Below are 121,896 nucleotides of genomic sequence, written 5' to 3'. Positions count from 1 at the left end.
ACAATGTGATTGGCTTCAATCACCTGGCCAATGACATAATCTCATCATGCCTACACAATGAGAACTCGTACGCTTACCAGTTGGTGAACATATCACGGTGTCGCGTGGTGTGTGCGCCCTGAGGGCATGGCAGCCCCGCGCACATGTACCTCATCCAACACTTTGCTCTGCCCATCTCTTCTAGTTGACTGTATCAAGCTGTACTTTTAAAAATAATAAATCAGTAAGTAAAGCACTTTCCTGAGTTCTGTGAGTTGTTCTAGCAAATAAATGAATGGGGGGGGGGGCATGGGGTGTGGAAACGCTGAATCTGTAATCTGCCAGGCAGAAAAGTGGGTACCTTGGGACCCCATTTGGGGCTGGCATCTGAAGCAGAGGCATTCTTGTGGAACTGAGCCCTATACCCATGGGGTCTGCGTCAACGCTGGGTAGATTGTGTCAGAACTGAACTGTTGGACAGCCAGTGGTATTAGAGAACTGGAGAACTAGCTTTCGTGAAGGAAAAAAGTCTCAAGAGAATACCCATGCACAGCCACCAACAAATACCTATATACTACAATACCACTTTATAGTAAAAAATTTAATACAGGTGTTAGAGTGTAGGGGCCGGCCTACGGCCGAGGCTGAGTCCCACTATGGCTGAACACCACCCTTCCACTGTAGCTGACCAATGCCCTAAGATGGTGCCCGCTTCCTGGGCGCCACCCTTCCTGGTTTGGTGGCATTAGCATAAGGAAGTTGCTCCTATAGGCTTGCCCCATGCTTCCGCGCTCGTGCTCAACTCATGCAGAAGGCATGCTAACAATCAGCTTAAAGGTCAAGCATGATCTTGGTCACCATAGGCCAGCTTCCTTTATATAAGGCATAAGCAGGAAAGAGAAGCTCTCTCTCTCTCTCTCTCCTCTCATTCTTTCTCTCACTCGCTCCCTCCGGCTGTTGCTTCTTCTCACTCACCTTCTCCCGACCTTCTGAGCAACAATAAAGAACTGAAGTGAACCAGGTCTGTGTACGTATCGCTGTTGTCACCACCACAAGGAGCGAACACGATATTAGAGTAGGTAGATAGACATAATGAGGGAAGAGGGTTGGGGACTTTAGCAGGATATTGTACAAACATACAGCTGGTTGTTTACATTCTACACATGCCATGTAACCTGTTCTCTTGGTATGTGAGGAGTGAGAATGTAGATAACAGAGCAGCCAAAACCAGCAGATTCTAACATGAAGGACTAGTTAACCCAAACTTCACCCCAACGCTCATTATACTCTCATTACCATGACATTAACATTGCAATTTTGACCTTCCCCTTACAGATGGTTGCTGTGACAGTTCTGACGAGAACCAAATATAGCCAAGAACTCCCCCTCCTGGCACAAAGGTGAAGCAAGCTGGAACGCCCAGAAGACTCCACCTGTTCCCTTTGAAACCTATTCCCACTTAGTCAATATTCATCACCTTTGACATAGAAAAGCTCCTTACTGTATCCTTGGCGAGACTTACCCTTGGGACAACTGTCAACCAAGTACTTTCTCTTTCCTTAAACTCTTATTTTCCAAAAAAATAAAACTCAATCTCTTTTGTGTCTGTCCTTGAATTCTTTCTTGTGACAAGACCAAGAATATGTTACTGGTAACACAGGAATATATACACAAGAGGAATAACAAAGGCCTAGCTAACACATTAGAAGACTCTACAGAACCAAATGTCAAGTTATATGACTTCTGGGCTCAAATATTGAGTTTATAAGTTACTGTTTCAAAGACTTTATTTCAAGAAATTGGCTTCTGAATTCCCATAGTTAAGAAAATGCATAACTATATAAAATATCTTTAAGTATTCTACACTAGATCACAAAGTATGACAAATTTCCCTCCTTTAATGATTCTAGGGTTCTTACATCTTATTCCCACTGCAATTTCTGGCCATCTGCCTATGAACAAAGACAGTCAGCCTATCTGTCAGGACAAGCCGTTCAGACTTCTGGGGAATGAGGTGACCTTTTGCCAGGAGGAGGACCCAGCTGGGAATACATGGCATCTCCAAGCCTTACCTGGGCAGGCTGGACACCTGAGGTATGGTCAGCACTACCAGCTTCCCACCCCCATCCCTGGCCCACTGGACCTCAGTAGCTGCAGGCTGTACACCTCCATGGTCAACAGCTTCTTACTGAGCTACAGGGTCAGTGACAGACTATGGTGCTGGTAAGACAGCAGCTCAAGGGAGCCCTGACGGCCAACCCCCATGGGGGATCCTGACACTGAAGGCCACATCGGCAGGCAGCCACAGGGACAGCAGAACCAGTGTAAGGGCCATGGTCACCAGTCGCAGCCGGGGGAGCATACAGGGGCTGAGCTGGGACCAAAGCAGCACCATCAGGCTGAGAAGCACACCGCAGGTGAGTCCCCAGAAGCCAGAGCAGAGACAGAGCCACCACCACAGGCCATTCACGACCCAAGGCCCATGGAACCTGCTTCCTCTTCAGAGGTGGCAACGGAATGCTCACCCCTGCACAGGGCTGTCTTGGCCTGGTCTCTGCCTCCCTGCCCCGCAGGGCAACCCATCAGCCCCGCTCCCTGGCTGTGGCCCAGAGCTGTTGGCAGTGGTGTTCCTGTCCCCAGGACTCTGCTCCCAGCCCATCTTAATCCCTCTGTTTGTCTCCTCTGCCTGTCGCCACCCACCGTGTGCCAGGCCCTTGGGAAACAGGCAGAAATCCCTGCTCTCAGGGAACTGACCTTTTGGTCAGAACGAATGCGAAATTTCAAGACAGCAAGGCAAATCTGGCTGCAAGCACTGCCGCTCTGCACACCTCGCTGGGAGCTTCTCCTGTGGCACCCACCTCAAGGGCAGGGAGATGGGGCTCAGTGGGACTGAGCCCCTGGCCTGTTGCCAGGTACACAGCAGATGCTCAATAAATACTTGAAGAAACACGTGCAGTGGCTGAATTCAAACCCCACTGTGACCACCCCCCAGTGTGCTGCTCTCTGGCATAAGCAGGGACCAGGCTTGGGGTTCAGGAGGCTGAACTGTGCCTGGAAGGTGAGCGGGGCAGTCTGTGGTGCTGGACCCAGAAAGCCTTACTTAGGCCCTCCCCTCTGGGAGGCAGACACAGGGAGGAGGTCAGAGAGGTGCCGCCACAGGCCCAGTAGGTCAGCGTAGGGCATAACTCTCTAGGCTGCACTCCCTTCAAATCCTTAAAGCAAAGGGCCCAGGCCAGGGCCACCAACTGCCTGGAATGGGGAAGAGTAGCCACTCTCTGGGCTGGTGGCAGAACTGATGCAGGATCATGGGACACTGGCTAGACATTGGTGCTGAACCACCCAGCAGGCAGCCAAAGGTTCCCGACTACTGTATACAACACCTACCCCCATATGCCACCTGGACCTCCAAAACGTGGCTGTCAGTGGGTGGACATCACAGGTTCTCTGGACCAACTCCACCCCGTATACCCCAACTCCCACTCTTCACATTAGCCCCTCCAGTCACAATATGCCTGACGTGGCACTCTTGACTTCCAAATCTTGGTCCCACCAAGTTACAGCCTCTGTGTCAGTACCCCACCGACAATATTTCTGCCGCTTGACCTCCTGGGGATAGAGGAATTAACACACTGTCACTACGTGCAATAAAACCACTATAAACGTAAAGGGTTACTCCGAAGTTTGTACCTGCAGAAGACGCATGATACTCAGCCTCGGGAGGGATTCCTGACAGGCAGGGAAGGGCCGGGCTGTAACTTGAGGTCTCAGGGCTTTCTGAACTTCTGCGGGCCCTGAGGCAGTGGTGGGGCGGATCTCCCTCCCCAGTGCAACCTCTGACGATGCCCCCAAAGGAGGCCTAGCTCCGGGCCGCCGTGAGGGCCTCTCACCGGTGTGGATCCTCTGGTGGTGGAAGAGGGCGGGGCGCTCACGGAAGCCTCGGCCGCACTGCGTGCACACAAACGGTTTCTCGCCCGTGTGGACGCGCCGATGGCTGAGCAGCACAGCGCCCTTGGCGAAGGCCTTGCCGCAGTCCCCGCAGCGGAAAGGACGCTCACCCGTGTGCAGCAACTGGTGCTGCGTGAGGTTGGAGCTGTGGCTGAAGGCGCGGCCGCACTGCGTGCAGACAAAAGGCCTCTCGCCTCGGTGCACACGCAGATGCTGGAAAAGCGACGAGCCCTGGCTGAAGGCAGCCCCGCAGAGCGCACAGGTATACGGCTTCTCGCCCGTGTGCGTGCGCTCGTGCTGGATCAGGTGCGAGTTGCGGCAGAAACGGCGGCCACACTGCGCACAGGCATAGGGCCGCCCGCCAGCGTGGATCTTGCGGTGCTGGCTGAGGTTGGAGCCGTGGCTGAAGGCCTTGCCACACTCGCCGCAGCGGAAGGACTTCTCGGCCGTGTGGATGCGCTGGTGCCGCACCAGCGAGGAGCTGTGCCGGAAAGCCTTGCCGCAGGCCGGGCACGCATACGGAGTCTCGCCGCTGTGGATGCGCTGGTGCTGCGTCAGGTGTGAGGTCTGGCTGAAGGCCTTGCCGCACTGCGGGCATTCATACGGCCGCTCCCCGGTGTGGGTGCGCAGGTGCTTGAGGAGGTCGGAGCTCTTGACGAACACTTTGCTGCACGCCCTGCATTCGAAAGGTTTCTCCCCCGGGAGGAGGCCGGGGCCCGCACGCAGGGCTTCGCCCAGCTCGTCCCAGGTCGGGGACTCCTGGCCGGCGGGCAGTCTCTGAGGCTCGTGCCAAGCCTCAGCCTCCCCTCGTTCCCCACCAACACGACCTGCCTGGAGGTCCGGGGTACCCAAGAAGGCTCTCCCAGGGGCCTCCCGCACACATGGCTTGTGCCGCTCGGTCGTCCTCCGCTGCTTGCCTGGCGCCAGGCGGCCTATGAGGGTCTTCTCCCTGGGTGGGCCGCTCTCGGGAGCCCCCAGTGGGGCGGTCAGCCGCAGGCTGACGCTGGCCTCCCCGCTGCCCGGGCCCAGCAGGAGTCTTTCCCAATAGATCACAGACACCCCTGTGGGTTTTCTCTCCCGAGACGGGGAGGTGCCCCGCCGACCCTCCAGGCTTTTCCCACGTTCACAGGCACCAGTGACGGAGAGGACCCTAGTAGGTGCCAGAGAGGGGCTATCCCAGAAGGCCCCTGGCAAACCTGGTTCTCCAGAAACATCTCTGTCCTCTGCCAGAAGCTGGGAACCTGTAGGCACAGAAACGGGGATGATGCCTGGGTCATCCTGGCCAGGGCACGTCGAGTTGGCGGGCAAGGGTGCGGAAGCCGAGTAGGAAAGCAGAGGGGCCAGACACCCTTCCTGCATGTGGCTTGCACCTGTCTCGGGGTTGCGGGGACTCTCCAGCCTGCTTCTGCTGCTTACCCTGGTGGCCGCTCGGCGCTACGGATCTTACTCAGGGACTGTGTTTGCCGACAGGCCCTCTCGCCTGGCGTGGTCGGGACCAGGAGTGCCCCGGTCAGGGCTGGGTCCCCAGTGCCTGGAATGGGCCTGGCTGTCTCAAGTACTCAAGAAACGATGAGCACGTGAACGAATGAAGGAAGGAACGGCCCCACAGACGGCCCGGGGCGTACCCTCGGAGCCCCCGTTTCTAGGGCAGGCAAGGCCAGAGCCTCCAGGAGGGCTGACGAAGGAAGAAAGAACAGAAGGGAGCTGGGTGGGAGGCAGGAAAGGAGCATGTGTGCCAGAAGGGCAGGGAAAGGGGAACAGAAGCTTGGCCACAGAGGGCCCCCAAGCTCACGCACCCCGGGCCCCCACTCACCAGGACAGGGCTTCCTCTGGGCATTCCTGGCCGGGGCCACATCTGTCCCACCGAGAACCCAGGGCTCCTCGCCATGCTCGAGCTGGACGACCACACGGGGTCGGGAGGCAGAGAGTCCTGTGAGAGGACCAGCAAGTGAGGGGGCCGGCCCCAGATCGGGACGACCCACCGCCCCAGAGGACGGTGGAAGTCAGGGCTTCACGGGACTTAGACGGTGTCATCTATGAAGCCAAGAAAACCCCAAGGTCATGCCACAAGGCAGGACTCACAGGAATAGCTCAACGGTCCTTGTGGGGGGAACCGTGTTGGCAGTGCACAAGAGGAAGGGAACCGAGCCCGGGAACAGAGGCACCACAGCTGGACAGGAACGTTCCGTTGGCGGGTGCAGGGTTGCCCATGGGCCGCCAGGAGATTAGGCATTAGTGCTGGTGGCCCAGCCTGACGACAGCTGAGCTTTCCCTGGAGGACCCAGGGCCTTACCCAGCGAGGTCACTAGTGAGAAGTTCTCCAGCATCACGTGGCGGTACAAGGCCCTCTGGGTTGTGTCCAGGAGTCCCCACTCCTCCGGGGAGAAGTACACGGCCACGTCCTCAAACGCCATCAGGCCCTACAACAGCAAGGGCAAGGGAAGACGGACACGACCTAAGTCACAGCTGTGCGACCCGGGGCTCACCAGCCTGTCCCAGGGGCTACCTCCCTCGGGGCTCTGCAGATGGGACTTCCTCACCTGTCTGGGCCCCCCCCCCCACCCTCCCAGTCTGGGCCCCACATGCCTCCTCGACCTCTCCGCTGGCCACTCCACACAAGGCAGCCAGAGAACGCTCGCCCCAGGGGCAGCCCCAGGCGTCCACTCGTGATCCAGCCTTTGCACAAGGTGACCCTCCCCAGACATGCCTTTCCTGCTCATGCAATATGCAACCGCACGTGTCCCAGCTGCGGGACCACGCCGGGCGTGCCCATCCCCGTAAGGTGCCTCCCCCCTCTACCCCTGTGGAACTTAGGCCTGACATTTCAAGGCTGCTCCTCCCGCCTGAAGGACTGGCTGATCCCCTCGTCACCCCAGGTGTGGACCCAAGGATCTGGTGGGCACACAGGAAGCCAGTTGCCGCCTCCCTCCATAGCCACGCTCCCTCCATTTCCTTCTCACTTGGCTGCACCCTCCCTTCCCTCAGCCACCTGCCAGACTTCCCCTCAAAGCCCCAGGGACTGCCAGCCACTCTTCATCTCCCTGGAGCCCTAACTGCCCATCCCCGGCTGAGTCTGTGAGATCCCCTCTTCCTGAGGCCCGGCCTCGGCTCAGGACACCAGGACTCTGTCCTCCAACATCTGCAACTCTAGGTCCATGTGATGCCTCCGCTCTGGGACTTCCTGACTTTTCCCTGGAACGTGCTTTCCCTCCAAATTCCTGTTTTTTCTCTACCGCAGCTCCATTCTTTTTGGTGCTCAGGCCGAATAACTTGCGAAGTTCCTTCACTCAGGACACTCGCTCACACCCCGCACCTGATGTATCAGCCGATCTACCCAGAATCCAACCGCTTTGCCCATTTCCACCGCCCCAATGTGGTCCAGCTGCCATCATCGCCCCACCAGGGCCGTGGCAGTAAATCGCGTCCGCCCTACACACCGCCAACCACCTCTGCGTCCGTTCTCCACTCAGCAAGTGGCGCGATTCTTTTAAAAACCCTAACTCGAGGTACGGCCAGCCTCTGTTCAAAACCGTCCCTGGCTCCCGGCGTCCTCGGGATAAAGCACGAACTCCGCGGCTTGCCATTTCAGGCACACCAATCTTCTCTCGCTCCCGGAGCTCCACGACAGGGCGTTCAGTTCCGGAAGCACCTAGGCTCAGTCTCCCGTCCCAGTTTTTGTAAGTGCGGCACCGTCCCTCCCCTCGGAACTTCCTTCCACACCTCGCCCCTCTGGCTTCCAGAAGCGGGGATCCCACACGTGCACGCCCCACTGGTCTGGCAACAGGGGCCTACGACGAACCGAGAGAGGAAGACACGTCGTCCAGGTGAAGTCCCTCCCTCAGTCAGGGCCCGGGTCCGGGTCCGGGGACGCGGGACCCGGGCGGGTGGGGGTCTGGAGCTCCCTCCACCCACCTGCGCTGGGTCTGTCAGCACCGCCTCCATCGGGCCCTGCACCTGGGACGGCGCAGATACGGGCGGACGAGCCAGGCACCCCGGCTCCCGTCTTCAGTCTCCCCGTACGGTAAGGGTGCAGACGCCCGGGGCGCCGCCTCAGGGGCCGCCCGGAAAGCACGTGGCTCGGGGCGTCGCCCGCCAGCCACGCGGGGCCGTCCGCACCACACCCGGAGAAACCGAGGCTGGAGGGCGGGGCGCGGCCGTCGGCCTGCGGTTACGGGACGCGCGCGCGCGAGGCGGGCTCTGCCCGCACCTTCCTCGCTGCCCTCGCCTCGGGTCTCCAGAACCTCCTGGAAAACCGGCCCCGACCCGGCGCGCTGCAGTCCCCAAGAGCGGGGTAGCCCAACGCCCGGCAGCAAAGTGACAGTCCCAAACGCCGGAAGCTCAGTCCCCACAAACCCTCATTGGCCCAATGCGCGCGGAGGGCTCACGCGCAGCGCCCTCTGGGAAGAGTAGTTCCCGCCGACTTCCCCTGAAAAGGGTTGACTTCCATGACCAGAAAATGTTGGCATCGGTTTTGCAGCCCCTACACCAAGAACTGAAAGTCTTAATTTCTCTTAAACCTAAAGTGTTGGGGGATTTTCGTTTTCAATCTTGCTGAAGTGTCCTTTCAAAATGCTCCGGTATAGTCATTGAGTTCAACTGTTCCGGTGGCCTCCCACCCTTTACTCTGCTTTTTGTCCATGCACTAACCTCAGAGTATAACGTATTTACAAATAGGTCAGCTAGGACAGGCGTGGTAACTTTATTGCATGGAAGCCTGAGTGACATAGGAAGAGGGCTTAAAATCTACCACAGATTTACCTTTCTTTCGTTTGCATGTTGGCCCAATAGACCAAGGACTATGCGCAGAGAAGACACTAGAGATGACTTATCCAAAGTTCAGTTGCTACTTTTCCAGCTTCTCCTGATCATGGTCACCAACTGACGCACAGAGGTGAAAGCGCTGACCGGAGCGCACAGCCTCCGACAAGGTAACAGGTGGAGCTGGCATGCGGGTCTCCGGACCGAAGATCGCCTTCCTCCCACCCCGCTCGTCCCTCTGCGCTAGGTCCTACAGCTCCGCGCTTGCGTCGCCTCCTGCGGCTGCAGTAGTTTCCGTTTTCGTACCTACAGCGCTTGACCTCTCGGGCGGCGTGGGTGGGCGCGCGGACCAGAAGGGCGATCCCGTCCACGAGCGAGGCCCGCGGTGACTGGGGCGCGGCCGAGGGCCTCCACTTCCCAGAGACCCCGTGGTGATGTTTGGCCGTTGCCATCGATACCGGGAAGGTTCGTCCCGCCAACGGTGGGCCGCACCAGAAACTGTGCGGGAACTACTCTTCCCAGAAGGCGCTGTGCGTGAGCCCTCCGCGCGCATTGGGCCAATGAGGGTTTGTGGGGACTGAGCTTCCGGCGTTTGGGACTGTCACTTTGCTGCCGGGCGTTGGGCTACCCCGCTCTTGGGGACTGCAGCGCGCCGGGTCGGGGCCGGTTTTCCAGGAGGTTCTGGAGACCCGAGGCGAGGGCAGCGAGGAAGGTGCGGGCAGAGCCCGCCTCGCGCGCGCGCGTCCCGTAACCGCAGGCCGACGGCCGCGCCCCGCCCTCCAGCCTCGGTTTCTCCGGGTGTGGTGCGGACGGCCCCGCGTGGCTGGCGGGCGACGCCCCGAGCCACGTGCTTTCCGGGCGGCCCCTGAGGCGGCGCCCCGGGCGTCTGCACCCTTACCGTACGGGGAGACTGAAGACGGGAGCCGGGGTGCCTGGCTCGTCCGCCCGTATCTGCGCCGTCCCAGGTGCAGGGCCCGATGGAGGCGGTGCTGACAGACCCAGCGCAGGTGGGTGGAGGGAGCTCCAGACCCCCACCCGCCCGGGTCCCGCGTCCCCGGACCCGGACCCGGGCCCTGACTGAGGGAGGGACTTCACCTGGACGACGTGTCTTCCTCTCTCGGTTCGTCGTAGGCCCCTGTTGCCAGACCAGTGGGGCGTGCACGTGTGGGATCCCCGCTTCTGGAAGCCAGAGGGGCGAGGTGTGGAAGGAAGTTCCGAGGGGAGGGACGGTGCCGCACTTACAAAAACTGGGACGGGAGACTGAGCCTAGGTGCTTCCGGAACTGAACGCCCTGTCGTGGAGCTCCGGGAGCGAGAGAAGATTGGTGTGCCTGAAATGGCAAGCCGCGGAGTTCGTGCTTTATCCCGAGGACGCCGGGAGCCAGGGACGGTTTTGAACAGAGGCTGGCCGTACCTCGAGTTAGGGTTTTTAAAAGAATCGCGCCACTTGCTGAGTGGAGAACGGACGCAGAGGTGGTTGGCGGTGTGTAGGGCGGACGCGATTTACTGCCACGGCCCTGGTGGGGCGATGATGGCAGCTGGACCACATTGGGGCGGTGGAAATGGGCAAAGCGGTTGGATTCTGGGTAGATCGGCTGATACATCAGGTGCGGGGTGTGAGCGAGTGTCCTGAGTGAAGGAACTTCGCAAGTTATTCGGCCTGAGCACCAAAAAGAATGGAGCTGCGGTAGAAAAAAAACAGGAATTTGGAGGGAAAGCACGTTCCAGGGAAAAGTCAGGAAGTCCCAGAGCGGAGGCATCACATGGACCTAGAGTTGCAGATGTTGGAGGACAGAGTCCTGGTGTCCTGAGCCGAGGCCGGGCCTCAGGAAGAGGGGATCTCACAGACTCAGCCGGGGATGGGCAGTTAGGGCTCCAGGGAGATGAAGAGTGGCTGGCAGTCCCTGGGGCTTTGAGGGGAAGTCTGGCAGGTGGCTGAGGGAAGGGAGGGTGCAGCCAAGTGAGAAGGAAATGGAGGGAGCGTGGCTATGGAGGGAGGCGGCAACTGGCTTCCTGTGTGCCCACCAGATCCTTGGGTCCACACCTGGGGTGACGAGGGGATCAGCCAGTCCTTCAGGCGGGAGGAGCAGCCTTGAAATGTCAGGCCTAAGTTCCACAGGGGTAGAGGGGGGAGGCACCTTACGGGGATGGGCACGCCCGGCGTGGTCCCGCAGCTGGGACACGTGCGGTTGCATATTGCATGAGCAGGAAAGGCATGTCTGGGGAGGGTCACCTTGTGCAAAGGCTGGATCACGAGTGGACGCCTGGGGCTGCCCCTGGGGCGAGCGTTCTCTGGCTGCCTTGTGTGGAGTGGCCAGCGGAGAGGTCGAGGAGGCATGTGGGGCCCAGACTGGGAGGGTGGGGGGGGGGCCCAGACAGGTGAGGAAGTCCCATCTGCAGAGCCCCGAGGGAGGTAGCCCCTGGGACAGGCTGGTGAGCCCCGGGTCGCACAGCTGTGACTTAGGTCGTGTCCGTCTTCCCTTGCCCTTGCTGTTGTAGGGCCTGATGGCGTTTGAGGACGTGGCCGTGTACTTCTCCCCGGAGGAGTGGGGACTCCTGGACACAACCCAGAGGGCCTTGTACCGCCACGTGATGCTGGAGAACTTCTCACTAGTGACCTCGCTGGGTAAGGCCCTGGGTCCTCCAGGGAAAGCTCAGCTGTCGTCAGGCTGGGCCACCAGCACTAATGCCTAATCTCCTGGCGGCCCATGGGCAACCCTGCACCCGCCAACGGAACGTTCCTGTCCAGCTGTGGTGCCTCTGTTCCCGGGCTCGGTTCCCTTCCTCTTGTGCACTGCCAACACGGTTCCCCCCACAAGGACCGTTGAGCTATTCCTGTGAGTCCTGCCTTGTGGCATGACCTTGGGGTTTTCTTGGCTTCATAGATGACACCGTCTAAGTCCCGTGAAGCCCTGACTTCCACCGTCCTCTGGGGCGGTGGGTCGTCCCGATCTGGGGCCGGCCCCCTCACTTGCTGGTCCTCTCACAGGACTCTCTGCCTCCCGACCCCGTGTGGTCGTCCAGCTCGAGCATGGCGAGGAGCCCTGGGTTCTCGGTGGGACAGATGTGGCCCCGGCCAGGAATGCCCAGAGGAAGCCCTGTCCTGGTGAGTGGGGGCCCGGGGTGCGTGAGCTTGGGGGCCCTCTGTGGCCAAGCTTCTGTTCCCCTTTCCCTGCCCTTCTGGCACACATGCTCCTTTCCTGCCTCCCACCCAGCTCCCTTCTGTTCTTTCTTCCTTCGTCAGCCCTCCTGGAGGCTCTGGCCTTGCCTGCCCTAGAAACGGGGGCTCCGAGGGTACGCCCCGGGCCGTCTGTGGGGCCGTTCCTTCCTTCATTCGTTCACGTGCTCATCGTTTCTTGAGTACTTGAGACAGCCAGGCCCATTCCAGGCACTGGGGACCCAGCCCTGACCGGGGCACTCCTGGTCCCGACCACGCCAGGCGAGAGGGCCTGTCGGCAAACACAGTCCCTGAGTAAGATCCGTAGCGCCGAGCGGCCACCAGGGTAAGCAGCAGAAGCAGGCTGGAGAGTCCCCGCAACCCCGAGACAGGTGCAAGCCACATGCAGGAAGGGTGTCTGGCCCCTCTGCTTTCCTACTCGGCTTCCGCACCCTTGCCCGCCAACTCGACGTGCCCTGGCCAGGATGACCCAGGCATCATCCCCGTTTCTGTGCCTACAGGTTCCCAGCTTCTGGCAGAGGACAGAGATGTTTCTGGAGAACCAGGTTTGCCAGGGGCCTTCTGGGATAGCCCCTCTCTGGCACCTACTAGGGTCCTCTCCGTCACTGGTGCCTGTGAACGTGGGAAAAGCCTGGAGGGTCGGCGGGGCACCTCCCCGTCTCGGGAGAGAAAACCCACAGGGGTGTCTGTGATCTATTGGGAAAGACTCCTGCTGGGCCCGGGCAGCGGGGAGGCCAGCGTCAGCCTGCGGCTGACCGCCCCACTGGGGGCTCCCGAGAGCGGCCCACCCAGGGAGAAGACCCTCATAGGCCGCCTGGCGCCAGGCAAGCAGCGGAGGACGACCGAGCGGCACAAGCCATGTGTGCGGGAGGCCCCTGGGAGAGCCTTCTTGGGTACCCCGGACCTCCAGGCAGGTCGTGTTGGTGGGGAACGAGGGGAGGCTGAGGCTTGGCACGAGCCTCAGAGACTGCCCGCCGGCCAGGAGTCCCCGACCTGGGACGAGCTGGGCGAAGCCCTGCGTGCGGGCCCCGGCCTCCTCCCGGGGGAGAAACCTTTCGAATGCAGGGCGTGCAGCAAAGTGTTCGTCAAGAGCTCCGACCTCCTCAAGCACCTGCGCACCCACACCGGGGAGCGGCCGTATGAATGCCCGCAGTGCGGCAAGGCCTTCAGCCAGACCTCACACCTGACGCAGCACCAGCGCATCCACAGCGGCGAGACTCCGTATGCGTGCCCGGCCTGCGGCAAGGCTTTCCGGCACAGCTCCTCGCTGGTGCGGCACCAGCGCATCCACACGGCCGAGAAGTCCTTCCGCTGCGGCGAGTGTGGCAAGGCCTTCAGCCACGGCTCCAACCTCAGCCAGCACCGCAAGATCCACGCTGGCGGGCGGCCCTATGCCTGTGCGCAGTGTGGCCGCCGTTTCTGCCGCAACTCGCACCTGATCCAGCACGAGCGCACGCACACGGGCGAGAAGCCGTATACCTGTGCGCTCTGCGGGGCTGCCTTCAGCCAGGGCTCGTCGCTTTTCAAACACCAGCGCGTCCACACTGGGGAGAAGCCTTTTGTCTGCACGCAGTGCGGCCGCGCCTTCAGCCACAGCTCCAACCTCACGCAGCACCAGTTGCTGCACACGGGTGAGCGTCCTTTCCGCTGCGGGGACTGCGGCAAGGCCTTCGCCAAGGGCGCTGTGCTGCTCAGCCACCGCCGTATCCACACGGGCGAGAAACCGTTTGTGTGCACGCAGTGCGGCCGGGGCTTCCGTGAGCGCCCCGCCCTCTTCCACCACCAGAGGATCCACACCGGTGAGAGGCCCTCGCGGCGGCCCCGAGCTAGGCCTCCTTTGGGGGCATCGTCAGAGGTTGCACTGGGGAGGGAGATCCGCCCCACCACTGCCTCAGGGCCAGCAGAAGTTCCCAAAGCATCCGAGGTCTAAGGTCACAGCCCCGGCCTTTCCTGCCTATCCTGAATCCCTCCCAAGGCTGAAAGTCACGTCTCCTCGACAAATGCCCACTGCATAGTATCCTAGTATGTTTATAGCTGTTCCCGTGCACATGGAGACAAGCTATGCCATTTTAGACACAGCTCATTCCTATATCCCCAGCAGGGCAAGCAGCCGAAATAGTGGGTGTGGGGCCGAACGTAAAAGGTGAAACTTTGGTGGGATGGAGACCTGAAAGTCAACTAGTGCTACAGCAGGCGTATTGTGACTAGTGGGGGCTAAGGTGAGGATTTAGAATGTGGTATGGGGTGGAGTTGGTCTAGAGAACCTGTTATGTCCACTCACAAACCGGCTGTGGTGATACTCAGGATAGTTCCCCCAGGGCTCGGGTTACGACGGGGCCTTCCTCAGAGCAGGCCCAGTGGATGGGTGGTCATGTAAGGACAATGGATGGCGTAGGGCAAGTGGCTGGGCACTGAGCCTCAGTTTCCTCCTACAGGAAAATCAAGAAAAAGATCAGGTCTACGTAGAGTATTTGCTGCACTCTGACAGGCAGGGTATTGGTAATGGCTAACATGCCAACTGCAGGCCCCTGTTCAGAGAACCACAAACTTCCTCCTAACAGCACTATGAGGTGGCTGCTGTGGGCTGGTATCCCTACTTTTGTGATGAGGAAACTGAGGCACAGAGAGGGGGTGTGAGTTGTGTACAGCATAAGTATAATTTAAGCCCAGGCCACTGGCCCAGCATCCAGACAGCTCACCACTCCACTCCCGTGCTCTATCTGCAGCTCTATCTGAGGGCCAGCCAGGCATGGTCTGGCTTCCTGCACATGGTAAAGGCAGTGGAGGTGGATGAGGAGGGTGGAGATTCTTGCAGGGAGACAAGGCTCAAGAATGGTGGCTCTCCAGCTGTGCTCACTCATTCGTGTTCTCATCCAGGCCTCAACCTTGGCCTTGTACTGTTGCCACCAAAGTCAACATTGCCAGGATCCTTTATATCCCCACTGCCCTGATGAGGTGACCTTAGTAACAGTTTCAGAGGAGATAAGATGGGGCTGTTTGTTTTTTCTGGGTTCATTGGCCATGTGCCCACGAGGAAAGGCTGAGGCTTGGCACGAGCCTCAGACACTGCCCGCCGGCCAGGAGTCCCCGACCTGGGACGAGCTGGGCGAAGCCCTGCGTGCGGGCCCCGGCCTCCTCCCGGGGGAGAAACCTTTCGAATGCAGGGCTTGCAGCAAAGTGTTCGTCAAGAGCTCCGACCTCCTCAAGCACCTGCGCACCCATACTGGGGAGCGGCTGTATGAATGCCCGCAGTAGGGCAAGGCCTTCAGCCAGACCGCACACCTGACGCAGCACCAACAAACACATCCACAGCAGCGAGATGCCGTGTGAGTTGTGTACAGCATAAGTATAATTTGAGTATATGATGCTTCAATTGGAAGGAGCACTTGCTGTTACCTAAGGCTGTGTGTGGTGCCCTACTGCAATATGCGCCCCCACCCCCCACACCATGATAGCCTACATGGTGGGAACACCTTGGCAGACTGGTGGGGTGGGGGCCCAGTTTGCTTTCTGTGGCCCTCAGCTAACCAAGACACATAACAACCTCAGGCCTCACCCCCAGGGAAATTACTGGTCTTTTTACTAAGGAGAAGAAAAGGAGCAAAAGTTACAAATTTGAATGGATGTATATTGTAAATTCTTGCATCCCACTGTGCAAATCCACTGTCTTCACCTCCCCTACCAGCTTCCGGTTCATGGTTAAAAAGGTTTTAACAACAGAGTCCAGGGAAGGTCCATGATAAAGATGACTTTAAAAACGTGTGAAAAGTAACAGCATGATTCCCTTCTCACCCTAGCACATGCTATCAGGGTATGCTGTCATCACAAAGCTGTAGGGATTTGGCTGCAATCCTGAAGTACCTTTGAGAGGCCACAGGGAAGAGATGAAGCCTGTCTGTGGCCTATGGAGGGCCTGGGACACCTGTGTCTCAGCAGCCAGAGGTGGGTTGGGGGGAAGCCAGGAGAACTGGGCAGGGTAGGCTGCCCCAAGCAGCAGCTCTACTAGGAGATTAATGTTTTATGGATCCCAGGAAGGGAGTCTTGAGTCAGGGGCTACAAGTTCTGGCCTAAAAGATTGACCCTAGTGGGTGCCCCAATCCCATCATCGAGACTTCATAGGCATCTGCCATACACAGCACAGACATGATGCCCTCCACTCCTGACTTGCCAGCAGTGCCAGACCTATCTTCTGCCCCTGGGATCCCACAAGTTCTGCAAAGGAGAGACACTGGGGTGGGGAGTGGAGTCTTGCAGGACATGGCTCCCCATGACCCTTCAAGGGTAGGTACTCTAAGCCAGGCCTCCTGATAATCTTGTGGACCCCTGAGCTATTGTCTGCCCCTGATGGACTCATCCTTTCTCATGCTCTTCTGGGGAACCGGTGGGATTCAGTAGCAAAGGCATCTGTTGAAGAGCAAGTAGATACCCCAAGAGTCACATGCAATGTTGTCTGCACCTTGGACAAAAGCTCCTGGAGCAGTTTCACCCTAATCCCTCCTGGCCCTTCAAGCTGGGCCTGATGCCCTGTTCTGTCTCTTCATCAGCCTCATCCCCACTTCACTGAGCTCCTTCACACCTGTGGGCTTAGCCCCTGCTATCCCTCAGTCCCTCCGCTCTCTTACAGGAACAACAACCATAAGTACCCTTCTTGCCCTTGTTTTGGCCCCTAAGTTGCCCTCCCCTCGAATCTCTTCATCATGTTGGACCCTGTCGTGTCAGGCTGGCCTCTGCTAATAATCCTGAGTAGGTGGTGCCTGTAAAAGTGTCCTTGGACTTTTTGAGTCAAGATGGAGGACAATGTATGCATCTCACTTGGTTCAGAAATCCACTGAACCATAGAGATGTGTTTAAAACAAACCCACAGGTAGGTGGTAAAAGGGGCCGATAGCAATAGCATCATGTAGCTAGAAGCAGATGGAGATGGAGGAGCAGTCACTCAGCCAAGTACCGAGTTGGCTACACAGGAAGTGGTGGGAGGTCCCACCAGGTTTATGCTGCAGACCTCCAGAAGGCTTGAAAACCAGCAGCCCCCTGGGAGGGGAGACCTAAAACAAAGACTGCTAGGGGAGAGTTACTGGAGAAGCTATCAGAGCACCAGCTCTTTCTGCACGCGGTGAATGAGTCACTTATGATGAAGCTTACAGCTTCCAATCAGTTTAAGACCACTACCCTTTATAGAGAGCTGGCAGCCAGGGATTCCTAGATATGGGAGAAAAAAAAAAAAGCAGATGCAATTCAGGATTGAAATAAGTCATTGTTTGGCTGCTTGAGGTGTGGAAGCAAAACGGACCTCATCTCACAGATTTTAAAAACAGGTACATTGCCTCGAGATAAATGAAATATTACCCTCTTACTAGTTATGTCCCCCAAATAAACGGTTAAGCACGTCCCATAAGAATGGGCAAAAACCTTCATCCCTCACTTTGCAGAAGTAATTTCTGAATATACATCTGAAACTGGGTGTAAATCACGGGACAGTTTCCTCATCAGTAAGTGGGTGCCCGTCCGGGTCCCCCATTGTCTCCGTGTCCCCTTATGTCTGTAGGGCGCTCGTGAAGAACCGCAGCACCCTCCTCCCTGGAGATGCTCGCCGGTATGTCGGAGAAAGCCCGAGGACCACCTGGTGACCCCTGGGGGACCACCTGGAGGTGAATCTCTGCAGAACTAACCAGGCCGCCACTTCCGGCCTCCCGGGAAGGCAAGGCGGCGCTCCGGCCATGGCCTTGAAAATAGCCGGAGGTGGGCGTAGGTGCTCACAGGGGTTCCCAAAGAGACCGCTGCGCGACCATAAAGAAGCCTCAACAGTGATAGGGGAGGGACCTGGGTGGAGTACCAGCTATGATTGGTCACAAGGCCACGCTTCTCTCCGCCCCTCGCCCAGTTTGCCAATAGGAACCCGCTTACGTTGTGCGCGTGCGCAACATCCTAACGTATCGTCCATCTCCGCAGTTGGCAACTCCTAAGGCTCGGAGGCAAAAGAGCGGCCGCCGTTGAGGGAGGGAGAACCCCCAAACTCTGCGATTACTTCAGCTTCCTCTAGGAGGAACGGAGTGCCTCTCAGTCGTAAGAAGCTTCTGAAAGTGAGCGTCCGCTGGCAGAGGCCGCGCCTGGTCTTGCTTGCTGAGGCTCGTGGGAAACGTAGTCCAAAGGGAGGGGGCGGTGCCTTCGGAGCAGGCGCGTGATTGGCTAGAGCGGTGTCTGCAGAGCATGGTCCAGAGGGACGGATCGGTGCGTCCTGCGAGAGACTGGCGGGAAGGCGCCGTGCCGTTGACCGGAAGTGGCCTCCCGGCAGCGGCGCCGCGGCTCGGGTGAACGCGGACCTGGCTGCGGTGGGAGCGGCTTTTTCCACCCCCGGGAGCGGCCGGCCAGGGCTCCCTGCGCTGCGGAGTCCCCGCCTACCTCCCGACCTGCCCTGCGCGCCCCGCCTCCGAGCCTTTGCCCGGGCTTTCTCCTGTCCCGACCGTGGTTCCCCTGCTGTCCCTCCCTTCTCTTTTTGGGAGAAAGACTCCGGGGGTCAGACCTGTCTAGCGGGTCTGGCAGGCCCCCGGGTGTGCGTATTGCACTCTAGACCCTCTTTAGGGCAGGGACACAGTTGACGCCCAACACCCCACACAACTCGTGGCTGTTTTGCTTGGCTTTTGCTTTTCTCACGCACGGTCCAGATGGTGTGAGTCATCCACGGTTCGCTGTGGTCAGTGAGTGCGACGTCTCGAAGTCCTCATCAGTCTCTGCCTCGACCCGAGACGCAGGCGTGCCCTGTCGCTGTAGCCAGCCCCTCAGAGTGACCCACTTATGGCAACATGTCTGATACTTTGGGGACACGTGCCCTGCCATAGCCCAGCCTTGCCCCACATCCTATTGCTGCCCCTTCCCACCCTCATGGCTACCGCTCATCTGGATTAGCCCACCGCCTTCCTGACTGCCTGTCCCTCTGCCTCCTGCCAGACTCCTCAGCTGCTTCCTCTGCTGGGCACTTGGGTGGCTCCTCAGCCTAACCCTAGAAGCTTATGACTCCCGTTGCCTGTCTCTCCATCATCTTCCAACAATCCCATTGTACCCAAGTATGTGCAGTTTTCTGGAAGCTCCTTTGGACAAACTGCCTCCAAGCATTTTCACAGGGCTTTTTTTTTCTCTCAGTTCCGACGAGCAGCCAGCTCCTGTGACCCCTCCCTCCATGAAGCTTTCCCAGCCTCATGCATCCCTATGCCAGAGACCTCTCTGTCCGGGGCTCAGCCTGTCTGCATATGACTGTCATCCTCTAGCCCTAATCTCTTGTCCAGCACCATAAGTCCTTCTTTTCTGCAGGACCCTCTTGGTGATTCCAGGAAGACTGTCAGCAGAATGCCGTCCCCACTGGGCCCCCCACATCTGCCCTCCGTGGTCCCCACGGCCACCCTGGAGGAGCCCGAGGCAGCTCGCCTGCGCTTCCGGGGGTTCTGCTACCAGGAGGTGGCAGGTCCCCGTGAGGCCCTGGCCCAGCTTCAAGAGCTGTGCCGAGGCTGGCTGCGGCCCGAGGTGCACTCCAAGGAGCAGATGCTGGAGCTGCTGGTGCTGGAGCAGTTCCTGGGCGCGCTGCCCCCTGAGATCCAGGCCTGGGTGCGGGAGCAGAGGCCAGGCAGCCCTGATGAGGCAGCAGCCCTGGTTGAGGACCTGCAGCAGGACCCTGGGCAGCTGCTGGGCTGGGTGAGTGTGACTGGAATGGGCCGCTTGAAGGGACAGAGTGAGACTAGAATTTCCATAGCTTGCCTCTTCCCCTCAGATTACAGCCCATGTTCTGAAGCGAATGGTGCTCCCGGCAGCTCAGAAGATGGACGAGTCCTTGGGGAGCCCCCACTCTGTAGGAACAGTGGAGCCCCTCTGGGCAGCCGCTGGGGAGAAGCCCCAGGAATCCCAGATGGAGGGGTCTGCCCAGATCAGCTGCAGTGTAAAGGAGGATCCTGATGCGGATAAGCAGATGGGTGAGAGCGGGGGTGATGCTCGAGCTGGGGAGCCCCTAGGGGGAGTGTGGACATGCCCTGCTGAGGGTAGAGGCCGAGGAGGGACTGCAGACCACAGAGCTGGGAGGCAGGAGGAGAGGGGGCTGGCTGCCTGCTTGTGACTGGCACACACAGTGGCCTCCTGCCTGCTGGCAGAGGAGGGCCAGGGCCAAAGCACCAACACCAGCTCACCTGCTCTGATCACACGAGCAGCCCTTATCCTCTTTGCCTCACTTCCTAGCACCCTCCAGTCCCCCAACTCCAGCCCAGTGCCATGAAGGGAACCCCACATACCAGGAACCAGTCTCTGTGTCGTTCCAGCCACCCCGGATTCAGGTGAGCAGTGCCAGGGGAGACGTGAGGTCCCTCGTGAGAGGTGTGTCACTTGTAGCTACTGTCTGTCCTGCCAGTTCTCCAGCTTCTAGGCCAGTGGCTCTTGTGAGCTTTGCTGCCCAGAAGTGGAGTTGGTATCAGGGTGCCCCCTGCAGGTCCTGGGGGAGTTACAGTTGAGTATTTTGGCCTCAGGCCATGGAATCAGATTTAGAGTGAGGGGAACTGGTGGGGGTTGGTTTCCTCACTTACAGAGAAGGTGGGGGTGTTGCAGCTCTCACCAGCCACGAGCTGGTACCTGGGGATCTGAATCCTTTGTTCAGTGGGGAAGGGACAAGATGACCAACCCTTGGCAGGAAAGCCTGAGTGCCACCACAGCAGTCTGGCCTCCCCAGCACACCTGAAATCAGAATAAAGAAGCTCTTCCTGGGAAATGCCCACAGCCCCGTCTATCCTGGGGCTTTCCTCAAAGGTCAACAAGCCCTTAGTGTCCACTGGGCATGGAAGCTCAGCTGAGACTTCTGCTACTTGGAGTGCTTGGTTCTGGAGTGTGGGTAACAGGGTCATGTCCTCTCCCAGCAACTTTGTTCCTGAGCCATTCCACTCAGGAGCATCCCCAGCAGAAGAGCTGGTGAGATGTGGTTGGCAGCTGCAGGGCCCCCCAGACTCTCTCCACAGCCTGAAGGCACAGTTGGAAGTGGGCAGGTGGGAAGCCCACACCTCCCAAGGCTTCCTCACCACCAGCAAGCATCCTGGCTCTGGCCCAGTGTGACTGCTGCCACCTGGCCTCTGGCCCTGCTGAGGCTTGACTGTCAAGATTACTTTTTCCAACCCAGCAAAGCCCCAGTTGATAGGATGCTGGGAAGCAAGGAAGGCAAATCCCAGCAGCAGGCGATATGGCCCCTGGTAAGGCCACAAGGGTCTTGCTGACACAACAAAGCTGGGGGCTGAGCTCACCCTCTGGCAAACACGGGAGCCAGCCCACCACCCTGCCCGCGGAGGTTATCTGTGCCCTGAGGTGAATGGTTACACCTCCCAGCTGGAGTCCTCCTGCCCTTCACCTCCCTACCGCCAGTCCCCATGCCCAGCGATGCTGATGTCCCTCGACAGCACCCATGAGGAGAGTCTCTCACTCTTGTAACAAGAGTCTGGGCGAGAGGGCTGGGGTCTCCTCGGTCCTCTGGCTTTTTGCTGTTGGTTAGCACATGCTATTCAAGGCAGGGGATAGGGCCAGTCACATATGCCCCTGCCTTAGCTAACCCCAAAGCCCATCCAGGGTTCTCAGCTTCAGTGTCTCTGGCCAGAATATGGAGTGGGGCAGCTGTGGGGGATGGGTGCCGGCAGCATTGGCCCAGTGACAGGAGGACAGCTCCCTCCTGGCCCTGTGTCCCCAACACTCACTACCTTCTCAACTTCAGCCTAAGCCCAGCAGGCATAAGAGGTTTCGGTAACCAGCCTGTGCCTTCAGGTAATTAGTAAGGATGCAACACAAGTGCCTGCAGTGATAGGCCATGTCCCTGCAGGAGGACTGGGGGCTCCTGGACTCATCGCAGAAGGAGCTGTACTGGGATGCAATGCTGGAGAAGTACGGCAAGGTGGTCTCTCTGGGTGAGGACCTCCCCAGTCCCCCCGTGTGCACTTTCCAGTTCCTGCCTGGTTCTTCCTCCTTCCCAAGGGGCACCCACCCTGTCCCTCATTGGTGTGAGCCCCTCACCCAGCCCTGTGCCAGAACTGGCACTTGACAGTCCCCCCTCCCTACAGGATTGCCGTACCACCAGCTGGAGACAAGGGCCCAGTCGGAGCCGGGGATGCCAAGCGTGAGGCCAGAGGATGGAAGAAACCTCTGCTCAGGTGAGTACTTCTCAGTGTGACGCGAGCCCCCCGCACACCTGGAGGGGGTGCAGCATCATGTGCACGAGGTGACCTGGGCCGGCCATCTCTTTCCCCAGGAGATGAGAGTGAAGAGCCACCCCGGGGCCCAGGGCTTGTCACTTGGGAGGGCCGGTCTGGGGCCGCCCCACTGCCCCCGGTGCCAGCCAGTGTGGGGATGCGCCCAGGAGCGGCCCTGGAGCCCGGCACCCTGCGGAAGAAGCCCTACACATGCGAGCAGTGCGGCCGCGGCTTTGACTGGAAGTCGGTATTTGTCATCCACCATCGGACGCACGCGGATGCACGGGCCGCCGGGGGTGTAGAGAAACTGGTGCAGGGCCCTCGGGAGCCCTGTGCCCTGCGCCACCCCAGGCGCACACCCCTGGGCCCGCGGAGCTATGCATGTGAGGAGTGCGGCCGCAGCTTTAGCTGGAAGTCCCAGCTGGTCATCCATCGCAAAAGCCACGCTGGCCAGCGGCGCCACTTTTGCAGCGACTGCGGCCGCAGCTTCGACTGGAAGTCGCAGCTGGTCATCCACAGGAAGAGCCACCGGCCGGCCCCGTGAACAGCCAGAGAGAGGCAGTCTCCCTTGGGGCCGTGGAGCCCTGTGGGCCTGGACGCTCTCTTCGCCTCTGCTTCCAGCCTGTCCCTGCTGCTTGGCTTTGACCTGGTGGACTTGGAGGCAGCAGAGTTCCCAGGAGGGTCCCCGCCCCTGACTCAGTTTCCCAAAAAGTCGCCTGGGTGCAAGGAAATGAGCTCCCACTGCCCCCGACGTGGTGTCCTCCCATTCCCCTGCCGTTTCTGGGTGAGGCCTGGATTGGAATCCACTGCTGACTTGTAGCCAGTGACTTCCAAGCTCCCAGCTCCCCACCTGGGACATGGAGCACGCTGGTGACTCCCTACCCCTGGGACCCGGTGGGCCCAGATGGATGCTTATGAACTGCCCACCCCTCCTGAAGCAGCTGGACCTAAGGTCTTGGTATGGAAGATGCAGCAAGCCCAGGAATGCATGGCCTATTTCTGTTTGCAGGCATTAGAAAGACAAATGGCTCTCCATCTTAGTTCTAGATTTTTAACAAATTCCACTTTTATAGTGGGGAAATTTCTGCGTAAGGATCCTGGTTTCTGCTAATCAGGAGATGACCAACACCACTCCTGCCCAACAGCTGGAGCCACAGGGCAGCCATGTTCCCCCTGGCCTATCTTATCACTTAGCCACTCACATCACTCCCCAGCCTCATTGTCCTTTGAGCTCTTGGCACAAAGGGGACTTTGTTTTCAAGTATGGATGGACAAGGGTGGTCTCCAAGAAAGGGGGCCACAAATAGGTATCATTTAGGCCATGTACCCCTACAGGTCAGGGCTACATCCCCACAGCCTACACAGCTGGCCAGTGGGTGACAAAGTAGGACAAAGGATCAGCTGCCTGCTATACCCCTAATCTGGATTCCTGGGCAGTTATTTGGGACTTTGGCCAGTGCACTGTATTGGTTCGATACTGTTGCTCTTAACAAACTTGGTGGCTTGAAACAACACATTTATTTTCTTATGACTTTGAAATGGGTCTCACTGGGCTAAAATTAAGGTGTTAGTTTGGAACCAGGACTGGTTCCTCCTGTAAGCTCTGGAAGGGAATCCCTTTTTATTGCCTTTCCTACTGTCTAGAAGCCACTACAGTCCTTGTCTTGCAGCTCTTTTCCTCATCTTTAAAGCCAGCAATGAGGGATCAAGTCTTTCTTATGCTGCTGTCTCTGGTTCTGATCCTCCTTTCTCCTTGTAAAGACCCTTGGGGTTGATTCAGGGCTCACCTAGTAATCTGTGATAATCTCCCTATCTCAGGATCCTTAATCACATCTTGTCCACATCCCCACCTGCGCACTTGATCCCATCTGCAAAATCCCTTTTGCCCATAATATATTCACAGTTCAGAGGATCAAGACAGGGATGTCTTTGGCTGACTTACTCAGCACCCTTCTCTGTCCCTTTACTATGAAAACTAGGGTCATTCTTGTAGGGGATGGTTTCAGGAAGTGTACTTAAGGAAGGAGCCCTGTGCAGCCTGGGGCATATGCAGGAGCAGCAGGTGGGTGTTTGAGGGTGGCTGTGACCCTTGTCACCTTGGGAAGGGAAGGGCTACCTGCAGGCATCACCTGTGCTGGGGATGGTGACATTGCTGCAGCTGAGGCTGGGAGGGGACGTCTCCACCTGGGGGAGGCGTGTCTTCCACATCCCTGGTCTTAGGATGACCTGCGAACTTGCGCTCCGTCCTAGGGAAGCAGAGCCCGGTTGGAGGTGGACCTGGGAGTGGTAGTCTGGTGGGCAATAACTGTGCTGGGGACATGGAGGAAGAGAATGGAGTAGTGCCCATATGCTCAAGCCAGGCCCAGGCCCCAGAAAGGAAAGCCAGGGTGTGGACGGCTCTGAGGGGGCCCAAGCACACAGGAAAGGTAAGGGGATGAAGGGAATCACCGTACTGAGGGAGGGTTGGTGGGCAGTTTTTAAATAATATTTTTCTTATTTAAAAGTAGTTTATGTTCACTTAGAAAAATTTTGATACAAAAGGAAAACAGGTAAGGAAAATAGCCCCTACTCCATTGTCTTCACAGTTGTACTTATTCCAGATGTTCACTCACAGGGATGTTTGCTTTATAAAGCTTTTTGTGAGGCTGCTGTAGGTTGTTCTATCACCCCTCATTCCCCTGTTATTAAAAATGCAACATGTGCTTTAATGCCATTTTCTGGTCAGCACTGTTATTTCTACCAAGTCCAGATAGTTCCTTGTTCTCCACCCATGTACACTTCCAATGTTACTCTGATTACTACTTCCTTAGAGTATATCTCCCAAAGTAGGACTGGTGAGTTTTAGGGAGCATGGTATTTTTGTTTTATTGCCTTAGATAAAAAATTACAGTTCTGGAGATCAAAAGTCAGACAGTCTCGCTAAACTGAAATCTAAGTGCTGGCAGGACTGCATTCCTTCTGTAAACTCTAGGGAAGAAATAAGAGAGGGTGCTAAAGTATATGTCTAAAAATGAAAAAAATAAAATGTACCCACTGAAGAGATTTACACCAGAGATATAAAGACACAAATGTATATTATGAACAACTCCATGGCAACACATCTAAAAATCTAGAAATGTTTTCTACAATAGAAGACCAAGGAATTCAGAAATCTATCCAGTTATCTTATGGAGGTGGCATAATCTTACACGACTACCTAAAAGTCTAATTCATGTATAGCACAGAGGTAAACAAGATCAGAACAGTCCGAGACAAATGTGTTCCACACACTATGGATCAGGGATTAGTATCCAGAAGAGACAGACAGCTTCTGTGAATTGATAAGAACTAGGCAAACAGCCAAAGAAAAATTGGCAAAACACACAAATGGACAAGTCATAAGGAGGAATAGCTAATGTCCCTGTTATTTGGAGCCTAGGTAAGTGTTTTTTTAAAGTGACTATGTGATGATGTGGCAGAAAACAATAATGCGGAGGCAAAACCCCTTGCTGGCATTAACAGCGACTGCTTTACCTTTGGGAAAGCAAGCTGGCAGTAGCTATTAACATTTTTAAATTAACGGACTCTTCGACTCAGCAACACCACTTCTTGGACTTCAGCCTATAGAAATATATTAGTACAAAAGGTGTGTTTTCAGGGATGCCTGCAACTTTGTTTAGAAGCAAGAAAAGACTCAGAACTGAAAAAATGAAAAAAGTCCTGAATATCTATCCATATAGGGATGTTTTTTAACTGGGGGGACAGTACCTTGAATGTTATGAAGCTTTAAAAGGAGTTGCTCTAGATCTTAAGAACTGGAGAGGTTTTCTTAAGGTATTATACTATGATTCCTTTGGGGGAAACCAAATTCTGCACATAATGTAAATATGTGATTGTCAGGTCAGAGATAAACCGAGTGACTCATTTGTTAAGGACATGAAAGTACCAGGACAAAGTGTGCAAAGGTCTGCATACACTGCAGGTGTTGTCTGTAATGGAGGGAGAAAAGACACAACAGAATGTTCAGTGCTAGGAGTTTCATTACAATGACTACAGTACTTCTTGTACAATGAAATCATTAGTAGCCTTTAATGACAGTCTACCTGTGTCACAACGTGGAATGTACATAAAAAGCCTGACTCTGGAGCTACAAACTATGCTCATGAATCAGAAGATACAACATTATACATATGTCACCCCAAGTTAACCTATAAATTAAGTACTCCAATAAAAAATCCCATAGGTATAACCCACAGAATCATTCTAAAATGCATGTGGAAGAGTCCAACAATTGCTATGACAATTTGGAAAAATATGACAAGTAGGGAAGGCTAGCTTTACCAGGCAAAAACATTGTTAAGTTACATGATACTAAAACTGTGATACTGGTGCAGGAGTAGGCAACGAGATGAATCCAGAAATAGACACTTTGGAACTTGGTACATGTGAAGACAAGGGGGACTTCACATACTGCAACAATTGGCTTCCCATATGGAAGAAAAACAGATCTCACCTCATACACACTCCAAATTAAGTTACAGATTTACTAAATATTAGGAAAATAAAAGGTTATGACCTCTGGAATTAAAAGGATTTTTTAAAAAGCACACAGATCACTCAAGAAACAACTGACAACTTAATAAATCTCTGAGAAAAGTTACCACAAATATATATAAAAGGTTAGCAAAATATTAACAGGAAAACATTTGCAACATAAAGACACATATACATTTCTTTCTTTGAACCTTGTGGGTAATATTCTAACATTTCCAGAATATCTCGCCTGGCTTTGGTACATCTGCATAACAACAGGCGTTCAGAGGTGGAAAGAAGTATGGCTTTAGTGCATTTGCATCTTTCCTCAGGGGTGGAGAAGTTCATCTCCATATCAACGGGTAATTACCTGGGCAACGGAGGGCTTATCAGTACCCGAGCGGGGGAAGGAGGAGGGCCGGTTTTCCTGCTGCTTGAGCAGGAAAGAGTGCGCAGGACTGCAGTTTGTGAGCAATAAACGGATTTTAAACTTTATTTCTCCCTCTGACTGATTTCGGTTTTTAGAGGTATTTTGCCCCGGGATTTCCTCTCCCCAGCCTTACAGAGACTCATGCTAAAAATGCCGAGAGACTCCAGTGGGACCTGTCTCCCGCCCCCAGGGCGCGCCCAAGACTAACGCGACCTGGGCACTGACCACCGCAACTGTTCCTGTTCAAGCCACCTCGGCTACAGATCCCCAAACGCTCCAGACGCCACCATGGGACCTGCACACGGCCCAGACCACACTTCCCAGTGGCCTCTGCGACGGCAGCCTCTACTACAGGTCTTAGAACGCTCCACGTGGCGCCACCGGACCTCCACGCAGCTGACTACACTTCCCAGAGGTCCCCGCGTCCGCGGCCTCTGCCTACAGCTCCCAAAACGCTCCAGAAGCCACCACAGGCCCTCCACGCCGCTGAGTACACTTCCAAGAGGCCTCCGCCACAGCTCCTAGAACGCTCCAGGCATCAACCCTGGCGCGCAGCCGCCTGCACCAGCCTGATGCCTAAGCAACACTTCCTTCCTGGAGACCGCAAGGCCTATTTATTCCCCCAAGGCTTCGGAGCTGAGGAGCACTCCTTCTTTTCCCCTGCCCCTAGGCCACGTTTCCCACAAAGATTAGGCGGCATTTAAAACCCCCGTCATAGCGCGGACCACAGTTCCCTAATAAGGGCTCTCCCGTGTCCCAGTCTGCAGCCCCCACAATGCCCCAGAGGGCACTTCCAGCCCTAAGGCAATGCGGACTCCATTTCCTGGCGGGCTCTGTACCCGACATCTCTGACCCCAAGGCTAACGCCCTAGGGCCTTTGCACGTGCGCCTCCCTCAGTTACTTCCGGCTCCCCCTTCTTGCCTCACTCCAGTGCCCCTGTCAGATCGCCCATCGTAGCACTTCTCCCCACATCCTCCAGACCAGACCCACGCCCACTGGCCCGGGACCAGCTCCATCAGAGTCCACAAAAGACCCACATATAGAGTCAGGGTTCTCATCTTTTAAACCCTGCAGTGGGTTGGGGGCTGCCAGCTCATTCCACAACCCGGCCTTGCCCAGACAGGACCACTGCTCCACGTTAGTTGAAGTTGTGAAAATTATGGGTCACCTCACTGATGTGGCATCAGGAGGCCTACCGGAGACGCTTTCATGCCCATCATTCAATTCTCAGATCCCATGGTTAAAGACGGCCGCCATATTGTTTTATCGGTTTCACCAGCCAGCAAGAGTAAGAATGCTTCCACCTTCCACCTCCCAGTTACAGCCCAGCCCAATGAGATGGTTACAACTCAGCCAATGAGAAGCCATAGACAGGTGGGCTTTAATTCCAATGGACTCTTTTAAGGTTAACAAGGTTCTCGGTGGGATGTGGACGGGTGATCCAGAAGTAAGGTTCCTGGGAGGCATTAGGCCCTGCACTCCTTGCTTGCGTATTCATTCACACAAACATCTCTCTCCACATCCCAATTTATTTTTGCTCTGCTACCTGGCCCAGTGTTGTCCCACCCTAGGCAGCTAAGGAAATGGCCAAGCTGGAATTCATGATGCCTCTGTGCAGGTGACGCTGCAAGTGGGGGTGGTGGTCAGCTTTGGGCCCTGCTCCTGTGACGTCCTAAGGGGTGGCTAGATCATCACAGTCTCCAGGTTCCCTCGCACAAAGCGCGGTATGTGTCAGGCGTCAGGGGCCGGAAGGCCTGAGCCTGGTTGTCCAGCACGAACAGTGGGTCAGCAACGACGCCCACGTTGAAGCCCTCACGCACCAACCGGGACTTTACCAGTTTGAACGTGCTTGTGATCTCCAGGGCGTCCTGCAGGGGCAGTGACCGTAACCCCGTCTGTGACTGCCTCCACGGAGACCTGCCACCCCCGTTTCTGCCACCCTTGAGCTCACCTGGACACGGATAAAATGCGGGGCAGCATAGCCAGGGAGCCAAGCGCGGACGTGCTGGTACAGCCTCTGCCCATCGAAGGTCTGGCCAGAGGCCAGCTGCACAGCAGCCATGCCCACCTTGCCCTCACACCCTGGGAAGCACATGGGGCATTCTTGACTCACTCACCTCAGTGCCCGTGGCGGACCCACTCGTCTGGGTCACCTCTGCTTGCAGGCTATGCCCCAGTAGGTCCCCCACCTGTAAAACTAGGATAACAACCCTCCACCTACAAAGTTGTTAGCTTAAAATGAGGTGACCCCTCTCACCTGGTACAGACACACCATAGACGTTGACCTCCTGCAGGAAGTCCACGAGTGACAACACGCCCTCCACTTCCCGCGTGGACACGTTCTCACCCTTCCATCTGCGGGGTCGGAGCCAATGCTTGGGACACGCCCCTGGTAAGGGGAGTCCCCGACCCTTGTCCCCAGCTCCGCCCCGCGGAACCCTGCAGTCCCACCCCTTCAGCCTTGCCCCCTCTAGGGTCAAGGAAGGCCAGACGGCCTCGCCTCCCAGCTCCGCCTCAAGAAACCCCTTTCTGGGCCGGACCGAAAGGTATCCCCGAGGCGGTCGCGGAAGTAGAGAAAGCCTTCGTGGTCCATGGCCAGCACGTCCCCGGTGTTGTAGTAAACGTCGCCCCAGCGCCGCACGTTTTGTACCAACTTCCGTTCCGTCAGCTCTCGCGGCCCGCGGTAGCCCACGAAAGGGTGGCGGTTCAGCACCTGGGTCAGCAGGAGACCCGCCTCTCCTGGGAGTAGGAGTAAGGGCTGGGCATCAACCCTCGTCAAGAACCGCAGGACGGGGAAAAAGAAAGGGAGCATTACGATTAGCATGTGTAATGTGGGGGGCGCACGGGGAGGGCTGTGCAACACAGAGAAGACAAGCAGTGATTCTACAGCATCTTACTACGCTGATGGACAGTGACTGTAATGGGGTGGGGGGGGGACTTGGTGAAGGGGGGACCCTAGTTAACATAATGTTCTTCATGTAATTGTAGATCAATGATAATAAATACATAAGTAAATAAATGAATGAATGAATGAATAAATAAATGATCCCACCAACCCCCAATGGGGGTTTCCAACGACGGAGGACTCTCGATCAATAGGACCCTGCCAGAGAAGAGACAGAAGCAGAGACCGGGACAGGGGGATCCGGAACTGGAGAGACAGAGACGGACAGAGAAGGCAACATTGGGGAGCCCAGCAGAAATAGGAAACGGGTAACAAGGGACGGATGAGGAGAAAAATGGTTGTAGGAAGAAATAAATCTGACCAGGACTGTGCAAGGCCTCAGAAGAGAAGACCTTAGGAAAAGTGCAGAACAAGTGACTGATGCCTGGGAGGAGGTGGACTTCCACAGAAAGTTCGAGAGAACGACTCAAATGGACACCCGGAGACCCGGCAGAGCAAGAGAGTGAGGAAGGGAGCCGGACAGAGCCAAGAACCTGGAAAAGAGAGGGTTCCGGGTGGTGGTTGGGGCCCAGGTGAGTGCGCAGACACCGCCGCTGGGTGCCAGCCTCAGGATGCTGGGAGGCTTAGTCCAGCCCAGGAAGAGGCGGGGTCCCCACCCTTTCCACACCCAGGGAAGGTTCCCTGACCCCCATACCTGGCCCCACAGGGATGCAGAAGCCCTGATTGTTCCTCACAGGCTCCTCGGCCTCTGTGTTAAACTGTACAAGCTCAAAGGGGGACAGCATCTGAGTGGAGTGGGGGGAGGTGTCAGCAGAGGCTCCGCGGACTTAGCCTCAATTAAGGCCACCATCATGCCCAACCCACTCACTCGAAGGAAGCAGCTTATCTTGCCCAGAGCGCCGCAGCGCCCTGGATAGTTGACAAAGCCCACGTTGCCTTCTGTGGAGCCATAGACTTCCACGATCCGAATGGGGCCGAAGCGTTGCTGAAAGGTCTTCCAGACATCTGCCCGTAGTCCATTGCCCATCGCTAAGCGGACTGTGTGTGTCCGGTCCTCTGGCCGCTGCAGGGTTGTCCCAAGAAGGGTTAGGCAGTCACCCCGTGTGTGCCCAGGAACCCTTACCTGGGAGGGCGATCTTCGGGTCTTACCTGAGGAGTTACCTGGGAGGTGGGGGGGTGCCTATTCCTAGGGGATATACTTGGGGTTCTTACATGAGAGTAGTTCCCTGGAGTCTGCCTGGAGGGTTACCGGAGAGGAAGTTACCTGGGGGACTAACCTGGAGTCATACTTAGGGGTGAGTGGAAGCCTCATCTGGGGTTGTACCTAAGGGAGGTATCTAGGGTCTTAAAATTACCTAGAACTTTTTCCTGGAAGTGTTACCTGGAGGCCTTCCCTGGAGTGGTTACTTGGGGGCCTTTACTTGGAGGTAATCTGGGAAGTGGCTTGAAGCTTCATCTTGAGGCATTACCAGGAGCCTTTCCCTGAGGGGTTACCTAGAGGCTTTATCTGTAGGGAAACCTGGGAACTTTGCCTGTGGACAGTTACTGGGTCCACACCTCACTGCTCGGTGAGGATGAGGCCAGCTCACACCTAGTGAGTTTACTCTGAGCCACATCCTGTCCTAGGCACTTTACATATGTCTGATTTTCATAATACACCCTTGAGATATTATCCTCATTTTCCAAATGAGAACACTGAGGGTTGTGCCAAGCCAAGTCACCTGCCCAAGGTAGCACAGCTGATCATCAAAGGAGCCCTGATTGGAGACCTTGGGCGGGATTCATTATCTGTGGCTCTTGCCTTAGGTGTTTTACCTGAGGGACACTGCTGGAAACCTATACAGGGACTGCTCGAAACCTATACCTAATCTACTTGCGACCTTTACCTGGATGAGATCTGGGACTTCATACCTGCGGTGTTTAATGTGGAGCTGTAATCTTAGCACCTCACCTGGGGGAGCTGTAATCCTAGCACCTCACCTGGGGAGTGCCACACAGGTACCGCAGGACCTCGCCCACGTAATGGATCACAGTCACACCATGCTTCCGACAGTCATCCCAGAAGTAGGAGGCAGAGAACTTGGGGGCCAGGACACAGGTTGCTCCTGGGAGGGAGAGGAAAGGGTTCAGGTCATGTTTCCAAACCACTGTGATAAGCTGCTTTGATCATCTGCGGACCCATGAAGCATAGGATATTGGGCTCATCTCTGTGTCCCTGGCCCAGCCAGAACTGTCCCCAAGAGAAGAACATAAGAGAGCCTGGGTTTGAATTCTGTCTTCAGAAGGTGTGGAGAGCTCAGTGCCTGGTACAGTGAGCACTGCTAGATGAGGGCTGTGAATGTTAATCATTCTGGATTATGATAAATGGTTTATGAATGTCTAGCTGGGCAGATAAGACAGGTGGGTGGATGGATAGATGGATGGATGAATGAATGAATAGATGGATAGTGGCATGGACGGATGGGTGGGTGGAAAGAGAGATGCGTGAAGAAATAGGTGAATAGATGGATGGGTGGGTTGGTGGATGTATGGACGGATGTTTTGAAGGATGCATACATGTGTTAATAAATTTTAGGGGCACTACATTCATTCCAAGAAAATGATCCCTCCTTTACTGATCCCCTCCTCTGAAGCTGATGCTGTGGAAGGCACTTCCTTACCTCAACCCTAACCCTCAGCAAAACCCTGCAAGTTAAATACCATCATCCTTGCATCCAAAGGCACAGTTGCTCATGTGCTTGGTGAGGCAGCAAGTATGTATCTTTTTTAAAGCTGTATTTTTGACAGGGAGGTACAATATAACACGCCCTCTGTAGAAACGGATGCCAAGTCATTGGAAGTGACAGCTTTTTTGCAACCCCAATGAAACACGTCATTAAAAAAAGGTGTTCAAGAGCTGACAAAATGAGGCAGAAGAATAAAAGGGAGTTTTCCAACTAAATCTCTGTGGTTCATTTTAGCCTAAGTTATGAGCTCCCTCCAATGTGATGAATTAGGAAGCACAATTCACCCCAGCAAGTTTTTTGGCAACAATAAAATAACATCTCTAGAGGGAATTTCCAGTCTAACAGGAAATGCCTGGGAAAGAGGGGCAGAAACCAGACAAGCAAGTTCAATGAGGAGACTTTATAAAAAAAAATTAGGTAATTTGGGAAATTTGAACATGAAGTGTGCATCAGATATTAAAGGGTTACTGTTAATTTTGTTAGCTGGGATATCCACTATGATTACAACTTTTTAAGTCCTTACATCTTAGAGATACATACTGTAATATTTATGAGCAAAAAAATACAGTGTCTAGGATTTGCTCTAAAATAATCCAGATAAAGGAAGGACATATGAAATACAGTTGGCAACATGTTAACAATTGTCGAGGTTGGGTTAGGATATGTGCAGCATCATCAGACTGTTTGCTCTTCTTCTGCTCCACTGTGTCTGAAATATGTCTGAAATTGTCCATGATAAAAAAAAAAATAATACAAGAGTAAAGATGAGTGGGAGTGAGGAGGAAGGTGATAAACAAGTACAGCAAAAGCAAAATGCTGATGGTGGCTGAAACTGGGTGATGGATACATAAGGATTCATGTAGAAAAATTTAGAAATGTTTATATGTTTCAAAATTTTCACAATATAATTTTGAGAAACAAAAAGACTGTGGAGAGGCCCAGTCTGATTTCCTAGTCAGATGTCCAGGGAGAGAGCCGAGCAGAATGCTTGGTGTGCACTTATCCGTCACTGGCTCCTCCTGGGACAAGAGCTGATATGCACAGGTAGTGCCCTTTTGATGAAGTCCCTCATTAACAAAGAGAAGCCCGAGTTCCTCATCATAACCTGGAGTGTGGGAATTAGACTGGGTAGTTAGAGATTAAAGGGAAAGGGAGTTTGCAAGCCAAGGTAAAGCAAACTAGACACACAGGACTCTTTGTTCCCACTCCAGGCTATAAATAAACTCTAACACATGTATCCCTGAGGCATTTTACAGGAACTTAGACCCCACCAGATGGGCTACCTCCTGATAAGCACCTAGAACACAGACTGGGTGGAGCCAGAAGACTGATAGCTAAGATTCCTGAAACAATTCCCTGTCACCTCACCACTGATCAATCAGAAGAATGGGCATCAGCTGATCACACTGTAACCCTTTCCCATAATTTTGTCTTTAAAAACCCTTGCTTATAAGCAAACAGCAAGTTTGGGACCTTAAGCATTAGCCATCGGTCTCCTTGCTTGGTGCCCTGCAGTAAACACCCTTTTATTTTTTTAAACTTTATCCTGACATCAGTGTTTGGTTTTGCTGTGCATCAACAAAACGGCTGATGTTGGCTTTTTGCTGTGTACCCAGATTTGTTTGGTTAAGTAACACTCGTATTAGCTCTTGTCACCTCACGACCACAGCACAGCCATTAGGTCTATCTGAGTGTCAAAGCCTCTGTCCAGGTAGCTCTGAGGCTTGCTGCTGTGTGTACTTGTCAAAGGTAAGAACTCAGGCTGCTGGGTAACCTATGAGGCCTTTCACTCTCACATCCATTCTGCCAGTCCCACGGATTGGAGGGGTCCTCAGAGAAGGGCTTACCGAGCTCCAGGCAGCTAAGGACCCCAAGGACAAGCCCCATCACGTGGTAAAGAGGCAAGACGGTGTAGATCACATCATCAGCTGTGACCCCACACAGGTGGAACATCCCGCACATCTGCAGCAACCGCTCATGTGTGAGGATAGCTGGCTTTGGGAGCCCTGGGGGAGAACAGAGAGGGAAGGCGGGTGGCAAAAAGCACACAGGGATGGGCCTCCATGGGTAGGTCTGCACAGTCCGGCTTGGGGATCACAGAAGACAGCCAAGTATGGGCATTTGTGGGTGGGTTCAGGGAGGACAAAATGGACTTGGGCTTCAGAGGCTGAATTCCAAAACTCAGTGTGTTTACTCAGCAGAGGCAAGCTCCTGGCACCTTGGATCACATTGGAGGTCAGAGCTCAGGCCAGGTGTGACCATCAAAGGGCAGAATGGGTTTCAGAGGTCAAGTTTGAGGCACAGGTCAAGCTTGGGGTCAGGTCAACATGAAAGTTCAGAGGCGGGGGCTAGGTCTGCTGGGTGCCCTCACCAGTAGTCCCTGAAGTGTAGATGAACAGGGCAGGGCTCTGCGGCGTGATCCCAGCTCGCAGGTCAGCTGGCACAGGCTCCACGGGTGCAACATCAAGGGCAGCCCCCAGAGCCCCCACTCCTGGTGTGGGGGAGGAGTGGCCGAGGTAGAAGCAGTGGAGGTTCTCTGCCTGCAGCTTGGGGAGGACCTCCTCCAGGTTCTGCTGGAGGTCTGCAGGGGTGGGTCAGAGGGAGTGGGCTAGGCTCGCCTTTGAGGTTGCCAGAGGGGACACAACATCCAATGATGGGGAAAAGGAGCCCCTGCCAACCTCAAGGGAAGCCATCAGCAGAGAAAAACTTATGCATTCTTCTGTAAAAAGCTCCATAATTAGTATTTTTAGCAAAACGATTGAAATAGCCATGGTCAAAAAAAGCAAAGCAAAACTGGTACCCTCAGCATCACTTCTAGCAATTAAGTTTTGACTAATTGCCTATGAGTGGATGGGGAGCAAGAAGCTCCTTGCCCAGCCCTTTCATGACCCTCTTAGCAGGAGTACACATCCGTCCCCTACCGGTCCCCACCCCCTTTTGTCCTCTGGGGTCCTCACCTGGGTCCACCACCAGCACCTGAGCTCCAGAGCTCAGCACCGAGTGCACCAGGGGTGCCCCCCGGCTATGAGGATTGATCCAGGCCACCGGGAAGCCCAGCTTGGCCAGCCCCAGCCACAATCCCAGGGCGGGAATGGTCTGGGTGGCCAGCACCAGGAGGGCCACAGGCTCCCTGGCAGGCAGGCCCCTGGGGCTGCCCAGCTCCGCCTTTAGGGCCCATGCTGCCCGGCAAGCCTGGGCATCCAGCTCCCTGAAAGTGACTGTGCAGCCCCCTGGCCCTGTACACACCAAAGGCACATGGTCTGGCTGTGTTCGTGCCCTTAGTTCAAAGGCATCCACAAAGGTGTGGAGCGGCCGGCAGCTCATGCGCACCCTGAGGCCCAGGCCCAGGCGAAGCATCTTGACCATAAAGGCTACATCAGTGGGCAGCCATCGCAGCCCTGGCGGCGGCTGCACAGGCATCAGAGCCAGCGTGAGGGCTGCGGCTGCCAGACTCAGCCAGTGGGGCATCCAGGGAACGAGCCAGCATCGTGCCGGGACAGCCAGGCCAAGCAGCACACAGCACGTGCGGTCCCCCAGGAGCCAGCGCAGAGCCAGAGCCACCGCCGCAGGCCATGCGGACTGCCCCAGGCCTCGCAGAAGCAACGTCAGCAATAGCAAAAAAAACAGCCGCAGCCAGACGCCCATGGAACCTGCTCCCTCTTCAGAGGTGTCCACGGAATGCTCACCCCTGCGCAGGGCTGTCTTGGCCTGGTCTCTGCCTCCCTGCCCCACAGGGCAACCCATCAGCCCCACCCCCTGGCTGTGGCCCAGAGCTGTTGGCAGTGGTGTTCCTGGCCCCAGGACTCTGCTCCCGGCCCATCTTAATCCCTCTGTTTGTCTCCTCTACCTGTCGCCACCCACCATGTGCCAGGCCCTTAGGAAACAGGCAGAAATCCCTGCTCTCAGGGAACTGACATTTTGGTCAGAACGAATGCAAAATTTCAGGACAGCAAGGCAAATCTGGCTGCAAGCACTGCTGCTCTGCACACCTCGCTGGGAGGTTCTCCTGTGGCCTGTTGCCAGGTACACAGCAGATGCTCAATAAATACTTGAAGAAACACGTGCAGTGGCTGAATTCAAACCCCACTGTGACCACCCCCCAGTGTGCTGCTCTCTGGCATAAGCAGGGACCACGCTTGGGGTTCAGGAGGCTGAACTGTGCCTGGAAGGTGAGCTGGGCAGTCTGTGGTGCTGGACCCAGAAAGCCTTACTTAGGCCCTCCCCTCTGGGAGGCAGACACAGGGAGGAGGTCAGAGAGGTGCCGCCACAGGCCCAGGAGCCTGGCAGACTGGGCTGGAGCCCTGCCCTCCAAGCTACACCCCCTTGCACCTGTTCCAATTCCTTTAAGCAGAGTGCCCAAGCCAGGTGCCGCAAATGTGTTAGAAGCCAGTGGCCATTCTCTGGGCTGGCAGCTGACAATACAGGGTCCTGAGACTAGCTCACCACCAAGGATCTCCATCATTAGCCACCCAGTGGGTAGCCCAAAGGTACCAGCTACTGCTTTCTGCCCCACACCCAGCCTGGCACTCCAGAACTTGCCAGCCAGGGCAGGTACCCTGGTGATCAGATCCCCTCATGGCTGCCAGGCCCCAAAGACCTCCTGAGCCCCTCAAAAGTAATATGCTCAATCATCATATGTATCAGAACAGGGAAGTCTGAAGTCCAAGGAGACTGGAGGGTCTAGCTGGAGGTTCTAGGGAGAAGGACCTCAAAATCTGCAGGCTGAACAGCAGCAGCTGAGACTGAGACCAGGGGTTTCCTACAAGTGGCCTTCCTTTCTGAGACCCACCTCTGACGGAGCTGGCCTGTACCCCTACACACAGGACCAAGGGCTCTAGGAGTCAAGCCCCAGTCATATGTACACCGGACTCCTGCCTGAACAGAGGCATGGGATGGCTAAGGGTACCATCCTGTCCCAACCCAAGAGATCCTGGGTGGGGGTGGGGGTGTGGCCCAGGGACCAGGCAACTGAGCCCTGATGCCCACAGGCAATCTGAGAGCAAGGAACACACAAGCCAAGGAGCACACAGCTTCTGGGTTTGGGACCCACAGCCCACAGTCCTTTATTACAGAGGAGATCCCGAGGCCTGGCATCAGTCCATGATGGGTCCACCTGAGCCCCCTCTGGTGCCAGATGAGGGAGGGGCAGTTCAGGATGGGACCCTATGGGCCTTGCCCAGCCTAACTCGAGGGTAGAGCAGCTCTAGACCCCAACCCCACTCATGGGAGGGGGCGGGGCAAGAACTGGAGTCTGAGCCACTTATTCTGGGTCCAGCGTCCAGGGTCTGAGCTCCCAGTTCACGCTGGAGATGATCCAGTTCCCAGAAGTGGTTGGGTTCATGACCATCTCGGCCCCAGCTCGCCACCATGGAGGGTCCGAGTGTACGGGAGGAGAGGAGTAAAGCCGGCTGGGCTCCCGACCAGGTTTGGAGAGAAGGGTGGCAGCAGGCGGAAGGCCTGAGCTCTGAGGAAAGTGGTCTGGTGCAGGGAACGTGGACAAGGCCCCCGCAGCTAGCGTGGCCGACGGCAGAGGCGTGCCCAGGCCCCAGGGCCAGGTCAGGGGGCAGGGTGCACGGCCAGGTGGCGGTCGAGCAGCGCACGGTGAGAGAAGACTTTGCCGCAGGCGGGGCACGGCGCGCGCTCGGGTCGGTGCGTGCGCATGTGCACGTTGAGCGAGCTCTTCTGGGTGAAGCGCTTGGCGCAGACAGCGCACTGGAAGGCGCGCACGCCCGTGTGCGTGACCATATGCTTGAGCAGGTAATCGCGCAGCGAGAAAGATCGCCAGCACACGGCGCACTGGTGGGGCTTCTCCCCTGCGGGCGACAGGGCGTGCCGCACCCCCAGTCAGCTGGGAAGGGGCCCGGGGGTGCCTTTGCCCCTCAGGGCCTCCCCTTCCCACCCTTCCACCCGGAATACCCATGCCGGGCAGGGACACAGCACTCCCGGAACAACCCTCATTCCCAGCCCTTCCTTTCCAACCGGGACCCCCACATATGGCCAGGTATATCTCTGTCCTGTCTCCCACTTCCTGCAGGGCTGTCCCTCTTCCAGACCCTTACCATCATACCTAGATACCACTGCCTGTCAGGGTACCCCAACTCCAGCAGGTACCCACCCTCCCAGTAGGGAACCCCACGGGTCTGAGACAGCGTTGTCCACTGCAGCTGACCACTGACGTGTCCTCCACCTCCAGAGACCTCTGTTTCCACCAACAGCAATAGCCCTGGAATTGGACTAGAGCCTTCTCTCCTGCCATTCCTGCATTTCCCATAGAACATTCTGAACTCTATTGCTGGCCTTTGTTGTGTGACATTCTGGCAAGGCCCAGCACCTTTACACTGGGAGAGAAACAGATACACCCGCACCCTCCTACTTCAAGACCCTATTGCCCAGAACCCCTTCCTGCTGGCCATTATAATGTCCCAAAGGTGACAGAGAAGGCTGCTCCATCTCACCCGGGATCAGAGAAGGTAAAGCAGGCGATGTTGGCCCCTAGAGTCATCAGTTATTAACAAAAAGCAACTCTCAGTGAGGCAGGGCTATATAGGGCAATAGCAGGTAGGGGGTTCCCCAAGACCAACCAGGTCTGGCACCTGGCAAAGGCCACATAAAGCTGGAAAATCTTGGCTATTACTATCTTGGGGCCCCTGGCATCCTTCTATAGGCCAACCACCCAGGCCTCTGCTTTCTCTCCCTTATCCCCAAGGCAGCCGTGTACATTTTAAACATTAAATCACATGGCAGTTACTCTGCAACTCAGAACATTGATGCCTCCCCCACCATTCACAGTAAAATCCCAAGTTCCTTTTGCAGAACTCTCCTCTCTGTTCCCAAATCTCTGCTTTTCTAATAACATCCAGCTCAGCTCTGCACTCAAGCCTTTGGCATTCCATACTGTCCTCTACCTCTGCCCCCAGGGAGCACCCTGCACAGGGAGCATCCTCCCTGTGACACAACCAGGGCTTGCCAGCTGACCACCTTGGCCCCTCATTCCACAATGCCTAGCACTCCACCCTCATGGACTCTACATTACCACCAGAGCCAGAGAACCATCTCCCTAACGGCCTTTAGGGAGCACCCCCCTTTCCTAACTCTACAACTGTGGGGTCTCCAAACTGCAGTCCCATCTCCCTCCTCCAACCCTGATCAAGCTCTCTCTCTGCCAACTCTCCACTCTTTCCCTAGGAGGGCAGCGAACTCAGCCTCTCACACCCAGTCCCTGTCCACAGACCCAGTGCCATCCGCGGAGACCCCAGGAGGCTATCTGCAGCACCGCTTCCTGAACTGGCCATCTCCTCCTAGCCAAGACTCCATCCCTCTTGCCCATCCCAATCTCCAGCGTGGTGACCAAAGGCTCACCCCAATAATTCAAGGAGATTGGAGGGTCTAGCTGGAGGTTCAGGGGAAGGGACCTCAAAATCTGCAGGCTGAACAGCAGCAGCTGGGACTGAGACCAGGGGTTTCCTACAAGTGGCCTTCCTTTCTGAGACCCACCTCCGATGGAGCTGGCCTGTACCCCTACACACAGGACCAAGGGCTCTAGGAGTCAAGCCCCAGTCACATGTGCACCAGACTCCTGCCTGAACAGAGGCATGGGATGGCTAAGGGTACCATCCTGTCCCAACCCAAGAGATCCTGGGTGGTGTTGGGGGTGTTGCCCAGGGACCAGGACCAAGACTCCATCCCTTCTGCCCATCCCAATCTCCAGGATGGTGACCTCCCACCACAATAATTCAAGGTAGGGGAAGGGCAGCAGTGCCTGCTGCTCCATGTGGACGGCTGCTCCCCTCCCCGCCACACACATTGCACTTGGGGGCTCAATTTCCAAACCCCCTTGGGGTCATAAAATAGCAATAGAACTATGACAGTGCACCCAGGCCCAGAGCCCAATCCCCCCTCAGGTATAAATCTCCAATGACCAAAGGGCTCAGAGACCCACCCCGGCTCACCGGAGTGGATGAACATGTGCTTGGTGTAGTTTTTCCGTGAGCTGAACGTCTTGCGGCAGTGACTGCACTCATAGGCAGGTGGATCAGCACCCGGGCCCCGAGCAGGGGTGGCAGAGGGGGCCGAGGCGGGAGCAGCTGTGGCCTCCACCAGGGGTGCCCTGGGGGCCGTGTCCGGCGCGGGGTGGAAGGCGGGCGGGGGCGCAGAAGCCGGCCCGGAGGACGCGGGAGGGGGCTGCCCAGGCAGCCCGGGGACGCCAAGATGAAAGGGAAAAGGCCCAACGGAGGAGGGCCCCAGGGTCTTCGCGGCACCAGATGGGTGGGGTCCAGGCAGGGCACAGTCGGCTGGGACTGGGGTCTCTGAGGTACAGGCATCAGCGGTGGCACAGTCTTCATCTTGCCAAGAGGAAACGTAACTTTCGGGGAACACATCCTCGGCCGCCAAAGCCCCGCAAAGCAAGTCCCTCTCGGCGCCGCCGTAGTCAGCCAGGCCGGCAGGAGCAGGCGGCTCCTCGTGCGCGCTGTCAGCAGCGGCGGTGAGGAGGCCAGCCGCGCAGTCTGGGAAGGGAGGTGGCGCCTGGCCTTCGCCCAGACCTCTGCCTTCCCCATCCTCGCCATCGGTCTCCTCGTCGGTCTCCTCATCATTATCGCCACCGCCGTCATCTGGGGCCGCAGGCAACGCCGGGTTGGTGCTCGGCCGCTCCGCCTTGGCGAGCGCGGGGGGAGCGGGCAGCTGCAGGCGCGCGGGCCGGCACTGCTTGCGGCAGTGAGAGGCACCGGGGTGGCCGGGGGGACGTGCGGCTAGCAAATGGCGCAGCCGGTGGCGCAGCTGCGCAGGTGCCAGTGGCGGGGGCACAGGAGTGGGCATGGGCACAGGAGCACCCGGGGCGGGGGCTGGGGCCGGGGCGCGGGTACGGGCGATGATCTGCGTGCACTCATCTATGACCGTCTGGATGCGCAGCACGGATGCGGCCGTGAGCACCTGCAGAGCTTCGCCCTGTGCCACTACGAGTGAGCCGCTGTAAAGGAACTCGACGAGCTGGCGCACGGTCTGCGCGGGCACCACCGGCGGCACGCGGATCTCGGAGTGGCCGAGCAGCAGCTTGTCTTGGAAGAAGGGTGAGCCGGCAGCCAACACGCAGCGGTGTGCTCGCAGCGAAGCCTCTCGGATGCGCACAGTCACGTCGCAGAAGTGACCGCCCAGCCGCTGACCATTGAGGGTTTCGAGCAGTGAGCGGGAGAAGTTCTGCAGATGGATATGGTGTACCGCCTCCGCAGCTGCCATCTGCACAGGACAGGGTGCGTGGGCGGGGGAAGTCAGCAGGAGACCCCCTCCCATCGATTGCAGCATCCCCGTTATCGTGGGACAGAGCCCAAGGCTTTACCACACCCCCAGACTTCGGAACCTGCTCTCCCCTCCCCGAGGGCCCCTTGCAGTCCCTCCTCCAAACGCAGAGGATACAGCAGGACTTCCTGACTCTGGGACATCTGCAGCTCCGGCCACCTCCACAGCCCAGCACACCCCTGGCAGAGCGTGTACCAAATGTCTCTCCCCCTCTGAGTCTTGCTGACTGTCTGGGAAAGAGTCCAGAGGTTGACCCACCCAGCCAACCTTTCCCTAACTTCAGTATCCATAAGACTTCCCCAAGTCTCCCTCCCAGGAGGGCGGCCCAGTAAAAGACGGCAGGGACCCCTAATCATAACTGGCTGCAACTGCTTCACCCATTCCCCTCCTAACTGGCTTCAACTCCTCCCACTGAGGCTTTTTGGTTTCCCATTACCACCCCCCCAAACTTGGAGCGTCCAAGGCCCTGGGCAGAACCAGGTTTGCTGCTTCAGAATGAGGTTGTCTTAACTAGAGTGGATAAGGAGGTCTTCACAGGGGTAGGGTGGCATGACCTGCCTTCTGGGCTAAGCAATTCAGCATGTGGATAGTCAGTCACAAAGGTTGGAAATTAGCCTGGCAGGTACCCTACAGGAGAAAAATCAATGTTTTCTGTAGACCCCAACACTAGGCAGGGAGGTGTCTCTCTCAGCCTGGTGCTTCTTGGAATACGGATGGGGCCTATGGGGTGCAAGGTGTGGATGTGGCGCAGAGAGAGGGCTTGTGTGGACTGCACAGGGTGTGTGACTGGGTGGGTCCTAATGCACCAGCAGCAGCTTGGAGATCGGCATGACTAAGCAATCCATACATTTCTTGTCAAAGTGTGGCCTCCTAAACGCAGCATTGTCCACCCTCGGGCAGCAGAAAGGGGTAAGGGTACCACCCCTCTGGGGAACTCTGGGAATCTGAGCAGCTCTGCTACTTCACCCATCATACCAGTACCACTTTCACTTGGCCTGTTTTTCCTCTGTCAGACAGCGAGGGGATACTGTACTCACCCCACACCCAGGCCATACAAACCTCCAATATAGGGGAAGACAGCAGGGACACGGAACGCACCGAGATCTGCCCACTCTCCACCAGCCTGGCTCAGGCAGGGTCACACAGCCCTAGAGTGAGGCCCCACAACCTACTAGGGTCTCAAACCCACCCCCTCTGGCTCCTTATGCTTTTCCTTTGTTGGGGCCGAACCCTCTCTTTCTTGTATACTCCTGTGACCCCTCAAACCACTTCGCACACCTCCACTGCCCAGGTACCGCAGGTCTAGACTGATTCAGTAACCTCCTCGTGTCCCGGCACCTCTGGGTCTATTACCCACGTGACAGCCAGAGGGAGACTGTTCAGACATAACAGATATAGACCCTCGGCTCAAGAGCCCTCCGTGGGGATGAATTAATTCTCGGCAATTCCTTAACTGGGCCAAGTCTTTCCACGTGCTGTTACCTCTGCCAAAAGCACCCACTCTCGGCTTTATTCAGCTATCATGTTAAGGACTTCATGTCCGAGCCCGGGCGATGGAGGGCAGAAACCTGCGCATCAACCCGGCTGGCTCGAACCCTTCCTTTCCTATCCACCCCTGCCCTGCTTCCCGGCGGGCTCCTAAACTTTAGTTTAGATACAGTAGGGACTTCCTGGCGTCTCAGAACAAAGGCCAACCTCAAACCGCGGCATCCAGGTCCACCTGCCCAGTATGGCGCCGCATTTTCGCCGCTACGCCTGTTGCCCACACCATGTATTTTGCTCTGAGAAACCTCTCCCGTACTCTGCGTCACTGCTCGCGCCCTACCCCGAGCCTAGAGACCCTCTCTGATCTGCTCCGGGTCCACCCGCTCAGCCACGGCCAACCTGGGTTTCCCGCCTCCGCGCCCTCGCCAGAGCAGTGATCCCATCCTGTAGCGCCCCCTCATGTCCGCAGCGTGCACTCCAAGCCTAGCGCGGCCGTCCCTTCCCTGGCACGCCCCGGCCCTGCCGCAGGGGGATGCCCACCGGACCCCACCTCGGGCTCCTCAGGCTCCAGGCCGGGCCGTGACCTCCTCCCGCTCACCACCGCCAAGGCTGCACTTCACCGTCGCGACGCCAGCGGAACTGAATTATGCAGTCGCTGCGGCGCTGGGAAGCGCTTAGGTCGGAGCACGTTTCCGGCGTTTTCCTAGAGATCAACCGCCGCCGCAAGGGTGCACTTCCGGCTCTCGTCAGTCGGAACCAGAGTCGCGGAAGCTGGGGCAGGTTGGCACCAAGGTAACCTGAAAGCCAGAACACGCTTCCGGCGTCGCCCTAGAGACGGGGCGGACTCTGCGATGTCCATCCGCGGGCCACGCCTCCTGCGCTCCCTGCCCGCCAGAAGGTGATGCGTGGTAACGAGGCGGGGCACCTGCCTCTGTTGGTGGCTCCGGGCCGAGTTAAACCCGGCTGCCACCCCGGGAGGGCGCAGGCGAGATACCCCGCAGCCTACCCCCAGGCCTTCTGGAGACTGCGAGTGAGGAGGGGAAGCAGACACCACCCGGGCTAGGCTCCTGTCTTCCGGCCCGTCCCTGAGCCTGAGTCTCAGGAGGAAGGCGGAAGCAGCCCGAGTTAGTTGCCCACTCTACCCCTCGGCACACACACCAGGCCCTCTGTCCCGGGGCGAGTGGTGAACAAAGGAGTGGATATTGAACTGAACACTTTCACACAACGCTCTGGGCGGGAGCTCAGAAAAGGGAAGGGACGTGGCAAGGGTGGTACCTCTGCCAGGAGGGTGGTAAGCAGCCAGACTACAAAGACCAGAAATGACTTTATAGAACAGAATCTGTGGGAAGTACAGTGTGGACAGAGGGAACAGCCTTGGTTTGCAAGGGCCTGGCATGGGTACTGGAGGGAGGCAGGAGAGCCTGGACCTCAAGGTCAGAAGATCCCCCCCAAACCCCCAGCCTCAGTGGACCCCATGCCGTGTCCTGCAGATGGTGAAGGGGGCCTGACTTCTCAACAACCTCCAATATGGAGACAAGGTCAGAGTGCCTGCCTATCCCTTAGGCATCTGCTGGGCAACTGTGTCATAGATGTGTTGAAGATGAGGGAGCAGAGAGGATATGCTACTGGGAAACCACTATCCCTGCCCCTTTCTTCCCAGTCCCATCCCCTGAGGAACCTTATTAAAACCCAAGTCTAATGGTGTCATTGTCCCTGCTCAGAATCTTGGCCCCTCACAATGGCCTGTGCAGCCTATTGGGTCTGTTTCATCCAACCCCTCTCCTCCCCAGTTCCTATCACTGCTCATTCCTCTCTGGCCTCACAGGCCTTGCTGTGCCCACCTTGAGGCTGGGCCCTTGCAATTTCCCTCTGTTCGTAATACTCACACAGCTCAGCTGCTACCACCTCCCCCAGGGAACTTCCCTGACCTCAAGGCCCTCCCATCTTCTGTCACAGGGCCTCTGAAGCCAGGGATTCATCTGTGTCCTTCACCTTTACAGAGAGACCTGGGCCTCATTCTATAGGATCCTGGGGCAATACAAGTCCTCTGTGTAGGGGTACAAAATTCCCATTCTAAAAATGCTCGCTTTCAAGATTCCATGCCCAAATTCTTGGAACATGTGAATAGTAACAGTACATGGAAAATTTAATCAAGGTTACTAATCAGCTGACCTTAAAATAAGGAGATGACCCTGCATTGTTGGGTAGGCCCAAGGTAATCACAAAGGTCCTTAAAGATAGAAGAAGAAAGCAGAGACAAAGTAGGAGTCATCCAGGGGCTTTGTTGGAGGGGGCCATATGATAAGGAATGGAGGGTGGAGGTCTAGAATCTGAGAAGAGCTCCCAGACCACAGCCAGCAAGAAAGTAGGGACCTCAGTTATATGACTTCATGGGACTGGACTCTGCCAACAACTGAATGAGCAGAAGTGAATTCTTCCCTGGAGCATCCCAAGAAGAGCCCATCCCTGCCCACAACTCAGAAGATTTTGTGAGACTCAGAGCAGTGGATGCTGCCTGGGCTTATAGAAGACTTATAGAACAGTGAGCTAATCAATTGTTTTAAGCCTCTGAGTCTGTGGTAACTTGCTGAGTACCAATAGAAAACTCAGCTGCCAGAGACTAAGGGTTTCCACAAAGTATCTGGTAAGTACAACTGTTTTCCCATCTGATGAATACCTTCCATTGCTTCTCTCTTGCCAAATGCTTCATTTCTGCTTCACCAGCATTTATCAGGCACCTTGGTGGTCTCATTACCCCACCCCGTAAGTGGAGAGACTCCAGGGTGAGAGAAGGCACCAGCTATTCAGACACTGGCTGAAACAGCATCAGGGCAGGTGGAAAGGCATGTGTGAGGGCTCTGAGGAGGGAGAGACAATTGTGGGCTGTACCTCTCAGGCAGCAAGGGAGCTAGGAGCTGCAGCCTCCAGTGTCACAGCCTTGAGAAAACACCTATTTTGCTTTCCTTTCCAAAGACCTTATTACAGTGGTTGTGGGGCATTTCGAAGAATAAAGTTTAGTTGAGGACAAAGGTTTAATAAGCCAGGGAGGGGCCAATGTGGCCTGCGAATATTGAAAACTCCGGACCAGGTTGGAGAGCTTTAGAGGCAGACTTTGGAGTCTAGATGGGACAGGCAACATTAGCAGACCACCAAGGGAAGACCCTGTGAGATTGCAATAGTCACAGACACATGAAAGGGGCAAAAGAAATTGAGCTTTGAGTGACTGCTCACCTCCGACCTAGGTCAGAAGTCTGAAGTCTCAGTCCCTGATCCCAGCTTGAGGGTTCCCAACCTCCTTCCTACCTCCACTAACTAGGCTGGCTTCTCATGCAGGGTCCCCCTCTTTGGCAGATACTTTGCAGGTAAAGCCCAGTGCTCAGGTCCCAGTGTCTGTAAGCCCAGCCCCATCCCAGTGGGTCTGCGCTGTGCCAGATATAGAACGTGTGTTCCAAGACCCAAGCACACACCTCAGTCAGCAGGAGCTTCCCCTTGGCCCAGGGGTCAGACAATAAGCGCTTTCCTGGAAAAATGTTTCCTGGTAAGAGGAAGATAGGGCAGAGACTGAGGGAAGTCTCTGGCAAGGCTAGTAACAGCAGTGAAGTCTTTGGCCCTCTGGACAGAACTGAGAGGAAATGGGTAGCTTTTTGAGGTTAGGGTAGGGGCAGTGGATCCCGTTTATGCACCAGAAAGGCTTTGGAGGCTGCAGCTTGGGGAGGTGGCTGAGTGAGGGGAACCCAGCCCCAAGCACTGGCAAGTAGGAGCAATGGGTGGGAACAGGAAAGTGCCTACAGGACTTACTGAAAAAGAAACATCTACACAGGGATAAAGGGCTGTCAACAACAGGATGAGGGTGGGGTGAAGAATACCTTCAACAAAGAAAGAAAAGGTTTAATTTGCTCTCATATGTAAAAGACGAACATCCTATTAGCTTCATGGACTGAAGCCTCCACCCGGGAAGTAGACAGAAACTGAAATAATAATCATAACACACCAAGACTGTAACTTCTCCACAGTTCCTGCTGCCGGGCCCCATAGTGGACCCGTGTATTAATTTTGAAAAGCTAAAAAAAATCCCAAGAAACATGAAGAACAATGGAGCACACACTGGAGCACTCACATCCTGGAATTAGCAAATGTTCTTGTCTGTCCTTTTTTTTTGGCCCTATTTTAAGTATATTAAAAACAAAATTTAAGTAAAAAATAAAACTTTTTTTTTTTTAAGTAAAGCTTATAGGTAGGTCAAAGGGAAAGGTGGGGGTGGCCTACCTGTGCTCCTCTTGTTCCATCCCCAGTTTAATCCATCCACTGAAACCAGATTAAAACATTTCTGTTCAATAGTTTCCCTTTGCATCCACTAAGCCCTGGGGCTGGGAATTCCCAAATTCCTGTGTATTTAATTAAATCTGAGCTTGATACCTTCACACACTTTATGGCCTCCGCCTCCTCCCAGATTTCCTTATTGGCTGGGTAAGGAACCCAGAACAGCCTTTCCTGCCTCTGAACACTAATTGTCGTGTATAATGCTCCCATTTCAGGTGTGTATATATGTCAGCTAAGAAAAAGAGGTGAAACTGGAAAAAAGCAAAGGACTTTTTTTGGGGTCTCAGAATTGCAATTCGGGGAGCACAGATTTCAGAGTAACTAGAAAAGTATCCCACTCATGTGGGGGAAGCAGGGGTTTTTTTAATGGGAAAGAAGGCTGGAGGGGGGAATAATTACATGATTTAAATAAAGAAAAAAATAATAATTTGGTGCTGACCAGTTGAGCTGCTTTTGATTATAAAACTATTCTTGGAATGCATTAGTTGACTATTCTGTTATTGTAAAGTTCCTATCAACAGCTTTATGGTCTGAATGCCAGTATTTCTGTTGGATTTTATGAGCAACTGCTTGTAAAATAGTTCCCGATTCTGGCCCAATTCAGTAATTCATCAGTTAGCAAAGACAATGGAGCTGCACAAATGGAGTCTCTAGTGTCCGGGAATTTTACGAGATTCCACACATACAATCTGATCACTTGTAGTAAATGTGCCTATTGTGTAACCCTTAGCATGCTCCCGTTTTAGGATATTTCCATCATTCACAGTGAGATGCCCTGCCATCCACTGGAGTCCCCATTCCCACCCCGTCCCTTTTAATCTAATGTCCCTGTAGATTTACCTGTGCTGGATGTCAGGCGGATTACACAATGGGAGGGTCTGGTCACTTTACATCAGGCTCCCCTGCCTCCCAGACATTGTGAATTTTGTTTCGATGGATCGTTCCAATCAATAGCTGTGCCCTTGGCTTCTGATCTGAAAAACACCTCCCTGTCCTGGTGGGCAACAGAGGCAGAACATCCCCCAGCCCTGCACAAGCAGGGGAGAGACCCAAGTGTAGCTGAGAGGAGAATGCATAAACAGACTGTAGGGTGTTTGTGTGATAGGGCCCTGTACAAGAGCCCAGAAGCAACCAAGGACACACACAGCCACATGGATGTGCACTCGGAAAGAAGCCAGATGCTGACAGGCAAGCCCCTCATGGTCCCATGCATAGGTCAGCAAAGCTTGTCTGTTGTGGGGGAGGTCAAGATGGCAGCGGCACTGAGGCACATGAAGGCCAGGCTGGCTTCCGGGAGCCAGAGATACTCATGTGCTGTCAGACCTGGTTGCCCAGGATTGTCACTGGGTATGGTGCGTGTGTTGTTTCTACATATTATGTCTCCAGCACAAGGTTAAAAAGTTCTCAGGAAGAGAAAGCAAAGTGGTTGCCAGGGCCTGATGAGAGAGGGAATGGGCATGAGTGCTGAGGGGTACAGGGTTTCTTTTTTGGGGTGATGAATATGTTCTGGAACTACATAGAGGTGGTGGTGGTTGTAAGTCTGGGGAAAGGAAATCCCGGGGCAAAATACCAAAAAAAAAATGGAATCAAAGGGAAAAGTGAAGTTTAAAACCCGCTGATTGCTTACAAACTGCAGTCCATCTCTCTCACCTGCTCCAGAAGGCAGCAAGCAAGCAAGCCAGCCCGCCAGCCCCTTCCCTTAAACTCTCAGGTTCAGACACGCCCTTGGTTGCCCAGGTAATCACCAATTGACATGGAGATAAACTTCTCTCCACCCCCGAGAATATAAAAATGCACTAAAGCCAAGCGAGATGATCTGGAAATGTTACAATTTTACCCACAGTTGCACAACATTGTGAATATATGAAATGCCACAGAATGTACCCTTTAAAGTAGATAAAATGAATTTGATGTTATGTGAATTCTAACTAAAAAAAATGTGTAAAAGTAATACAACCCAAACCTCATCTTGTTGCCTACAAAACTGTCAGGGTGAAACGGCCATCATCTTCCTGCATTTGCTTGTCCTTTTACACATCTGCAGAGTGCTCACCATCGGGTGGGCCTGGGCCTGCCATGGCAGATGCAACAGTGAACAGTGTGGATTTTGCAACCTTGGGATTCTCCACAGATGAAATGTGAGGGAAGAGGAGACAGCTGGAAGGGGAGGTGAAGAGAACACTTTGGGCAGAGGGAACGGCAAGTACAAAGACCCTGAGGTGGGAACAACGGGTTGGCCTGTGTGGTGGAAGCCAGGTGAGCTCAAAGTCAGCGGGGTCGGTGACCCTTGGGCTCTCCAAATCTGATTTTGATGTGTGTGGTAATATTACACAGTACTTCCATGTTAAACTGTTCAATTCAATGGCATTAAATACATTTGTGATGTGCCTTATCACAGCCGTGTAGTGAAGGAAACCTGTGAAAGATACTGGGGGTGATGCAGCCACACAAGATGTCCCTCTAAAACAGGTGTGGGGGTGATGCCTGAAGTTTGGAGGAAGAACCAGGCGCAGGTATGGAGTTTGGGGAGAGAATGAGGGTGGCTGTCTGCAGATAGGTGTCCAGATGGTTGGTGGGCAGTCCTTGGCTGGGCCTGACTCCTACGCAGTGTTTCACCCAACAGCCCTGTCTGCCAAGCCCAGTTATAGTCAGTTGCCAGTGGTGCAGCACTGGGAACAATGAGGCTCATAGGGGATGAGAGAAGGTGACACTGACTACTCAGTCTGGCCTGGGGGTGGGCGCAGCAGAGTGAGATTTACCTGCATCCTGCCTCATAGCTCTGGACCTCTGCATGGGCCGGCTCCTCAGAGAGAACTCAGCCCTGGCCTTGCCCTGCTGGCCTAAGCCTACTCTGGCCGGTCCTGGGGTGACACCTCCTGCTTTCCTCAGTCTGACTGAGCCTGGTTGCCAATTCACCCTCCCCAGCCAGTGCTATTCTGGTATTTCTAGAAGCCTTGTTTTCCCCATTTCCACAAGGGGGCTGGCAGTGGCCCAGCACCTGGTGATAAGGTCTGAAGACCTGCTGCTGGCACCTGCTGATACCCAGCCGGTGAGGTGGCATGTACCAGGAAAGTCCCAGGCCCAGAAGGAAAATGGGTTCTGTTTAGAGAGAGGAGCATGGGCCCTTGAAACCAGAGGGCCAGCTGCCAGCCAGTATGTGAAGGGCCTGTAAGCAGGGGCAAGCAGAGGACCCAACCTACCCAGCCGGCTGTCCAGCAACCTCTGGACACCTACCACCCCTCACTGCGCTGCTTCCTCTGTCACCTCATAGTTTCTGCCTTAACTGGCCTTCCCTGGGATGCTGGGTGCAGCCCTGGGAGGCCACTGCTACATGCTATACCATTACCGACTTACTCTGACCGGCTGGCGAGTTCTCCCCAGGCCTGGCTAGTAGGGGCCACCCCTTCCGTCCTCCTGGGTGATGGAGCGCAAGTGGGGTTGTGGGCCATGCCCAGGAAATATTATTAAGGGGCACTGCACTGCAACCTGCTTGCTGCCAGTCACCAATTTCCCCACAGTTACCAGAAGCTGTTAGAGAGTCCAAGGCCCGGGTTTGGGGAGCCGTTGAGGAGGTGGCCAGCGGGTGGCGAGGCGGGGATGGGCCAGGGCTGAGCTGAGGGCGGGGCGGCTGGCTTTGGAGGCCTCCCGGGTCTGGAACAAAGGCAGGGCCCGAGACAAAGCCCAATGCTCCCGCCCCGCTGCCACCGAGGCCACGCCAGCCCTAGGCCTGGACGCGCCTGCCACGGCCCGCTCCACTCGCAGCCTCCTGGCCAGCCCCACCTAGTGAGGCGGAGAGGGTCTGGGGGCGGGGCTCGCGGGCCTCGCGGCGGTGCGCAGACCTTCGGCGCCGACCCCCGCCCCTCCCTCACCCCGGTGCAGTCTCTGAACCCAGTGCCCCCGACAGGGTCCACTCCCACAGATCCTGCTCCCACCCCAGACTGGATCCCCTCTCACAGATCTCCCTGCCTCAGGATCCCCTCCCAAATCCCGCTCTCACCTTAGGCTGGATCCCCTCCCACAAACTCTGCTTCCTCCTCAGGCAGAATTCCCACAAAAAGGCCATTTTTCTCTCAGATTGATTCCCCCCAGCCCTACAGGCCTTGCTTTCCTCATTTGGGAATTCTCAGACTCTGCTTCCTCCCTCGCGGAGGACGCCTCCCACCCGCCCTGCTCCCCACCGAGGCCGGATTCCACTCCGCGCCCCCCTGCCTGGATGGCATTCTCCCTCTGCATACCGTGTGCTTCTTCCCGAGACAAGATTCACCCCCTTAGACCTTACTCCCTCCTTATAATCCCCCCATTGTTGAGGTTCAGTTTGCCCACCTGGAAAATCATCAAAGTTAGCGCAGCGCAGGGCGGGCTAGAAGGTGGGAAGGGACTCTTGGGGTGTGGGGGCCAGGTGAAATTTCACCGACTCTGTGATCGGTAGCGCCTTGGGATCTAATTAATGCAGGTTTCAGTGTTTCTGATGTTATACGATCAAATGGTTTCAACCCCAAGTCAGCCTCCGGGGTCAAAAAGACGCTTTCTCGGATGGGGACCTTGGGCTCCCTCCCAGGGCCCGGCGTCTCCCTCAGCCTTGGCCCGCCCCCTCCCCGGAAAGTTCCTTGGCGTAGCAGCAGCAGATCTCTCCGGAGCGGCCCACGGGGCGGGATTGCGGTGGAGGACCGGACTCCCAATTCGCGTGCACAGCACAGCGGTCCGGCCACGGGGCTAGCGGGGAAGCTCTAGGAAAGGTGTGCACGCCCAGCCCGCGGACTGGATTGCGGCGATGACGAAACAGATGCACCTCCCAGCCTCACGGACGGCGCCGAAGTGGCAGAGGCGGAGGTGGGCAGAGTCGGCTCAGGCGCTTGCGTACTCGGGGCCTCGCCCGCGGCGGCGGGCCCTGGCCCCGCCCCTGGGCGCGAGGAACGCAACGCGCGTGCGCCTCGGCGTCGGCGCCAGTTATTTCTGTCCCGCCCCCCGGCCGCGGCTCTTTCTGCGAGCGGGCGCGCGGGTGAGCGGTTGTGTTCGTGGCGCGAAACGCGGGTCTCCGTGGGCGCTGAGGAGAAAGCGCGGGCGTCGGCGGCGGGAGGCGGGTAGGCAGCAGGCGGCCGGGCCTCAGCAGCGCCCCGCGCGCAGCGGGCGGCGGCCCAGGCAGCGCGTGGTGGTGTTCGGCCTCGCGGCAGCGGCGGCCCAACCGTTGGCGGTGAGCGCTTGTGCGCCTGCGCGGTGGGTCCCGCATCCCTCCTCTCCCCTGGGCGCCCCCGGCGGCGTGTGAATGGCGGCCTCGGCGGCGGCGACCTCGGCGGCGGCGGCGGCGGCGGCCGCCTCCGGCAGCCCGGGCCCGGGCGAGGGCTCGGCGGGCGGCGAAAAGCGCGCTGCCGCCTCTTCGGCCGCGGCCTCGGCTTCGGCCACTGCTTCGGCGTCGTCGCCCGCTGGGGGTGGCGGCGAGGCGTTGGAGTTGCTGGAGCACTGCGGCGTGTGCCGGGAGCGTCTGCGGCCCGAGAGAGAGCCGCGCTTGCTGCCTTGCCTGCACTCGGCCTGCAGCGCTTGCCTCGGGCCCACGGCGCCCGCCTCCGCCAACAGCTCAGGGGATGGCGGTACTGCGGGTGACGGCGCCGGTGAGTATGGTGAGGCCTGGGGCGACCCCTCCCCCACATCCCGCAGCCTTTGCTTTCGACTCGGCTCGGGGATTGGGGGGTACGTTCGCGGTGTGGCGATGGTAGGGGATCGCCTGGACAAGTGAGGATGGGAACCGGACGGTGCCTGGGATTGGGTGCGGGCAATGGTGTTTGGACCAAGCGGTAATTTGGGGCGTCTGTTCCAACTATGAAAGAGGAGTGTGGTTTTTGCTCTTTGTGGGGAGGGTTTTGGCCCGGCGTAGGTTGGATGTTTGGGCCGCCTGGGGGATGGGAATACAGCCTGGATGTGAATGTGCAGTGGTTTCTTATGCTCTTGGCAGTGGTGGACTGTCCTGTGTGCAAGCAGCAGTGCTTCTCCAAAGACATTGTGGAGAATTACTTCATGCGCGACAGTGGCAGTAAGGCTGCCACTGACTCCCAGGATGCAAATCAGGTATGTCCTGCCCCAGCAACCCCTAGGAGGTCTTGGGCCACGGGGAGGGGGCACCAGCTCGGAAACATGGTCCCAACTCCAAGCTTTATTTTCCCTGTACTAGAAGGTTCAGGGTATGCTGTTGAAGCTAGGTAAAAGCACTGCCTCAGCTCATGTTGCTGTTTCTTGGGTTGCATATGCAGACCAGTGTGGTTGTTCTGTCATGTCTGACTCTCTCTTTGTCCAGCAGTGCTGCACTAGCTGTGAGGATAATGCCCCAGCCACCAGCTACTGTGTGGAGTGTTCTGAGCCACTGTGTGAGACTTGTGTGGAGGCACACCAGCGAGTGAAGTACACCAAGGACCACACTGTGCGCTCCACTGGTATGCAAGGCGGAGAGGTTGGCGTAGGGTGCCCTCCCACATGAGCTGTCATGTGCTTATGAAGCTTGTTGTAGGTGGTGGATGGGTCTCAGGGAGCTGCTTTAAGGGATGCTACATGAAGGGCTAGAGGGGAACTCAAAAACTGGGAGGCTGGGACTGTGGTGTACTGTCTCTTGCAGGTTTAGGTGGGGGGAGTGCACAGAGGACCTCAGTGTGCCACAAGGAGGTGTACAGAGGGTTCAAGGAAGTTACCAGGGAAGCTCCCAGCAGGGAGTGGTGGAGGGACTGGTATGTGCAGATGAGGAAAAGAGTTTGGGGAAGGGTGTGAAGTGCTTTCAGGACTTGGAGTTCCGTAGCACTGGGCTTAAAGGTCTTAGGGGAAAGAGGCTTTTGAGGCCACAGTGTTTTTATAAGCTTTGAAGGCCTTTACACCATCACTGACACTCTTGGAAGTGTTGCTAATTTTCTGTTGTAGGTGTCTTATGGAAGCACAGGAAGATACTGCCAGGTTTTTCTGTGAATGTGCTGGCACTGGCATGGAAGGAGGCTTGGGGGCCATATGAGTCTTACCAAGTCTTTGGTCCTGAACTTCCTATGAGTGCCTTTTAATAGTTAACACTGGCTCTTCCATCCTGGAGGACTGTATTGGCTGGAAGATGAGTATGAAGTGGTTGTGGTGCATGAGGAGCATGAAGGGAAGGGCAGAGGTCTGTTGGTGTCCTGGGTTGCAGGCAGAGGTCAAAGTGAGTAGGGGGCAATATTGGAGGAGGCAGGGTCTGGCAGATCTCTGTGTCATAGGTTTTAGGCTGGGTTGGTGTAGCTAGGACAGGATTGGGGAGGAAGGTGGAATGGATGTTCCCCAGCAGCTTTTTACTGGTGACAGGTTGGGCTGGGATGTCAGTGTGATGTGTTGGTCTTTGGGTGGTATGGCTCTGAGCAGCAGGACCCTCCATCCAGAGAGGGGGCTTGACACCTTTCCAAGGGTTCTAGTCTGACATCTCATTTCTCTTAGTCTGAGAAGGCTTCTCAGGCGCTCCTTTGGGCCTGTGGGTTGTAAGAGGTCTGTGGCCTTCTCTTACCAGAGAAGAGAGAGGTCTCCAGGCCTGGCTTCTGAGGAAACTGTGCCTGAATGGTGTCTCTAGGCCTTGATTTGCTTTCTGTCTGTGACAGAAAGCAAATATTCTGCGTGCTGGGATGACACAGTAGCCAGAATCCCCTCCCCTGCTGGACAGAACCTGCTGTGAGTGGAGGAGAAAGGGAATCTATGGGGGGGGTTCAGAGGTGGAGTAGCTCTCTTGAGTGTCCACCTGGAGAAGGTGCCAGTAGAGGGGAGTAGCAGGGGGGAGGTCTTTCCTGCCAGATGCCATCGTCCTTACACTTTGTTGTCACTGCCAGAAGCTGAAAGGAGGAGGGCATCTCTTGGTGAGGTATGGGGGTTTGGGGAGCAAGGATCTGGGCTTGCAGGTTTATGCTTTTCCTTGGCCGCTGCCACTGGGTCCTCTGGGTTTTCCCAACAGAGAGCCCAGGGTTGTAGGACAGGCAGGAAGTGAGGCACCAAGCTCTGTCCGCTCCCTGAGTTGGAGGTGGCTGAGGATGTGCTCCAGCCTCATGGTCCTGTCTCCCAGGGCCTGCCAAGTCAAGGGATGGTGAGCGAACAGTGTACTGCAACGTGCACAAGCACGAGCCCCTCGTGCTGTTCTGTGAGAGCTGTGACACCCTCACTTGCCGGGACTGCCAGCTCAATGCCCACAAGGACCACCAGTGAGTCCTAAGGCAGGGTAGGTAGGTGGGTGGGTGCTCCCCGTCCTGTGCCTAGTGCCCAGACCCACCACTGTCTGCCCTCAGATACCAGTTCCTGGAAGATGCAGTGAGGAACCAGCGCAAGCTGTTGGCTTCACTGGTGAAACGCCTTGGGGATAAACACGCAACTTTGCAGAAGAACACCAAGGAGGTTCGCAGCTCGTAAGTACAGATGCTTGGTTGTTGCGGGGGGTGTCTTGGCTAACATCTTCCTGACCGAGCCTAACCTGGCCCACCTTACTCCCAGGATCCGTCAAGTATCTGATGTACAGAAGCGTGTGCAGGTGGATGTTAAGATGGCCATCCTGCAGATCATGAAGGAACTGAACAAGCGGGGCCGTGTGCTGGTCAACGATGCCCAGGTACATTTCTATGTGGGAGGGTCTCTGGGCCCCATTTGCTGGCCACTGGCCCCATCTGTGGTGAAAGGATCCTGGTGACCACCTTTTACTGGCTTTCTATGCCATCCTTACATGGGATGGGGTCCTCTTACTCCCTTTTCTCAACTGAATTTCCTTCTCCACCTATAGAAGGTGACTGAGGGGCAGCAGGAGCGCCTGGAGCGACAGCACTGGACCATGACTAAGATCCAGAAGCACCAGGAACACATCCTGCGCTTTGCCTCATGGGCCCTGGAAAGTGACAATAACACAGCTTTGCTGCTCTCCAAGAAACTGGTGTGTGCTGGTGGGCACCTGGGTAGTGGGTTCCAGGCAGGCGCCTTCCAGCACCCTGGAGCTTTACTCACTGCATGTGCTGATGCACCACCTGCCCCAGATCTATTTCCAGCTGCACCGGGCCCTTAAGATGATAGTGGACCCTGTGGAGCCACATGGTGAGATGAAGTTCCAGTGGGATCTCAATGCTTGGACCAAGAGTGCAGAGGCCTTTGGTGGGTCCTCCTTTTTTTTTTTTTCCACCTGTTGCACTGTTCCACTGCTGTGGTACTGTTCCTTCTAAAGCTTATTTTACTTCCTTCTTGCAGGCAAGATCGTGGCGGAGCGTCCTGGCACCAACTCGACAGGTCCTACGCCCATGGCCCCTCCGCGGGCCCCAGGGCCCTTGAGCAAGCAGGGCCCTGGCAGCAGCCAGGTGAGCGGGGGTGGGAGGGAAGTGACCCTGTGGTGTGGAGAGGTTCAGGGTACCTTGGGACTCTTGCCCACCGATGACCACCTCCTTTGTCCACAGCCCATGGATGTGCAGGAAGGCTATGGCTTTGGGTCAGGTGAGTGGGTCTGCTTGCTAGGTGGGAGAGCTCTAGTGCCCTACTTCCATTCCAACCTTCTCTTCCTTGTCTGTCTTTTGAGCAGATGACCTTTATTCCATTGTGGAGCCCCATGTGTCAGGTGTGAAGCGGTGAGTGTGGGGGTCCGTAGGTGGAGTGGGTGGGCGCAGGGATGGTTGTTAATGTCAACCTGCACCTGCAGGTCCCGCTCAGGTGAAGGTGAAGTGAGCGGCCTCATGCGCAAGGTACCACGGGTAAGCCTTGAGCGCTTGGATCTGGACCTTACAGCGGACAGCCAACCACCAGTTTTCAAGGTCTTCCCAGGCAGCACCACTGAGGATTACAACCTCATCGTCATTGAGCGTGGTGCGGCAGCTGCTGCTGCTGGGCAGCCTGGGACTGCACCCCCCGTGGCCCCTGGTGCCCCACCCCTTCCCGGCATGGCCATCGTCAAGGTGAGCCTACCCCAAGTCACCATTGCTGGGAGATGGATGACCGCTGCCCAGGCTTGCACACTGTTGGAACACCCTTCACCTTGCAGGAGGAAGAGACAGAGGCTGCCATTGGAGCCCCACCTGCTGCCACAGAGGGTCCCGAGACCAAGCCTGTGCTGATGGCCCTGGCGGAGGGCCCCAGTGCTGAGGGCCCCCGCATGGCCTCACCCAGCGGCAGCACCAGCTCAGGCCTAGAAGTGGTGGCTCCAGAGGGTACCTCAGCCCCAGCTGGTGGCCCAGGTGCCCTGGATGACAGTGCCACCATCTGCCGTGTCTGCCAGAAGCCAGGCGACCTGGTCATGTGTAACCAGTGCGAGTTCTGCTTCCACCTGGACTGCCACCTGCCTGCCCTGCAGGATGTGCCAGGGTGCGAGGCTCGTGTGGGGTCTGCATTGTGGAGGGCTGCCTTCGGTCCTGGTGCAGCACCTCATTCTCTCTTCCCTCCAGGGAGGAGTGGAGTTGTTCGCTCTGCCATGTGCTACCTGACTTGAAGGAGGAAGATAGCAGCCTGAGCCTGGATGGTGGCAACAGCACTGGTGTGGTGGCTAAACTCTCACCAGCTAACCAGCAGGTGAGGGCAGGGACCTGCTCCTTTAGGGGTTGCACAATGGCGTTCCTCCTGGCTGTGTTTGATGCCCCCTGTAATGTCCCTAGAAGTGTGAGCGTGTCTTGCTGGCCCTGTTTTGTCACGAGCCCTGCCGGCCCCTGCACCAGCTAGCTACTGACTCCACCTTCTCCTTGGTGAGTCTTGGGACTTGAGGTGTCTGGAGGGGTTGTAGGGGCTGCCTGGCCTCACCTTCAGGGTGTGGTCTCTGCCTACAGGATCAGCCTGGTGGCACCCTGGACCTGACCCTGATCCGTGCCCGCCTCCAGGAGAAGTTGTCACCCCCTTACAGCTCCCCCCAGGAGTTTGCCCAGGATGTGGGCCGCATGTTCAAGCAGTTCAACAAGCTGACAGAGGTGAGCTGTGGAGAGTGCGGCTAGGGGGCATGGGGCAGGCAGGTGGGATGGAGAACTGGGAGCCACCCACTGCCATCTGCTTGGCGCAGGACAAGGCAGATGTACAGTCCATCATCGGCCTGCAGCGCTTCTTTGAGACTCGCATGAATGAAGCCTTTGGTGATACCAAGTTCTCTGCTGTGCTGGTGGAACCCCCACCGCTGAGCTTGCCTGGTGCAGGCCCAAGTGCCCAGGAGCTGTCCAGTGGCTCTGGTGATGGCCCCTGAGGCTGGGCCCCACCCTGGGCCACCTCAACTTGGCTCTGTCCTGTCACCCTCCCCTGCCTTCTCCCTCTGGTGGCTTGGCTCCCACTCCTTGGTGGCCCCATCCCCCAGCCCCTCACAATATGGTTTTTACTTCTGTGGATTTAATAAAAACTTCATCAGTTCCTCAGGCTTTGGTTGGTGGGGGCAGTGGTTTTGGGGGCCTGGTCTCTGCCTGCATCATTCCCTTACCAGGCCCTGGTTGGGCTGTGTAGGGGTGGGGGCACTTGTCCCCAGTTGTCTGGGCACCTGGGAAGTGCAGAACGTTCCTTCTGGGTCTTCCCTGGTGAGGGGAGTGCTTTGGGTGGGTGGAAGGGTCACATGGTGCGCTTACTGTTCTATTGGATGTCTTGTGGGTGGGCAGGTGGAATGAGGCCTCAGGTATGTGCTGCATCGTGGCCACTCTTCTCAAGTGCTTTCTGGACCTGAGTTAACCATTTTCCATAACTAGATAGGCCTCACACTGAGTTGGTTTGGCTGAGGCTCCCACTAGATCTAGTTGAGTTCAGCATGTGGGCCTGGATCCTGGGGATCCTACCAGGGTATCTTGGCAGTCTACCATCTTCTGGGTTACAGTGTTGAGGCCAAGGCATTGGAGGCCTGGGAGGGTTACTGGAGCACAGCCCACAGCTGGTTTTAAGCTCTTAAACCCTAAACACCCCAGGTGAGCTTGGCCTGTCCACCCAAGACAATCCAGCCTCCCCTATCCCACACCCCAAGTAATTTGGCACTTGTTTTCTTGTCACCCAGGCCAATTGCCCATTTGCTAAACAGGGTATCCCCCACATCAGGCCATTCACACAGGCCCAGGAGCTAGTGTTCAGTCTTTTATTACAGAAAGTACAGTGAAAATGTTGGGCATCACCGGCCCATGGGGTGCTCAGTCCCTCCGCAGGTTCTTGAGCCGCTCCTCCAGGTCTGCATCAGCATCGACCAGGGCAGAGGCTGCAGCTTCCGCTTTCTTCCCACCAGCAGCCACACTGAGTGAGCCTCCGGTGGAGGGAAGGTCTGCAGAAAAAGGGGGTGTTAGAACAACCCCTGTGGAAATGAGTAATACTGGTAGAGGGTTGGGCTTGTGTCTGGGCCATTAGGTTGGATAGCGTCCAAAATTAAGAGCACTCACTTGACAGCTCATCTGTCAGGCTCAGTCCCAGCTCATCTAGGACCTGAGACACAACAGCATCACTAGGGAAGAGAAAAGGAACTCTCAGGGCTGGGCACAGGTGAGGGCCAGGCATGCATCTCCACCCTCCAACCTGGTGTCCCCGAACCTCTCCTCTTCATCGTCCTCATCACCCATGGCATCATCAATGGCATCGTTCATCATCTCCTCCTTCATGTCCATGATCTCAGCCTGCCGCTCAAACTCCATCATGATCTTCTGGATCTGGGGCAACTTCAGCTGGAAGTGGGGGGAGGGTGAGTCTGGTCCCTGAGGTTAGTAGGGTTAGGGAGAGGGATTGGAAGAGGCACACCTGTCTGTTCATGGTGCCCATGGCCTTGGTGACGCCCTTCATAGCTTGCGCCATTGAGTTGTTAGACTTGAGTGTCTGGATCTTGAGGGACACAGCCTGGATGTTGGCCCGCATCAACACAAACTTGCGCACATACCTCCTTGTGCGCACCAGGTCCTTTGCCATGATGCGCACGGCATCCTGAGGGGTGGACAAAAGTGGCAGAGAGTGGGCCATGGTCACTGTTCAATCCCACCCTCCTAAACTGCCCTCATGACTATTGGTCATTAATCCACAGGTTCCTCTGGCCCATAAATGCTGGAAGCCAGGCTTACTTCTTAGGGGTCCTTTTCCTTCCACTGTCTAGAGCCACTCCCTTGACTTTTAACACCCATTCCTGAACTTCCAGTCGGCCTAAAGAATCTGCCTCTGCTACCTGACGGAGGCTCTCACCTCAAGTTCTTCATTCTAAGTCATAAACCTATCCAAGCCCAGTTCTGATTTCCTTTCCAAACCTCTCCCTTACCTTTGCTCATCCTAGGAAATAGGACCGCCTCAATTCAGCCGTTGAGGTCAAAACTGTCATCTGTCATAGTCTTGGCTCCCTACAGGCTCAGGCTGCATCCACCTCTTTTCTTGCTGGCCCCCAGGTCAAACTGTATCCCAGGTCAGGTCTCTCCTGCAGTAAACCTTCTGACTCAGCTCCCACTGTGGCCCATGATTCTGAGTGGTCTGGCCCACATCACTCTGAGCTCACCTATCACCCTCCCTTATCTAACCTTTGGTGTTCTGTCTGCTTGACACATTTGCTACCTCGATCTTCACAAGTTCTTTCTCTTTATTACTCAAGGGTTGGCTCTGATATCAACTCCTTGGAGGTAGCCTTTTTGGACCCCCAAACTAGGGAAGCTCTGCTTACCTTTTAATCCATTTTCCTCGAAGCACCTATTTGTCAGTGTCCTGTTTGTTCCATTTGCTGCAGTCACAGAGGTGCCTGACCAAGCAACATCTAGATCTGTGTCCCAGCCCACACCCAGCAGAGCTCACCATCTGGCCCTGCTTGGCCATCTTCTTGATGTCTGCAATGATTTTCTTCTCCTGGGTCTCCAGCTTCTGTCGCTCACGGTCCAGCTCTCGCATGGCACGGTTCAGGGCCCGCTGATTCTGCCGCAGCAGCTCCTCTGGTGTCTTACGGCGCCCAAACAACAGGTCCATGGCGGCAGGAGCCCGCCAGTGGGCCTGGGACAAGTGTGAATCAGCTGTGGGGCTCAGAAAGAGGGCAAGAGCTGGGGTCATTGTGTGTACAGATAAATGGGTAAGGTAGCAGGGGACTAGCAAAACGGAAAGGGGAGTGAATGGAAGGCAAGAGCGCAGCCTGCAACACGGGTAATCCCGAGGGCACAAGTGGGGACAGCAAAACCTTAGAGTCATCTACAACGTATCCACCCCGGCTCCTCTTCCTTCCTAGTGCCTGTTCAAGGCTGCAGCCTCCCTCTCCAGACCCCACTAGGGGGTGAGGCCCTGGAGTCTCACCGTGGACGTATGTGTGTAGGTGCACTGGGGCATTTGGGATCCTGGCCGCCAAGGGCAGGGCAGTTGCAGGGGCCCCTGGCAGGGGAGGGAAGGATAGCTGGAGGCCCTGAGTGCCAAAAACAGAATGGGAACTGGGGCCCTGAAGCTGGCAGTGTATGAATGGCATCCGGATTGGGAAGACCCGTAATGCTGGGGTCGGAGAATACGACTTTGTGGGGTGGTGGGGGAGGAGGGTGCGACACGCTGTACACTAAAGAGGAGACGATGGGCACTGCGGAGCCCTGTAGACCCAACACAGGTCTGGGGTCGTCGGGGACCCCTGCGCACCGAGGGCAAGGCGGCGTAGGATACCAAGATGATGAGGCCTGGGTCTCAGGGAAGGGCGAGGCACTCGATAACCGTGCGAAGAGGCCTAAGTACGCTACCGCCCAGAGCCAGCCCAGGGCCCACCCAGGACCCACAGCTTTGGCAGGGGCCACTCACCGGAGCTGGGACGGTGATTCGCTTCCGCTTCCGGGTCACGCTCCTCTTGCTCGGATCCCGGGAGCGCCCACCAACAGACAGCCCCTCGGTTCTGTCTCCTCTGCCGACGCCGTTTCCGGATTAAACGGCCTGACGTCACACGTCCCGCCAGCACCCGGAATGCTGGGAGGCGACAAGACCGCGCGTGCGCACGCTCTCGTTCACCGGCCGGTTCCCGGGAGCGTGCGCACGCACCAGCTTCAGTTTCTCTGGGGCAGGTCTAAGAGTGTCCCGTAGGTTTGAAGCCCTCCGGAGGGAACCAAGCCGAGCTACGTCCTGGGTCTTATTCCCAGGGGGATTGGTGCACCTTTAAGCGCTTTTTGTCCTGCCACGCCGCAAGCCCCACGTCAACCACTAAAGGGCCCAGCTCATCCTAGGAACCCTGACTTCTCCCTTACGTTTCTGGATCTCAGCATTAAGCAGGAGGGTTCTCCTCCGCTGGCTTACCCAAGGCAGAATGGGGCAGAGCTGGAGATGGTGCAGACTCTCCCCTATACTGGTATGCCAGGCAGGAAGTCAGTAGTTACTAGATCCTGCCTCTCCTTCGTCAAGAGTGAGATTCATCCCACCAAGCCCGAGGCTTGGGGCATGGTTCCCCCACTATACCCAGCGCTGCCTGTGCAGCCTGCTGAGGGGGTGCCCCAAAGCCACCTGTGACCACACACCTCCCACCAGTGTTGCTGCAGGAGCCCTGGTGGACATCATCTGCCCCTCCCACCCCACAGAAGGAAGAGGCAGAGGCCATGCAGTAACATTCCCCTTTAATAGCCTGGTGGGACCTCCAGTGGTGGAGGGGTGGGGTGCCGGGTCCATGGCCACCCAGTCCTCTTGGCCACCCACCCCAGAGCCCAGAGTGGGGGACTGGATAGCACCCAGCGGGGGTGGGGGACTAGACAAGCCAATTCATTTCCCATAGCTGAGTGGGTCGGGGGAGGCAGTGCCGACCTTAATCACATGGTGGTTAAAAAGAAAAATAAGTAGGAGCAGGTGGCAGGGAGGGGAGGCAAGGCCAGGGTATGGGATTCCCCCACCGGCCACCCCATGACCCCCACCTGTAGCCCCCAATAAATATTTGCAGGGGATGCCAGGGCTGGTGGCCCTGGCAGGGGGCGGGTACACGCCAACCCTATTTCAGGCAGCGCTCGAAGTAGGTGGAGCCGATATAGCCACCCCGCATGGAGCGCTGCACATTCTGCTCAAACAGCCGCCGGTTGTTCTGAAGGACCTCGGCAGCTTCCTTGTTGAGTGGGTCTTCAGGGTTGGGCTCCTGTGGCCGGTATGAGTGGGGGTTAACAGGCCCAAAGGGCAGAAGGCCAACATCCCATGGTACCACCCACCTACCTACCCACCCCTACTCACCAAGAAGAGATACTGCAGACCATAAATTATGGAGTTTATCGTAAGGACTGGCTTCCAGTCCTCTCTGTGGGCAGAAAGCATCATGGTCAGGGGCTGCTGAGTGGGTGGCCATCACAGGCCCTGCAGGGACTGGACAGGTCAGGCCCAGGGCACAGGACAGTGCAGATGTGAGAGGCTTGGGGTGGAGTGGGATGGTGGGTAGCATGGGCAGGATAGGCCAGGGAGAAAGCCAAGGTCAAGCCATGAGGAAGAAAATGTGGAGATGAAAAGACAGAGGAACATAGACCACTGTGGGAGAAAAGGGACGGAGATTGGTGTAGTGCAAAGCCATGGGGGGGGGGAGTAGGGGCTTGCAGGCAGGGCTGGAGAAAGCAGTGGAGGGCCAGAGCTCTCACCTGAGGATGTTGAGGCAGACGTTGCCCTCGAGGTCAATGTTGGGGTGATAGACCATCGTCTCACACTTCACCTTGGGGGGGTCATGCGGGTAACCCTGGCCCACCTGGCTCCAGCAAAAGAGAGGGAAGGTGGATAGGAATAGGTGCCATGGCAGTGCCTGGCTGGGGCCTCAACTGTTGCCTCCTCAGCCTAGGAGACACCCCTATCTACCTGGGACTCACCTTAAAACTGAATACAAACTTCCCACTCTTGTAGAAGCCCTGTGAGGGGAGAGAAGAGGAAGGTGTTATGGCCAGATCCTGCAGGGCCTGGGAGGTGAACCAGGTCTCCCAATTGAAGGTGCTGGACCCGTGCTTTGGAGTCCAGCTGAGTGTGCCCTCACCTCATCAGGACAGATAACCAGCTTGAAGTTGAGGAGATCGTCTGGATCTGAGAAGCTGATGTCACACGTCTTGGGCAGGTTCAGCTCGTTTATGTCTGGGTTTGCATAGCAGAGAAGAACAAAGGAAAAGGAGGAGGTGGTGGTGGGGGAGAGAGAGAAAGAAAGAGAGAGAGAAAGGAGTAGGGTGTACTCAGAGCAGATGCCAACAGAGCCCGTACGGGAGAGCCTCCTGGAGCCCTGGGGCACTGTTCCACATCCCCAGCCCTCTCCCTGCTCTTTCCGCTCCTTAGTCTCCTGACAGGCTCTTTTGATACCACAGCACACCCCAAACATGCATCTTCAATTGTGGCTGTGCCCTAGCTCTTACTTAACCCAGAATAAACCCCACCTTCTCTGAATACAGTCTCAAGTCCCAAGCAGCCAATAGCTGGGTACACGCATCCCAGTTCCCAAATGCTCCCAGTCCCATATGGCCCCAAAGAGCCTTTGACTACCTAAAACCCTAGCATCTTCAGACATGACCTGGACTTCTAGTGGGCACTGCTGGTCCCTCTCTGTCCACCCAAGGGAAGTACCCTGCCCCTCATACAATCATCCCTCAGTAATCCCCAGTTTCCACCATCCCTCTTCTCTTGCTTCTACTGTCATTCTAAACCCAAGTCCCCATCTGACACCCAGACCTGTTAGTCCCTAGACTCTTATCCTATGCCACTTTGTCTAAGATTCCTAACACCTCCAGCATGATAGTCTAAATTTAACCCCAACCCTATCTCCAAACCCTGGCATTATCTCCCCCTCCTCCTCCTGTCACCCCAAACCCCAAATTGACGTGTGATCCCCAGAGCCACAAATCCCTGGCCCCCAAAACCTACTCCACCCCGTCTTTCTCTCATACCCAGTGGCCCAAATATAATACAGTAAATCTTGTCTCACTACCATTGTTAGTACTCCACTCCCACGATCCCCATTTCCTCTGCCTGTCTCCCTGGTCCCCAGTCCCATACACCTGCCCTCCACCGCCTGACCCTCAGATTCCCAGTCTCTAAATACCAGACGCCTGGCTTGCCAAATAGTCTAATGCTCCATCTTCCAGCCCCCAATCTCTGACCCACCCCCTGCTGGCTGCATTACCCCACTCCTGATCACCATCACCCCAACCCCCAGGCTCTGACCTCCGAACCCCCCATCCGCGGCCCACCAATCTCCGACATCTCTGACTCCCGGGGACCGCATTACCCCACTCCTGACTCCCACATCACCCTACCCCAGGCCTTGACCTCCGACTCCCACCCCCATTCTCCCGACCCCCTACCCTTCTGGATCCTCAGTTGCGCAGCCGACGCCTTCTTGCTGCTGCCCTTGGTGCCGCCCGCCGACTCCTCCTCCTTCTTCTGCTGCTTCAGCGAGAACAGCTTGATCATCCTGCCGCCGCCGCCGCCGCCGCCGCCGCCGCGGGGCCCAGGACCCCGGCCGCCCGGCCCCCCGCCGCCGCCCGCGCCGCCTCCGCCACTCGGACCCGCCGCCGCGGCCTCCTCCGCTACTACCGCCGTCCGCCCGGCCCGCCGCGCCGCTCCGCGCCCACCGCGCGGCCCGCGTCGGCTCCCGTAGTCCGGCTTCGGCCAGGCCCGGCGCCTCGGGCTCGCTCGGCGGCGCTCGGGCCGACTCGGCTGTTCTCGGGCCCGCTTGGCTCCGCCCCCACCCGACCGCTCCCGCCTCCCCCTCACTGGCTCAGGTAGCCTCAGGCCCGGCTGCGGGCGCAGACTCCTTGGGCCGGGCCGCTTGCCCGTTTACTCGTTCCCTCCGCAAGGGGAGTGCGTCTCGAGGTGGAAGGAGGAGGCGGCGGCGACTGCGGTAGTGTACTAGAGGAGGCTCGGCTAGCGCGGCAAGCAGCGGCTTCGGGGCGGCGGTCCGCAGCGGCCTCGGGCACCCCCGCCGCTTCGGATATTTTCGCCACCTGCCCTCTTCGGCTCTTCGCGCTTGGCCTGCGCTTTGCGCCTGCGCGGTCACAGCGGCCCGGCGTTGCTCCGCTATGGGGCTTTGGGTTCAGGCTTCTTCGGCTGGGTTCGGGGGTTTCCGTTCGTGCAGGCCGTTCCGCGGTCATTTCCGGGAATGCTGGCGGGTCCAGGCAGGGGACGGTGCTACTGCCATCTTTGAGTGGGGCAGATACGGGCCGTTTCATTCGGAGTCCACCCGTGGAGACCACGGCGGGGTTGGGTCAAACGGAGGTCAGACCGCTAGAGTGATCGCGGCGGGCCAGAATCTGGGCGAGGTCAGGAACGTTGTCCCTAGGCTACGGGGTCGAGCACTCTCGGTGTCCCATCGTAAGCCCAAACAACCCGTTCGCCGAGGTTCTGGCTGAGGCAATTTGACAAATAAAACATGTATTGTGCCAGAGAGTGGAAAACACTTTGGAGTTGACATGGGTGGACACTTAGGGCACGGGACAAGGGGCGTGGCCGCTCAGCGGAAACGCACTACTATCTTCCGCCGTCTGTATAGCGCAACGCGGGCGGGGCCAGCCTCCCCTCCAATCAAAACTCAGCGTGCTTCGGGGGCTGATGAAGTGGCACGGGGCGGATCTGCTGCACCAGGCTGTCACCACAGAAACCTTCGGATTGGTGAGCGGCGCCGCTAGACCCCGCCACGTGCGGGCGTCCCGGGCTCTGCAGCTCAGCCCTTCCGCGTCCGAGCGCGGCTTCTGCCGCACCTCCCCTGAGGTCACTGAGGGGACGGACGTCACTCTTCGGGGCCCTGTGGGAGAAGCTATCCCGGCGGTCCACTTGATCCAGGGCTGAGGTAGGGCAGGCGTGCTCTTCGCTCACTCTCGGCTGTCAGCTGCGGCCCAGATCGAGATCATCACCTCGGTGGAGTCACCCTGACGACCACTCATCCCCAGCGCCTCCTCGCACCCGGACCGGGCATCTACCCCGATTCCCACCCTCACCTCGGGGAGTCGTCTCCACCTCTTCGGATCCTGGGATTCTGATCTGGCTTCCATCCTGGCCACAGCCTCTTCGGAGACCCTGCCTTATGCGTGCAGTGGTACCCTTGGCATCTCTGGGCTCCATGGACTGTTCCCAGACCGGTCTCTGCAACTGCTTCTTCACCTTTTGACCCTTTTCTCAATGACACCATCCCAGATGCCTCCCTAAGGCCCTCAGGTTTTCCCAGCCTCTCACTCTCAGCGTCCAACTCTTTTGAGAGCTGAATGCTGAAGAGGTGCTGGGATGAGGATGGGGGCTTAGAAGACTCAAAACAGCTCAGGTTTGGGAATGACACGACTGCAGCCATCACAGAGTTCTCATGCTGCAGATAGGCCAATCTTGGGACACTTATCTCCCTTTTTCTCTGTCCCTTCCTCTTCGTTCTTCTCAGCTGCTTTGCCCTTGGTGATTATGTTCGTGAAGGACATCTCCATATGAGGGTTGATCACCACCCTGCTGTTTTCGGCTAAAAAGTCTCAGGGGTGGTTCCTGTGGCCCACTGGGTCCTCATGTCCCAAGTGTCCACTCTCAGTCCAGTTGCTGAGGCCCATCAACTGAGGGCCCTCCAGGGATGGGGTACTGGTTCCTTGAAGAGGTGATGCTGAACTAGGCAAAGTTAGACTTGTGTGATCTCTGACCTTGTAGTCTCTCCCTCCCCACCCACACCGGCCAGTGGGGAAGACTCGACCATGTAACAAAATGCTGGAAGAAGAGGGCCACAGAGTCCAGACCGTGGTGGAAGTGACGGCTGAACTGAGGCAGGGGGCTGGGTTAGAAGTGGTACAACTGTGTTTTCCTTGTCATTCTCATGGTCAGCCAAGTGGCAGAGGGGCATGAGTGGTTGGGATGAAGAGGGTGCCTGTAGCCCCTGGGCCTGTAGCCTCTTAGGAGGCAGCACAGGGCTCAGCATGTGCAAAGGCCTTGAAGCTGTAAGCTGTGGCTGGTGTCTTGGAGGGACTGGTCAGAATATGGGGGAGGGGGGAGGGAGGTTGAGGAGTGTCATGGATGTGCACCTGGAGGTGTGAACATAGCTTCTGGGCCAGACTGGCATGTCTCTTTCCTCTGATGCCAGAGCCCCAGTCCTGTGGGGCTCCTGGTGAGGAAAGTGCAGCTGCTATCTGTGAGAAGCTTGGACATAAAAGCCGTGAAAGACTGTTCCTAGAACCCCCATCCCGCCTGCCCAGAGTGGGGTTTAGGTCCCAAGCTCCATGAAGATCCCTTCTTTGGCATGTTTCTGATATCCAGGGCACCCCCTGGTGGGACAGGGTGCTATGTCAAGGGCCTGGGCAATGGAATGGAAGGGGGAAAAAGGGTAAAAGAGGCAATGGCACAGGAAAAGGCTATGGTTTCAGAAACACCAGCTCTAGTCTGCAGGACACTGAACCCGCACTGGCAGTGTCGGTCCACTTTCATGTAAACTGCTACTGTGCTTCCTGTAACTTGCTGCTGAACATGCTCCTCATGGAGACCAGGGTAACCCAAGGGTGAGCCCTGAGGTGCTGTGCTCTGGGCCAGTGCGCAGGGAGACTGTGGTCCATGGGATGGGAACAATCACCAGAGAACTGGAGAAATGGCCTAGCACCTGTAGCTGACTTCAGCTCTCAGATGGCTGGGGTCTGGTTGGAAGGGGTTCCCCCCATCTTCAGTACCTGATGGTGGTAAGCAGGTGGGAATTGAGGGAAGTCCTGAAATAATCTGGATTTCCAGATAAAACCTTCCAGCTTTTACAACTATAAGAAATGTCCTCGTATGTTTAAAGTTTTACAGACACTCATACCCAGGATGGCCCTGGTGTGCTGGGCACATTTGCTATTTCTGTGTCCACCGATCTTGGCTGGCTTCGGAGAACTGGGCCACTTCTTGACAGGAAGGTGGCTTGGCCACCTGATGTGTGGGTCAAAGGCATCATGGGCAAATAGTACAGGGATCATGGTACAAGGGGGCACCCCACAGATGGGGGCAGGCACTGCTAGGTGCCAATTCTGCAGGGTGCTGTGGTTGCAGAGTGGTGGATGGGTGGGAGGGGCACAGAGGGACCTGTGCAGGTAGGAAGGCGCTGAGTGGGTGGATACCCGGACCCAGGTTCCATCTGTTTATTGAGCACCACTGTGGGTCAGGTACCGGGCAGACTGCTAATGCCTCACAACAACCCTGTGAGGTAGGTGTTCTGCCCCCACGCCCACACAGAAGACTGGGGTGGACGCAGAGACCGGGTGCAGTGCTGGCTACTCTACAGTGTGGACACGCTGGTGCTGTATGAGCTTGGTGCTCTGGTGGAAGCGGCGGCCACAGTCCTGGCAGGCAAAGGGCTTCTCGCGCCGGTGGGTGCGCAGGTGCTGTGTGAGTGTGGGCCGCTGGCGGAAGGCTTTACCACACTCAGGGCACGTATAGGGCCGCTCACCAGTGTGGATTCTTCGGTGTTGCGTGAGATTGGCATGCTGCCGGAAACTCTGGCCGCACTCGGGGCAAGCGAAAGGCCGCTCGCCGGTGTGGATGCGCTGGTGTTCGGTGAGCCGTGAGACTTGCGTGAAGCCCAGGCCGCACTCGCTACAGCGGTAGGGCTTCTCGCCAGTGTGTGTCCGCTGGTGGCGCGTGAGTTTGAGACGCTGGCTGAAGCGCTGGCCGCACTGGGGGCAGGCAAAGGGCTTCTCGCCCGTGTGCACGCGCAGGTGCTGCGTGAGCGTGGGCCGCTGACGGAAGGCCTTGCCGCACTCGCCGCAGGTGAAGGGCCGCTCGCCTGTGTGGATACGCCGGTGCTGCGTGAGGTTGGAGCGCTGTCGAAAGCTCTGGCCGCACTCAACGCAGGCAAAGGGCCGCTCGCCGCTGTGTACACGCCGGTGCTGCAACAGCACTGAGCGGCGGCCGAAGCGTTCTCCGCACTCCACGCAGCCGAATGATTTATCACCTGTGTGCACCGCCTGGTGTTCCAGCAGTACGGAACGCCGCGCGAAGCTCTCACGACACTCACTGCAAGGGAAGGGGCCTGGGGCCTCTGGCTCGCCAGTAGGAGCTAGGGGCGTAGTGCCAGGGCCTGGGGGGTCTCCATGGATGCGCTGGTGTTGCAGCAGGTTGGAGCGCTGCCGGAAGCTCTGGCCGCACTCGGCGCAGCGAAAGGGCTGCTCTCCGGTGTGCACGCGTCGGTGCTCTTCTAGGCGCGCGCTGCGCACGAAGCCCTGGCCGCAGTCGCTGCACACGAATGGTCGCTCCTCCGTGTGCGTGAGCTGGTGGCGCAACAGGTGTGAGCTGCGGCTGAAGCTGCGGCCGCACTCACCGCACACGAAGGGCCGCTCTCCGGTGTGTATCTTCTGGTGCCTCAGCAGATTGCTGCGTTGGCTGAACACCTTCCCGCACACGTCGCATCGGCCACCTCGCACGGCTCCAGCACCTGTGTTTGGGCGGCCGCGACCGCGGCCCCGGCCCCTGGGGGCACGCCAGCGGTTAGTGGTCAGTACAGAGCCCACGCTGTAGTGGGGATCCTCATCCATAGGTTCCTGGTCACTTCTTGGGTTGCCGGAGAGCAGGAGTGTGTGGGGGACGCTACCTTCATGGGAGGGTGTCAGCCGTTGGCCTGTAAGACTGGCCACACCAAGGTCCCACGGGATATGGAGGTGGGGGCTCACGGTGCCAGGGCCAGCAGCGACGCTGTCTATTTGGAGTGCAAACCCTGCATTGCACAGGAGGATCCACTCATTCATGACAGACAACCATGCCTGGACCCACTCCAGCCCTGGGGAAACAGTGTGAACTAGAAGGACCTGAAACTGACCCATGAGGCAGGCAGAGGTGATGTGGGCAGGGGCAGGAATTCCATCTGTGCAGATTTCCCTAAGGAGGTGACAGTGGATACAACCTTCCATGAGGAGGAAGACTAAGAAGCTGGGGACAAGCTTTCCAGGTCTGACTTAACTTTGCAGAAATCATTTTCCTGGAAGGGCTTTGGGCAAAGGTGGGGCAGGTGGCCCTTGCACTGTCCAGGTGAGTGATGACAGTTTCCACGAATGCAGAGAAGTGGGTGGGTTTGAGGGAGGCTGGAAGCGGAGCAGACAGGAAGCCAATGGAGGGGTGGGGGTGGGGGAGGAGAGGAAGGCAGGGAATGGCCGCCGATACTTTGGTCTGATGTGCCTTGCTTGATGCAATGTCTGAGGGACAAAGACTCACGTGTAGTCCGTGCGGTGCAAGAGTCAGAGGCTCAGTATGCAGGGAAATGTGAACATGCGTACTGTGACATAGGCATGACATATGGGGACTTGGGTGTGCATGCAATCAAATAAGGGTAGGTGTCTATGGAGAAAAGGAGTGGGTGCCACCACGCTGTGAGTGCTCCATCGTTAGATGTCATGTGAGTAAGGAAGTGTAAGCAAGGGCAACTGAGAAACAGACCAGTGGAAGAGGAAGAAGCCCAGAGCAAGCAAAAGAGGGAGTAGCAGGGGCTTCAGTGGGTGACAAAAAAAATCCATAAGCCAGTAAAGAGAAGTCAGATAAATAATACTGAACCAAAGGAAATCACTTGTGCACAGCAAAAACCACCTCAGAGTCAAAAAACGAATGGCAAACTGAGAAACTCAACAGAAGCAAGGGGTAATTAACCTTAAGTAAAGAGCTCTAATGAGTCAACAAGGAAAACCAACAACCAGACAAATGTTCAAAGGATGTGATTAGGAAAGGAAATGTAGCTAATGCTGAAGTCCTGTATGTTCACTACCCTACTAATAAGAAAACTGCAAGGACCCAAGTGTTTGTGTACATTGCTGTTGAGCAAAAATGGGAGGCCAGTGTGGCAAAATACATAAAAAATGGCAAATTTCCCACACTTTGATCCAGTAGTTCCACTTTTAGTGACTTCCCCAAACTTTGTATTCCCCACTGTCCAAAATAACCTACATACTAGGTTTCTCAGATGATTACTGAAAATCAACCCAAAGGAATGTCAGTAGGAGCCTGAGTGGATAAGTAACAGTGTGTCCAAAGCGGGCTCTATGCAGCTGTCCAAAGATGAGGGCCCTAGGTGCTGTGTGTTGAAGTGGAAGATGCACAAAAATATCAGGTGTGTAACAGGGTAAAGATTAAGCATCCATATGACTACTGAAGAAGGGAAGTGAGTATGTATCAGAATTTATGTTTGCTTTTCTCTGCACAAAATCTTTCTGGAAGGACACACAAGAAACTCGTAATGATGCTGTTCGGGATCAGAACTGTGTGTCACAGCAGGGGAGGGCCATTCCACTATATACTCTCTAGTGCCTTTTGGATTTTCTGACATGACAATGCATTAACTATTCAAAATACTCTCATGATGAAAACACTGGCTGCACACATGTTCAGCTGAAGGGCAAGGGGAGCAGCCAGGAGACCTGATGGGGATACTAAGATGGCTGAGGGGAATCAGTGTTTGATGCTGGGAGCTGCAGTTGTCCATGGGGAGTGCAGCCTGAGGACTGAATGGGTCTGCTGAGAAATAACCCTTCACGGGGCCTGCAGTGGTGCTGCTGGTGTGTCTGGAGAAAGGTAAGAGACTGAACTGAAAGAGAACCAGGTCCAAGCTGGAGGGAGTGGTCAGCCACACAGCATAGGCTGAGCCTGGCCGGTTGGCTGAAGACTGAAACAGCAGAAGGGGCATGTGCCAGATTCTCTCTCAGCTCCTATACACAGAAATGAAAGACAGAACCTAAGAACTTTAAAAATACTGTGGGAAGATCCCAAGCAAGAAAGGGCAGTACGTTTTAGGAGCCCAGAGCCTCATGCAGTGAGTTCTAAATCCCCTAAGGCTGTGGAGATCCAGTAACTAAAGCCAGGCTCCATAACTAAGCTAAGGGTTGAGAACATGAGCTGTGTTAGCTCAGTCCACCCAAAGACCTGGCCAGGAATAAGCTGCTTGCTTGGCAAGGCTGCAGAGGTATCTTCACTGGATGTCTTGGGGCCCAGATGATCCTTTACTTCAGGGACTTATGATGGACCCTGGTGCAGTGTCTCACCTGGGATGATGCTTAGGGTGGGTACAAACAAGAAGCTCCCATAGCTGTGAAGGACAGGCTGTCAACAGTGTTACCAGTGGGAGAATTCACATCTGAAGAAACCAAGCTAACTAACCAGTCTGGAGAAGACACTAAAGTATTTTCAAATCCTCAAAGGAGGGATCAGCATCCATAAAACATTATGAAAAAAGAGTAAAAAAGAAAGCATAGCCAATTGGGACATCTGGATAACAGTAGGATCTATTTAAAATTTGTTCCACCGTAAAACAACAGTAAACTGCAATAAAGTTGTGTATTTTTCCCCCAAAGGCATAATATCCATAAAGATGAAGAGGAAACAAACAAATCTCTGATATTTTCTACTCTGTGAGGTCAATGGGCACGTGTTAACTGTGTAGCTTATGGGAGAAACTGAATACTAAGCCAGCAGTGAGGAAAATGGGGAGAAAAAAATCAATGTTTTATCCCAAAGGCAGCTCAAAAAGTTTGGGAGTTGGAGGTACCAAGTACCTCTGGCTGTGCAGGTGAAGGAAGCAGGCTGGGGAGTCGGTTTCAGAAGCAGAAGCTGGGCGGGGCTACTGCATCTAACAGCCTTGGGCTCTGTCTGTACAAAATCCTGAGCAAACTGTGTGCATTGCTGTAGCTCTAGACTCAGTGGATCTGATTCTTGGATCTCTTCTTCGATCCTGGCAAAAGGCTGGGTTGAAGGTGAGAGACCATACTGAGGGAAGTGGAGGGATTAAGTGAAGTCACACTGGGTGCTGACACATCAGGTTCTCTCCCAGGATGCTGGAAAGAGGCTGGAAGTGCCTTGGAGGACTCAGAGGAAAGACCTAAAGATGCTCACATCAAGGGGTGCCTCCAAACAGCCCAGACTGCCCTATGGATCCTTCAGCAGCATTCACTCACACTCCACCCACGTGCTTACATTCTCCCAGAATGGGGCCTTCCTGGGGATGGACCCCCTGCATCCCTTGGAGCCCTGGATTGTCATGGTTGAAAAGCCCCTCACCCACCTGCTCAAAACTGCCAGATTTGTGGTCCTCAGGTCTTACAAATAAGCAGACAACTTGGAGGGAAAAGAGATCACATTAAGGGAAGAAAACTTAAAAAGCAAGTTATCGCTACCCTCAGAGAAATAAGGAAAGACATGACAATTCTAAGAACAATGGGAAGTGGCTATGAAAATTAATGTTTGGGGAGTGAAAACACTTTTGGAAATTAAAACTATACCAGCAGATGTGAAAATCTCAACAGAAGGTATGGAAAATATCATTGAAGAAAATTTCTGGAAAATACAACAGAAAGGAACCAGAAATTGGAGTTAAAGGATAAGAGCATTAGAGGACCTGTCCCAGACAGCAACAGTCAGGTAACTGGCATTCTAGAAACAACAGGTTGGAAGGAAACCAAGATCAGGCCAATTTCCCACACAAAAGGGCTCACCAACAATGGTGATAAAAAAGGACTGAGACTGAGTTAATAAATGAATTATTTGTGTAGCCAAACTTTGTTAGACAAATGAGTTTTAGATAGGTAATGTCTTGGAACTTTATCTTCCACACCAGAATTCATGGAAAGGTCCAGCAGAACAAGGGAGTAAACCAAGAAAAAGAAGAGGTCCAGGGAGCAGGGAGAGAGAGGCAGCAGGGAGCCTGGTGATGGCCCACCAGGGCGGTGTGGCTAAGATGGACAGCAGGGGGCGCCTCTGGCCTGGATGTCCTGGCCTGATCCCCGCAGGGTCCCTCCTACCTGCCCACCCTGTCTGCTAACCTGCTGTCCTTGCAGATGCCAACCCTCCTGTCCTGTCACCCAATCAGTGGGATGCAAACCCAGAATCTGGAAGCCATCCAGGGTGCCAGGGCTAGAAGAGGACATGGGCGTGGGGAACACAGGCCCCATTCTCCAGAGGTTTTACTGTGGTGGACAGCAGCAGTTAGATGGGTTGTGAAGCCAGTGTGGGGGCTTGGCTTTTGAGGGCAGGAGATGCTGAAGCAAGCTGAAAGTTATAGGGGATGGTCAGGGAACGGGGGAGCCTGGGATGCTAGAGTGAAAGGGCTGTCTAAGCACAGCCAGGGAAGGGATGGGTCGGTGTGGTGCTTTCCACGTGGAAGGCCCAGCCCTGCTATGCCCCTTCTTACTTACCTGGAGAGAAGACTCTGCCAGCGTCCTCCTGCCACAGGGCCCCAGAGTGCTCCCTCCATGAGGGCCCCTCAGGCCCAATCTTGCTGTGGGGAGAGGCCTGGTCCAGTGCTATCCCACAGCCCTGAAACAACAGTGGTCACTGCTTGTCTGTGCCCGACTAGGACCAGGGAGGAAACTAACCCACCCCTACCCACAGAGGCTCCCAGGGCAGGGAGGGAGGTCCAGCCTGTGCAGGGCTCACCTGGACCTCTTCAGGCTGGAGAGTGGAAGTGGCCTCCTGGGGCTTGGCTAGAGGTTCAGCATCCTGGAGCTCTGGAGAGAAAGGGTAGGGTCAGGTGGCCCAAGGATGTCCCCAGTCCACTACCCTCCTCAGTGGTATGCAAGATGCTGGGATCCTGGTGGGGTGAGACCTAGGTACAGGCTTGGGTCTGGGCATGGCAGGGTAGCTCTAAGGGCCTAGCTTGGAGTAGAGCAGAGCAGGGCACCTGGAAAGCCAAAGTCTGTGCCCTGCATGTGAGCTCAAGGGCAGTATGGCAGTGAGGGCAGGAGAGGGGTACTGCATACAGGTCCACGCAGGAATGACCGGAATGTGGGTGGTCAGCTCTGACACATGCCTGGGAGAAACACAAGGGCGGAGCATACCTGTCAGTATTTGGGGTTTTGCTTTAGCTATGCCTATACATACTCCAGATTGCTGTCTGCACACTGCCGACTGGCTGTTGTCTCCCAGTGGATCACCCTGGGGAGTGAACCCCACATGCCTTCCATAAACAGAAACCCCAACAGCCCACTCCATGCCAGGTAAGAGCATGGAAACATCAGTGACAGTAAGGCTTGGTGTGTAAAGGGCTGTTATGACCACCGGTTGTGGGGATGTGGGGGCCACCAGTGCATAGGAATGGTTCCATCAAGCAGGTGACTGGCCCACTGGGCTCACACTGTTCTGGCCAGGCCCCTCTGGTCCATCCAATCAGGATGGGCACTGCCTACCTTGCCTGCCCTCACCTGGGTCCTCTGTAATCTCAGGCTCCTCTTTCACCCGAAGGCCCAGCAAGCATTCCTGTGTGGCCTCAGGGGACTTCTCAGGCCCAGGTTCTGGAGTCTGAAGCTTGGTTTGAGGGAGGTGCTGGAAGTCGGAGCGTTCCATCTTCTCTGATAGCACCTCCTGGCCCTGCACCTGGACTGTGACCTGGGGAGGTGCCCCCACCATCAGAGGCCTAGGAGGGGAGCTGGGTTTGTTCAAGCAGGGGGTTCATGGGCATCTACCCCATTCTGGACCCCAGGGGTCCTGACTCACTATATCCTCAAAGGACCCACCTCCCTCAGGTACTAAGCAGGGAGGGAAGGGACCACCTGCAGTTGCTCTCCTGCTGCTGAGGCCTAATACTGCCCAATGTTTTCCTTTCCCTACCCTGCATCCCATCCCGTGATCATTGACTCCTGGTGATAAAAGGATGGGACAGTGAGGCTGGCCCTGGAACTCTGTCTACTATTCCACAGAATCTGTTGGTAAGTGACCACTTCCAAACCACAAGGGACAAGCATCTGGCCAAGCACAGCACCCACCTCCCCGGGTGAGGGAGAGTGGGATATTGTTCCAGCCCCAACCCTGGCTCAGGGGCCCAACTCACCCATCTCCGGGGCCCTCCTGACTCCCGGCGCAGTCCCTCAACCAGGGCAGCAGCCTCCTCAGGGCTGCCTGGCTGCTGTCCCCTTATGCAGGCCTTGATCTCAGGAGGCAGTGCGCCCAGGAACTGCTCCAGCACCAGAAGCTCCAGCATCTGCTCCTTGGAGTGCACTTCGGGCCGCAGCCAGTCCCGGCACAGGGCGCGCAGCTGGGCCAAGGCCTCTTGGGGCCCTGCTGCCTCCTCATAGCGGAAGTGCCGGAAACGCTGGCGTGCAGCCTCTGGGCCGGGATCCCACAGGGCAGCCTCACCCTCCTCCTCAGAGTCTTCCAACTTCACCATGACAGGTTCCCCATCTTCCAGCGGTGTGTGGCCTGGGGAGCCCAGTGCTGTGGGCCTCATCAGAGAGACTGGTCTGGAGCTCCAAGGCCAGTGTTAGCCCCTGGCGGAGGAATGGGATGGGGCTGCTTTGATGAGGAGAAACGGAGAGGCAGCGACTGCTAATTGAATACCTACTCTGTGCTGTATTGTTTCACTCTCAAGTAGACAAAAGATGAGGAAACTGAGGTACAGAGAGATGATCACAGAGATAGTGCCAGGGACCCATGGGGCTGGTAAGCCTTCTATGAGTCACCCACGTCCCTGGCCTCCGTAGCTGTGCCTGAACAGTCTCTGGTAGTCTTTGGAGTCCCCAGCTCCAAATACTGGCTGCTTCGTAGGCACAGAAAGCACCTATTCTCTCTCTTAAATTCTGTCCTCCCTTTACAAGCACCACCTCATTCTTGCCGTGCAGCTATCCCCCTACCAGGTTAACGACACCTACTATAAGACCCACTGGCTGGGCATCAGCACCATTAACTACCTCCCACCCACACCCAGCTCATCATTGCATCACCGCCCCCTCTACCCAGACTCAGACCATTCTCCTTCCGGCTTGGTTACCCAGGGCAGCTTCCCTCTACCTGTCTGTCCCCAAACACCGCCCCAGCCCCCTCTCCACCTGTGCAAGGTCACCTGTGTGGCCTAGCTCCCAGGCAGCATCCTCCCTGCATTCAGCCCCATCCTCTGAACCCAATTTATAACAGCACACAATGCCCCACTGTCTTCACAGCTTCCTGATTTAGGTCGGGCTAGGTGATAGGGGAGCTGCCGGGTGCCTGCACGCCTGATCCCACCTACTTGCTACGTAACCTGGGCAGGTCGCTGTCCCTCTGTGAATCTCGGTTTCCTCATTTGCAAATGGAGAATCCACCCTCCCCCGTTTGTGCTGCTCCTTCAGCAGCTGTGGGTAAGGCACCGGATTTGTGAAGGAATTTGAGTTTATTAACGGGGTGAATTCGATTTTGAGGGCCGCCTGATCCTCTAAGTCAAACCTCCGTTCCTCAAGATTCCAGGTCAATCTGAAACACTGGGAGAGAGTTGGGCATCGCCAAGGCTGCCGGTCCCTGTGGAGGTTTCTGAACTACATTCACCACAAGTCTTGGCGGGCAAATTCCACTTTAGGGAGCCTGGCAGGTCCTGGAACCGCTATGGCAACTAGGCGGGGCCTCCAGAGGCTGCCGCCGTGGCAAGGGTCAGTGACTGACAAGGTTTGCGCGACAGCTTCAGGCCCGTCTGCAGGGAGGGCAAATGTCCCGGCCCCGTGCTCCCGGTCCCACCGGGCAGCCGGAATCTACAAGTGGGCAGTGGCCGCCCCGGGTCCCGCCTGGGCCTTCCGAGTTTAGAAGACCCCCGCCCTCACCTCCGCGTACAGCGGGCCGCTCCGCGCTCCTGAGCATGCGCACTCGCAGCTACCCCTCCCCGGCCGAGCTATGTCTCCCAGAATGCTCCACGCTCCAGCCCGAGCAGCTGTTTGCCCTTCCCCCACCCTCACTTCAGTTTCCACCCCGTCTCCCTTGTTTCCCAGGGAAGCGTTCGCAGCGATCAGGTCACACTCCCCAACGCCTCTTCGCGCGCCTCCCGCCTCACATCCAGGTATCCAGGCCCCGTCGGCGTGAGCAAGCTTTTCAGAGAGGCAACGCACAGGAGCACCGCCTTCCCAACAGCGCACCTCCCCCCACCACGTTTCCCCCAATTCTCTACAGGCCTTCCCAGGATTAGCAGGGTTTTACACCAATCACTGCCCTCGTTAGGATTAGGTCAGCCCGCATCTCCCTGGCAACCCCCTGCGGGGATTGCGGGGCACCTCCTCCATCTCCCGCCCGCTCGGCAAAATGTAGAGGCTCAGCCCGGTGCTTTCTGGAAGGTGTAGTCAGACAGGTAGTCCGTGCTCGCCGGCGCAGCGCGAAGACCGGGCTTTGTCCCCGCGGCGGTAGGCGGGCTCGGCGTCTCTAAGGTAACCCGCTGGGCGGACTCGGAGACATGTGGGGGGCAGAGAGAGAGAGGTGAGGGGAGGCAGTGAAAGGGAACAGACACAGAGACAGAGAAACGGGTAGGAAAGAAAGACATCTCAGAGACCTTGAGAATGTGATAAGCCAGCGGATCAAAGAGTCAGGGCCGGAGAGACAGGTGTGCCAGAACAGTTAGCCAGAGGGAGGGAGATCAGGAAGGGACGGAGATGGGGAATAGATTTACAGAGATAAGAAGTGCATTGACATGCAAGGGACAGGCAAGATGGAAAAGTACGGAGGCAAGAGGGGAGAAAGGGACAGAAAGTAGACATACAGTAAGATAGACTGCGAGTTTTCAAAGACTCAGAGAAGGGTGACAGACAACAAGAAGACAGAGTTGGAGGGAGGCTTGTTAGGAAAACTTATCCAAACCTCGGCAGTAGGACAAAAAAAGATAACTGGGTGTCCACTCTGAGTTCTTTAGCGTCAGTTCTACCGAGGCCGCTTCAGATCGTCTGACTCCCTAAACTAAGTAACTCTTTTTGACTTACGTAACTTTTGATCAGACTCCAAGCACTGTGAAGTTAGATGCTAACTTGCAAAAAGGTTGACAGATTGCGAATGCTTGTGGTTAGGGTTGTAGGACACGAAGACGCCCTGGCCCACCCACTGCCCTATAGGGATGTAGTTCGACTTTGCGCTTTTGTGTTCGTTCTTTCACCCTGTTGTTCCTTCTCATCTTCATGGAATCACCTGTGTTATCCTGCGTGGTTCCTGCGGTTCCTCCGTGAGGTAAATAAATTTTTGACATGTGCTTATAGAGTTCGCTTTAAACTTTTTTGAAAATTGTATTTTGATAGTCTGAAAGGAACCGTTTTCCGGAATGGGGGACGGACAGGGAGAAGGAAAACAGATCAGAAAGGGAAGGAGGCAGTGATGATGAAGGAAAGACAGAGACAGGAAATAGGAGCTTGGAAAGACACTAGTGGAAAATTAAGCGTAGAAAAAACTAGCCTTAGACAGAGACAGTTTCGGGCGGCTGCGTCCGAACCGCGCAGAAAGGCCTCGCAGCTTAACTACATTCCGCGGCCGCCCCGGGAACGCCGGGCTCAGGGCCTAGAGCGCCGTCCGGGGTGGGATCCTCGCGACCTCCTCCAATCCCCGCGGTCGCCGGCGACCTTCCGCCTCTGCCGACAAGATGGAAGCTGGGCTGGGTCGCGTCCGGGAACCGGCGCTGTGAGGCAGGACATGGGGAGGGGCACAGAACCCCGCAGCCCTGCTGAAGCAGCCGGCCTGTGTCTCGGTCTGTAGGTGAGGAAGGGCCGTAGCGGAGGGCCCCGGGGACGGGGGCTGGCGCGGCCTTTCACTCGATTGTGACCCGGGGGCAGGGAGGTGAGTGGCCGCTGCGCGCAGCACGGAACGCGCACAAACGAGCCAATCGGAGCCTTGGGCGGCCCCGAGGCCGCCTGGGAAATGTAGTCTCAAGGATGAGCCCTGCTGCCGCGCAGACTTGGGCGGCTGTCCTGTGGGCTTGGGGACTTCCTTTCCAGAGTGGGAGGGACGGAGTGAATAAATGTATGGGTGAATTAACTTACAGTCGTGTTGATGCCGGGGTTCTTGTTGAACTTAGCAAACAGTCAAGGTAGGAGAGCCAGGGAGGCTTTTATTGAGAGATACAGTGAGAGGACAGATAGAGCTCCTGGCTCGCGCCAGGAGGGGACAGGAGAACCCGGAGTGGTGCGTTGTCTAGGGGGTTTTATAGGCAGATGAGGATTTTTCGAGAACATGAAAAAAAAGCTTAGGGGTGTGGACTTGTTAAGTGGTCCTAGGATATTTACAATTAACTTGATAAAGTAACCTCCTGCTCTGTTGATTTCTCCCCGAGATACCAGCATCTTGGTCTGGGGACATATGAAACAAGGCCACCTGTTCAGCCCCCAACGTGGGCTGAGGCATTGTTTGCTAAAGAGTAAGTTAAGCGCAGTCTTATCTTTAACGTGGAATCTTTCTTGCCTTTTACAGTGTTTTGGCTGGGATTGCATGCTAAATTAGTTTGGCCAGTTTGCAAAATAACTACATCAGATCTGAAGGAGGAAAGACAGCACATAGGCCTGGGCCTTATAGCATGTTAAAGTGAACACATTATTATAAATGATTAGCATAATAAAAACATGTGCTACTCTTCATTTGGGGAATATTAACTGATCTCACTGAAGAAAGACTCTAGAGCTGAATGTTTAACACAGAGGTTTGGTAGGGGTTTTCTTTGCATGTAGTTACATTGCTCTGACTGCAAATATCCTGCCTTGCATTTTCAGGAGGCCCTCACCCTACTCTGTCTAAGCCCATGGTCCCTGTCTCAGTGGGTGAGCAAGCGAAGGAAGGAGGATGTCGGAGAAGGGAAGATGGCTATGTTGGGAAGGAACTCCAGAGTATCAGGGAAGTCAGATAAACTGAAAGTTAAACCAAAGGAAGCAAAGGCAAGCAAGTTTATTAGGCTCTGTAATAGAGTGCCCTCCCCCACCTCCACCACTCACATGTCAGAAGGCCCTGAATGCTTACTGTGAGACTTTTTAATGGGGTTTTTGCCAGGGCAGAGAAGTTCTTGATTAACAATTCTTTGGCCTTGGAGGTCTGATCTGGTTGGACGATTGAAGACATAGGCTGTGCTCTGATTTTTCATGGGGGGAATTTTTTGTCATTTGGGGAGTGCCTGTCCTTTGTCCTCTGCTGTTTCTTATCTAGGAATGCCTGTTTCTCTTGGCCTGTGGCTTCATTTAATTAACTCTCTAAGTCATTTCTGGCTCACTGGCTTTGTCTGATTTAACTCCCATAGTTATTCTTGGTGGACTCCAATTTCTTTCCGCCCCATTCATGTCTGTCTTTATGACTAATGGGTTTGTGAGTGGTTTGGAATGCAGGGCCTTCCAGGCAAGAGTCTTTTCCATGCCCACCTTTCCTTTCCTTTCCTTGCCTTCCAGGTTTGAGGGCCCTGTGGGCTGTGCCTTTTTGTTTCAATGCAGGTGTAGCCCATGGGTCCCTGAAGGTAGTCATCTTAGATGCTATAGCCACTCCAAAAACACAGACCCTTCAGGCATTTGGCAATGTTTTTCACATGCACTCTTTCAAAATAACTGTTGTTTTGATCAGGTGCTACTTTGACATGGTTTAAAGTGCAAAAGGGACAAGGTGAGAAGTTTTCCTCCCACCACTAGACTTCATTTAATAATTTAGTCAGTCAACTACTGGATGCCCGCAAAGTCCCAGGCACTATTCCCGGGCCTGGGGACACAACAGAGAGCTCAGCAGACACAGCTCTTGTCCTCAGGCAGTGTGTGACAGATACACAATAAAATATAAGCAAGGAGGGTCTTGCTGATCAGGCTATATTTGAACAGAGACCTGCAGAAGGAGAGTGATTGCAAATAACAGGGAAGAGCCCCAGCTGTAGGCCAAAGGAACCAAGGGAGAAAGGCCCAGTGTCAGGAGCACCCTTAGTCTTCTCTGAGGATGTGAACAGGAGTTAGCAAAGGAGAGAAGGAGGCTTTGAGGCCCTTAACAAAGCTGATGAGGGCTGTGGCTTTTACTCAGAGAGGTGGAAGTCATGGGAGGGCTCTGAGCAGAGGGGGAATAGGATGTTAGTTCTTACTGAATCATTTTGGCTGCTATGTAGATAATCACCTTTCCTCCTCAATCCCCAGTTAATCCACAGTGGTGGCACAATTTAGGGAGGTTCCCTTCTGTGTCAGTTTCCTCCTCTGAAACATATTATTAAAAACTCAGTGGTTTAAAATACACAAAGTTAATATATTAGAGTCCTAGAGATCAGAAATCTGAAAAGGGTCTCACTGAGCTAAAATCAAGGTATTGGCAGGCTTAGGTCTTTCTGGAGGCTCTAGGCCTCAGTAGTCACATTGTCTTCTTCAGAGTGAAATCTGCTTCCTTTTACAAGGATCCCTCTGATTACCTTTAGGGCCCACTTGGATAACCCAGGATAATCTTCCCATCTCAATCTTCCCATTCATTCAGTCACACCTCCAATGTCCCTTTTGCTGTGTAAGGTAATTTGTTCATAGGGTGCTGGGATTAGAATGTGGACGTCTTTAGGAGGTTGTTCATTATTCAGCCTCCTGCATTGACGTTAGATGTCTTTGCGTGAGAACATAGAGCTGGGCAGCTGATCTGCTCATCAGTGTCTCGGAAGTGGGTCAGAGTTTCTAGTCTCTTTTGGTTAGAGGAGTTTGCCTGCAGAAGAGAGCAATCTTCCAGCAGATATTGCTTTTGATCTCATAAACTAAAACTAAGGGATGTGCATTTCTAGTTTCAAAAAATGCTTGGTATTGAATGTGCAGTGTTTATGGCGTTAGGTAGAGAAGGGATGGCGCATGCCTCTGATGGCTGGGGGCTTTGTGTCAGAGCATGGGAAGGCCAGGCCCGGGTCTCCCACATGCTCATACATTTATGCCCATGTGTCCCTCTCTTACAGGCAGAGGCCAAGAGGCTGCTATGATGGGGACAGCAGTAGCTACTGTGGACAGGAGGGAGAGAGCTTGAGGTGGATGGCTCGGGGAGGCTTAAGGAAGACACTTTCCCACCCACAATTTTTGGGGAAGGCACCCCTTGGTGTGTTTGACCTCTGCCCCTGTGCCAAGCGGGACTTGCATGCGAATTTGGAGGTGCTTCTGAGGTTTGAGGAGGGTGAGAAGCTGATGCAGATTGCCTGGGCCCTGGGGCTGGCCACCTCCACTGTTGCCTCAGTCCGTGTCAACAAGGACAAGATCCATGCCAGTTCTCAGGCAGTCACACCTGTGAGTGTCAGGCAGCTCACCTGCTGCAGGGGTGTGGTGATGGGCCTTACTGAGCACCTGCTGAGCCCGCGAATTGAGGAGCAGAAGTGGCAGAACCCGCCTCTCAGCATGCTGCTCATCCAGGACAGGGCGCGCAGGCTTTTTGCACAGCTGCAGCATGAGCAGGGTGATGGCTGAGACCTTCGGGGCCAGCAACGGCTGGTAGAAACCCTGAAGGACAGAGCTCTGCAGCTATCCTGAGTGATTTCAGGCTTGGGCCTGACGTCTGGTGAGCCCTGCCTCATGATGGTTTGTTCCTGGAGAGCAGATACTGCCACTTCTCCCTCATGGTTCTCATATCTCATGCCCTGTGGTCTTTTTTCTTTTAATTTTGGTATCATTAATCTGCAATTACATGAAGAACACTGTCTACCAGGCTCCCCCCTCACCAAGTCCCCCCCACGTACCCCACTACAGTCACTGTCCATCAGCGTAGCAAGATGTTGTATAATCACCACCTGTCTTCTCTGTGTTGCACAGCCCTCCCCGTACCCCCCCAACACTATACATGCTAATTGTAATGCCCCCTTTCCTTTTCCCCACCCTTATCCCTCCCTTCCCACCCATCCTCCCCAGTCCCTTTCCCTTTGGTAACTGTTAGTCCATTCTTGGGTTCTGTGATGCTGCTACTGTTTTATTCCTTCAGTTTTTCTTTGTTCTTATACTCCACAAATGAGGGAAATCATTTGGTACTTGTCTTTCTCCACCTGGCTTATTTCACTGAGCATAATACCCTCTAGCTCCATCCATGTTGTTGCAAATGGTAGGATCTGCTTTTTCCTTATGGCTGAGTAATATTCCATTGTGTGTATGTACCACATCTTCTTTATCCATTCATCTACTGATGGACACTTAGGTTGCTTCCATTTCTTGGCTATTGTAAATAGTGCTGCGATAAACATAGGGGTGCACTGTCTTTTTCAAACTGGGCTGCTACATTCTTAGGGTAAATTCCTAGAAGTGGAATTCTTGGGTCAAATGGTATTTCTATTTTGAGCTTTTTGAGGAACCTCCATACTGCTTTCCACAATGGTTGAACTAATTTACATTCTCACCAGCAGTGTAGGAGGGCTCCCCTTTCTCCACAACCTGGCCAACATTTGTTGTTGTTTGTCTTTTGGATCCTTACTGGTGTGAGGTGATAGCTCATTGTGGTTTTAATTTGCATTTCTCTGATGACAAGTGATTTGGAGCATCTTTTCATGTGTCTGTTGGCCATCTGAATTTCTTCTTTAGAGAACTGTCTGTTCAGCTCCTCTGCCCATTTTTTAATTGAATTATTTGCTTTTTGTTTGTTGAGGTGCGTGAGCTCTTTATATATTTTGGATGTCAACCCTTTATCAGATATGTCATTTATGAATATATTCTCCCATACTGTAGGATACCTTTTTGTTCTATTGATGGTGTCCTTTGATGTACAGAAGCTTTTCAGCTTGATATAGTCCCACTTGTTCATTTTTGCTTTTGTTTCCCTTGCCCAGGGAGATATGTTCAGGAAGAGGTCACTCATGTTTATGTCTAAGAGATTTTTGCCTATGTTTTTTTCTAAGAGTTTTATGGTTTCATGACTTACATTCAGGTCTTTGATCCATTTCGAATTCACTTTTGTGTATGGGCTTAGACAGTGATCCAGTTTCATTCTCTTACATGTAGCTGTCCAGTTTTGCCAGCACCATCTGTTGAAGAGACTGTCATTTCCCCATTGTATGTCCATGGCTCCTTCATCTTATATTAATTGACCATATATGTTTGGGTTAATGTTTGGAGTCTCTATTCTGTTCTATTGGCCTGTGGCTCTGTTCTTGTGCCAGTACCAAATTGTCTTGATTACTGTGGCTTTGTAGTAGAGCTTGAAGTTAGGGAGTGAGATCCCCCCTACTTTATTCTTCCTTCTCAGGATTGCTTTGGCTATTCGGGGTCTTTAGTGGTTCCATACGAATTTTTGAACTATCTGTTCCAGTTCATTGAAGAATGCTGTTGGTAATTTGATAGGGACTGCATCAAATCTGTATATTGTTTTGGGCACGATGGCCATTTTGACGATATTAATTCTTCCTAGCCAGGAGCATGGGATGAGTTTCCATTTGTTAGTGACCTCTTTAATTTCTTTTAAGAGTGTCTTATAGTTTTCAGGGTATAGGTCTTTCACTTCCTTGGTTAGGTTTATTCCTAGGTATTTTATTCTTTTTGATGCAATTGTGAATGGAATTGTTTTCCTGATTTCTCTTTCTGCTAGTTCATTGTTAGTGTATAGGAAAGCCACAGATTTCTGCATATTGATTTTGTATCCTGCAACTTTGCTGTATTGTGTTATCAGTTCTTGTAGTTTTGGGGTGGAGTCTTTAGGGTTTTTCATGTACAGTATCATGTCATCTGCAAATAGTGACAGTTTAACTTCTTCTTTACCAATCTGGATTCCTTGTATTTCTTTGTTTTGTCTAATTGCCATGGCTAGGACCTCCAGTACTATGTTGAATAACAGTGGGAAGAGTGGGCATCCCTGTCTTGTTCCCGATCTCAGAGGAAAAGCTTTCAGCTTCTCTCTGTTCAGTATGATGTTGGCTGTGGGTTTATCATACATGGCCTTTATTATGTAGAGGTACTTGTCCGGTATACCCATTTTGTCAGCATCTGTGGAGATGATCCATGTGGTTTTTGTCTTTCTTTTTGTTTATGTGGTGGATGATGTTGATGGATTTTCGAATGTTGTACCATCCTTGCATCCCTGGGATGAATCCCACTTGGTCATGGTGTATGATCCTTTTGATATATTTTTGAATTCGGTTTGCTAATATTTTGTTGAGTATTTTTGCATCTATGTTCATCAGGGCTATTGGTCTGTAATTTTCTTTTTTGGTGGGGTCTTTGCCTGGTTTTGGTATTAGGGTGATGTTGGCTTCATAGAATGAGTTTGGGAGTTATTCCCTCCTCTTCTATTTTTTGGAAAACTTCAAGGAGAATGGGTATTATGTCTTCTCTGTGTGTCTGATAACCGAGGTAAATCCATCTGGCCCGGGGGTTTTGTTCCTGGGTAGTTTTTTGATTACCGCTTCAATTTCTTTGCTCATAATTGCTTTGTTTAGATTTTCTGTTTCTTCCTTGGTCAGTCTTGGAAGGTTGTATTTTTCTAGGAAGTTGTACATTTCAGATATGTTCTTCCTTACAGTAAGTTGCCTTTTCATTTTGTTGATGTTGTCCTTTACAGAAACTTTTTAGATCGATGAAGCCCCTTTTGTTTAATCTTTCTTTTGTTTCTCTTGCTTGGGGAGATGTGTCCAGAAAAAATTTACTGTTGCTAATTTTCAAGAGATTCAAGCCCATCTTTTCTTTCAAAAGTTTTGTGCTTTCATGCCTTTAGGTATTTAATCCATTTTGAATTAAGTTTTGTGCATGATGTTAGACAGTGATGTGACACCATTCTCCTGCGTGTAGCTGTGTGGTTTTCCCAGCACCATTTACTGAAGAGACTGTCTTTTCCCCATTGTATGTTCTTGCCTCTTTTGTCATGTTTTAATTGACCATATACGTGTGGGTTTATTTCTTAGTTATCTGTTCTGTTCCATTGATTCATATATTTGTTCTTGTGTCAGTACCATACTGTTTAATTCACTGCAGCTTTGTAGTATAGTTCTTTACCCCCAGCATTGTTCTTCATTGTCAAGATTTCTTTGGCTCTTCAGGGTCTTTTGAGGTTACATACAAATTTTAGGATTCTTTGCTCTAGTTGAGTGAAAAATGCCATTGGTTTTTTGATAGGGATTGCATTGAATCTATAGGTTGCTTTGGATAATATGACCATTTAACAATATTCATTCATCCTATCCAGGAGCACGGGATAGTTTTCCACTTATTTGTGTCTTCCTCAATTTCTCTCATCAGTGTCTTAGAGGTTTGAGAGTACAGGTCTTTATCTGCCTTGGTTGAATTTTATTCCCAGTGATTTTGTTCTTTTTGAGGCAATCATAAATGGGATTCTTTCTTAAATCTCTTTCTGTTAGTTCATTTTTATGTGTAAATGCTGCAGGTTTTTGTGCATTGGTTTTGTTTGCTGTGACCTTTACTGTGACATTTATTAATTCAAGTAGTTTTTTTGATGCTGTTTTTAGGGTTTTCTCTATACAGTATCATGTAACCTGTAAATAGGGGAAATTTGACTTCTTCCTTACCAACTTGGATGCTTTCTACTTGTCTGTTTGCCTTGGCTAGGACTTTCAGGACTATGTTTAATAAAAGTGGTGACAGTGGGCATCCTTCTCTTGTTCCTGACCTTAGAGGAAAAGCTTTCAGCTTTTTGTTATTCAGTGTGATGGCAGCTGTGAATTTGTCATATATGGCCTTTGTTATGTTGATGTATGTTCCCTCTATACACACTTTGTTGAGTTTTTAACATAAAATCATGTTGGGTTTTGTGATCCTTTTTAGTACCTATTGTGATGATGATAGTTTTTATCCTTCCTTTTGTTAATGGGGTGTGTCACATTGATTTGCAGATATTTCACCATCTTTGCATCCCTGGAATAAATCCTACTTGTTCTTGGTTAATGAGTCTTGTCATGTATTTTTTAATTCAATTTGCTGATAGTTTTTTTGAGGATTTTCACAAATGTGTTCATCAAGGATGGTGGTGTCTTAGTGTTCCTTTTTTGTACTGTTTTTGTTGGATTTGGCATTGGGGTGATGCTGAAGTAATAAAATGGTGTGAAGTTTTCCTTCCTTTTCAAGGTTTAGAAGTAGCTTGAGAAAGGTAAATATTAACTGTACTTTAAATGTTTGGTGGAAGTAATTTTGAAACCATCTGGTCCTTAACTTTGTAAGGAGTGTTTTTTTGATTATCAGTGCAGTTCATCACTGTCAGTCTGTCAGTGGAGATTTTCTATTTCTTCTGGTTTAGTTTTGGAATATTGTGCATTTCTAGGAGCTTACCTTTTCTCCTATGTTTCCCAATTTGATGGCATGATGTTTTTTATAACAGCCTCTTGCAGTCCTTTGTGTTTCTGTGGTGTCAGTTGTCACTTCTCTTTCATTTCTGACTTGAGTTGTCTGTGTTCATTTACACATGGCCATCCTTTACCTTGTCTCCATTTGTCGATGGTGGTGAACTCTAAATAAGACAATGGAAGAATAAAGTCTAAAGGCCCTGTTTTGTGTATGGAAGTGCTTTCATTTCTTTGGCCAGGTTTAAGTTTCTGTAATTTGTTGGGTCCAGTTGTGAACTCTCTGTTCTATTTCATTTATTTGTGTGTATTCATTTATGTATTTTATTAATCAGGAGAAAGAAGTGCAATTTATAGTGTGGCTTGACATTTAAATCAGAAGTTTCATCTAAACACACCTGCCCAATAGAAGGGTGAATGACCTGTGGAAACCTCTGGTAGGTCTTTCTTCTAGACATCAACATCAAGGCAGCTGGGTTTTTTAAATGGAGGGTGTCAAGCACACATTTGGTTTTGACTGGTAAAGCAAATGATTAGAACTAGTTGAGTTTTAGGTGTTTGAAAATATTCAGGCTAATGAAGACAGGTTTACAGATCAGGGTAATACTGTAGAATGGAAATACAGTTTGTTCACTTAATCTAGTGCCGTTTTATAACTGTCTAATATGTAAGTTGCTTGCCTCCTGAAATTGGAGTAATATGCTTGGCAAGTCTGTTATCCACTTGCAGCCAGGAGGATCCTTGTTGTTGGAGCACAGATAACAAACAGGGCAACTAATAAGACGTGTTCTGTTATTTTTTTTTCTAGAAGTTTGGTAGTTTGATGATTTTTTAATAGCAAGGCAAAATCAAATTTCTCAGTCATCTTCTGGATCCATTAGGATGCTGTTGCTGCTTTGGGCAATTACCATGAAGTCTCAATCAAGGGCTATCAAGTTCTGTTCTTCATTGTTTTCTATCAGGGCAGAGAAGGTGTCAGTGCTTTTGTGGTTAGGAGACTTGTTGTTTTGGGTCACTCTGATGCTGGGGTTCTTGTTCACAAAGCCGAAGAATGAGCTTCATAAACACTCAAGGTAGGAGAGCAAGGTATAGGCTTTTATTTAGAGATAAAGCGAAAGGACAGAGCTCCTGGCTCACACCAGGAGGGGACAAGAGAGTCCCTGTGTATATTCATTTTAAATACTATGCTCCTTAAATTATTGTAGCTGTGCAATCAAGCTGGAAATTTTAACGTTTGAGTTCAACTTTTTCTTTATCATTGTATAGATGAACAGGTATTCAAATGAGTTGTCAATTCCTGCAAGATAGTGTGTGTGGTAAGGTTATTGTTGGGTTTACTTGGGGTCTCTAAGTCAATTTGAGGAAAATGGACATGTTAGTAATGGAATTTTGATCATGGACAATATATCTCAGTTGTTTTGTTTTTTCTTTCATTGCTGTCAGAAATATTTCACGTTATTCCCCAGAGATCTACAAGTATTTTGTTGCATTTATATTTGAGCATTTGTATTTTTGCATTTTTAATTTTTTGGTGGATATAAGTGATATTGTTTCTTACCTATTCCAATCATATGTTAATGGTTGACTGAAAATCAGAAATTTTTATGTTCACTTTGAACTTAAGTTTATGGTATATGTGTAATATCCCATCTGGGCACAGAACGATGGGCTCCATTTCTGTTTGAACTTAACCATATATTTTCACTGAATAATCCATATATTGAATTTGAGCCCTTTACCAGGATTTCTAAGAAGGGGCCCAACCATCAGCAGTGACTATGTTTGAGCTATGGGATGCCTGAACCTGCCTTTTGTGGCATGCATTGAGCACGTGTGCTCCCTCTATGCACTCTGGTACCTTTGCTAGAGTGAAGACTTGAGCTTTTGTATCTGCAGGACCCAGGAGTCTGGGCTGCAACTTTGGGATGACTTGGAGCCCAGTCCACCAGGAGGAAAATGCTACCCGTGCGGGGTCCTGACACCTGCAGAGGGGGCTTTGCCATGATTTCTTCTGGATGTTTCTATAAGGAGTGAGTACAGAACCTCCCATTTTCTATCATATTCCTAAATGCTTTCTTTACTAAATTCTCATATAGTATTGTAACATTTTTTTAAATGTGTGTTGTATAAAATTTCTCAGAAAGGTAAATAGGGCTGGTGTTATCTATACAATAAAAGTATTATGAAAGACCAGAATTAGATTATATAATAGCTCCAGGGTCTGGGGCATAGTGTGTGCCCAGAAAGAATAATATTTTGTGAATTTAAAATGCTTTATGGAAGCAGATCAAGTGAGGAATGAGCCAGCTCTTAGAGTTTTGTGCCCTTCTGTGAATCATCTTTAAAGATCTTTCCCTGTAATAATTAATGTGCAGTGTTCCTCATTCACTGAGGGTTTCTAAACATTAACTTTATATTATTCTGTATCATTTTGATTCAGGATTGTTTCTTTAGAGCAATCCCAATTCAGCATCATATTCACAGTCATAAAATTCATATCAAGAAATGGGACCAGCCAGTCTTCCCTGCAACCTGAGGCAAAGAGAAAAAAAGTCACACCCTAATAAGTCCCTTCACTCACCTGTATTGTTACTTCTCCAACATTAAAGTAATTGAGATCCACTGAAAAGTGGAAGTTTAAGTACATTAAAATTCAGAATATTATTTTGAGTTCTATTTTATTGATGCCAAACCAGAACTTAGTACGCTTCAATATTCCTAGCTTTCGAAAAGCTAACTTATCAATATGTTAATATCCCCTGTAGCTTGTCATTTTCAAATGGGATTATCATTGTGCTTGATGATTTCTCCTGAGTTAGTGTTGAACATAATTTTAAAAAATTATCTTCATCCACTAATATGTTCTTTGCCAGACCTCTGTGTGAATGCATTTGTTAAAAAATACATAAATGAACCAAGGGAACATCTAACTGTTTTGATAAACGATTAGAGTGAGCAATTTTCATGGATCAGGTTTAGAAGATCAAAGTATGATGATGCCTTTTCTCTTCATGCCACCTACTGCATGCTGCTTAAAACCATTTAAGGTGAAGTTGTTACCAAATGAAACAAACCTGTTTCCACTCAGCCAACATACAGCAAAGCCAAACACTGACATGAGCAGTGAAACCAAACCCTGACATTGAGATGTGGTGAAAGAAGGTGGGTGTTCCCCAAGCAAGGAGAATGGATAGCTAAGGCTTAAAGCCCTGCACTCACACCTTATAAGCAAGGGCTTTTAAAGGTTATGGGAAAGGGTTGCAGGATGTGTGATGAGCTTGTGGCATTGTTCTGATGGGTCCATGGTGAGGTGACAGGGGACTGTTTCAGGAGTGTTAGCTGTCAGCGTTCTGACTCCACTGAGGCTGGAGTCCATATGCTCATTGTCAGGAGGTGGCATGTCTGGTGGGGCCTAAATTCCTGCAAAACAAGTCAAGGATACATGAGTCAAGAGTCTGTCTGTGGCCTTGAGGGGGAAATCAGAGTCCTGGGCCATTTTAGTTTGCTTTACCTTGGTTTGCAAACTCCCATTTTTTAAAATCTTAATTTACACATTCTGATTCCCATACTGTGGTTCATAGTTGATGGACCCAGTCTTCTGTATCAGTGAGATGTCTGAGGGCCTTTATCAGACAGGGAGGGAATTCCTGCACAGTTACAAAACATCTTTAGGACTGAAATCACCATAACACTTAAGAGCCAAAACATTGGCTGCTTTTTCTAAATGAGATGCGTTTATGGAAAACAAATTTTCTCAGGTTCCAAGTAGAAAATCTGAAGGTACTTTACTTTTGTGTATCTTGGTTTCTGAGATGACAGTGAGATGTTTCTAATCTTCCTTTTTTATGTGCTTCCTTCTTGTAATAATGGAAAATTCAAGTTTCTCTTTAGCATGCTCATTCCTGTACTTTTTTGGTCTCTTCTGAGCTTCAGAAAAAAATGTACATAAACCTTGCTTTAGCTTTACATTCCTCTAGTATACTTTCACATAATATTCTTTATTGGTAAGCTAGACGACTGGCATTCTAATAAGCATGAGAAATTACATATTGTCCTGGTTTTTCACTAGAGCTGTTTTTTAAACATTTGCTTATGATTCATATGATTATCTTATCATGATCAGTTGCATTAAATTTGAGAGTCTGTCTGTGCCAGCGTGCTTCTGAGTTTAGCACTGTGTATTTTATGTGTTACAACTCCTACAGAAGTTTTCTTGATTACTTAAGGAATCTAAAATTTTCTGGACTATTAACATGGGTTTTGTTTTAGTCTCTCATAACTACTGTATAGAATCTTTATTTTATAAGGGTGTCTATGTCTATAAAACCTATAGCATGCTGTAAATTTTACTTCTTCTGAATTGTTTTCATGGAGGGAAGCCCTACACAGATTCACACACAGGGGAAGTAGGTGTACATTTAGGGGATTGTCTGCTTGAATTGTGGACAGTATCTGAATGTGGAAATCAGATGCTTTTTACCAATGCTTCTGTTAATTCTCATATGGTTAATTTCCTATGACATTGGAATAATTGAAATTCTCTTAAATATTTAAAGAGTGTGTGTGTTGTATCTCACAATGTAATATTTCAAGTTTACATATTTGTACTAAAGCCAGAAATATTTTCAATTTACTGTTTTTAATTTTCAAATTCATAAAGTATATCCATGTGCCTTAGTAAAGTTTTACGTTCATACAACATACTTCCAAATTTATATCCTCTCATTGTTTATTTAAAAACGAGTAAACTAATAATCATGATGCTTGATTAAATTGTCAGTTTTCAGGAGAGTCTTAAAATTGTCAGGAGACACCTAAAATTTATTTCCAGTCACTCAAAATATCATTCCACATTTGCATACAATTTTATAATGATTTTTTATCAAGATTTGGATTCAGCATAGTGTATATTCTCATTTGATATTCCATAAATTAACTTTTGAGTCATGTTAACCTGTGTCAAAGTGCACTGATTATATGTAGTCTCCTACGGCAGCACAAAGGGGATAGTCTCTTCATCACATAGCCCACATACCTCTGCATCATAAATTCCCCGCAAGGTCACGTTGCTCCTTCCTGCCACTTTCCTGGTAATTTGTCATAAGAGAATCACACCCCAACAGAGCCAGAGTGGTGATTCTCTCCAGTTCCCTCTCTTCATGTTGCTGGGTCATACCTGCAGGGACAGACTCATAGCAGCACCCTGCAAGAAGCAAAATGACAGCTGAGACCCCAGCTTCTGTCCTCCATCGGCCTCGTGGAGAGGACAGGGTGCAGTGGTTTGGGGGTGCCATAGGCCTTAACGGGAGGAGAGGCAGTAATAGGGAATGCCCTTGTTCCTGTCCTGTGCCCTGTGGCAAGGGTTAGAGAGTTTTCATAGTAGCCAGGTGAGGAAAGGCATCATGATAGAAAAAGGGGTTTAAAGTTCTCAGTGTTTCCCCAGGCTCCACAAATTATCCATCACACTGGAGGTACAGTAACATTGATATAGTACCCATGTACTGCCTTCTAAATGTTCAGTTTCTTACAAGGTTGACTAGCTTTAGCTTTACAACTTGGTTCATCTGGGGTAAATCAAGCTCTTCATCTGTAACATATTTTGCAGTTAGATTGGCTTAATGGCATAGTATGAACCCAGTCATTTAGAAGAGTGTTTTTAGATAATTTTAGACTTACAGAAAACTTGCAATATCCCTGATATTCCTTCATTCAGATTTTCCAGTGGTCAGTGCACCACTACATTTGCTCCATCATAGAAAATTGTCCACTGTATTTTTCCAATTAGAGGCACAATTTACCACAGAAATACTACATGACCCACATTAGGAAATCAAAATTGTTGATAATTCTTACCTGCAGATCAGCTTTAAATATCAGCAAGTGCATCAACTATGAGAAAAATATGTCTGCATTCTGGTCCATAGACTTTCTGTCATTTTCATGACCTCAGGTTAGAGTCCAAAGTTCTCCAACATTATTATGTGCAGGCTCAAGAGTCCTTGTCTTCTTTGCCTTAGTGGGGAAGTTTTCAATGTTTCCCTGCTGAGTATAGTGTTAACTATAGGTTTGTTGTATATGGACATTATCATGCTGAGGTTGTTCCTTCTCTGCTCTGTTTCTTGTGGGTTTTTATGGTAAAAGTATATTGTATTTTGTAGCATGCTTATTCTGACTCACTGAGATGATATGATTTTTTCATTTACTTCTAATCTCATGATTTGCATATTGAACCATCCTTGCCTCCTTGGGATAAGTGTCAGCTGGTCATGTGGAAAATCCCTTTAATGTGACCTTGAATTTGATTTACTAATACTTTTAGAAAATGCTCATCTATTTTATTTTTTATTTTTTTATTAAGGTATCATTGATTTATAATCTTATGAATGTTTCACATGAGCAGCAGTGTGGTTTCTACATTCCCCCTTATTGTCAAGTCCACAACACATACCCAATTACAGGTACTGTGCATCAGCATAGTAAGAATCTTGCATCTATTTTCAATAAGAATATTTGTCTGCAGTTGTGTTTTTTCATGGCATCCTAATCTGGATTGATGTCAGGGTAATGGTGGCCTCATAGAGTGAGCTTGGAAGTGTTCTGAACTCTTCAATTTTTTGGAAGATTTTGAGAAAGATGGACATTAATTCTTTAAGAGTTTGGTAGAATTCTCCAGTGAAGCTCTCCAATTACCGGAATCTCTTGTACAGCAAGTGTTCTCTTTTATTTCATTCATTTATTCTTTCATCAGATACTTTTTTTTTTACTTTGGTATCATTAATATACAATCACATGAGCAACACTGTGCTTACTAGATTCCCCCCATTATCACGTCCCCACCACATACCCCATTACAGTCACTGTCCATCAGTGTAGTAAGATGTTATAGAATCACTACTTCTCTTCTCTGTGCTATATTGTCTTCTCCGTCTCCAGAGAAGATCATAGCCTTTCACTGCTGCCTCTCAGCACAGGCTTGTCATTCGTTCGGGGTCAGTGGGTTCTCCAACTGCGTTTTGTATATGGAAGATGCTTCTGATGATTCTTTCTGCAAAGTTGCAGTCTTCTGGCTGGGGAGCCACAACCCGGGGACGGGCGGCGCGGGAGCGGCCGGGGTGCGAGCCCTCCCCGCAAGCCCAGCCCGGTGTCCGCGTCACCGCCGAGTTTGAAGCATCCATTGAAAACGCAGGACGCCAGAGTTCACGCCGCCAGCTGTCCTGGGCGGAGTGAGGATGCTCTGAGCGCCGCGCCGGCGCCTGGGGCGGGGCGAACCTCACGCCCGGCGAGGCCCGCCAATCCCCGGGAGCGGAGTCCGCGTTCCCACAGCCGGCTGCGCAGCCGCGCAGGGAGGCGCCGCCACGTCGCTGGCAACTGCGGGGACGGCCGCGGGAGGCGCGCGCCTCCGCCTCCCTGGGCCCGCTGCTCAGGCCAGCCCACAGGCCCGGCTGGCTCATCACGAGCCAGCCACCCTCTGGCCAAGTCGGTAGCAGAACCCCTCCGTGGTCCTGGGGGTGTGCCAGACACACCCCCGGGGCGCGCCGGCCCCACCAGGATGCCGGCCTCCCCTGGTGCCAGGACCCGGCTGCCAGCGCCTCGGCCCGCCCCAGGAGCCGGACCCCCAGGCGGAAGGTCTCCGGCCTGACAGCGCCCCTTCCCCGGGCTCTCCAGGCCCCGCACGGTCGTCCGGCCAGTGCCCCCTGGTGGCCCCTAGGTGTCAGCTCCCACCCCCAACCCCCGCGGGAGCCGAGGGCACGCTGTCCTACTGGCAGGGATGTCGGGCCTTTCTTAGGCTCTTAATCTACGATATACTACTAAGCTTTTTTTTAAACTTTTGAAAAAACTGAGTCATTTTGTTCTGTAGAATTTACTACGTTCTGGATTTTGTTTTCATCATCATGGTGTCATTGTAACATGCACTTTATCCCTATTTCCCCCATAAATGGGCAGTTGGCTCCTGAGGCTTGATTAGTTTCAAGTTCCGTGATTTGGGCAGAGTATTGCGTAGGTGGTGCTGTTCACTTCTGCTGGCATCACATCGGGAGCACGTGCTGTGTGCTTTTGCGATGTTAATGTTGATCCCTGGGCTCAGCTGTCAGTCTAATCCTTCCATTTATTGTTCTATGAGCTTTTCAGCTGCTGATTTTTGTCTGTGTCCATTGTGGCAAAGTGGTGATGTTCTAATTCTGTCCTTCCATCTGCATTTGTTAGTTGAAGGTCTGCGTAATTCTAGAGAGAAGAACATGCCCTACCTATAGGAATGGTAGGATAATAAGCAGGCACTGAAGCCATCGCTCACTCCAAAGGTGACCAGTGAGGTTCTTGCTGTGTTATCTTTATAAACTGATGATATGTTTTTTTATTCGTAATTTAAAAAAATCATTTTATCATTAATCTACAATTACATGAAGAAAATTGTTTACTAGACTTCCCCCTTCACCAAGTCCGCCCCACAAACCCCATTACAGTCACTGTCCATCAGCATAAGAAGCTATAGAATCACTACTTGTCTTCTCTGTTTTGCATAGCCCTCCCTGTGCACTCCCCCCCCCACATTATACATGCTAATCGTAAGGCCCCCTTTCTTTTTCCCCACCCTTATCCCTCCCTTCCCATCCACCCTCCTCTTCTTATTGTTTTATGGTGTAAAATGCAGTTAGTACAACTGCTGATCCTACTGACTTCATTTGAAATCTCAGATAAAATTTTCTCAGAATTAATATTTAAAATGGGAATTACTGAAATGATTTAGTATAGATATTTTTTTGACATGTAGACACTGAGTATATGCATTGATTTTTTCCATAACCCTGCATAACATTATCTTGACTGCTTTCATCCTGAATGTTGTGATCAGTATCAAGTATAAAAATGTCTTTGCAATAGCAGTGAAGTACATGCAGTGGCTAAGACCCCAGGTTTTAGAGAGAGACAGTCCTGGGTTCAAATCACTCATTTCTGCTCCTTATTGCCAGTGCACCTCAGGAAATGATTTAACCTCAGTGGGCCTGTGGTTCCCTCAATGGTTATATAGGGACAGTGAAACCCACCTTACTAGGTAAAATGATTATGAAGATTAAAGTAAACAACACATTCAAAATGCCTTGGACAGAGCACAGTGCTTGGACTGTGGGGTGTAACTGTCATCCGTGATGGGGGCAAGAGCAGTGCTTGTGTCCATGGCACCCATTGTGTGAGGTCATCATATGCCATGATTCTGAGCCTGGTGCCACAGCATAAAGGGCAGTCAGGACTGCTGGCTCTGGCTGCAGAAGTGCCCAGAGTGGTTAAGGCTGATTCCTGCTTTAAGGTTCTTTTAAGGAAAAAGACATCAAAAAAATTTTCTTAACCTTCACAGCAAAGGAATTCTCTCTCAAAACAGAAGTAAAAGGTAATTTAAAAATTGTTTTAGAAAGGTTATTTTGAAAGGATGCTTTTCCTATGTCTGGACATACTACTTGGGACTCTAAATAAGGACACGTAACAGTGTATTTGTTTTGATTTCCTTACGGAGGGCAACCAGCTCTTGATTATTACCTATGCACTAAGCAGGCTTATTCCTGTAATACACTAGCTTTATGCTGGTGTATGTGTTTCCATAAATCTTTTTTTCTTCTCTCTCACCATAGTATTTATAGAAATGAATGTGTTACTGCTAAAGATTTAAATTAGTAGCTGTACAAAGGAGAATTATAATGGTATAAAAGGCTTGATCTGTCACCATCTCTATCTTAGTCATCCTTTTTCTCTGTTTCTTTTAAATCTTAAGAAAGATTACTTTCAGGAACCATTTACTATCTTAGTCTTGGCAATTAAAAAAGAAACTTTATGCATAATTTCTGAATGACAAAAAAGCATAGGAATCAAATGATATAAATTGTATTTGCTTTTTCTAAGGAAAAGTTTATTGAGAAAAATACTTCTTTTTTTCCTCACCCACAATTGTTTTGACTGTTCAGTGAATTAAACTTTTAATACAAGCTTCAGCTTTTCCTAACAATCCATTTCTCATTTTATGAAATCCTGAAGTCAGAAGATAGCCTGATACATGAATTGCCCTTAGAAAGTATTTATTTATAAATGCCTGAAGCAAAAATGTAAATGATGTCATTTGTCATGTGAATTTTGGACACCAACATAATCTGTTCCTCTTTTGACATAGGTATATTTTCCTAGCTGAATAAAATGAAACTATATAAAAAGTGTAACTGGATTGAAAAAAGCTTAATTGATTGAACCCTTGAAATTCAATGAAAAGCTCCCCATGCTGGTGAACATAAAACTTGTTTTGCCGGCTTCCTTCTTAGTGTTTTATAGTGTAAAAAATGCAGTTAGTACAACTGCTGTTCCTACTGACTTCATTTGAAATCTCAGCCAAAATTCTCTCCTCAGGATTAATATTTAAAATGGGAATTACTGAAAAGATTTAGTATAGATATTTTTTTGACATGTAGACACTGAGTATATGCATTGGTTTTTTCCATAACCCTGCCATAACATCATCTTGACTATGCTTTCATCCTGAATATTGTGATCAGTATCAAGTATAAAAATGTCTTTGCAATAGCAGTGAAGTACATGTAGTGGCTAAGACCCCAGGTTTTAGAGAGAGACAGTCCTGGGTTCAAATCACACATTGCTGCTCCTTATTGCCAGTGCACCTCAGGACATGACTTAATCTCAGTGGGCCTGTGGTTCCCTCAATGGTTATATAGGGACAGTGAAACCCACCTTACTAGGTAAAATGATTATGAAGATTAAAGTAAACAACACATTGAAAATGCCTCAGACAGAGCACGGTACTTAGACTGTGGGGAGTAACTGTCATCCATGATGGGGGCAAGAGCAGTGCTTGTGTCCATGGCACCCGTTGTGTGAGGTCATTATATGCCATGATTCTGGGCCTGGCTCCACAGCATAAAGGGCGGTCAAGACTGCTGGCTCTGGCTGCAGAAGTGCCCAGAGTGGTTAATGCTGAATCCTGCTTTAAGGTTCTTTTAAGGAAAAAGACATTAAAATTTTTTTCTTAACCTTCACACCAAACTCACCAAAGGAATTCTCTCTCAAAAAAGAAGTATAAGGTAATTTAAAAATTGTTTTAGAAAGGTTATTTTGAAAGGATGCTTTTCCTATGTCTGGACATACTACTTGGGACTCTAAATAAGGACACGTAACAGTGTATTTGTTTTGATTTCCTTACGGAGGATAACCAACTCTTGATTATTACCTATTCACTAAGCAGGCTTATGCCTGTAATACAGTAGCTTTATGCTGGTGTATGTGTTCCCATAAACCTTTTATTTCTTCTCTCTCACCATAATATTTATAGAAATGAATGTGTTACTGCTAAAGATTTAAATTTATAGCTGTAGAAAGGAAAATTATAATGGTATAAAAGGCTTGATCTGTCACCATCTCTATCTTCTTAGTCATCTTTTTTCTCTGTTTCTTTTAAATCTTAAGAAAGATTATTTTCAGGAACCATTTACTATCTTAGTCTTGGAAATTAAGAAAAAAGAAAAAACTCCTTTTTATGCATAATTTCTGAATGACATAAAAGCATAGGAATCAAATGATATAAATTATATTTGCTTTTTCTATGGAAAAGTTTATTGAGAAATACACTTTTTTTCCTCACCCACAATTGTTTTGACTGTTCAGTGAATTAAACTTTTAATACAAGCTTCAGCTTTTCCTAAGAATCCATTTCTCATTTTATAAAATCCTGGAGTCAGAAGATAGCCTGATACATGAATTGCCCTTAGAAGGTATTTATTTATAAATGCCTGAAGCAAAAATGTAAATGATGTCATTTGTCATGTGAATTTTGGACACCAACATAATCTGTTCCTTTTTTGACACAGGTATATTTTCCTATCTGAATAAAATATAACTATATAAAAATTATAACTGGATTAAAAAAAGCTTAATTGATTGAACCCTTGAAATTCAATGAAAAGCTCCCCATGCTGGTGAACATAAAACTGTTTTGCCGGCTTCCTTCTTAGTGTTTTAGGGTGTAAAAATGCAGTTAGTACAACTGCTGTTCCTACTGACTTCATTTGAAATCTCAGCCAAAATTCTCTCCTCAGAATTAATATTTAAAATGGGAATTACTGAGAAGATTTAGTATAGATATTTTTTTGACATATAGACAGTGAATATGTGCATTGGTTTTTTCCATAACCCTGCCATAACATCATCTTGACTATGCTTTCATCCTGAATATTGTGATCAGTATCAAGTATAAAAATGTCTTCGAAATAGCAGTGGAAGTACATGTAGTGGCTAAGACCCCAGGTTTTAGAAACAGTCCTGGGTTCAAATCACACATTGCTGCTCCTTATTGCCAGTGCACCTCAGGAAATGACTTAACCTCAGTGGGCCTGTGGTTCCCTCAATGGTAATATAGGGACAGTGAAACCCGCCTTACTAGGTTAAGTGATTATGAAGATTAAAGTGAACAATACATTAAAAATGCCTCGGACAGAGCATGGTGCTTGGATTGTGGGGTGTAACTGTCATCCGTACTGGGAGCAGGAGCAGTGCCTGTATCCATGGCACCCATTGTGTTTGGTCATCATGTGTCATGATTCTGAGCCTGGCTCCACAGCATAAAGGGTGGTCAGTACTGCTGGCTCTGGCTGCAGAAGTGCCCAGAGTGGTTAAGGCTGATTCCTGCTTTAAGGTTCTTTTAAGGAAAAAGACATCAAAAAATTTTTCTTAACCTTCACAGCAAAGGAATTCTCTCTCAAAACAGAAGTATAAGGTAATTTAAAAATTGTTTTAGAAATGTTATTTTGAAAGGATGCTTTTCCTATGTCTGGACATACTACTTGGGACTCTAAATAAGGTCACATAATAGTGTATTTGTTTTGATTTCCTTATGGAGGACAACCAACTCTTGATTATTACCTATGCACTAAGCAGGCTTATTCCTGTAGTACACTAGCATATGTGTTTCCATGAGGAACTCATAGTGGGAAATCTGAAATATCACAAAAGTAGGCTAAATAATGTACATCATGTACCTATCAGGTTTAGAAATTATCATATGAACAATATTGTTTTACTTATATTCCCATCTACTACTCCTATTCCATAATTTGTTGAAGCAAATCTTAGACATCAGGTCTGTAGACATAAAGTTAAACAATTGTTGAAATGTACATTTTATGATTTTTCTTAAATATTAATTTGGGGAGAATCTTGAAAATATTTTCTTAAAAATTTCCATTATGATTCCCCCTTAAGTTTTCCCTTCATCTTACAGTTATTGCCTTGCTTTGGTAATGGTGTCTTTTGGGGGATTAAAAATTGGTTTCATGGGATGAGTATGTGATTTCTGTTTCATAATGTTGTGCCAACTATTTCTACCAGGAAGTGGAGAGGCATAGACTAGATATGGTATGGGTATGTTTATTTTTGTACATCTAACACCTCATTGTGATTTGGTTGTGATACGGTTGTCATAGCAGTGCATAAAGTGTAGCACTGGCTGCCGTCATATTACATACTGCTGCATGGCCTTACAGCACAGTGCATTGCATACATCTGCTTGTCTGTCTATAAGTATGATCTGTCCCCAAGATTTGTAAGCCTTATTGAAGGCTGCTCTCCAAAAATTTGTGTTACTGATGTCAAAATGAAAGTTGGATAACTGTACAATCAGGTACAATTATGACCCATATTCCCCCATCTTTCCTGATGCAAAATTGCCATTGAATACAATGGGAATTTTCAGTTAGGTTGATGAGAGAATATTAAATGATTCATGTTTTATAGCTTAATTTTAGAACTGATATTAGAAATATCCCTTTGGGGGTACTAAAAAGAATTGATTAGATGTTACGACTTTGATTTTTGAATTTTGAAATGAAATGAGATGATCAAACTAAGCTGCTGGTAGTGCTTATCTTATTTTCATACTGTGCCTTTTAGATGCCCTTATGGCCAATGGTGCAGCTTTTATGGCTTTAAGTAGTGCATCAAGTGGCAGACATCAGTAAATAGGAGTATCCCGTTTCATTGGTATTGGTATATGAACCACATCTAAGCAAAGAGCAGAGAAAAGGAACAACGGAGGAAAACGATTCGGGTCACTTGTCAAAACAACCCAGTTGTACCTCTGTTAAGGAACCAAAACGAGAGGAGGCTGAGTACGTGACTAATTGCCGGTATTATTTCTGTTCCCCTTTCCTGTATGTTCATAACATCCCACTGTATTTGTTTAGAAACCTTCCACCATACTGAAGGTGACTTTTTGACCATTTGTGTAAATAGGAATTTTCTTATGTAATGTCAACTCTGTACTATAAGTAAATGTATTCTTTCATCTTTTCCATGAATTACTTTGCATTGTCTTTACTTGAAAGAGAATGAAAGCTAAACTTTTTCTAAAGATAGATAACTCTGAAGCATGGATGTTGATCTGAAACATTTTCTCTAGTTTCGTCTTTGCTGAAATGGTAACTCGCCTCTGTGAACAGTTGAGAAAAGGAAAAATGGAGGAAAACACTTGTGACTTGAAAAAACTACCACTTTTACTTATTCTAAGGAACCGATAGAGAACCCGGACCTCTACCAGGACATGACTTTTTCCCGGTATTATTTCTGTTCCCCTGTCCTATGTGTTCATAACATCCCACTGTATTTGTTTTGAAAACTTCCACCATATTACAGGTGACTTTTTGACAGTTTTTGTAAGTAGAAATTTTCCTATGTAATGTCAACTCTGTACTATAAGTAAATGTATTCTTTCATCATTTTTATGAATTGATTTGCATCATCTTTACTTGAAAGAAACTGAAAGCTAAACTTTTACTAAAGATAGATTACTCTAAAGCATGGATATTGATTTGAAACATTCTTTTCTCTAGGGTGATCCTTACTGATATGCATACTCGCCTCAGCGAAGCATTGAGAAAAGGAAAAACAGAGGACAACGATTCGGGTCACTTGTCAAAACAACCCAGTTGTACCTCTATTAAGAAACCGAAACAAGAGGAGTCTCTGTACCTGACTAATTGCCGGTAGTATTTCTGTTCCCCTGTCCTGTATGTTCATAACATCCCATTGTATTTGTTTGGAAACCTTCCACCATAGTAAAGGTGACTTTTTGACCGTTTGTGTAAATAGGAATTTTCTTATGTAATGTCAACTCTGTACTATAAGTAAATGTATTCTTTCATCTTTTCCATGAATTAATTTGCATTGTCTTTACTTGAAAGAGAATGAAAGCTAAACTTTTTCTAAAGATGGGTAACTCTGAAGCATGGATGTTGATTTGAAACATTATTTTCTCTAGTACCAACCTTAATGAAATGGAAACTCATCTAAGCAAAGACCAGAGAAAAAGAAAAATAGAGGAAAACTCATCAGAACCAAGTTTTACTTGTGTTAAGAAAGCGAAATGAGATGACTTTAAGGACCTGTGCAGGTATTATTTCTGTTCCCCTGTCCTATATGTTCATAACATCCCACTGTATTTGTTTAGAAACTTTTCACCATATTACAGGTGACTTTTTGACAGTTTGTGTAAATAAGAATTTTCCTATGTAATGTAAACTCTGTACTATAAGTAAATGTATTCTTTTGTCTTTTATGAATTAAATTTGCATTGGGTTTACTTGAAAGAGAATAAAAGCTAAACTTTTACTAAAGATAGATAACTCTAAAGCATCGATATTGATTTCAAACATTATTTTCTCTAGTATGATCCTTACCGAAATAGAAAATCATGAGGATGCATGGCCTTTTCGTCTTCTGTAAATTTGAACTCTGTTCCTTGTTATACTAAAGTTATTAAGAAGCGTATGGATTTTTCCACAGTTAGAGAGAAATTAATTAGTGGACAGTAAGTACATCATTTCTGTTCAGTGTTTATTGAATGTTTGTTATCTGCTCAGTACTCTTATAGTGAGCCAAGAATACATCAATTACAAGCCCTGCCTTTAGAGACAGGATATATATGTGTGTGGTTAAGGTAGTATGATACGGAAGACAAGTCAATTAAAATTATATCAGTAATTAGAAATAATGTAATAAAGCTGTTTTGACATTGGAAGGCCACCAAACCTAGCCTGGGAGTTAAGGAAAAGTATCAGGGAAGCCTCCCAAAGTGACTAAGTGACATGTAAGCTGGAGCTTATATTGTGCATCATTGGACTATCAATACCATTTCATGTGCATTTCACAAAAATTGATTTCATAATATTTTCAGATTATTATAAGATGGATCGTTGGAAATCTTAAATAATGAAAGCTTTACAATGAATTGTAGATTACAATAAAGGCATTTGTTAAAAGTAGAAGAAAACTATTATTTGCCCCTGTCTCTGCCCTTATGTCTTTGTGATCCTATCCGAAGGGTAAAGTGGCTTCCTGGTTGCAGTTAATGATTTTTGTTAAAACCACTTCAGACTCCTGCCAGGGAGTGACCACTGTCAGTGGGCTTTAGTTGGTTCTGGATACTGGACTCTTGTGGTACCACAGGAAGGAATGAGGCTGTTTGTTTACAGAACAAACCCACATAAAGCATTTCACGTGAGAATGGCCAGGAGCCGTGGAGCTGCATGGGCCCTCTACTCCATTCTCCCCGCTCCCTTTATTCCTATATACTGCTTTTGGTTAATGTAGCTTGTGCCCATAACTGCAGGCAAATTCACCAGTAATTCTGGAGAAAAAAGGAACTTTACATGAAAAATAACCATAAAATATATTTTTATTACATCCTTACTGTGTTTTTTAAAAGCATTATTTAACAGTGTATTATTTAATCCCTCCTGGATATTCCTTGAGAGAAAATGACCGTGTTCTATAATTTATATTCAATTTAGAAGTGTTGAGTAGAACTTAACTCATTGATGACCAACATTCTTCTCATATTTATCAAAGGATTTAAGAAATTGACCAAATGACTGATTAATTTGTTTGTAGGCTGAAATGCCAGTCTTTCAAAAGATTCTATTTACCTTTTAAAAAATTAAAATTCAGAAAACATTTAAGACTGTTAAAATATTGGTTCTATTGTGAACCAAACAGCAGAGGCTGGTGTCTAGATAGGAACTAGTTCTTTTGCTTTTTTAATGAAAATACTCAGATGTTTAGGTGGGTAGCACATGGCCAGGACAGACTTACACAGGAAGACTTTACCAGTGTTTAAATCAACTCTTGACTTTATCTTCTGCGATTCTCCAGTTCCTGGGTGGAGGATGAACTTCAGCCTCAAAATCCCCAAAACACACAGGTTCAAACATTAAAAGAGAGCTTAGACATTACCAAAAATTGGAGCTCCCTTTTGAGAACGAGTCATGGTGAATGGAGGAGAAACATAGCAGAGGGAGGCAGGCGGAGGGGAGCAGTTCTGTATGATCCCGTTCATGATGCCAGCCGTGTCTGAGGCAAAATTCAGTGGATTCAAGCTCCTCTAATTTCAAGTTGTTCGATTAAGCCCAAACTAATGAGCTGGAAACAAAACTCACAACACTATTTCAAATATTTAAATCAGAAATTTATAGAACAGAGGGGAGGAGGTGCCTAGTTTAATGAGTCTGGGTTCCGTCAGCTGCCCTGTCCTGTGAAGGGACGGCAGAGATGTGAGCACCACGCTCACCGCACCTAGAATCTCACCGAGAATTCCTTCCTGGATTCCAGTCTCCCTGACATTAATCATTAACCTTTTCTTGTAGTAAGGAAGAGTCTATAAAGAGAGAAATATTTCTCAAAGTAACATTAAAATATTTTATAAAAGCTATTCTCATACATTGTATGATTCTATTTTTATGAAATCCCCAGAATAGGTAAATCCATAGAGACAGAAAAACAGATTAGTTGTTTCCGGGGACTGGGATAGGGAGGAATGGAGAGTAACTGTTTAATGGGTTGGGTATGAGGTTTCACTTTAGGGTAATGACAATGTTTTGAAACTAAATAGAGGTGGTGGTAGTAGAATGTGTGGAATATACTAAGTGCCACTGAATTAGCTACCTTAAAATGGCCAATTTTATGTTATGTGAATGTCACCTGAATAAAAATAATAATACCCTGAAGAATAGGAAAATGGGTGAGGTTACATTAGTACTGACTTAATTCTCTTATTATTGCATATATCATGAGAGAGTGAAAAAGACTATACAAGGTATTTGATGAAAGAAATAGTTCCACTTTTACCAGGTCTCAGAGCTCCAGTGTGTACCTCATAGGTATTTCTAAAAGGTAGATTAGTGTTCAGCTTATCATACATCATATATTAGAATTAATTTAAATTTGGATATCCAAGAGCCCTCCTTCAAAATGTATTGACTTGAAATGCTTGAGTTGGATTGAAACAAGGAAGTCCTTTTTTACCAAAAAGCTTAGGCAGGTGCATTCTGTCTTCTCTGTGCTCTTACAGAGAAAGAGAATCAGGTTTATCGTACCAAAACACAGACGCCACAGTGCTTCCAATGGAAGGGCAGATCCTCGTAGTGTTTCTCTGTGAAGGGATAACGTGCTTTTTTGTTGTTGGGATCATCATAATCCATTGCTTGAGAAAAGAGCACTGTTGAAAAGAGAAGAGAAAGAGGATATGGGGAAGATTTAACACAGAGTGGCCTGTCCTGGAATGTAGGTGAAGGCTCCAGGGCAGTTGTAATGTGTATCGTGCATAGGAGGCATTGACATTATTTCTAATGAAACTAAGTTGTTTTGAATGTGGGTCATAGGGTACTACAAGTGCTACAACTGGTCAGAAAAGTTAAACTAGTCAAGTGGGATGAGTCCTGGGATGGAATTGTGATTCAAGTCAAACTGGAAATTGGATGGGGGGAGAAATGCTAGTTAGTTGAAATATATCTTGATCTTCTGAGAAATCTGTTTTTCCATTTAACCTGTCTATATCCTTTAAAGTCCAGAACACATGGAAGTTTTAAAATGTTCCATTTGTAAGAGGATATAAGGTGTTTTATTTCTGCTTAAATGCAATTATCTTTTTTTCTCTTACCTTTTCTGTTTTACTTTTTATTTTACCTTTTATTATCATTTCATTTGTTTACAAAACAAAGCCACCCTACAAAAGAACCTCTAAATCATGTGTTTTCTTTCAGGTATCCAAACCTGGAAGCCTTTGCTTTTGATGTCAGGCTTGTTTTTGACAACTGTGAAGCATTTAATCAAGACGATTCTGATACAGGCAGAGCTGGCCACAGTATGAGGAAGTATTTTGAGAAAAAGTGGACAGATACTCTCAAAGTGAGCCGAAGCTACAATACTCTCTTTTCTCCTTTTCAATAAGGAGGAATAAGACCAGCAATGTCAACTGTATTTTACATAAATGTGCAAGGCACACGCATAATGACTTTTTTTCTTAGTAAAAGTATCACACACAAAAACAATATCAGAAGAATGAAACCATTTTTAAAGGCTTCACTCCTGCAACAACCAAGGCCCTTGGTTATTGGTTTGTGTGATTTATCAGCTAATTTAGGTAGAACAGGGAAGCACACCCAAAGAATTTTCAAAGGTAAGGGTGTTATAGAGTAACAGCAATTAAAATATATCAAATCGCACTGAATATTCAACACCAGAGCTCTAATGTGGGAGATGGTTCTCCTTTCCCTCTCAATAAATGTCTACTTTTCCTTTTTTTATTTTGTAGTTTATTTTTTAGTGAATGTATTTAATTTTATGAATTATTCATGATTAAACCACATTCAGAATCTTTGTTTCCTGTGAAAAGGAGGAACTAGAAGATTGCTTTAAATCTTGAAAATACGAGGAATATTTTAGGAGGAATGTCTCTGAGCAGGATGGACCCCTTGTGGCCAGGCCTTTCCTCCTAGTGCTGAGTGGCCCTGGACCTGCCCTGGTGGTGGCCCCACAGTGGGTGGGCGTGGATTCTTGGGGCAGGAGTGCACCGACCCAGGGCACCAGAAGCCAGTCTGGCTGTTTCCCGCCCCCCTCCCAGTCTGCTCCCTGGGATGTCCATGGGGCAACTAGCCCTGTCACTGTACCCCCCATGCCTGCTGAGCCCCCCAGACCAGACAGGTCTTTGGGGTTGCCAGTGGGTTGAGGTCTCCACACCTCTCTGGGGCCTTGTCTCACTGTGGCTGCAGGAGTTCTGGGGTCGGCTGAGGTCAACCACTCCTGCCCAACCGCCACCTGCTTCTCTGCCCCCTCCACTTAGGCCCATCAGCTCCCACCTTCACCCCACCCAGTCCCCTTTCCCTCCTCTCTCTCTGCCCTCCCCTCCCCCTTCCCTCCCTTCACCCTCTGTTCCCCCTGTGCCCATGGGGGTCCTGTGCTCATGGGGAGTCCTGCCCATGGGCCTCTGTTCTCATGGGGGATCCTCTGCTCATGGGGCCCTGTGCTCACGGGCTGTGTTTTCATGGGGGGCTCATGTGCCTCAGCTCGTTTGGGGAGTGCAACTTTGTCTTTTGGTCAGGCTTTAATCCCCCTGGTTGCCTGACCTGGGGTTGGGGAGGCATGTGTCTCACTCCAGTCCCCATCTGCAGCCCCACATCCCTGCATTGTCCCTCTGTCCCAGGTCTGAGGCCTTGATTTGGGGAGCAGCTCTGGGCCCTTGGTACACCTCTGTGCGAGTTGGGTCCATTGCAGGCTCATCAGAGCCTGGTGGGGGCCCGCTGGTGTGCAGAGCCGTGGGGTCACCCATGTCAAGCAGCTGGTTCATTTCAGGGTTTTTAGGATCTCTTCCAGGTTGGGTCCCCTCCAACTCAGCCAAGCCCCTCTCTTGCATTTGCCTTGACTTGTGGCTGGATCACACATGACAGTGGGCTCCTGGCAAAGACACTCTCTCCGGGTACACCTTCCACATGTCCTGCTCTCCCCACTCCAGGTGCTGGCGTTTAGCAAAATCCACAGCCCTTTTCTCTGAAAGCCTTAGAGCTTCTGCCCCAGACAGTAAAGCCACGTTACAGTAAGGTTTGTTTCCACATTTACTAGGAAGAAAAAGTACAGTGTGAAGTTGGCCATAAAGAAAGAGTATTTTTAATTGTAGTAAAAAGCATAGAGCACAAAATGTATCCTCCCAGCAGTATTTAAGCACATTTTAGGACCATTGACTGTATCCCACTGTTGGGGAACAGATCTCCAGAACATTGTCATCTAGTAGAGCTGAACTCTGTCCCTGTGGAACGGCTCCCCACTCCCCTCCCCAGACCCTGGCAACCAGCCCCTGCTTTGTTTCCATGATTTTGATGATGGCAGGTATCCCCTATGAATGGAATTATAGAGGACTTGTCCCTCTGTGTCCGGCTTGTTACACTCAGCATCATGTCCTCATGTTGTGACATGTGACGGGATTTTCTTTAAGGCTGAACAGTGTTCCACTGTGTGGTTGGACCGTGTTTCCTTTGCCCATTTGCCAGTGGACACTTGTGTTGCTTCCACCGCTTGGCCACCACTGTGAATAAAGCTGCAGGGAACACGGCTGTGCAGATGTCTCTGAGATCCCGCTTCCAGTTCTTTTGGACATGTACTCAGAAGTCTCATTGCTGGGTGATGATGGTAATTGTATGTTCAGTGTTTTGAGGAATCGCTGTACTGTCTTCCACAGCAGCTGCACCATTTTACATTCCTGCCAGCAGTGCACACGGCCTCCAGTTTCTCCACCTACACTTGTCTTTTGGCTTTTGATAGTGGTTATCCTACTGGGTGGAAGACGGCATCTCACTGTGGTTTTGGTTTGCTTTACTGTCATGATGACAGGTGTTAGCACCTTTTCATATGTCTGTTGGCCAACTGTGCTTCTCATTGGAGAAATGTCTCTCTGGTCCTTTGTCCACATTATAGGTAGGCTGCCTGGGCTCCCCGTGTCTCCTGCGGGTCTCCTTCCTACTGAGCGGCTTGTTTCCACTGCGCAGAGCTTCTCAGTTCGCTGCGACCTCCTTTGTCTAGTGTTGCTGTTGTTACTTGTGCTTAAATGTCCCTTTTATCACCTGAGATAAAGGCAGGTGTGACTGCACCAATTTCATCACATTCATCCCGAAGGAATCGACACCATTAGTTAGCTAAGAATGCCTTATCAAGCATGAACATACAATGTTTGCTGAGAATTTTTGTTGATGTTCATTTTGACATAATGATAGCCTTTTAGAAGGGCAACAATAGATTACCAACAGATCTTATGCATCATCCATTCACAGTCCCCAAATCTCAGCATTTTATGTTATCTTTTTGCTGTATCAGAGCACAGAGGAGGGCATGCTGTTTCCCTGGCTATGTTTTCATGTCTGCAATAACACATTACATAAACTAGATGGCTTCTAACAGCAGGGATTTATCTTCTTTCGGTTCTGGAGACCACACGTCCAAACTCGAGGTGTGGGCAGGGCCACGCTCCCTCCTCAGGCTCCAGAGGAGGCTCCTTCTGGCTTCTAGCTCCTGGGGGCCTCCAGGTGGCCCTGTGAGTGTGGCCACATCCCTTTCATCTCTGCCTCTGTGTCCACATGGCTTCTCCTCTCTGGGTCTCTCCTCTTCTGACTCCTATAAGGGTACCAGTCACCAAATTACTGGCCACCCTCATCCAGGATGACCTCATCTCAGATTTTGCAGTTAATCCAATCTGCAAACACCCTTTTCCCAAATAAGGTCCCATTCACATGTTCTGGGGGAATATCTTTTTGGGGCCCAGAAAATCACCCTTTATTTTAGGAGATCAGGCCCCTATATTGACTGGCACTGCCAGCAACTATGTGGGATGGGGGTGGGGGCAGAATGAGGACCCTGGCACCACCTTTGATGGGAGGGATCAAGGCTGGGCTCAGTCAGAAAGTGACTTTCTACCTTGAGGCTCATGAAAGCACTTAGGCCACCCTTTCTCTCAGCAAAAGGGACCTAGCGCTGAGTCTAGAGTAGTTAACTCAGAAAGCATCTTATGGAGTCTTGCCATTAATAGCATTATGGCACCAATAATTACAGGTATAGAAGAAGCAGTCGCTGGACAAAATGACAGCACTGTCACTTTAGACTCAGCAAGGCTGAAGCAGGAGTGTTTGAAGCCGGAAAGCTTGGACAATTGAGGAAGATGGTTGTCAAGGAAAGGGAGCAGGCCTGTTAAGGTTGTCAAGGAAACTTCTCAGAGCAGAAGGCAGGAATTGGGGAGCTGGACTCCCTGTGGTCCTCCTAAAGGTGCCAGTGCTTTTAAGCAACATTATCTGAATGATGATCTGAGAGTCATCTTTTCAGTGTGGGCTCTGGTTTCAGAACTGCAGGTTAAATCAAGCCTTCTTTTCTGTTACAGTTGGAGACAGGCTTGCAAAGCACCTTTCTTTTTAGGGCCAAAGGCTGCTACTGCAACAGAGCGTGCCAGCACAGGAAGGGCTGAGAGGTCAAGGACCACTCCCTCCACACCAGCGCCTGGGGCAGGTGGGTCTCAGAGTCCCGCTGCATCCATCTTGTTTTTCCTTCTTCCTCCAGGCGTTCTGGCCAGCAGGGGGTATAGGGCTGCCAGCATGATCATGTGGGAACTGCATCCTTCATCCTAATACCTGGGCTGGCAGAGGCCCTCATCAAGCCCACCCACTTCCTCATAGGAAACCTAGAGACATGGTGCCCACCCTGCTGGTGGGGATGGGCTGGGAACCGCAGTGTAGACACCAGCAGAAAAATGGAAACAGGCTCTGGCCAGCAGCTGCAAGGCTCCCCCACAATGGGATCACCTGGATGCACGTGCAGTCTTGGGTCCTGTGAGCTACACACTACTATGGACTCCAATGTTCACTGCTCTGGAAATCCAGTTTTCCAGGACACTGGCAAAACAAGAGTCATGAATTTTTGGGTCCATGCAGATCCAAGCAGACACTGGATGCCAGGTGGCACAGGCTTCAGGAGTTAGCAGGGGATGTTCCATATGCTGAGCTGCAGTTCAGTGAGCTCCCCTTTATGTCTCCGTTCTTCCTTACTCTCTGCTGCCTGCAAGGCAGCTGTCATTCCCTGATACTCAGGTTTTAATGAATTCCTTCCTCACCTCGTACTCTGACTTCCCTGCATCTGCAAACCAAATTCCTCCCCAACAGGAGTGACAGAGATAGCTTGCATTAGCATCCAGGAGTTGGTGTAACAAAGTACCACAAACATAGGAAATCAGTGCCTCACTAAAGCGTGAACTGGAGGCATTGGCAGGATGGGGCTTTCTAAGGGCTTGCAGGGAGAAGTGTGGGTGCCTCTGTGCTCCCTGTGGGACCCCTGGGTGTTCCTGGGCCTATAGAGGGTCATCTCATTGAGTGTCCCCCCATTATCCTCCCCCTATATTTGCCCGTGTGTAATGGGTGGAGGCCAGACTGCAGCAAGGCTGGGACTAGAGCACCCAGGCTCCGAGCACTTTGTTGCCATTCCCTGGAGGACCGGGAAGAGCACACTGGGGCGCACCCTCCGGTGTTGTGGTGTAACTGCAAAGACATGGCTTTCGAGTAGCTTAAGCAAGGCGTGAATGTGCTGGAGGGGCCACGGACACCTGGAGAAGCAGGGAACCGTGCAGAGCCGAAAGGAAGGGCTGATCTAGGCCTGGAGCTGCGGGCACGGGCTGGGGCACCGGGCCGCCTCCGCCTGCTCCTTTTCTGCTTGGTCCTCACTGCAGAGCGTGTGCACACCGTTCGTGCAGCCGCTGCAGGGACTGCGCACCTGGGGCTGTCTTGCAGAACACGGAGGGTTGGGCGGGGCGGGGCATCATCTTGCAGAGTCGGGTTTGGGGGATGGAGAGTGTGGGGCTGGCGGTGGGTGCCAAACGCCGAAAGTGCTTATGCCGCCGAACGGAGCCACTAGACACGGTCAGCAGGGTAGACGGTTAAATGTCAGCACCATAAGCAGAACCTGCCCCTTGCTCGCTCTGGAGAATGACGGTACCCTAATGTCAGGCTCGGGTGTGAAGTTTGAGGGGGGAGGACATGGCGCCCCAACCCAGGCTGGGGAGGCATCAGGTCCCTGGAGCCACGCCTGTGGGGTCGAGATGCGCTTGCGGGCCTGTGAGTGGACGAGCGTGAACCTGCACGTCAGGTCTCTAGTGAGCTGCCAGCCCTTCTCCGTCTTTTTCCGTTACTTCCCGTCTCTCTCCGCCATTCTCCGTGTCTTTCCGTCAGTCTTCGTCATCCCCCGCCTCTCCTCGCCAATCTCCGTCTCCGTCAATTTCCGCCTCTGTCCGTCTCTCGCCGCGCAGGTCCGCCGGTGGCCGTGGCTCTCCGTAGATTCCTGTGTTCACAGGCGCACGGTTCGCCCTGCTCCTGGCGCGTCCTGCCTCTGTGCTGAGGCGCAGCAGCTCGTAGCCGGGTCAGCCGCCCGTTGCTGTCTGCGTGTCTGTCCCTTCTGCCCTGCAGCCTCCCCCCGGGGGCTCCCTTCCGGTCCGTCCCCGCGCCGCGCGGGGCTCCGTTACCTGCCGGCCCCCCGGGAGGGGCTCAGCTCATTCCCTGCCCCCGTCACCCGCCTGTCGCTGGCGGGCCGTTCCCCGTCCTGTCGCTTTGCCGCCTCCCCGCCCACACCGCCTGGACTCAGGACAACTCCTGCCTTCCTCCTGAGGCTCCCTCACCCTCAGCCCCGTGCTCTTCTCCGGGCTCCTGGACCGCGGGCGCCGGCGGAGCTACCATCACCAGGGAGGCGGGGAGGGAATTCTAGGGGTCAGGGTTAGGGTGCGGGTCAGGGAACAGGTACTGGTCAGGGTACGGGTTAGGGTATCTGTGGGAGCTGCATGTGCTCAGTGGACCACGCAGGGGAATGTGTGTGTGTGTGTGTGTGTCACAGTCTGTGTTGCCAATCTGAAAAGAAACACCTGCAGAGAGGCAACCTAGAGTTTAGTTGGGATTACATAATTTCAGTTTGGAGAGCACATATTCAGGTAGGTACCCAAATAGCGTTCCCAGTTGTAGGGTGAAAAAAGGGGTCCTATGAGAGAAAGGAAGACGGGCAGTTAGATGAACTAAAAAGAGAAAAGAACTTTCTATGGGTGTTAAGACAAGCCGATATACTCTGTGTTACATATTGGCCACTGAGTCTATCTTGTGGAAGTCCACATCCATCACACTTGTCATCAGATGCCTGTCCTCCTGCTGGCCACTCAAACAATGGCTGTTTTGCGCATTCCAAACGTTTGTGGGTGAGGTGACTTCTCGCCAGCTGCCGCTCCACCTCCGTTCTGATACGGCTCCAGTAGTGCCCGTCTTTCACAATGTTCATGCACCTAGCTATAAAGATTTGTGTGTGAAACTTCTGACATCCACACCAAGCTGCAGGTCTCCAACTTGATCCATGATCGCATAGATCTTGTAACCTTCTCCCCTTGTTTACCTGTAACTTCTGCCTCCAACAGGGAGAAACCTGGCTCCAACTATGTGTTACTTACATAATCCACTGCTCATCCCAGATTACAGATGTAGTGTTTTCAGGGTTGTCAGCAAGGACCTGCATCAAAATAGCTGATAAAACACAGTCCCCTATCTGTGTACAGTACATTTTCCCTTTAGTCAACAGATTCTGTTCTTTTCCCAGTTTCCTTAGGTTTCACCACCAACAGTGAGCTTTCCCCCAGACATTTCTAATACAGTTAGATTCTTTGTTAAATTTTGTATTCCACCCTTGGACACTCTCGCATCCTAACTGACTTAATTTGAATAGATTATGATTTAATTGTTGGGCTCTAAGGATCTATGGGTTTAGACAAACACATAGTGGCCAGTGTCCCTCACTGGAGGGTCCCATGGGACACTCCAGACTCCCCACCATGACCCGTTACCGCCTCCGTAGCTGTGCCTTGTCCAGAGCGTCATGTACACGGGGTCCCACAGTGTGTGGCCTCTTCAGGTTGGCTCCTGTCACTTAGCATCATGCACACAGATTCACCCACGTCTCTGCATGGGTTGGCGGTTCCTTCCTTTCTGTTGCTGAATAGTTTCCATTCCTTGTGTAAGGGGGGCAGAATATCCCCCCTGCCCTTCTCGGTTCCTGCCTGAGACAGCTGCTCCTCCTGCCCACAATAAAGAATGCTCAACAGGAGAAAAGCAGACAGAAATGTAATGACATGTGTACTTCCCGTGTGCATGGGAGATACCCAGGAACACTGAGTAGCTCCCTAAAATGACCCAAGTTACCACCTTAAAAGCTATCTTCAGCTAAAAACCAGAAAGGTGTTAGGGAAGGAGGGAAGCTAGGTTACTGGGAGGTTATCAGGCAAAATAGGATAAACACAAGTGCATGGTTGTCATGCAAATTTGAACGGAGGCCAAACTCCACTGATAAAAGTTTCTAGAGATTTGGTTATCCTTCCATTCCTAGTACAGAGGGAGGCACCCTTACACATGTGGATTTCCTGCATAAAAGCAAATGCTCCTCATAACAGGGCAGCTTTTCAATTTCCAGAGATTATCCTCTGCTTTTAAAAATAGTTAATCAGCTGAACATAATCCTGTTCCAAAGAGGCATAGTCTGCCCCCCTTCCCGTGGGTGTACCACAATTTGCGTACCCATTCATCTACCGGAGAACATTCTGACATCTCTTAAGTTTTTAGCCATTGTGCTGCTGCATAAAATTGCATGATGGTTATGGCTGGGATAGTGTCTCAAAGCAGTTGTTTAAATATGGGAGGTGCACCTCTGGGATCCTAAGGTGAGAATCTTTTTCTAATGGTAAAAATTTTTTAAATGGTTCTTTTTTGTTTTATGGATTTCTGTATATCTTGAGTACGAATCCTTTATCAAATACATATTTTGTAAATATTTTCTCCCAGTTTCCGTCTTGTCTTTGGGTTCTCCGAACAAGGTTTTTAGAGTAGACGATTTTAATTATATAAAGCCCACGTGATTAGTTATTTTTCTTTTGTGGATAGACTTTTGGTGTTGACTGTTAAAAGTTATCAGCAAGATTGTGCAGGTTTTCTAGCTTTTAACTAAAATTTTTATAATTTTACATCTAAAATTTGTCTATGGACAATTCTGAGTGAGTTTTGGTGTAAGCTGTAAAGCCTGTGTCTACCTTCATTTCAGTCCGTACGGTCTCCAACGAATTGGAGAAGACACGGAACAGTCCTGCCCATTGGGAATTTGAATTAACAAAGATTTGTGGTTCATCCGTTTAACCACGAGGTGGCGCCTCTGCTCCTATCAGGCCCCGGGACTGCCGCTCTCCTAATGGGAGCCGGGATTCCTTGGGCTCCGCTGCGGCCCCGGGACCCCGCCGGCCGCGTCCGCAGTGACAGCTTGGTTTCCTCTGGAGCCGCGGGACAGAAAGGTGAGGAGAGGCTTCTCGTGCACTGCCTGCCAAGCGCTCCCCTACAGGGGCCGGGGGAGGAAAGGCCTGCAGCGGGGAACGGGGTCTTCGCGGAGTTTGGGGGCACGGCGGGCGCGGGTGATTTCGGGCTGCAGGCGTGGTGGGCGGTGCTCTGGGCGAGTTCGGGGCGCGGGTGAGTTCAGGCCGGGGCACGGCGGGGCCGAGGCGGGTGCGCGGCGCCCAGCGCGTCCCCAAGAGCCTGTGTCTCTGCGCCACGCGCCCCGGGCCCCATGCGGCGGGTGGATTGGCTGCACCTGCGGGACACCCTCCGGCTCCAGGCGTCCTTCCTAACGAGGCTCTGAGACGGGAGTGGGGCAGGGAACTTGGCTGCTGAGGCGGCTTGTTTACCGGAGCCGCAGCTCTTGCTGTGCGCTGAGCACACCAGGCTGTTTCCAGGGAAGGGCCCCCGGGGAAGGGGCCGCCTTGGAGACCCCCGAGGCGCATTGAGGCGCTGACCCAGCCTGGCTCCCCAAGGGCGGCCCCTACCCACAGTCTAGGACCAGGGCTTCGTGGTCGCCTCCTCAGGCAGAGCGGGTTTTGGGGGGCTGAGGGTGTCCAGTGCCTGTTTCCACACCCGCGTCTGCCTCGGCGCCACACGGGGTCTCAGTTGCTGCAGCACCGCAGTGTAGTGGGAAGTCTAGGCACGACGCCCCAACTCTGCTTTCCAAGGATGGTGTGGGGATGAGGTCCTGTGGGGTTCCATCCAGCCTGTAAGGTGTCTGCTTCTGTGAGAAGTGCCATGGAATTTCGGTGAGGGTGGCACGGATTCTGCACGTTGCTGTGGGCAGAGGAGACTTGTCATAATCTAACTCTTCCCGTCCACGTCCGCAGCGTCCACAGTTTTCAGAGCTCAGGCCTCCCGCGTCCTTGGTTAAGTTTCTTCTTAGGTACTTGTAACTCCAGGGGAAATTTCTGGGGCAAAGTACCTTTGAACCAAAATCAGTCAAAGGGAGAAATAAAGTGGGAGAAACCAGTTTATTACTTACTAGCAGCCATACACTACTGCTCGCCAGTGTCTCTCACAACCTGGCAGAAGAAGGGGCCCCGCCCAACTTCTCCAGTCCAGATATGCCCTCCCTCACCCTTGTAATTACCTGTTGATATAGAGATGGACTACTTCTCTCCACCCCTTGGAAACCACCTACTGATGAGATGCACTGAGGCCAGGCAAGAGATTCTGGAAATACTGCAATTTTACCCACAACACTTTATACTTTATGATGCAGTTTTAAAGGGCATTGCTTTCTTAATCTCTCTGATGGTTGGTTATTAGTGAATACAAGCAACCGATTTTTTAATGTTGGTTTCGTATCTTAGAAGTTTATTGAATTCATTTTTAGTTCTAATAAGGTCTTTGGTGGAGTGGTGTGGGAAACTGGAATTCTAAAATCCCACTGTTTGTACAGCAGGTCATCCCAATGACTAAGGCCCAGTGGCTACAGGGTATCCTCTAATGACTCCTGGACCCCTGTAAGCTGAGTAGCGCCCCCTTCTGGTGAACTGGATGGGGAGGGCTTGGCCCCTGTTGACGCGGTGTGATGCTTTTCTCATGGTTGTTTTGCAAAGTAAATTAATTTCCAGCAATTTCAAGCATACAGAAAACTTGCAGTGTCAGTACAAATTCTCTTTATACTGAATTCACCAGCGCCTCACTCACTTTACCACAGTTGCCACTTCACACAAAATGCTGGAGCGCCTACCCCAAACAGGGACACATTCCCAGGGAACCACCACCTGACCCCAAATAAGGGAAGTCTTAGGGTCTCCACATGATAATCCAATGCACAGACCCACCGCAGCCATCACCACGCGCCCCAGCTGTTTGCACACGTCTTTCTATCCTGAGGCAGTTTCCTTTTTCTGGAACCGTTCCCGAGACTTTACCTCAGTTGGGCTCTCCAGGACCTCACATAAGTGGGATCACATAATATTTGTTCTTCTTTGAGGGGTGCATTTCACTGAGCATAATGGTTTTAGGGTCCATCTGTGTAGCATGTTCTAGGACTCCTTGTTTACTTTGCTGTGTAGAGACCATATTTTTTTCATGTGTCTCTGGACACCCAGGTCATCTCCACCTTTTGGCTGTTGTGAGTCATGCAGCTGTGAACATGGGTGTGCAAATATCTAAGTCCCTGCTTTCATGTCATTTGAGCAAATGCCCAGAAATGGAATTGCTAATCATATGTTAATTCTGTGCTCGAGTTTCTGGGGATGCCCCCCACACTGTTTTAATTAATTAATTAATTAATTTTTATTAAGGCATGATTGATATACACTCTTATGAAGGCATGAAAAACCAATGTGGTTACTACATTTACCCATATTATCAAGTCTCCACCCATACCCCAGTGCAGTCACTGTCCATCAGTGCAGTAAGACACCACAGATCCACTATGTGCCTTCTCTGTGCTACATTGTCCTCCCCGTGACCCCCAGACCATGTGTACTAAACATAATACCCCTCAATCCCATTCTCCCTCCCTCCCCACCCGCCCTCCCACACCCCTCCCCTTTGGTAACCACTAGTTCATTCTTGGAGTCTCCGAGTCTGCTGCTATTTTGTCCCTTCAGTTTTGCTTCATTGTTATACTCCATAAATGAGGGAAATCATTTGGCATTTGTCTTTCTCCGACTGACTTATTTCACTGAGCATAATGTCCTCCAGCTCCATCCATGTTGTTGCAAATGGTACCCACACACCGTTTTCAAAGCAGCCTTGGACCATTTTTCTTTATTTCTATATTTGGCAGAATAATGCAGTTTATGGATCAACCCTGTTTTGTTCATCCATTCACCCCTTGAAGGGCATTTGAGTTGTTTCTACCTTTTTGCTGTGGTGAGCAGTGCTGCCAAGAACTCATGGGCCAGTTTCTGTTTGAACAGTTTTTTCATTTCTTTGGGGTATTTATCTAGGAGTGGGTGTTTACCCACAATTAGGTAATTGTATTATATATTATGAGGAAATGCCAAGCTGTTGTACACAAGCTGCATGTTTTATATTTCCACAAGTAAGGGTTAGGGGCTCCAATTCTTCTACATTCTTGGCAACATGTGATTTTGAATATTCCTGAGTACGGCCACTGCTTTGTGCTTGCAGGGGATGGTCACTGTGGTTTAATTTGCATTTCCATAGCAAGTAATGCTGTGTTCATGTGCTTGTTGAACGTTTGTATGTCTTGTTTGGAATTTTTCATCCACTTTAAACATTTGGGTGTTGTCTTGTTGCCTTGTACAAGTTTGCGGTGTTTTCTGGGTTACAGGCTCTTGTCAGATGTACAATGTGGAGATATTTTCTTCCATTCTGTGGCTGTTTTTCACTTCCTGGTTGGTGACTTTTGATGCAGAAAAGTTTTTAATTTGGGGGAATTCTGATTTATGCTTTCTTCCGTTGCTTGTCCTTTGGTGTCAAATCTGAGAAACCATGGCTAAATCCAAGGTCATGAACGTTTATCCTCATGTTTTCTTCTGGAGTCTATACTTTTACCTATTATGTAAGCCCTTTGTTTTGAGTTAATTTTTGTATGGGACATGAGTTAAGGGTTCAGTTTCATCCCTCCGTACATGGACAGTCATTTGCCCAGCACCATTTGCTGAAAAGACCATTCTTTCCCTAATTTAATGTTGTCCACCCTTGTTAGAAAGCAATTGACTGTAGATGGTTGGGGTCACTTCTGGGCTTTCCACTCAGTTTTGTTGATCTATACATACAGTTGACCTTTGACAACATGGGGTTTTGTGTAGCTGACATCCCACAGAGTCAGAATCCACATAAAATATCTCACTCCCCCAAACTTAAGTATTATCCTTAATCTGATTGCCTATTTTGACTGACTTACCAATAATATAAAGTCAATTAACACGTATTTTGTACATCATACATGTTTTGTGCTGTATTCTAATAGTAAGGTAAGCTAGAAAAAAGCAAATGTTTCAAATCGTCTTAAGCCTTTAAACATTTTTTCTATATATTTGTGGAAAAAAATCCCCTCAGGTGCACCTGGGCAGTTCACACCCCTGCTGTCCATGGGCCAACTGTGTATGTTTATGCCAGTGTCACAGTGTTTTATTTGCTGTTACTTTGTACTAAGATTAGATATTGGGGGCCATGAGCCTTCAGCTTCGATTTTCTTTGTCAAGATTGTTTTCAAGGACTCTTTGGGTTCCCTTGAAATTCCACGTGTCAGGATCAGCTGGTACATTGAAGCCTGTGAATTTTCAAAGAAATCACGTTGACTCTGTAGGTTG

At 51.8% G+C, this 121,896-nt stretch overlaps 10 protein-coding genes and 1 long non-coding RNA gene across 23 annotated transcripts in view; 5 read left to right on the top strand and 6 right to left on the bottom strand.

Annotated features, from left to right (window-relative positions):
• Positions 1-2,465: 2,465 nt before the first annotated feature.
• LOC118920457 (zinc finger protein 324A-like) lies at positions 2,466-8,264 on the bottom strand. Of its 3 annotated transcripts, none has more exons than XM_057496419.1 (5): positions 7,837-8,264; positions 6,218-6,344; positions 5,738-5,854; positions 3,667-5,165; positions 2,466-3,585 (listed from the first exon to the last, which is right to left on the bottom strand). In XM_057496419.1, exons 1-5 carry the CDS (start codon positions 7,864-7,866, stop codon positions 3,481-3,483), a joined length of 1,878 nt encoding a protein of 625 aa, XP_057352402.1. In that variant the 5' UTR covers positions 7,867-8,264; the 3' UTR covers positions 2,466-3,480. The 3 variants fall into 3 exon arrangements, with proteins under 3 accessions (XP_057352402.1, XP_057352401.1, XP_057352403.1); XM_057496418.1 differs by lacking the exon at positions 7,837-8,264 and adding an exon at positions 7,362-7,604; XM_057496420.1 differs by lacking the exon at positions 7,837-8,264 and adding an exon at positions 6,465-6,662 and having other exon boundaries at positions 3,867-5,165.
• Positions 8,265-9,275: 1,011 nt separating this feature from the next.
• LOC118920460 (zinc finger protein 324A-like) lies at positions 9,276-13,802 on the top strand. 2 transcript variants are annotated; one of them, XM_036901360.2, is made up of 4 exons: positions 9,276-9,689; positions 11,181-11,307; positions 11,671-11,787; positions 12,360-13,802. In XM_036901360.2, exons 1-4 carry the CDS (start codon positions 9,660-9,662, stop codon positions 13,787-13,789), a joined length of 1,704 nt encoding a protein of 567 aa, XP_036757255.2. In that variant the 5' UTR covers positions 9,276-9,659; the 3' UTR covers positions 13,790-13,802. The 2 variants fall into 2 exon arrangements, with proteins under 2 accessions (XP_036757255.2, XP_036757254.2); XM_036901359.2 differs by lacking the exon at positions 9,276-9,689 and adding an exon at positions 9,931-10,164.
• A 2,200-nt stretch (positions 13,803-16,002) lies between these two features.
• On the top strand, positions 16,003-24,768 carry ZNF446 (zinc finger protein 446). The gene is made up of 7 exons (XM_036901369.2): positions 16,003-16,140; positions 19,165-19,542; positions 19,619-19,817; positions 20,077-20,171; positions 21,689-21,773; positions 21,927-22,016; positions 22,115-24,768. Exons 1-7 carry the CDS (start codon positions 16,003-16,005, stop codon positions 22,597-22,599), a joined length of 1,470 nt encoding a protein of 489 aa, XP_036757264.2. The 3' UTR covers positions 22,600-24,768.
• A 2,342-nt stretch (positions 24,769-27,110) lies between these two features.
• Positions 27,111-36,337, bottom strand: SLC27A5 (solute carrier family 27 member 5). Its single transcript, XM_036901356.2, has 10 exons — positions 35,587-36,337; positions 35,001-35,210; positions 34,477-34,635; positions 31,884-32,008; positions 30,772-30,966; positions 30,598-30,688; positions 29,539-29,737; positions 29,256-29,353; positions 28,950-29,080; positions 27,111-28,866 (listed from the first exon to the last, which is right to left on the bottom strand). Exons 1-10 carry the CDS (start codon positions 36,272-36,274, stop codon positions 28,690-28,692), a joined length of 2,073 nt encoding a protein of 690 aa, XP_036757251.2. The 5' UTR covers positions 36,275-36,337; the 3' UTR covers positions 27,111-28,689.
• Positions 36,338-37,643: 1,306 nt separating this feature from the next.
• ZBTB45 (zinc finger and BTB domain containing 45) lies at positions 37,644-44,097 on the bottom strand. 2 transcript variants are annotated; one of them, XM_036901366.2, is made up of 3 exons: positions 43,616-43,855; positions 40,579-41,860; positions 37,644-38,442 (listed from the first exon to the last, which is right to left on the bottom strand). In XM_036901366.2, exons 1-3 carry the CDS (start codon positions 43,628-43,630, stop codon positions 38,186-38,188), a joined length of 1,554 nt encoding a protein of 517 aa, XP_036757261.2. In that variant the 5' UTR covers positions 43,631-43,855; the 3' UTR covers positions 37,644-38,185. The 2 variants fall into 2 exon arrangements, with proteins under 2 accessions (XP_036757261.2, XP_036757263.2); XM_036901368.2 differs by lacking the exon at positions 43,616-43,855 and adding an exon at positions 43,956-44,097 and having other exon boundaries at positions 37,645-38,442.
• Positions 44,098-52,724: 8,627 nt separating this feature from the next.
• TRIM28 (tripartite motif containing 28) lies at positions 52,725-59,053 on the top strand. Of its 2 annotated transcripts, none has more exons than XM_036901339.2 (17): positions 52,725-53,331; positions 53,673-53,785; positions 54,012-54,147; positions 55,773-55,908; positions 55,993-56,109; positions 56,195-56,309; positions 56,478-56,624; positions 56,725-56,839; positions 56,933-57,039; positions 57,136-57,172; positions 57,258-57,303; positions 57,375-57,627; positions 57,714-58,033; positions 58,114-58,237; positions 58,321-58,407; positions 58,489-58,626; positions 58,716-59,053. In XM_036901339.2, the coding sequence occupies exons 1-17, from the start codon at positions 52,989-52,991 to the stop codon at positions 58,890-58,892; spliced, it is 2,511 nt and encodes an 836-aa protein (XP_036757234.2). In that variant the 5' UTR covers positions 52,725-52,988; the 3' UTR covers positions 58,893-59,053. The 2 variants fall into 2 exon arrangements, with proteins under 2 accessions (XP_036757234.2, XP_036757235.2); XM_036901340.2 differs by having other exon boundaries at positions 52,726-53,331; positions 54,015-54,147.
• A 689-nt stretch (positions 59,054-59,742) lies between these two features.
• CHMP2A (charged multivesicular body protein 2A) lies at positions 59,743-62,817 on the bottom strand. Of its 3 annotated transcripts, none has more exons than XM_036901377.2 (6): positions 62,399-62,817; positions 61,430-61,621; positions 60,404-60,583; positions 60,200-60,330; positions 60,052-60,113; positions 59,743-59,936 (listed from the first exon to the last, which is right to left on the bottom strand). In XM_036901377.2, exons 2-6 carry the CDS (start codon positions 61,595-61,597, stop codon positions 59,809-59,811), a joined length of 669 nt encoding a protein of 222 aa, XP_036757272.1. In that variant the 5' UTR covers positions 61,598-61,621; positions 62,399-62,817; the 3' UTR covers positions 59,743-59,808. The 3 variants fall into 3 exon arrangements, with proteins under 3 accessions (XP_036757272.1, XP_057352404.1, XP_036757269.1); XM_057496421.1 differs by having other exon boundaries at positions 61,430-61,649; positions 62,399-62,810; XM_036901374.2 differs by having other exon boundaries at positions 61,430-61,641; positions 62,399-62,800.
• Positions 62,818-63,181: 364 nt separating this feature from the next.
• UBE2M (ubiquitin conjugating enzyme E2 M) lies at positions 63,182-66,991 on the bottom strand. The gene is made up of 6 exons (XM_036901378.2): positions 65,887-66,991; positions 64,575-64,669; positions 64,414-64,452; positions 64,192-64,295; positions 63,797-63,860; positions 63,182-63,704 (listed from the first exon to the last, which is right to left on the bottom strand). The coding sequence occupies exons 1-6, from the start codon at positions 65,993-65,995 to the stop codon at positions 63,564-63,566; spliced, it is 552 nt and encodes a 183-aa protein (XP_036757273.1). The 5' UTR covers positions 65,996-66,991; the 3' UTR covers positions 63,182-63,563.
• A 2,596-nt stretch (positions 66,992-69,587) lies between these two features.
• On the bottom strand, positions 69,588-80,174 carry MZF1 (myeloid zinc finger 1). 3 transcript variants are annotated; one of them, XM_036901341.2, is made up of 6 exons: positions 79,042-80,174; positions 77,307-77,742; positions 76,681-76,864; positions 75,917-75,987; positions 75,676-75,796; positions 69,588-71,285 (listed from the first exon to the last, which is right to left on the bottom strand). In XM_036901341.2, exons 2-6 carry the CDS (start codon positions 77,700-77,702, stop codon positions 69,784-69,786), a joined length of 2,274 nt encoding a protein of 757 aa, XP_036757236.2. In that variant the 5' UTR covers positions 77,703-77,742; positions 79,042-80,174; the 3' UTR covers positions 69,588-69,783. The 3 variants fall into 3 exon arrangements, with proteins under 3 accessions (XP_036757236.2, XP_036757237.2, XP_036757240.2); XM_036901342.2 differs by having other exon boundaries at positions 79,269-80,174; XM_036901345.2 differs by having other exon boundaries at positions 69,592-71,222; positions 77,307-80,174.
• On the top strand, positions 79,500-109,029 carry LOC130682247 (uncharacterized). 3 transcript variants are annotated; one of them, XR_008995457.1, is made up of 5 exons: positions 79,500-79,635; positions 91,308-91,441; positions 104,285-104,437; positions 104,713-104,844; positions 108,491-109,029. It is a non-coding gene; the product is annotated as an uncharacterized LOC130682247 (long non-coding RNA). The 3 variants fall into 3 exon arrangements; XR_008995456.1 differs by lacking the exon at positions 79,500-79,635 and adding an exon at positions 80,296-80,422; XR_008995458.1 differs by lacking the exon at positions 79,500-79,635 and adding an exon at positions 80,805-80,941.
• A 4,690-nt stretch (positions 109,030-113,719) lies between these two features.
• LOC130682255 (uncharacterized) overlaps positions 113,720-121,896 on the top strand; it is a 22,141-nt gene continuing 13,964 nt past the window's right edge. Inside the window, exon 1 of one of the 2 annotated variants that reach the window (XM_057496463.1) lies at positions 113,720-114,665. In XM_057496463.1, coding sequence (XP_057352446.1) covers positions 114,142-114,665 — 524 coding nt within the window. In that variant the 5' untranslated portion in view covers positions 113,720-114,141. Of the gene's footprint in view, positions 114,666-117,505; positions 117,613-121,896 lie in introns of those variants that run through there. The other variant, XR_008995479.1, reaches the window with a different exon arrangement.

This window comes from Manis pentadactyla (assembly GCF_030020395.1).
Source record: "Manis pentadactyla isolate mManPen7 chromosome 15 unlocalized genomic scaffold, mManPen7.hap1 SUPER_15_unloc_1, whole genome shotgun sequence".
NCBI lineage: Eukaryota > Metazoa > Chordata > Mammalia > Pholidota > Manidae > Manis > Manis pentadactyla.
The sequence above is the reverse complement of the archived record's forward strand: the minus strand, read 5'-3'. Positions and strand labels throughout refer to the sequence as shown.

Coding starts and splice junctions, on each gene's coding strand:
- LOC118920460 (XM_036901359.2), top strand. CDS start 10,018: ATGGCAAGCCGCGGAGTTCGTGCTTTATCCCGAGGACGCCGGGAGCCA. Junction 11,308..11,670: donor CTCACTAGTGACCTCGCTGG/GTAAGGCCCTGG, acceptor GTCCTCTCACAG/GACTCTCTGCCTCCCGACCC. Junction 11,788..12,359: donor CCAGAGGAAGCCCTGTCCTG/GTGAGTGGGGGC, acceptor CTGTGCCTACAG/GTTCCCAGCTTCTGGCAGAG.
- ZBTB45 (XM_036901366.2), bottom strand. Junction 38,443..40,578: donor GCACATGTTCATCCACTCCG/GTGAGCCGGGGT, acceptor TGTCGCCCGCAG/GGGAGAAGCCCCACCAGTGC.
- ZNF446 (XM_036901369.2), top strand. CDS start 16,003: ATGATGCCCTCCACTCCTGACTTGCCAGCAGTGCCAGACCTATCTTCT. Junction 20,172..21,688: donor TCCAGCCACCCCGGATTCAG/GTGAGCAGTGCC, acceptor ATGTCCCTGCAG/GAGGACTGGGGGCTCCTGGA. Junction 21,774..21,926: donor CGGCAAGGTGGTCTCTCTGG/GTGAGGACCTCC, acceptor CCCTCCCTACAG/GATTGCCGTACCACCAGCTG.
- CHMP2A (XM_036901377.2), bottom strand. CDS start 61,597: ATGGACCTGTTGTTTGGGCGCCGTAAGACACCAGAGGAGCTGCTGCGG. Junction 60,114..60,199: donor GAGGACGATGAAGAGGAGAG/GTTCGGGGACAC, acceptor TCTCTTCCCTAG/TGATGCTGTTGTGTCTCAGG. Junction 59,937..60,051: donor CCTGACAGATGAGCTGTCAA/GTGAGTGCTCTT, acceptor CTTTTTCTGCAG/ACCTTCCCTCCACCGGAGGC.
- SLC27A5 (XM_036901356.2), bottom strand. CDS start 36,274: ATGGGCGTCTGGCTGCGGCTGTTTTTTTTGCTATTGCTGACGTTGCTT. Junction 32,009..34,476: donor CCTTAGCTGCCTGGAGCTCG/GTAAGCCCTTCT, acceptor TCTCCCTCCCAG/GAGCAACCTGTGTCCTGGCC. Junction 29,081..29,255: donor CTATGGTGTGTCTGTACCAG/GTGAGAGGGGTC, acceptor TGTGCTTCCCAG/GGTGTGAGGGCAAGGTGGGC.
- UBE2M (XM_036901378.2), bottom strand. CDS start 65,995: ATGATCAAGCTGTTCTCGCTGAAGCAGCAGAAGAAGGAGGAGGAGTCG. Junction 64,670..65,886: donor GCAACTGAGGATCCAGAAGG/GTAGGGGGTCGG, acceptor ATGCAAACCCAG/ACATAAACGAGCTGAACCTG. Junction 63,861..64,191: donor GTCTGCCTCAACATCCTCAG/GTGAGAGCTCTG, acceptor TTCTGCCCACAG/AGAGGACTGGAAGCCAGTCC.
- TRIM28 (XM_036901339.2), top strand. CDS start 52,989: ATGGCGGCCTCGGCGGCGGCGACCTCGGCGGCGGCGGCGGCGGCGGCC. Junction 53,786..54,011: donor ACTCCCAGGATGCAAATCAG/GTATGTCCTGCC, acceptor CTCTTTGTCCAG/CAGTGCTGCACTAGCTGTGA. Junction 56,110..56,194: donor ACCAAGGAGGTTCGCAGCTC/GTAAGTACAGAT, acceptor CCTTACTCCCAG/GATCCGTCAAGTATCTGATG.
- LOC118920457 (XM_057496418.1), bottom strand. CDS start 7,508: ATGGCAAGCCGCGGAGTTCGTGCTTTATCCCGAGGACGCCGGGAGCCA. Junction 6,345..7,361: donor GGACGCAGAGGTGGTTGGCG/GTGTGTAGGGCG, acceptor TTGCTGTTGTAG/GGCCTGATGGCGTTTGAGGA. Junction 5,855..6,217: donor CTCACTAGTGACCTCGCTGG/GTAAGGCCCTGG, acceptor GTCCTCTCACAG/GACTCTCTGCCTCCCGACCC.
- MZF1 (XM_036901341.2), bottom strand. CDS start 77,702: ATGAGGCCCACAGCACTGGGCTCCCCAGGCCACACACCGCTGGAAGAT. Junction 75,988..76,680: donor TGAGATTACAGAGGACCCAG/GTGAGGGCAGGC, acceptor CTTTCTCTCCAG/AGCTCCAGGATGCTGAACCT. Junction 75,797..75,916: donor TCCAGCCTGAAGAGGTCCAG/GTGAGCCCTGCA, acceptor CTGTTGTTTCAG/GGCTGTGGGATAGCACTGGA.